Genomic DNA, 122,011 nt, shown 5'->3' with positions numbered 1-122,011 from the left:
TGGACTAGGGTTGCCACCTTTTCGTCAAGCCAACCCCGAACACATTAGCAGCGCACGCCAATATTTTTTTTTTGTAGTACATTAAATTCATTACCTCTGTACAAAGCAATGCACAGCTAATTTTTTTATGTAGTATACACTGTACATATAATTTTGTGATTAAATTAAATTTCTAATCATACGGAGTTAATCACAAGAGTCCCCCTTTAGAGGAGTCCAGAGGGTATGATAGGTGCAGTATGTACAGGAGAGGAGTGCGGAGAGTATGATGGGGGCAGTATGTACAGGAGAGGAGTGCGGAGGGTATGATGGGGGCAGTATGTACAGGAGAGGAGTGCGGAGGGTATGATGGGGGCAGTATGTACAGGAGAGGAGTGCGGAGGGTATGATGGGGCAGTATGTACAGGAGAGGAGTGCGGAGGGTATGATGGGTGCAGTATGTACAAGAGAGGACTGTGGAGGGTATGGCGGTGGCAGAATGGGGAAGGATTACCTGCAGTGTCTATGGGGTGACCAGGGAGTGATGTTGGGAATCTAAGGGAAGGAAAGTGACCATGGAATGATGACCCTCAGCTGGGGGGGGGTGTAGGAAGCAGCTTGGAGTGATGTGTGTATGAAGTGGTCTGGGGGTGATGTAAGCTAGGGGAAGTAGGGGGCTGAGAAGTAGTCAGATAGCTATGTTTTTAATTAGAAAAAAACTCTTGTGCTCATAGACAGACTGTTCAGGCTTAGAAGTTATCTGTAAAATGTGATGGGCTGCAGACTACCCCCCCACACTCACTATCTCCTCTGATTCTTCTGTCAACTTAACCCTTCACTGAATCTCCTGAAAAACACATCAACCTGAAAGTTTGCAAATTTTCACAATAGGAGACTTCTCCCAGAAAAATTCAGCTCACCTCCTCCCTTCCTCTGGCCAGCCCGACAGATCCTCAGAGAGTTCTCTATGACGATTCACATGACACCGGGGAGGGAAAATGGCTAATTGGGCCCAATTTTGACATTTTCACTTAGGGGTGTACTCACTTTTGTTGCCAGTGGTTTAGACATTAATGGCTGTGCGTTGAGTTATTTTGAGGGGACAGCAAATTTACATTGTTATACAAGCTGAACACTCACTACTTTACATTTTAGCAACGTGTCATTTCTTCAGTGTTGTCACATGAAAAGATATAATAAAAATATTTACAAAAATTTGAGGGGTGTATTCACTTTTGTGAAATACTGTATACTTGTTCGCCAGACTATGGATTCCATAGGGGGGGGGGGGGTTTAGGCATGTGATTAGAACCAGAGGCTCTAATAGGCTTCAAGAAAGGGTGGGCTCGGGGTGCAGAGCACTGTGCCCTGATCCCATCCAGTTGTGTGACAATAGCGAATGCCTATTATATTATATTCGCTATTATCACACTGATTCTCCTTCCGGCCAATCAGAAAGTGGATCGAGATTGTTTGAAAGGAGAAGCCATCCTATTGGCCCATGAGAAGGAAGACGTACGGAGTTGATGTACGGCCGAGGAGATGCATGGACAGCCTGGAACACAGAGGAGTCTGAGGGGGGAAGCCACAGCCGCCATCTCCATGGGAAGCCCAGGACACGGAGGAGTCTGAGGGGGGAAGCCGCCGCCGCCATCTCCATGAGAAGCCTGGAACACGGAGGAGTCTGAGGGGGGAAGCCGCCGCCGCCATCTCCATGAGAAGCCTGGGACACGGAGGTGTTTGAGGGGGAAGCTGTCACCGTTGTCTCCATGGGGAAGCCTGGGACACAGAGGAGTCTGAGGGGAGAAGCACCGCCGTCATCTCCATGAGAAGCCTGGCAGGCCCAGATTAAGAGCATCATGGGCCTGGTGCTAAGGATGTTGGTGGGCCTTTTTATGAAAATAAATAAAATGAAAACGCAAACAATTTTTTGTTAAATTTAAATTAGAGAGAGAGAGAGGGAGAGAGAGAGGGAGAGAGAGAGAGACGGGGAGAGGGGGAGAGAGAGAGAGAGAGAGAGAGAGTGAAAGAGAGAGAGAGGGTGGTAGGGTGTGAGTTAGAGAACAGGGTGAAAGAGAGGGGATGAGAGAGAGAGGGGGGTGGGAGTGAGGGGGTGAGTCTGTGGGGGGCACAGCATAGTACATTACAGGAGGGGGGGGTATAGCACAGTACATCACATGGTTGGCACAACACATTACATGGTGGATACATGAATACAGCACATTTAATGGCGGGCACAACACATTACGCGGTTGGCACTGCCCAATACAGCACATTACAAGGTAGGCACAGTACATTATATGGTGGGCACAGCATATGACATGGTTGGTACTGCACAACACATTGCATGGTGGGCACAGCACATGCACACAGTGGGCACAGGATCTTATATGGTGGGCACAGCACATGACATGGCAGGCACAGCTGAGCACATTACATGGTGGGCACTGGACATTACAAGTGGGCACTGCACAGAACATTATATGGTGGGCACAACACATTATATAGTTGGTACTGCACATAGCATGGTGGGCACTGCACAGCACATGACAAGGTGGGCACTGCATGACACAGCACAGCACAGCACATTACATTGTGAGCACAGCACATTAAATGGTGGACACCACACATGACATGATGAGCCCTACACACCACATTTCATTGTGGGTACTGCACGGCACATGCCATGGTGGACAATGTACAGCACATTACATGGTGAGTACAGCATATTACATGGTAGGCACTGCATGGTGCAGCACATGACATGGTGGGCACAACACAGCACATGACATGGTGGGCACTGCACAGCAATTTACATGATGGGCACTGCACATGACATGGTGGGCACTGCATGACACAGCACATTACATGGTGGGTACAGTGCATTACATGGTGGGCACTGCATGGCACAGCACATGACGTGGTGGGCACAGCACATTACATGGTGGGCACTGAATGGCACATAACATTACGTGGTGGGCACAACACATTACATGGTGGGCACTGAATGGCACATAACATTACATGGTGGGCACAACACATTACATGGTGGGCACTGCATGGCATAGCACATTTCATGGTGGGAAATGCAACTGCACATTACATGTTAGGAACTGCACGTGACATGGTGGGCACTGTTGAACAGCACAGCACATTACACAGTGGGCACAACACATGGCAGGGTGGGCACAGCATAGCACATGACATGGTGGGAAGTGCACATGACATGGTGGGCGCTGCACATTACACGGTGGGCGCTGCACATTACACGGTGGGCACTGCACATTACATGGTGGGATCACTGTATGGCACAGCACATGACATGGTGGACACTGCAAATTACATAGCGGGCATTGCAAGGCACAGCCATGACATGGTGGGCATTGCACATGACATGGTTGGCACATCACATGACATGGTGGGCACTGCACATTACATGGTGGGCAATGCAAGGCACAGCACATGACATGGTGGGCACTGCACATTACATGGTGGGCACTGCAAGGCACAGCATGACATAGTGGGCACTGCACATCACATGAAGGGCAATGCAATGCACAGCACATGACATGGTCAGCACAGCGCATTACATGGTGGGCACTGCAATGTACAGCAAATGACATACTGGACACAGCACATTACATGGGGGGCACTGCAAGGCACATGACATGACATGGTGGGCACAGCACATTACATGGGGGGCACTGCAAGGCACATGACATGACATGGTGGGCACAGCGCATTACATGGTGGGCACTGAATGGCACATAACATTACATGGTGGGCACAACACATTACATGGTGGGCACTGCATGGCATAGCACGTTTCATGGTGGGAAATACAACTGCACATTACATGTTAGGAACTGCACATGACATGGTGGGCACAGCACATTACATGGGGGGCACTGCAATGCACATGACACGGTGGGCACTGGGCACAAGAGAGCACATTACATGGGGGAAGCAGCACTCTGTCCCCTAGCACAATAATTACACAACATCCCCCTAACAAATGTACTGACCTTATCATAACAGCATGGGAAATGTCCTTCCTCCCGGGCTCCTGCTGGTTAGGACATCAGCGCCCCTCCCTCAGACATGGAGTATCTGTGTGAGTGAACAGATCCTGTGATAGGAGTCAGGCATCAGCAGAGACAGGACTTGGCTGCACTAACGCTTGTCTCCTCCATGTGTGCACAGAGGGCTCCTCTTCCTTCAGGAAGGCACACAGGAATTGACAAGCCACTTCCATGGGCCTATATTGAGGGAGGGGCCTGGAGCTGCAGCTCCACCAGCCCCTATGTTAATCCGGCCCTGATCCATGTATACACCCAGAGCCCACACAGGTGGGTACAAATATTCATTCACAGACACAGCTCCTGTGAATTAGTGTGTCGCACACAAGCCATGAGTATAAATACATGATGTCACCTGTCCTGCCCCTGTACCCTTCTCCTCCACACCAACAACCCGAGAGCGGCTCAGCGACTGACAGCGATTTCCGGGTACAGGGGCAAAGCCAATGCCTCCCGCTCACCAAATCAGCGTTCAGGCCGGGCCTCCGGTCTGAATTTGGACCAATGCGGCACTTTCTACTGCCTGGTTACCATCTCTAAGAGGTTTCTGGCGGATGGAAGCCTGTTTGAGTCCATATTAGTTTTCTTTCTGAGCTGTGACATGGTGCTAAGTCCTGTATGATAATAGGTAGCTGATATAGTCCATATCCTGTGGTACCCGGCCCTGCTCCAGGCAGAGTGGCAGTGCAGGTTCAGCCGGGAGATCGTGCCACATTCGCGGGTGTCCGTGAGCCTGCCGTCAAATGCGGGAGTATCCTGCGAATTGCATAATTGTTTTATTATTATACGTGAGAGGAGAGCAAATGGCAGAAAGTGAAGGAGTGGGGAGAGGGGATGATCGGTGTGATTGGGAAGGTGTACAGACTTACATTACATGGAGAGAGGAGGAAGTAAAGTTAGAGGACAGTGACAATAGCATAGCAGGTGCCCCTTCCTCCCCCCAGTCCTGGCCCTGCATGTACGGTACCTTCTCTGTGTGTTTCCAGGGATCCGTCTGTGTGCACTGCTGGCTGCCGAGTCTGTCACAGGGAGATGGATGGAGGACATGGACTGCTGCACGGACCTGAGCCTGCCACCGTTCTTCTTCTCCTGCCGATTCCCTCAGCACTTACTTGCTGAAGGAGGCAGGCAGTGTGTGAGCCAATTCACTCCGCCAGCAGCACAGGGACTGAGAGCCGGGACTTCAAACTTAGTATCAGCAAATGCGGCCAGTGTAAATCCGCATAGGAGCGGAAATAGAAAAAATAGTCCCTCCGGTTAGTCTCCCCGGCTCTCCCGATGACCTTTATGCCCCCCCCCCAAGTCCAGGGGTCCTCTCTTATCAGCAGCCCTGGATAGAGCACTGGATGAATGGCCAGTTGGCCACCTACCTGTATGCAGGCTGGGCAACGACTGCCCTGGGCACTCCACTGGCCAATCCTGTGTTCTATGGGCTAGATAGCAGCAGGCGGGGAGGTGTACAGGAGAGTCTGATGGCCGGCCAGCCGACTCAGAGATGCTGAATTCTTGTGTTCCACCACCATGGGACCGGGAAAAATTGACCAGCGAGACCGGAAGTGCAGCAGTTCAGCTAAAAGCACCGTCCTATGTCCTCCATGGCTCCGCCAATCACAAAGAATAATTGTATAGTGGGAGTGTTGGGGCACACGGCTCTGTGCCCTAAAGAAATGCTAAAGGAAGCCAATCAATCTTCCTAGCTGCAATCACATGATTGCAGAAACGTCATGATTCTCATAGACACCTGTGTGTACTACATCACACTGAGACCAAGCAATTTCATTGAGAAACTCTTCTCTTTAGTTCTGCCACTATTTTGGTAGTTGTATGATATTTATATTTTGATGTTTTTGGCAGCAATACATGTATTAAAACTAAAATCCAGGTATGATCTTAATTGCATATTTATATAGGTCCATCTTGGACCAATTAAAGTATGCATATTTCATACCTGACAGACTGCTGTGGAAGCTGACAATCTTTATAGTATCTTGCACGATTACAGTGATAGTCACAATCTTCCGTGTTGAGCAACTGCCTAATGCATACATTTACAGAACGTCTTGTATTTTTCTAACCAACCTTCCTTTCCACCTCCTCCAATCAGAGATCATCTTGTATTCAGTAAAAAAAAAAAAAAAAGAAAACAAGGCATTCTGTGAATGCTGCCATTAGGCTACAGCACCCATGTGAATGAGCCCCATGACCTCACTCACATACGCAGCTTTATTTAACTCAAAGCGGCTTTATCTTTCAGATTTAGCAGGGATTTTGTAAGTTATGTTGTGTTTGTGTCCACTAATAACAATTTTATTGTAATTTTTATTTCTTTTTGGAAAAGGAAATTATGACAAAATAGTCAGAATATTCACAGGAAAAAAAGCAGCTAAATGCAATATGAGTTTAAAAAAACAGCCATAAAAATGCAGGTAAACGCAAGTGCTTCCATATGAGTTTTTCTTGCATTTTGTACTCTCACAATTGTGAACAGCCGTTAGGCATGTTTTGTATTCCAATAGACTTGTAAAGGAATACACCTCAAACAAACAAAATCCCATGGACACAGGCCCTTCATCTAGTGGTCAGAATATCTTTACAGGTCATTGATGAGCCTCAATTCACACAGTTTTAGCACAAAGATAAGACTCTCTATTTGTAAACTGCCATTTTCAAATCTAAAATGCAAATAACGGTTATTTTTTTAGAAAATAATAATCCTTTTGTGTAACCCTCTTATCCCTAATTGTATTGCAACTGTAACTGTCTCCTTTTTATTTTGTAAGGCTCTGTGCAAACTGTTGCCAAAAAAAAAAAAAAACTGGTGCCATTAAAAAAAAATAGAATTTTTTTGCTATAATAATGTTAGTTGTGTGAACTGAGCCTATTCAAAATCTATATTTGAAAAATCTGTTAAACTAGAAAAAAAAATGTTAATTTTTACAGTTTCATAAAGTTGGTTGAAAAAAAAAAAAAAAAAAAAATGTCAGTTGGAAAGTCCTCTGTGATGTCATCACCTGCAGGAATAAAAAAGCCAGCCAGTGCAGTGCTCATCAGATGCCTAGTAGGAGCCACACTGAAAGCATTGCTGAGGTGTTGGTCCTGCGATTTTCAGATTGTTATTGTCTTTAGTGAAATTTTTCACATATATATATACATTAACATCAAATAGGCATCTAATAGACATCTAATATTACCAAGATGTCAAGAGAAAGCTATTCACGACGCAACAACCGCGAAAGGCCATTAGAAAGGCAGAGATACCCATTTCCATATGGTAAGTCATGTGATCCATTTTAATATTATCATTTTCACTTATCAAAATGTACTTTTAATTCATTTTCTAATAGTAGTTTTTAGATTTGATGATTCCCAAAATGAAAATAGTTATTCTCATGAAAGAGAAAGTCAGTAATGAGTTTTCAATTAGATCTAATTTATAGGAAATAGGAGTTTATATCTGTAAACCTAGTGGAAATGGATTTCTTCAGAGGCTCATTTCACTCGGCTTTAACACAAGCAGAAGGAGATCTATTTTTAGACATGTAACGGTTTTTATTTTCAAATCTCACTGGATGGCTCAGCAGAAAATAACTGCCAATCCTTGGAAAACATCCTAGTGTGTTAGCTTTGTGAATGGAGCCTATGGCTAATGGAGCCACGTATTATGGATGTAATCTTTCATATAAGATATGCAGATCCTCATTACAGAGCAATCACATAGGTAAAATAATTAATTATTTCATTTTTTTCTCAGCACCTACTGTATATCTGCTGTATGCATTTTTCACTTCCTCCTCACTGGCCATATCATTTCCTGTTTGCAATGCCTTCTGGGAAGGGGCAGCAACTTCTTCTGAAACTGCCGTTGCTATGGAAACCCGACCTGAAACCTATTACACTGCTTGTGCTGCACTGAGCATGTGGGGCAGCAACTTCCTCTGAAACTGCCGTTGCTATGGAAACCTGACCTGAAACCTATTACACTGCTTGTGCTGCACTGAGCATGTGCGAGATCTGCAAGGATGAGATCCAGGAAGAAATACAGTCTGGCTTCAGATGCCCACTCTTAAGATGGCCACGGCCTGCTATAAGTTTATAAAATAACAAACTACTGCTATAAACTAACAAAACAGACCTTAGTTTACAGACTAACTTTACTAGAATACATTAAGCTTGTGTATTATAGGGGTATTTTTATTTAAAAAGTATAATTTCGGACGGATCACCACTTTAAAATCTGCAATTCTCAACATTTTTGCCCCAGAGGAAGCCTTGAAATTACATTTAGATCTCAAGGAACCTCTGCTAAGAATACAGATAAACATATCCTCCTAACATACCTCTCATATAGATAGAGATTCATATATATACATATTACTGGTGATCGTATTTATGATGGAAATCTGGTTAGAATTATAGAAGATTGGCACATGTGTGTCCTGTATTAGGGATTCTGCAGGAGAGTCCCTACACTGGAGCTCCTCCCTTCACACTTCTATGGCAGCAGTTACAGAGGGGTGTTTATTAGGGGGGGTTATCCTCTGTTTTGGATATTAAATACATTTATTTATACATTTATTTATTTATTTATACTGTTGTATTCATTTATTGGGTGCCTGATGGGACTGTTGGTCACAATGGACTCCAGATCATTTTGATTACATACATGCTTCACCTGTTGGACACTGATTATCTATTATCACTTCATTAGACACTGTATAGGGTGTATACATTGATTTATACCATTTGTTATGGGACATTGGGGGAGACTCTGATGGCTATTTCCTCTCTCAACGTTATTGCAAGGTGTAATCACTTTATATGGTAGGGGGTATGCGTTTTTTGTAGTTTTCACTTATTTTTCTGGATTTATTTGCAAGAGGTTTTTATCAGATTTAAGTTTAAAGGCACAGCACAGTTACTATACAGGATACCCCGGCACAGGTAGCGCCACACACCCCTATCCTTCTTTTTTTCAGTATCTTATCTCACCCCCTTTGGGAGGTGCGATTCAGGGGAGGCTGCAGACCGGTCTATCTGTGAGCGCGGAAAATTTGTGTTTGCTAGTTCACTAAAAACAGACACAGAATTAAGAAGTGATCAGGGTCAGGATTACTGCAGTCACAAGTGCAGCCAAAGAAGGAGTTTAGGATTTAGGCCCCTTTCACACGAGGCGGACTCCGTTTCTACGGAGCCCGCCTCGGTCCGCCGGCTCAGCGGGAGATCTGTCCATTGATCTCCGCTGAGCCGGCGGATGACAGGTCCCTCTCTGCTCACTGAGCGTGGAGGGGCTTGTCAGGCGCCGCTGCTGCCTATGGAGGGATCGGATGAAAACGGACAGCATGTCCGTTTTCATCAGATCTCACCCGATCCGATAGCGAGGGACCTGGAAGTAGGGCCATCCGTCTGCTTTTAGCGGATCGGACCGGGTCGAATGTCAGCGGACATGTCTCCGCTGACATCCGACGCTCCATAGATTAACATGGAGCGCCCGTTCAGGTCCACCGTCAAAACTGACAGGCGGACCTGAACGGTCCGATCGTGTGAAAGGGGCCTTAGGCTCTAACCTTGTAATAAATCTCTTTCATGATTCATCTCACTGCTCCTGTTTAGCTCTGCTTTACCTTGCAACAGGATTGGAAAAAAAGAAGTTTAAAGAACATTATTTGGAATTTGTCTTTTAATTGTTATTATCTTGTTTATTGTTATTGCAGGGCAATATTCTCCAATATCTCAAAGGAGAAGATCAAGATCCCCACTGCGGGACAGAGAGACTGAAAATCGGTTTCACCGGAGATGTCACAATCGCATCATCCGAAGATACAGAACGCAGTCATCGAACATGACTGAAGATCAGCTGCGCCAGAGACATCAGGACCCCGACGTTCCAATGGAATATACGCCGCCTGAAGTCGATCGGAACCAGCCAGATCCGGGGAGCATCCAGAGCCCCCATCTTCATGATCAGCAGAGGGAGGAGCATCCTACTTGCAAAATCTGCCAACAGCAATTGGAAGAGGGAGCAGAGATCCGCAGACTATCCTGTTCCCACCAGTTTCATGCCCTTTGCATCTTCAGATGGGCACAAGAGAGGGATTCCACCTGTCCCATCTGCCAGGAAACGTTCCCTTGGTATATGACGGTAAGTGTCTTACATCTGTTTTTTTTTCTCCCACATTTTAAAGGTGATTTTTTTTTATTAGCTGGATAAAATGATATAAACATATTTAGTTGATTCAGAATTTTACTTTTGGGAAACTCTTAATAATGTAATAAATGTAATTTCTCTCTTTTCACATACAGCGTACAATTGTCATAGAGGATTATGGAACCATGAAGTTGATGATCCCTGGCTCACTCTGGGCCAGCCGGGCCTCATTTTTCATTGGATTTGACAACAGAGAGCCAACTATACAAGGACTGCCAGGTAAAATATTAATGCAATTTTTGTTGGGTTAGCGGGAAAAAAAGCCTTCTGCTGTGTGAAGGAAGCTTGGGTTGGTTACAAAATCAAGAATAGCTTTGTAATCATTCAGCAGGAACCGGCCGACATTCGGTCAGTGTGTACAGCAGTCTGTCCTACAGATCATTAGACTGGCTTTTGTCGAAGGGATATTCTGGAAAACCAGCATCCAATAGCCCTCACAGCCAATCAGCTGATCAGTGTATTCTGCCGGTGGGGGAAGTGGAGTCCCCATGTCAGAATACAATAGCACAGCGGGGGAGGTCGCCTCACCAATGTCGCTTGTGTTGGTACGGCAATCTGTCAGGTTTTTTTTTTTTTTATTCAACCTGCTGGGTTGAATGAAAAAAAAAAAATTGTAGTTCCGGGGCATAATAATCATGTCTGCTGCTTTATTCAAATTGTCTACTTAGCTGCCAGACAACATGCAGCTGTTAAAGGGCTAGTCCACACAAAATTGATATCTAAGTGAAGAGGAGTGAGTAGAATTCTCACTACTGGTTCCCCAAGAAGAAATAAAATGCCACACACATGGGGATCAATGCATCCTCTATATAGATATAAAAATGAGTATATCATCTGCTGATGAATATATTTATTATGAAAATTAGGTTAGAATTGCAGATATTTGTCCTGTGTTTGTCCTGCCCTGGAGTTCCTTGCTCTAAACATCTGTAGCAGCAGTTACAGAGGGGGGTATATTCTCCATATTGGATACAAAATATATTTAATAACATACAGAAAATAATAGAAGGACATTTTGCCTAGACATTCTCCTGCTACTGAGGACAATGTCCTAAGGTCACCGCTGTGACTTTACACAAATGAAAAAAAGGTTAAAAGTAAAGAAATAAGATTTGGAATGTGTCTTTAGCATTAGACAGGAGGGAAGCCTCTCCAATTTACTAAACATCATTGTTTTTGCAGGCCAAGATTCTCCTATACATCATATCAGAGAATCCAAAACGTTAATATGGGCCCGTTGGCCTGAAGAACAAGAGCTCCAGAGTTCCAGAAGCGTCCAGAACACTGACGGAAACAGCTCTACGGTGGACCAGAACCAGGCAGAACCGGGGAGTGCCCAGACTCCACCTCCTTGTAACCAGCACAGCGATGAGCTACCTGAATGCAGCGTCTGTTTACTGGAGATAGAAGAGGAAGACAAATCTTCTAGACTACCCTGTTCCCACCAATTCCACAATGACTATCACCAGGTGGATGGAACAGAGCAGAACATGTCCACTCTGCCGGGACGGGGTAAATCACCATATATGGGTAAGTGTCCTACATCGGTTATTCTTTTCTATCACTTATACTATTTCTGAGTACAAGTGATTGTTTTTTAATATCTGGCAAAAACATTTAGAAATGATTTTGTTCATTAAGAGCATTTTCTTTACGAAATCCTCTTGATAAATCTAACTTTTCTTCTCTCACCTACAGTCCGCGTTTGATCTTCCAAATTATGGACGGATGGCCGTTATCATCCCTGGACTATTATCATCTCTACAGCCACCAGTTAGGATGGACTTTGATCGTGAAGCACTAACTTTACGAATTCATACACCCACCAGAGATGAATAAGGGAACAATTTCAGCAGCAGTAGGTAAGCCATGCCTGATAGAAGGATAGATTTCCCCCCATTACAATAGTTTTCTTTACAACTAACAAAATGATCACTTATTGAAAAATAGGGATCCTTATCCTTGTGTGATAGCTTTGTGAATAGAGCCTAATGACACTGAATCCTGTTATAGTGAATGTAATCTATGAGGTTTGCTATAATGCAGGTCCTTGTTACAGAGCGATTAGATGGATAAAATCTATCAATAAATTGGTGAATCAGATAAATAAAGCCTTCTACTCTGTGAAGGTAGTTACAAAATGAACATTAGCTTTGTATTTGCTCAGAATCATGTCCGCCAACTGATTTGGATTGTCTGCTTAGCTGCCAAAGACTATAAAGCTCTTACAGGGCTAATTCACTAATATTTGATACCTCAATTGTTGGTAAATGGTGGAGGTACGGTGGAGGTACGAGTGAAGCTCGTTCCCCAGGAAGCAATAAAACCTAACAGAGGTTCTAAGCTTTCCCTGCTCTATGGAAAACAAAAAAAGAAAATATTTTATTGGATGATTCATTAGCTGCTGTGGCTGAATCAGGATATGAATGCAAGAGACGAGAACCTGTCCACTGTGACAGCAGAGGGTTACTTGGCTAATTCCGATTTGTGTCTTTTCTCCCAAAACTGCCTCCTTGACCACTGTTGGGTGACAGTGATTGTTTTGTTAGCTGGTATAATTATTTAGAACATTTCTTTTGCTGGTTATTTATACTTCTTTTATGAAATCCTTAATACATTTTTCTTCTCTCCCCACAGATACAACTGCTGAACTGAGGATAGATAGATAGTGTGTTTGTTGTGTTTGCGGTGTGTGTGTGTTTGCGGTGTGTGTGTGTGTGTTTGGTACGGGCAGCACAGTGGCATAGTGGTTAGCACTCATGCCTTGCAGCACTGGGTCCTTGGTTTCCTTGGATATTACCTGCATGGAGTTTGCATGTTCTCCCTGTGCCTGAGGGGGTTTTTCGCCGGGCACTCCGGTTTCCTCCTACACCCAAAGACATGTTTAAAAGGTGTGGTGAATGATTAGGGACTGGCCAGAGAGGGATTACTTTGACGCAGTTGGCCAGCTTAAACATACATTGCAATGTGTGTGAACTAAAAATCCCTGTTCTTATGCAAAGTGTATTAGAAAGGGTGTATAGCAGTGTGCAGAGTGTTCATTCAGAATTTTCAGTGTTAACATGTGGTCACACCCCTTTATCACCTGAGATATATATATATCTATATATAGGTATATATATACATAGTTGCCAACAGTCCCGAATTTCCCAGGACAATCCCGATTTTGGGACCCTAGTCCCGATCGGAGGCTGTCCCGAATCGGGATTTGCCCAGGGAAAATTGGGAATGTTTGCAATTTCCATTTTTTGGGAAGCGGGCTTCAGTAAAATGGCGGCCGGTCCCGCCGCCGCCGCTCGATAGCTCCCACTTGTGTTCAGTAGAGAGGGGAAGATCCGTGCAGCCAATGAATCGGCTTCTCCTCTCGCACGAATCGGCCCCTCCCCTCTCCACTGAACACACGATCAATGAACTGAAATCTATATGAGGCAGGTAAGTAGATAATCAGGAAGTTGGAGGCTGTAGGAGACAAAGAGGGAGCTGATCGCTGAGCTGGGAACTGTAGGAAGCAGAGAGGGAACTAGTTGTAGACTGGAAGCTATAAGAAAGGGAGCTGTAAAAGGATCATGAAACTGTAAGTTGTAGGAGACAGAGAAGCAGATGAAGCAGAGAAGGAGATAATCCTAAACCATGTAGGAGGAAAGACGAGGCAGATTGGTTGTTGGCTCTGAACCATAAAGACATGCAGGAGGCGCAGTGGACCCTGATTGCTGCCGTGAATGGACAATAGAGCAATGTGACAACATACCCTATAAAAGCTTGAGATGCAGAGAAGGCACGGTAGTAGCCAAACGGGAAGGAAAGAGAGAAGAGACAGGTCATATGCCGATTAAGTATTGGGACGGGAGAATAAGAGATGGCAGATTTGTATAAATATGGTCAGAAGAAAGAAAGTGAGTGTCAGAATGTGAACTGATCAAAGATGTGTGAGGGCACAGAGGTAATCATACACTGGCAGAAGAGAAAGAAGGCCAGAGGTCTGATCATGACCAGAGGATAGATGTGGCTGAGGCTGAGTATGATCTGATCACAGGCTATTGTTAGAGTAGTTAAAGTGGCTCTGAACATGACTGAGGGCAGAAAAGGAAGATAATCGTAATGGTAGCAAAGATAGATAGGGGACAGTGGGAACAGATGTCTGCTCTGAGGGGGTCTGCACTGATGGAGGGGGGTCTGCACTGAGGGGATCTATACTGACTCTGCTGGGGACACCTGATGCAAGGACGGACTCTGCTGGTGGCACCTGATGCAAGGATGGACTCTGCTGGTGGCAGGCGACGTGGCAGGTGACACGCACAGGGATCCCACTGATTCTGCATTATGGTGAGTTCAATGATTTATTTTTATATTACAATGTAATAATAGAAATAATGCGCTTCAATCATCCTGACACCATAACAATCATGGTGCCGGGATGATTGAAGAGCTAACACCAGGTGTTTGGAGTATCTTTATCTGCTGATTGTTAAACTTTCTAGAATACACATATTTCTATTGTTGTGTAGGATCTGGGGCTGCTGTCACTTCATTCCTCTCTCCCCCTTTTCCTCTCCATCCCTTATTAATCTCAGACTCTAACCACACCCCCTTTGAGCCACGCCCATTTAAGCCACGCCCACTATTTCACGTAAACCACGTCCATTTATCGCCGTAGCACGCTTTGCGCGCCGCAGTTTTGTTTTTTAATGCTAAGCCACGCCCACAAATGCATGCCCCCGCCCCCTAATTATTATACGGCTCCGCCTACAGCCAAAAAAGTGTCCCACATTTTTATTTTGCAATGTTGGCAACTATGTATTACAGTTTTCGGGACCCGCTGGCACGCTCCCGCGGCGCTAGGCGGGAATTTCAAAGGGACATACGGGTACACAGTTTTACCTGCCTGTACCATTCTGCAGATGTAAATCGGCGTGCGGAGGTCGGCATGTGGTTAATATGCACCTTAAAAATTCCATAAACCTCCTATCTACTACAATGATTGTCAGCTTCTCAGGTATGAGATATGCATACTTACATTGGTCCAGCCAGACAAGCGTAAATACGCAATTAAGATCATGCTGGAAGTTTAGCTTTAAAGGAAGGTTTCCCTCAGGATCTCAACAAAGTCACCCAGAAGGAGGGATCCCCTGCTCTCCTCTATGACACACTTCTACAATGGGGGATAGCACTGCCCCTCTGAAATTAGTAAACATATAGTTATATAGTTAGTTAGTAAGGTTGAATAAAGACACAAGTCCATCGAGTTCAACCTGAGCGAGTGTGGGTGCGTGTCTACAATTATCCCTATTTGTATTTAAGGTACCCATATAGCGCTGTGTCAATTTCTACACAGCGCTCCACACATATATCACACACTCACATCGGTCCCTACCCTCAAGGAGCCACAATCCAAGGTCCCTAACATTCATATACTAGGGCCAATTTTTGGACAGAAGCCAATTAACCTACCAGCATGTCTTTGGAGTGTGGGAGGAAACCGGAGTACCCGGGGGGAAACCCACGCAGGCACAGGGAGAACATGCAAACTCCAGGCAGGTAGTGTCGTGGTTGGGATTTGAGCCAGCGACCCTTCTTACTGCTAGGCGAGAGTGCTACCCACTACACCACTGTGCTGTAGTGTAGCAACTGCTAAGAACTTATTTGAACCACTTTTCACCACTTCTCTAACACTCCAGGGAAATGAAATATCCAACCAATAGAACAGAATTACTTGCTCATCTCTATTTATTAGTTTCTATTTTTGATGCAAAACTTAGTCTATTATACCTTGACACCACCAAGTAAATTGCAAGTATATTTTACATTTTAGCAAACAATTTACAATTTAATTCAGAAAGTTAACTAAACAGTAATAGAGACCACAGCTTAACCAGATATGTCATCTCACCTGGCCACCGAACACAGGTAGAGTAAGAGACGTGCCACCTCCTTCACTGAGCACCATGAAGCCTCCCAGGCTGAACTATCTGTGGTCACTTGGATTATTGCCCTGCCCATCTTGTCCCGGCTTCCTAGGATCACAATAACCAGAATTAAATATTATAACTCCACAAAAAGACATCAAAATATTCACATTATAATAACGTACAAAATACTAGACTAAAAAAAAACCAGAAACTGCCCCAGTTTTCTAAGGTTTTAGGCCTTTGTACACAGGCTTTGGGGTTTTTTTCTTGCATGTTTGTATGGACTAGTGAAGCCACTGATCAAAATTATGGGTCAATAGGAATGGTCAGGAGTGGCAGAGCCAACATCCAACGTTACCATACAGTATTGAAACTGTTTATGTAGCACAGGATTTGCATCCAGGCTGTAGAAGAATGCACCTAAATATACATGCCACCACTTGGTGTCTGCATTGTAATGTTGGAGGCTCTCAGTGTTGATACACTTCATGTTTTTAAAATGTTGAAAGGCAGCTGAGGCTGTTTTTTTTTGTTTTATTTGATCATAAATGCTGGATCAGTGATTTTTTTTTTTAAAACATCAAATTCTGTGGCTTTTTTCTATCCAAAAGTTAAGGAAATGTGGTTGATTTACTAAAACTGGAAAGTGCAAAATCTGGCGCCGCTGTGCATTTTTTTTTTTCATGACCATTGTATAACAGATGATCCATACTTCCCCATACCACCCTTACCATTAACCCATAAATGGAGACCACACCAAGTTGGAGTAAATATTGGCCGTAGAAGCCTCTTTATTAACAAAATTAACTTAAATTAACATAACCGTATAAAACATCTGTTAGACCAAAACCATCAGTCAATACTCGCATTGGTCTTTGCAGGAATCCCAAACTAAAATATGTTTTAATAATGTACTGCGGTACCTTTTATATACTAATAGGCCTCCAGCTGACATACTAGCTCAGAGCCAACCTACTGACTGCAGTGCACCCAATAACCAAATTCCAGCTAAACCACCGTTAAGAGGAATACCACCAGATGGGTCCCGAACTCTTCCTTATCTGAGATTTCTTCATTTACCCGCAAAGACCAACACCCGCCACAGCACCCAAGGGGAAAACCTTACCCTTGTGTGCCCCTCCACACCCTCAACGCTCTCTGGATTCCATCCTGCAACTCCAGGGCCCACATGTCATTCCTCACTGCATTGAAGTATACTCCATCACCCTGAAGGTATTGCCAAGTATCCACTTCCAGCTCTAAATGTCTGATAACCTGCCCCCCATACCTAACCACAAATCTGCTAACATTCCTGTTAACCTTCAGGCCTTATTGAGCAGCTATACTGATCTAGCCACTCACCAAGTCGTCCGAGCAATGATGTCGGACCACATGATAAGCATCCGGTAAACCCAACGGACACAGGCTTCCTGCTTAGGAATACCCAATTGTCTCCCATCAGGCCTAACATCTGCTCTTTTTGGCCCCCAAAACACATATGAGTGGCCCAATATCCAGACCAGGTCCTGCACGCCACCTGAAAGAGAAGAAAAAACATACCACAAATAACAACCAACAGGCACGCAGAAACATGCATACCCACCCAAAACATGCCCAATAAGCTTCCCCTCCCCTTTTAATCAGACAACAGGTAAGGACGAACATATAACTGGAACCAACGTGATTCCCACCTAATGCACTTGACCACCTCTTCATCCAACTCCCATCTAGCAGCCTCCGTAGCCACGCCGATTCGGAAAGAATACAAGGAAAATTCCTTTTCTCCTAAACCTAACACCCTTAAGCATTACAGGAAAACAGAAATGAATTGAAATCTGGACAAAGGGGATCCATTAGCATGCACCAAAAAAGACCCCCCCAATCCGGGACCCCCTCACAGCCTCCACCGGAGATAAGGGCGAACCCAGCACCAAAAATACCTTAACCTTCCTACCCCTGCCCACCTGATCCGTTTTGGACTTGCGCAAAACCAGGGATACCGTATCCTCCCCACAGGTGAACTCTGTAGCCCCCATGTACCCTCTTCGAAGGGCTAACTAGTTTGCCAATCCGAAAAGCACCAAAGAACGCCAGGGAGAAAGCCGTTTTAAACAAAGAAACTTCATAGGCCGATGAACACCAACTGGGCTAAAACCTCCAGCAGACTCTCAAACGAAACAGGTCGCCTGGAGTCCCTGCGCTTCTGAGCGCGCCGATACCCCTTCAGTGCTTGACGTACCCAAAAATCTTTAGTGAAGTCCTGGCAACCCTGCAATTTGAATAAAAATGCCAATCCAGCAAATTTTCTCTCTAACACCAACACCCTCTCCTGAAGATTACGTGAGACAAAGTACAGCACCACCAACCACACTTCCGGGCCCTCCTGCTCCACCTCGGCCTGTTGCAATAAAGACACCCATTCTTGCCATACTTTGCTATATGCAGCCCACGTTGCATCACTTACAGACTGTCTGATCCATCCAGAGATGACCCCAAGGCAATTCTCCACAGCCAGTCGGGACAAGAAACCCTGCGTTGCTCCGACGCCAACTCCTGGAACCTGTCCCACTGAACGCGAGACAAAGCGTCAGCTATGACGTTCTCAACTCCCGGGAGGTGCATAGCATAAATAAAAACATTTAACTGCAGACATTGCAACACTAAGTGTTGGAGCAGTCGAACCACAGGCAGAGACGAGGCCGAGACCTTGCTGATGACCTGTACCACCCCAACATTGTTCCCATGAAAGCGCACTTTCAGCTCCCTGAAAGACTCTCCCCACAGCTCCATGGCCAGCACCACCGGAAACAATTCCAGTAATACCAAATTAAGAAGAAAACCCATCTCTTTCCACGAATCCAGCCAAGGCACTGCACTCCAACAGCCCTGAAAGGCCCCAAATCCAGTCGAGCCGGCTGCATCCGTGTAAAGTTCCAGGTCAAAGTTGCTAACTTGCCCAGACATCTACAATGCCCGCTCATTAAAAGATTCCAAGAAAGAGTGCCACACTCGCAAATCCTCCCTGTGCTCCTTTACAAGGTGCACGAAATGAGTGGGTGATTTGACCCCCGCCGCACTTGCCGACAGCCGTCGGCAAAATACTCTCCCCATCGGTAGGATGCGACACACAAAATTCAACTTACCCAGCAATGACTGCAGTTCCCGAAGTTGAATCTGACACAATCTCAAGACTCCCTGAATCTCTTCCTTGAGTGCCGCCAGCTTGTCTTCCAGCAGGCGACACTCCATTGCGTCAGAATTCAATACAATGCCCAGGTGGTTGGCCCCTCCGTTTTTTCCAGGGCCATGGGGATGCCAAAACGAGTGTCGATGTGTTCCAACGTAGCCAGTAGTGCCGCGCAGATCTCGGAGGAGGACGGCCCACACAGTAATGGATGATGGAATTCACCCCGAGATGTCTCGAACTACCCACTCCACAAATGAACTGAACTTCTCAAATAGTGCACATGAAATAGCCCATGGGTAGGCAGCGATCCACATAGAATTCCTCCTGCCAATGACATCCAAGCAAACAAAAGCTGGATGTACGGGAAGCAATCTAAATGCAGACTCAATATAGGATTTTGCCATCATAGCCCCTTGCCCGTAATGTCGTACCCAGAAAACAGCCGTATCAAAGGAAGTGTAAGATACTGCACATACCTCCAAGTCAATCGCATCATTGACCGAACCTCCCTTCGGGAAGGAAAGGTGGTGAATTAGCCTAAATTTATTGGGCTCCTTCTTCAGCACAACCCCTAAGGACGAGATAATCAAATCCGCTAAAGGTAACGAAGGGAAAGGGCCACCCATGCGGCCTAATGCAACTTCCTTCCGCAATTCCTCAGAAACCATTTCCGAATGTTGCAAGGCCTAACGCAAGTTCCGGGTCTCCACAAACTAATGTCCTTGTGGTCCCACTGCAAGGACGGGCAGATCGCTCTCTGCTGTCGGAAATGTTCGTCGTACCTCAGCCACGCATTTCCCCCGTAGACTCTGTAAGCCTCCCCGACTGCGTCCAGATAGCAGAAGAGCGCCGAACAGTGTTCCGGGTTCTTCTCACCAATCAGACTACCCATAATGGCGAAAGCCTGTAGCCAATTAGGGAAAGTCCACGGAATAAGTCTTTACCGTCTCTTTTCCTCATTCTCCTTCTTGTTCTCCTCTGGCTTGACCCTATCCAGATTTTCGCCAATGGTAGCAGTGAGAATATCTCCACATACTCACCTTTCCAAATTTTCTTTTTTTCCCCCAGACCTCCAATTTAAGGTTGGACTCCCAGGGGCCCCTCAAAACACACATAGACTTTTTCCGAGCGGCCTCCCCCGCCGTCTCAGCCTTGTCCCCTGCCGCCGACTTACCGGCCACCGCAGCCTGTCCCATCTCTGCGGTCTCCACGACGGCGGGCGCCGCCGCCACAGTAGCAGTGGGGGGCAACCCCAGACCCGGGAGCCCCCGTCGCTGCTGCCCCCCTGCAGACGGGACCCAGGCCGCCACCAGGGTGGCTTGTCCGCTCATCCCAGGTTCAAACCTCTTGACCGGTTCCTTAAAACCCATCAGGAACCCCTGTAACCCTGTATCTGACTCTGCTGTGGCGTGACCACGGATCGAACTAGCTAGGGAAGACCCCGCGAGCAGCTCTGCCCGCGTTTCCAAAGACTCTCTAAGGGACCTAGGCCCACCCCTTGAAACCACCCCCTCTTCCCCCTCAGACTTTATAGAACAAGAATAAGCAAAATTGGACTTACCAGGCTGCCTAGGAAGAGTCCCACCAGCCAAAGGTCCATCGCTTCAGAACGTCCACAAGGCTCCTCCTCTTCTGACACGGACAGCTCGCCCTCAGATCTCTCAACCGACACCTCTTCACCTCTCAACGACAGCCCACCAGGGGATGTGTCTCTGGATGCCAAGGATCCCTGTGGCTGCAGGCCCCACCTCCTCGCACCGGATCCACCCACCGTTTTTCTTGTCGCTCTCCCATCTCTTCCCTCCTGCATCCTTCCGCGTCCTGGTCCTCGGCTGATGCTGACTAGGCTCTGGAAAGCCGCTGGCTGCTGCTGTGTGATTTCCACGTCAAGGCCCCGCCCCGCACCCGCATGGTCCTGCTCCAGCCGTGGGGCGGGTCGTGGGGAGACTCCCAGAGGCCCAGCCCACCGAGCTCCGTCTATGAGGGGGATTCCTCCCAGGACCACCTACCGCAGGCACATCGGAACGCTTTTTGGGTGGTCCTGAAGGGGCCTATATGAGACTCCCAGTGTGATGCCGAGCTCTGGGGGAGGTGTCAGGGGAGAAGCGCTCTGGAGGCCGAGACCTCTGAGCTCGTGTGGACTCCTGCCCCCCTGTACCTGATCCGGAGGCCCGATCCCCTAGCATAGTGGACAGCTGATCCGCCCGCAGCTGGGCCAACAGTCTTTCCACCTCTGATATGCGGGACACTTGCAAGCTCACTCCTCACGCTGCCACTGGATGCTGGGGAGGAGCCATCTCCTTTTTTACTGCCTGTGACCCCTCCTCCCCCAGCTCACCCAATCAGGTGATCTCTCTCATTTGCCAGTCTGTCCCCTGTTATGCCAGCCCAACGCTATTTTTTTTTTTTTCGCTTTGGGCTTCTCTTTTTGGATAGAATTGGGGAGGGTCATAACCTGTGACATTTTTTTTTTTTTTTGCCATTTGTGTCCCATTGGGGAGATTTCCCTTCACTTCCTGTCTGTAGCCAAAACAGGAAGTGAGAAGAAACCCCTGCAAATTAAGGGAATCTTTTGGGGACCACCAGGTCCCCAGAACTTGTGCCCCCATTAAAAGATTTCCCCTCTGTTACTTTTCTGGGGACAACTTTCACTTTCAATGATAATGGCAAACAGGACAAATAGAGAGGGTGAACGGCGGCACAGACAGCCATAAAAACTGACAGGTGTTCTAATCCCACTCCACTCCATCCAAAACTAAAAAAAAACTTTTGCTATTAGTTATACTTTTTAGCTTTGACAATAAAAGCTGATTTTGCACTCTCTAGTTTTAGTAAATCAACCCCAATGTGTTTTCTTTCATGTTAAACTCGGTACACACAGATCGAAAATAGTCAGGGACCAGCCAAAGTTCCCTGCTGTAAAAATAAAACAGCACAGTGGGGAGGGTTCCTGCATCCACCTTGCTTATGTGTTCCCAGATAAATCCTGACAGCATCTAAAGTAGGAGATAAGCTAGATGGAGGTTGATTTACTAAAGGCAAATAGACTGTGCACTTTGCAAGTGCAGTTGCCACAGAGTTTATTAAATGAGGTGAAGCTTCACTGCAAAGAATACCCAATCACATGCAAGAAAAATAAAAAAGCACAATTTTTATGTGCACATGAGAGGATGACAGAAGTCAGCAGAGCTTCCCCTCATTTACTAAATTCTGGAGCAACTACACTTGCAAAGTGCACAGTCTGTTTGCCTTAGTAAATCAACCACGTTGTGTGGGTCTTACACCCCGACACTTCTATTCTGATAGGGAGAAAACATACTAAATAACAGAACAAACAATGATCCCTGAGATGAATTTCTGTAATGTTATAGTGTATGGCGATTCAGATATTACAATTGTCGATTTGTAAGTGTTGCCCTTTAGGCTAGGTTCACACTGCTGCAGTGCGAATTTAGCGCAATTTTGTTCCGATTGCGTTGCGAATTTGCATTGCGATTTCTATATGTGTTCTTGCGATTCTACTACAAATTTTGCAGTCTATGGAGCTGAATTCACATCGCACACGGATCAAACTCGCACAGGACCTTTTTTTCCCGCAGGTTGTATTCGCAACGCATTGATGTGAACGGCACTAATGTTAATCTATGTAATTTAAACGACTTGCGAATTTGAGCGATCGCAACGGCTCAGATTCGCAGTAGAATTCGCAGCAGTGTGAACCTAGCCTAAAATTAGTTAAAGTGTTATATGTATAGGTAAACATCTGAAGGCAGACTTAAATACATACCTGGAGGACATGCAATTCCAGAATACAGTAATTTGGCACTAAGATCCTGACACTCGATAGGAAGATCGTTGATGATCTCCCAAGGTATGGTCCCTCTAGATGGAGAACCTACAATGGAAACCCACAGGCCAGATTTGGATGGCACTTTCTGCACCGATGATGTCACCTCGACACCTGGGGTGGCATTCACTGCTGATCCTGTCGAAGAAAGAGAAGTGTTGTTAGTAGATACCACCATGAAATTTAAAAAAAAATAGATTTTTTAAAAATAAGACTGTACTGTGGAAGCTTTCAGCAAAAAAGACAAGTAGAGGACAAAGGACTAGTCACCAGTATTGCCTAGGGTCTCCTTGTAGCTCGTCATTTTATCATTACAGACTTATGACACCTTGTACTACAACCTTAAAGAGGTGGAGATCTACCTGAACAACACAGGAGCAGTCAAAGATCACCAGGCACAGTGTCGCCTACTCACACCTGATTTAAACCTCTAATTGCCGTACTACCGTCTCGCAATCGCGTGCATTACATGGCAATCATGAGTTTAAATTAGGTGGTGAGGAGGCAACGTATTGCCACCTCACCACCTGTCAACACACACACAGATTGCTTTTCAGAGGAGCAGAAGTGCCTGCTACACTTGTGAATGAGCTCTTAGTTGCATTTGGCAGCGGCACTCTTAGGGCTCATTCACACGTAAAGTTGGAGGGTGGTAAAACAGCAGGATATAATAGACGTCTATGGTTTAGCACAAAAAACCCACAGGAAAGCTGCAGATACACTGCACTGCACCTGCAATGTGAAAAAACCACAGTGCATCAGTGTGAAAGCAGTCCTATACTATTATGCCCGGTGTATTACTTCACACTGACCTGAAGAGCTCCCCTTTCCTGCTGCTGGCACCACTCTGGAGGCCACTAGCCAGGATAAGACATGGAGTGCAGTTGGTATCGCTCCGCATGGGACAGGATCCAGCACTACACAGGAGTCATTGGCTTATGTGGCTCTTGCTCCCTACTACAGCTCAAACTTTACAAGTAATCCCTCTGCATTGCACTCTAATTGATGCTCTGGAATGGTGGGTCAGCAGACCCAGATCGCGATCTATCAATCACCAGGCCGCGATATACTAGTAGATCACGATCTACAGGTTGCTCCCCCCCGTTCTACAACATGTCTCTGTGTAGAAGCAGCCATCTTAGTGAAGCTGTGGGATTGAGTTGCTAAAGGCAAATAGACCGCACTCCGCAAGGGCATTTGCTCCAGAGCTTAGTAAATGGGGGAAGCTGACTTCCATCATCCAGTCATGTGCAAGCAAAAATGCATTTTTTTTTAATTCTTGCATGTGATTGGGTTTTCTTTGCAAAGTGAAGCTTTGTATCATTTACTAAGCTTTACTACTACAAATGCCCTTGCAGAGTGCAACTGTCTGTGCATAGTGCACAGTTTATCTGCCTTTAGTAAATCAACCCCCATGGCTTTGCTTCTCCATATCAGAGCAACTCCTCGCAGACTGGTGAGTTGATGATTGGTGTGGTAATGATCAAGAAGCAGCAAGAAAGTTGGATGAATCACAGATCCACAGAATGTTTGCTGCAGGAGCTGGGAGATCCTTCCACTGCATATCCTCAGGTACAGATTCCTTCCCGGTGGAACGCAAGCGTCACTCCGGGTTGTCGCGTAGGTCATGGTGTAGGTGAGGGCGTGACCTACACGACAACCCGGAAATTACGCTTGCGCTCCACCGTCCACTACCACCTACCAGGAAGCTAGTGTGGTGTCTGCAGAGAAACACACACCCCATCCTGGACGGCTGGATAGGGTGACAGCGCCCTTTGGGCTTTTTTATCTGCTTGTTTTACTTTGTTACAATGTACGTAATTAGGATTAAGGGGACCACTGATGTATAGGGGATTTTAACATTAATAAACAGGATTACGCTATGTGGAGTTACTCTTGTGTTTTATGGTATATATATGGAGCCCCTTTGCCAGTGGATCTTGCTGATGATGAGGACTTAGTATTGAAGTGGATGTTGAATACTTTACTCAATGCTCTTTTATTAGCGGCTTCTGGTGAGTTTGACCCCCTGGGGGAGTGTGCATCACATGGTGGAATACGTTTATTTTCTGGTGAAAGGTGCACGCTTGGACATCAGTGGTTCTACACCTGTAAAAGCTTTTGAACTGTCTTCATTATCACCTTCTACATAGAGACTTACAACTGTGTTTCTGGCCATATTCAGGGTACTACTTACTGTATGTACAGTTAACAATTTGAGCCCTTGCACACTGGGGCGGGGGGCGGCGTCGGCGGTAAAACGCCGCTATTATTAGCGGCGTTTTACCGTCGGTATGCGGCCGCTAGCGGGGCAGTTTTACCCCCCGCTAGCGGCCGAGAAAGGGTTAAATACCACCGCAAAGCGCCTCTGCAGAGGCGCATTGCCGGCGGTATAGCCGCGCCGTCCCATTGATTTCAATGGGCAGGAGCGGTAAAGGAGCGGTATACACACCGCTCCTTCACCGCTCCAAAGATGCTGCTGGCAGGACTTTTTTTACCGTCCTGCCAGCGCATCGCTCCAGTGTGCAAGCCCTCGGGGCTTGCACACTGGGATGACAGCAGCGGCACTTTCAGGGCGGTTTGCAGGCGCTATTATTAGCGCAATAGCGCCTGCAAACCGCCCCAGTGTGCAAGGGCTCTTTGTGATGTTCCGTGTAAAACGGCAAAGCTTCACTCATTGAGTTCAGGTCCACTTTAACTGTTTCATTATAGGATCTCAGCTGAAACGTTATAAAGTAAACATGATTCATTTAGCCCCTAGTGCTTGATGCTATTAAAAGCGTCTGACACAGTGGAAACCCCAATTCAGAAGAATGATCCTTCAACTTGGTGTGTCACAGAAATATGTTATGCTTTTGGGGGTCACATAGGGTCACGGGCTATTTCTATACCGTTCAAGGATCTGATTCCTGAATAAATACACATAGTTCACACTCTGCAAGTTCCCAAGAGTATGACCAATAATACATGGCACCAGCGTTTGTCTCAAATATGAAATAGACTCTAATGCCCTGTACACACGATCGGACATTGATCGGACATTCCAACAACAAAATCCATGGATTTTTTCTGACGGATGTTGGCTCAAACTTGTCTTGCATACACACGGTTGCACAAAATTGTCGGAAAATCCGATCGTTCTTAACGCGGTGACGTAAAACACGTACGTCGGGACTATAGCCAATAGCTTTCGTCTCTTAATTTATTCTGAGCATGCGTGGCACTTTGTGCGTCGGATTTGTGTACACACGATCGGAATTTTAACCGATTTGTTGTCGGAAAATTTTATATCCTGCTCTCAAACTTTGTGTGTCGGAAATTCCAATGGAAAAAGTCCGATGGAGCCCACACACGATTGGAATTTCCGACAACACAATCCGATCGCACTTCTTCCAGCAGAAAATCCGACCGTGTGTACAGGGCATAACATTTTAAGAAATTGTGCCCGACATATTCAAGCATATGCCTCTTTTGGAATTATTTTTAGATTGCATTTATATAGCATACAATGGATATTATTAAGATATATGAACAATGTGGAAAAACATTTATTATGCACATCCTTATTTTTAGGGGTAGTAAAAAAAAGGAATTTTATTTGCACATTTGGATAATTCATGTTAGCTTCATCAATCAAACTGAAAAATACATTCTTCCAATAAATCAACACCACCAAATAAAATATGTACATGTAGTTAAAATAGGTGAATTCTTTCAGTTACAGTGCAGACTGCAGGCAAGCTTACTGTAAACAATGTAATGGATGATACCTGTGTCAACAGCTATTAAAACACAGAAAGAAGAAAATGCAGCAGTAAGTTATCCTTTATAATGAACTTTTACCTTTAAATGTGTTAAACCACTAGGAAGACTCAAGTTTAGGCACCCAGAATCTTATCAAGCAACATTGTTTAGTTACAGACCCAACCCTTAAAGTAATATTAACCACTTGCTTACTGGGCACTTATACCCCCTTCCTGCCCAGGCCAATTTTTAGCTTTTAGCGTTGTCGCACTTTGAATGACAATTGTGTAGTCATGCAACACTGCACCCAAACAAAATTTTTATCATTTTTTTCACACACATAGAGCTTTCTTTTGGTGGTTTTTAATCACTACAGTTTTTTTATTTTTTGCTAGCCTCCCTGGCGGTATGATTATTTCAGATTTTTGCGTCTCAAAGCGGTACAATTATTTTGCATAGAAATTTGGCGTTTTATATTGTAGGCCTGTAATTCTTAGCAATAACACAGTTAAATCTGTCCACCAAGAGTCTAGTGGATATCCCGGGTATGATGAAGTTTGAAACACAAAATTATAAATTATAATATAATCAATAAATATAAATAATTATAAAAAATAATAATAATAAAATAAATTTCCCCACTATTCACTATCGTTCAATTCTGCGAGTGTTCTAATTTGCTATCGCTGTTTTCTAGCTGGTCTAAAACCACTTTTGATGTAAAGGGACACTTTTTGGTTGCTATGGACAATCTCCAGTTTCCAGGCAGAAAGAACAGTATATATCATATAAAACTGCATGCAGGGCATAGGACAAAGCACTGGGGACAAAAGGGATGTGAAATTATTTCATACAGTAATGTAATCTGTAATATTACAGTGTACTGTATGTATTATACTCTGAGATGGGCACTGATAGGTGGCATTATTGGACACTGATAGGCACTGGTAAGCAGCACTTATAGGCAGCACTAATAGGTGCCACTGGTTATGAGGCACTGATGGGCACTGATTGGCAGCACTGATGGGCACTGATAGGTGGCACTGGTGGGCACTGATTTGCAGCACTGGTGGGCACTGATAGGTGTCATTGATAGGTGGCACTGGTGGGCACTGATTAGCAGCACTGGTGGGCGCAGATTGAGACCGATGTCCCTGTAACAGAAGTCAGTTACCGACTTTCTTCTATTCTCCTCGCACTGATCGTGAGGAGGAAAAAAGCCGATAACTGCCTTCTGTTTACTTCCGTGATCAGCTGACAGCTGATTAGGTGTTAAAGGGCTGCTGTGATTGGCCATTTCCCCTGTGCTGTGATCACGAGTCCAAAGGACTTGACGATCACAGAGCGTGCCAGTCATGCGTAGCAAGGGGTTCGTGAGCAACATGCTCACGGGAGGACGTCTCCGGGCACTGGAAGCCCGTGCTATAGCTGTCTTTCAACTATAGCGTGGCCGGAAAGTGGTTAAAGGCAAGCTTTTTTTCTTCCTTCTTAAAAAACAAACATGTTATACTTACCTGCTCTGTGTAGTGGTTTTGTACAGAGCAGCCCTAAACCTCCTCTTCTTGGGTTCCCAGCCAGCGCTCCAGGCTCCTCCCTCCTGCAAAGCACCACTAGAGCAAACAGCTTGGTAAGTCCAATCAGACACAGAGCCGTGGTTTGGCCCCATCCCCTCTCTCTTTTCATTGGTTCACTGGCTGTGACTGCTGTCTTAGCCAATGAGGAGGGAGAGTCCCCCGAGTACAGAAGCTGTCGTGCACATCGCTGGATTGCGATGGGGCTCAGGTAAGTATTAGGGGGGGCTGGGTGGGCTGCTGCACACAGAAGGTTTTTTAGAATGGATGAAGGTAAAAAACCTTGAGCCTTTAGAACCACTTTAAGAGTCCATCACACAGGGCTTAAAAAAATGCTGATTCTAGAGGGGTTTTGCATTGTTTCTCCTGGTTGTAGAAGCAGCTTAATGTTATCCTATGTGCTAGAGCTGCACGATTAATCGTTAAGAATCATTATCGCGATTATTTTTCCCCGTTGCGATCTTGACAAAAGTGTTTCATGATTCTGTCTATTCAAAGAATTCTCTCTGCTCTTCTGAAGCCACAGCCAGAAAAAGAAAGGAAGAAAAAAAAACGGGCAGTCTGCCAAGAATCACAACATTCTTTAGCAGTGAAACTTAAAGAGGAGTTCCACCCAGGGGCTCCATTAAAAAAAAAAAAAAAAATAGAAGTCAGCAGCTGCAAATACTGCAGCTGCTGACTTTTAATTGGACACTCACCTGTCCCTGGGTCCAGCGATGCGGGGGATCGAAGCCCCGCTCATCCTCCCCCTCCGCTCATAGGCGCCGGCATTTCAACTGTGGGCGCCGGGCTGTGGCATCACAGCCTGGCACCCACTGCGCATGCGCGAGCAGCGCCATGCGCCGTGATTGACCGCTCAATCACCTGGGACCTGTAATGGGTCGCAGATGATTGACAGGAGGGAGGGAGCAGAGCCCTTCCTGTGCCTGGGGGGAAGTGATGTCACCAGCCCAGGCAAAGGAATAGGCAGACTACGAGGGACCACCTAGCAACAGGCATTTAGAGGTAAGTAAAAAAAAGAAAAATATTCAAATGTTTTTTTGTTTTTTTTTTTACAATTTTTCAGGTATTTTTGTTTTTTTGGGTGGAACCCCACTTTAAGTATAGACAATTTGTAACAATTTGTCAATGGAATAGACTTTGTGTGTAAATGAGGAAAGTTTAACCACTGAAACACTAAACCTTTTTCTGACATTTGTTGGTTTCAAGTTAAAATCTTTTTTTTTTTTTTTTTTGCTAAAAAATTACTTAGAACCCCCAAACATTATATATATTTTTTTTAGTAGTGACCTAAAGAATAAAATGGTGGTTGTTGCAATATTTTATGTCACACTGTATTTGCGCATTGTATTTTGGAAAAAATTACTTTAATGAATTAAAAAAAAAAAAAACAAAACTAACCAATAAAGTTAGCCCGATTTTTTTTGTATAATATGAAAAATTTTATGTCACGAGAATCGTGATCTTTTTATTCTAAGCAAAAAAATCTTGATTCTCATTTTGGCCAGAATCGTGCAGCTCTACTATGTGCCCATTCACATTATGACATATAGAGGCATATTTAAGAGGAGAATTTAGAGGCAAAAAAAAAAACAAAAAAAAAAAACCATCACGTGCGTTTTTGAGAAGAGTTTTAAGGCAGAATTTTTTTTTTCAAAAACGCGCATAAATGCCGCATTTAAGAGCGTTCAGTGTTTTCAAGTGTATATTGAAAAATTAGCCCAGGGGAAGGTTTTAAAAAAAAAATGCTTATAAAAGCAAATGACCGAAAACTCTCTTAAACTCTTCTAAATCCATGTGCAATACGAGCGACTATGAGCACTCTTTATGATGCTTTTTCTGGTATTTTTTTCTGCTCCTAGTGCGCGTGGCCCCCTAGCCTGCATCCTGAAGAGTAACATTTCACAAAGGTGAGTATAAAGCTGGCTGTACATTTGAGCTGTGGGTGGCCCTATTGGCACCTTCTCGCCTGACATAATTCAATCTAAAAGTAGAAGGATCCAGGTGAAAAATGTATGGCCAAACAGTGGCTGCATCCCTCCAGTTGCACTGTTCAAGAATCCTAATAGCCACCAACAAAGGGAAAATGGATAGCTGGAGTTCTACTTTAGGGCATGAATCTGTGACTGTATTGAACAATACCAGCACACTGATATTACAGGAGCTGAGAGTAATGCATTACATATCCAGGATCATCCATCTATGTCAAGCCTCTGAATAAGTCAGATGTAGCATAAAAATAAAGATCATAGATACAGCATCAGCGGTTAGTTACTTCGTTAGGTAGTGCAGTGAGAGCATCAGTGTGACTAAGGTGTTTGATGATTCAATTTTTTTTGCAGTAAAATAAATGTTTTACAGAAAAAAAAGTCCTTGTAGGCAGTGGACTGACTGCAGTATGGATGGCTGCTCAAACAAGGCAAAATTAAACTAATTCATCAGGTCTGAGAGATACAATTTTGATTACAGAAGTGGCATATCAAGCGATATCATCACACCAGATATCTCTTGCTTCATCTTATCGGAAAATACCTCAGGTGTTACTTAAGTGAACATATGGGAAATGCTAAACATTTGTGGTAGACTCTTGACAAAACATGCTTTTTGCCCCAGTGTTTATTGGATAACATGTCTTCTATGGCTGGGTATAGCTTCTGTCCTTAGGCAGTTGGACACTAGGCTAAACTGAAGGCACAGCCCCATCTAATGACCATAACTCATGCATGCACTGGATGTGCTCAGTTTGGTTGAGTGTCCTAAGGAAGTATGTTAGTAGGGAAGAGTGTCTTTCCACTTTTATTAGGTTTTATCATGTGGAAGTTACAACTTCAGTTGATGCCATTTTTGGCCCCACATACATGGACCTATAGGCAGTATCTAAGTCTTAGAAAAAAATCAGTTAAAGGTGGGGTGTTGTATATAGTAGTTCAAAGAACTCTAGAGGAGGTATCATCCCCAAAATATATATATATATATATATATATATATATATATATATATAAACATCAAAAATATCTAAGTCTCATCTTGGACACAATCCAGGGAGCGTATGTTCCTTCCCAAGGAAAATATTTGGACCCTTCCTTTACTCCAAGGTAGCTTTTGCATGAGGGTGCTAGGTTTCATGGTAGCCTTTTACAAGGCAGTCCCTTATGCTCACTTTCATTGAAGACTGCTGCAATCCTGACAGCATGGGACAAACAGTCTCTGTTCTTGGATCAACCCATGAATCTAAGCACTAAAGCGAAGTTGGCTATTGGTGGCTTTCCAGCTTGGCACTGGAGTCGGAGAAATCAGGGAAATCTTGGTGTGGAATGCCAGGCTGGGAAGGAGTCCTTGATTCTCCATCGGTTCAGGGGATGTGGTCTTCAGAGGAATTTCGGAAGCAAATCAATGTCCCCAATGATCCCCCTACTCTGCAGACTGCTGGTTTGGGTCCAATCCAACAACACCATAGCTATTGCATACATATTTCATCAAGGCATAACCAGGAGTCAAGCCACTCTCTGAGAAGTGGACCTCATTCTGACTTGGGCAGAGGTGAACATTTACTGTCTACGGGGCACATTCCAAGAGTGGAAAATTGGCAAGCAGACTTCTCAAGCCACCAACAGCTGGATTCTGGGGAATGGCCATTCCCCCTGGAGATTTTTCACTCTCTCTGTCTCCTGCGCGGAATGCCAGATGTAAACCTTCTGGCTTCCAGGTTCAACCACAAACTATATAGGTTTGTACCCAGGTCCAGGAATCCTCAGACCTTCGGAGTGGATGCCCTGGTCTCTCCGTTGATCCTTTGGAGTGGATGCCCCAGTCTCTCTGTTGATTCAGCTCAACTGGATTTATGCATCCACCCTCTTAAACTCCTACCTTATTTGCTTCGGAGGATAGAGAGGGAAGGCATACCGGTGATTCCCTTTCGACTGGATTGGACCAGGAAGGTGTGGTACTATAATCAGATCACTGGCAAACTCTGCACGGGCCCTACTTGACTTCTGGACCTTCTTTTACAAGGTTTAATCCTGCTTCACAGTCACTGGCTTTGACGGCATGGCTGTTGAAGCCCAAGCCCAAGTCCTGAGGGACAGGGTTCTTTCAGAAAGCCCTCATCTGACCTGTGTGGAACACATCGGGTAAGCAGGGGTCAAAAACAAAAAAAAAGTGGGGGGGGGGGACAGGCTGAAGGTCCACTTTAACTCTCCTGTGTCCTGTGATGCACTCCAAGAAGGGATTTTACAGGAAAGTGAAAAATCCAGTTTTTGTTTTTGGACTGTTACCACGGATAAAATATTTTCTCTGGAAGGTTACTCTTTGGACTTTTGCCATTTTGTTGGTGTTCTTGGCCTCATTCAGTACATATATGGGATATAGGCACTAGATGGGGCTGTGTCTTCTGTTTTGCATAGTGGCCATCCTCCTAGAGGCAACATCTACACCCAACGACTGTGTTCAACAGGGGTTGAACTAATGGAATAAAGGATTTTAAGGTTTGTACAAAAACAAAAATCCCCCTTTGTCTGTCTCCTCATCACAGCCCAGAGTGCTCCCAAATAAGATATTCAAGTGCTGTGAATGCCTCTTCTGTGAGTTGGTAACCAAGCCTTAAAGATAATCTGTCACTTTGTCTTGAATGGACAAACCTAAATGATAAAACAGTTTAATTACGTATTTTCTGCTGGACTGAAGGCTCAGTGGGTACGAGAACCTGATGCTTTGCTGCCCATAGTCAAAACACAGGTTAACATTAAACCAATAAATAACCATGGTTGGCTCAGAAGGGTAATCTGTTTTCTATAACCAACTGCAACATTTCCAGCACTCAGAAACTTTATTCTCTTCAAGTGAAAGGAAAATATATGCCAGCATCCTCAGCTCTAATGTTCTGAGAGATTTATTTGAATCTACTGTCAATGGGGCTCCTGTTGTCACCACCAACTGAGGTTTGATTGGCAGATTAGCAATCTAACAAGGTAGAATACCGTAGCTTGCTGTTTTTTCCTTCCTAGTGAGCTTGCTCTTGTGTATCCATAGCATTTCCTCCACTTCCCTCCATAGACATAAACACAACAGTCACATCAAATGCTGGCCTGAAGGCACTCTGATGACATCTCATTGTCCAACTGCCCACCAGTCTCTATGACCAGCTTAAAACAATGAAAATACAAAATTGTCCGGTATTGGTTTTAGATTCCTACATTGTTTTAATTTACAGGCTTAGTCTACTGCCAGCCATACACAGTTCAAATCTTCGAACAGTTAATATACAGGCTGAATGTACCAAGCTGATCGAAAAACTTGGGTAAACCAGCCTGCCGAACTCTCTTGCGATTATCGATAGTGGCTGATAAAGCCGCTAGCAATAATCACTCTCTTCTCCCAGGGGTGACGGCTTACCCCGCCTCCCCACCGGAAGAAGACAATTGCTGATTCCCCTGTCAGCACTGACAGGGGAGGTGGGGGAGACGGGGGAAAGAAATTCCATACATAGGTCGAATTCTGAAATAATTTTCTTTCAAAAATCTTAACTAAGAATTTTGGTTTGGATTTCGCATTAGTGGGCCGCAGCAACGGGCGATTTTTGTGTGGCCATCAAATTTGAGTGATCGGGCATGTTGGAAATCTTTTGCAAAACTAATGATTTTCTAATCAATGATGGGAGAATCGTGCGAGAAATATAGTGGAAAAAGTAGTGAACATGAGCGCAAGAAAAGAAAATTCCCGGAAAGAAAAGAAGATTCCCACCCACGAAAATTATTTTCTGTAGCCATATTAGGTAAATTTAAAGTCTTGGTTGATCGAATTTCGAAATCAATGGTCGCACCATCGGATTACAAAACAAACAAAATTTCTGATTTCTGATGAGGTGGCACTGATGAAGAGGCACTAATATGCAGCACTGCTAGGCGGCACTGATATGCAGCACTGATGGGCAGCACTGATATGTAGAACTGATAAGCACTGATAGGTGATACTGATGGGCACTAATTGGCAGCACTGATTGGCGGCACTGATGAGCAGGCACTGATGGACACTGAAAGGCAGCACTGACTGGCATCACTGATAGGCACTGACTGGCATCACTGCTGGGCACTGTACTGATAATCAGGGCACTGATGATCAGTGCCCTGATTGTCTGTGCAGGTCTCCCCTCTGAGAAAATGCCACTGATCGGCTCTCCTCTCCTCTCACGCTGTCAGTGTGAGGAGAGGAGAGCCGATAACCGGCATTTCCTTGTTTACATGTGATCAGCTGTGATTGGACACAGCTGATCACATGGGTAAAGAGCCTTGTCATTGGCTCTTTATTGAGATCGGGAATGCGCTGTGTCCCATGGACACAGCGTGCCGCCGATCACCGCACTTGCGTGCCCACGGTGAGAGTGGGACAACATCATATGACGTCATCCCAGAACGAGAGAGACACCCCACTGCTGTCATTTGTCTATACGGCGGGCGGGAGGTGGTTAGTTACAGTGGCGGCCCATGCATTGTGGGCACATGGGCGCCGACCCCCCATCCATGCGCCCAGCCCCTTTCAGAACGCTGGGTGCATGGACTCCTATGGCAGGGGTGGGAGGCAGGCCCAGATTAAGAGCATCATGGGCCTGGTGCTAAGGATGTTGGTGGGCCTTTTTATGAAAATAAATAAAATGAAAACGCAAACAATTTTTTGTTAAATTTAAATTAGAGAGAGAGAGAGAGAGAGAGAGAGAGAGGGAGAGAGAGAGGGAGAGAGACGGGGAGAGAGAGAGAGAGAGAGTGAAAGAGAGAGAGAGAGGGTGGTAGGGTGTGAGTTAGAGAACAGGGTGAAAGAGAGGGGATGAGAGAGAGAGGGGGGTGGGAGTGAGGGGGTGAGTCTGTGGGGGGCACAGCATAGTACATTACAGGGGGGGGTATAGCACAGTACATCACATGGTTGGCACAACACATTACATGGTGGATACATGAATACAGCACATTTAATGGCGGGCACGGCACATTACGCGGTTGGCACTGCTCAATACAGCACATTACAAGGTAGGCACAGTACATTATATGGTGGGCACAGCACATGACATGGTTGGTACTGCACAACACATTGCATGGTGGGCACAGCACATGCACACAGTGGGCACAGGACCTTATACGGTGGGCACAGCACATGACATGGCAGGCACAGCTGAGCACATTACATGGTGGGCACTGGACATTACAGGTGGGCACTGCACAGAACATTATATGGTGGGCACAACACATTATATAGTGGGTACTGCACATAGCATGGTGGGCACTGCACAGCACATGACAAGGTGGGCACTGCATGACACAGCACAGCACATTACATTGTGAGCACAGCACATTAAATGGTGGACACCACACATGACATGATGAGCCCTACACACCACATTCCATTGTGGGTACTGCACGGCACATGCCATGGTGGACAATGTACAGCACATTATATGGTGAGTACAGCATATTACATGGTAGGCACTGCATGGTGCAGCACATGACGTGGTGGGCACAGCGCATTACATGGTGGGCACTGAATGGCACATAACATTACATGGTGGGCACAACACATTACATGGTGGGCACTGCATGGCATAGCACGTTTCATGGTGGGAAATGCAACTGCACATTACATGTTAGGAACTGCACATGACATGGTGGGCACTGTTGAACAGCACAGCACATTACACAGTGGGCACAACACACTACATGCTGGGCACAACACATGGCAGGGTGGGCAGCACATGACATGGTGGGAAGTGCACATGACATGGTGGGCGCTGCACATTACACGGTGGGCACTGCACATTACATGGTGGGATCACTGTATGGCATTGCACATGACATGGTTGGCACATCACATGACATGGTGGGCACTGCACATTACATGGTGGGCAATGCAAGGTACAGCACATGACATGGTGGGCACTGCACATTACATGGTGGGCACTGCAAGGCACAGCATGACATAGTGGGCACTGCACATCACATGAAGGGCAATGCAATGCACAGCACATGACATGGTCAGCACAGCGCATTACATGGTGGGCACTGCAATGTACAGCAAATGACATACTGGACACAGCACATTACATGGGGGGCACTGCAAGGCACATGACATGACATGGTGGGCACAGCATATTACATGGGGGGCACTGCAAGGCACATGACATGGTGGGCACAGCGCATTACATGGTGGGCACTGAATGGCACATAACATTACATGGTGGGCACAACACATTACATGGTGGGCACTGCATGGCATAGCACGTTTCATGGTGGGAAATACAACTGCACATTACATGTTAGGAACTGCACATGACATGGTGGGCACTGCAAGGCACAGCATGACATAGTGGGCACTGCACATCACATGAAGGGCAATGCAATGCACAGCACATGACATGGTCAGCACAGCGCATTACATGGTGGGCACTGCAATGTACAGCAAATGACATACTGGACACAGCACATTACATGGGGGGCACTGCAAGGCACATGACATGACATGACATGGTGGGCACAGCACATTACATGGGGGGCACTGCAAGGCACATGACATGACATGGTGGGCACAGCACATTACATGAGGGCACTGCAAGGCACATGACATGACATGGTGGGCACAGCACATTACATGAGGGGCACTGCAAGGCACATGACATGGTGGGCACAGCACATTACATGGGGGGCACTGCAATGCACATGACATGGTGGGCACAGCACTTTACATAGTGGGCACTGCAATGCACATGACATGGTGGGCACAGAACTTTACATAGTGGGCACTGCAATGCACATGACATGGTGGGCACAGAACTTTACATAGTGGGCACTGCAATGCACATGACATGGTGGGCACAGAACTTTACATAGTGGGCACTGCAATGCACATGACATGGTGGGCACAGCACTTTACATAATGGGCACTGCAATGCACATGACATGGTGGGCACAGCACTTTACATAGTGGGCACTGCAATGCACATGACAGGACATGGTGGGCACAGCACATTACATGGGGGGCACTGCAATGCACATGACACGGTGGGCACTGGGCACAAGAGAGCACATTACATGGGGGAAGCAGCACTCTGTCCCCTAGCACAATAATTACACAACATCCCCCTAACAAATGTACTGACCTTATCATAACAGCATGGGAGATGTCCTTCCTCCCGGGCTCCTGCTGGTTAGGACATCAGCGCCCCTCCCCCAGACATGGAGTATCTGTGTGAGTGAACAGATCCTGTGATAGGAGTCAGGCATCAGCAGAGACAGGACTTGGCTGCACTAACGCTTGTCTCCTCCATGTGTGCACAGAGGGCTCCTCTTCCTTCAGGAAGGCACACAGGAATTGACAAGCCACTTCCATGGGCCTATATTGAGGGAGGGGCCTGGAGCTGCAGCTCCACCAGCCCCTATGTTAATCCGGCCCTGAAGCCCGAGACACGGAGGAGTCTGAGGGGGGAAGCTACCGCCGCCATCTCCATAGGAAGCCCGGGACACAGAGGAGTGTGAGGGGAGAAGCCGTACAAAACAGATTACAGCGCACACATTCAAGAATGACATTTCCTGCAAGGCTAGTTAAAAACACCTGAACATATTCAAAAAAATACGGGGGTTTGGTCACACTATATGGTCATATAGTGCTAAACCCACTTACTGCGACAAAGTAACCCGAATTACTGGGTCCTACCCTAGTAATAGAATGCAAGATCCTGCATCTCAACCATGGGAGCTAAACTCCTCTATGTGGGAGAACTGAAGGGGATTCCTCCTATGCACTGGTGGTCACTAAGTAAGAAGTAATGAAGAGGGCAAGGGGTGCTCCAGTCCAAAAAAAACAGTTTTTTTGTATTTTGAGGGGAGAAGCCATCACCCTCTCCATGGAAAACCCATCACACTGAGGAGTCTACTGTATATGTAATGAGCCTGTAAACAGCTCCAAGGCTACAAACAAACTTGGAGCTCCTCGAATCCTTTCTGGTGTGTAACAGTTTGGCCTTGGATATTTATTGCTTTAAAGCGGTATTAAACCACTGCAGAAAAGAAAGAAAACCTTTACCCTGTAACACAAATGCATAATGTGCTAGTATGTATCGCATGCTAGCACATTATGCAAGACTTACCTTAAAATAAAGCCCATCCAGCCACGTGCTGTCACCGCTGAGAGGGCTTCCATCTTCCCCCAGTCTTCCTTCCGGGTTCGTAGCCTCCAGCAACATGAGTGGCCCGGGGCCACAATGATGCCACTCCCGCACATGCCCTCGGCTATGGCGTGGCCTCTGAAGGTCCGACACGGTATGCCGGACCTTCAGACGTCACTGGCTGCATGCAGTGTGAATATCTTCTAAACCGTGCAAGTTTAGGAGATAATCACTGTGCCTACGGGTAAGCCTTAATATAGGCTTACCTGTAGGTACAAGTTGAAAAAGTGGGTTTACTACCACTTTAAAAGATGAGAGGAGATATCAGCTGTGTCCACAGCCTTGTCCTTCCACCCATGAGTATGCAGAATATTATCATTGAAATACTTTAAGAACAGGCACAAAACAGGCTAACAAATTTTGGATATTGTCCACAGGGGACTGTAGACACAGACAGGGACATCCCACTGTTGAAATATCCAAGACATGTAGGCAAGCAGAGGCTAACCCAGTAGTCCACCAGTAGCAAAAAATATCCCTTTGGGTTGGACTGGTCGTTTACCTGTGCGTGACAATATAATTTGCACTTTAGAAAGCAAATAGACAATCTAGATAAGATATGTGATCTGTCCCTTGTATGTACAGTCCTGTATGTCAATAAGCAGAAATATAGTTCTTTGGTAGACTTATGGAAGTACCGAAAATGCTGCTGGATGAATATTTTTTTTTTTTTTTTTTTTTTAGATAACGTCATCTAGCTCACAAAGCCTTAGAGGAAGACTCATTGGGCTGGCCAGTCTTCAGTCATCACCTGCAAATTCCTGACTATGAGAGTTTTCTTCTTGATTTATAATAGGATGAAGCTTATACATGATTTATAATGGGTATTTTACTGTATATTTGTTTCTAATGTATTTATGATACTTATAGTAAAACTGAATGTGTGAAAAATGCTATTTTTGCATATGCCTTTAAATGCACTGTTAAGAGTTTTCTTGTATTGGACATACTGTAAAAAAAAAAAAAAAAAAATTTCCACAGAAGGATTGTAACACTGTGATTTGTTCTCTTTTTGAACTACGTATCCACATCGTAAATTTGTTTTACTATGCTGGAAAATTAAATAACTTTATTCTTTAATTAAAACAAATCTGTCAGTAACATTGCAACAGTTTTTTTTTTTAAAGAAAAAGTCAAATACAGAAATCCTTTTATGTTTTTTATGCTGCCTGTGGGAAGATTTAGCCTCTCTGATCGTCTTGGTGCTCATTACCACCAAGGAGTAATTTTGATGAGAGATTGCCGTTTCCATTTAACCTCTTCTTAAGGTGAGGGGATGGGTTGACTTGGGTACAGTCAGCCTGCCCATAGATGGATCGAATCTCAGTCAGTCTCTGAACAGGTTGAGCTTTGATCCATCTCCAGCAGGTTTTACAAATTCCTTAGCAAGTGAGAAAATAGTAGTACTAAATTATTTTTAATTAGGAAGAGCACAAATTAAGACCTCAGAGTTCACGCATCTCTTCCTCACAATAGACTTGTTACAAAAGAGGTCTAGAACTAGAATTATTGCTCTTGCTTTAATGTTTCTGGCAATGCCTCACATGTGTGGTGAGAACACCATTTACATAAGCATGCGCGACCTACGTATGCATTTCCTCCTCAAACTAACTGGTGGAAAGTTCTAAACTAAGTTTAGAAAGTATTATTTTAATAAAAAGGTAGTTGATGCTTGAACAAAAACTTCTAGCAGAGGTAGTGAGGCATTTAACAGTAAATGGCTTCATGCTTAGGACAAACAGATCTATACTCACAAAAAAGTTAACAAAAAAAAAACGGGCAGACTCGATGGACTACTCAGACTTTATTTGAGCTGTCACTTTTCTAAGTTTCCATGTTTGCCTCTGTGTGAAAGCATATGGGAATAGGGCTCTTTAAAAAATGTATTATTATTATTATTTATTTTATTAAATTTTTTAAAATTATTTTTACACTGTCCCTTTATTTTTTTTTTCTGTTTAACCACTTCAGTCCTGCAAGGTTTTCCCCCTTAATGACCAGGCCATTTTTTGCGATACCGCACTGCGTCGATTTAACTGACAATTGCACGGTCATGCAAAGCTGTACCCAAACAAAATTTACGTCCTTTTTTTCCCACAAATAGAGCTTTCTTTTGGTGGTATTTGATCACCTCTGCGGTTTTTATACTTGGCGTTGTAAACAAAAAAAAGACTGACAATTTTGGAAAAAAAAAAACAATATTTTTTTACTTTTTGCTAAATAAATATCCCAAAAAAGTTATAGCGTCTACAAAATAGGGGATATATTTATGGCATTTTTGATATTATTTTTTACTAGTAATGGTGGTGATCAGCGGATTTTAGTGGGACAACGACATTGCAGCAGACAGATCAGACACTTTGACACTTTTTTTGGGCCCAGTGACATTTATACAACGATCAGTGCTATAAAAATGCACTGATTACTGTGTACATTACACTGGCAGGGAAGGGGTTAACACTAGGGCGGCGATCAAGGGGTTAAATGTTCCCTAGTGAGGTGTTTCTAACTGTGGGGGGAGTGGACTGACTGGGAGTAGAGAGAGATCGCTGTTCCTGATCACTAGAAACAGCAGATGTCTATCTACTCCCATGTCAGAACTGGGATTTGTTTGTTTACAAACCCCCCGTTCTAGCTCTCTGTGGAGGGATCGTTGCCGCTGGCCACGCTCATCAGCTCCCCTGCCATGCAGCGCGCCTGCTCGCTTTAGCTGTTAAAGGGACCGACGTACAGCTGCGGCGATTTGCGGGAACGAGCCGACCTGCCGAAGTATAATGACGGCAGCAGGTCGGCAAGCGGTTAATCACTTTTTCTTTTCTTGCTATCACAAGTATTGTAAACATCCCTTCTGATAGCAATAAAGCAGGACAGGTTCTCATCTACCCTTGAAAGCATGAGATAAAAATGTTAAACAAACCCTGTTGTTATGCTTTGTAAAAAAAAAAAAATAACTAATTTTCCCTAACCAGAAGTGACTAAATGCTCACCGCTTCCAGTCTCCTAGACCAGGGGTCTCCAAACTGCGGCCCAAAGGCCAGATGTGGCCCTTTGCTAGCATTTATCTGGCCCTTGGGGCACTATTCCTCCTAGTGATATAAGACACTATTCCTCCCACTGACACCAACAAGGAGGCACTATTTCTTCTACTGATACCAATGATGGGATACTATTCCTCCTACTGACCACCAACCCTGAGGCCATATTTATTCTCACTGGTGATGGGTCTGGGAAGTTTTCTGCCCCCCGCTGGCCACAATTCGGCCCTCCTAAAGTCTGAAGGACAATAAACCGGCCCTTTGTTTGAAAAGTTTGGAGACCCCTGTTCTAGAGCATGAAGATGATGGGGGACATAGGCAATAGATAGGATCCCAGACTATCTGTTGGGATGGAAGAACAGTTGAAGAGGGTGGGGAAAGGCCCCTCCTGTTGTTTGTCCTGCTGTAGTTAGCCGCTAGGATCACTTTTACTGTGTAGGGCATCGCGGGCTGAAAAAAATTATACTGGGGTTATGGCTGACAGCTGCAGCCATGGCCCTAATATAACTGCTTGAACCCAGTGACGTGCATGTAGGTGACTGTGCATCATGTGGTTAAGTTAAATTAGATGATTTTACCCATTCAGCCATCTAGAGCAGGGGTCCCCAGCCTTTCTAAACAAAAGGTAAGTTTACTGTCCTTCAGACTTTAGGGAGACTGGACTTTAACCACTGACCTGTGGGGGTAAACAATGCCCCATCATTGGTATTAGTGGAATGAAGAGTGACCCATCATTGGTGACGGTGTGAGGAATAGTTACTTGTATCAGTGGGAGAAATAATGCCGCTGGATAAAGGCAAGCAAATTGCAGCAGTTTGGAGACCACTGCTCTAAGTATTTGGTCTCCAAACTGGCACTTTGCACGCCATTATCTGACCCTTGGAGCACTTTTCTTCCCACTGATAAAAGACACTATTTCTTCCACAAAAAACAAAAATGGGGCATAAATCTTCATACTGATATCAACAACGGGGCACAAGTTCTCCCATTGACACCAACGATGGGGCACTATTCCACGCAGTGATACCTAAGGTATGGAGCACTATTGATCTTTTATTAAAAAGAATCAAGCAACCAATTTTATACAAAAGTAAAAAACAAAACCATAGTACAAAACTTCAACAGAAATCCAAGGAATACACATCCATGTTCAGAATATATACAATATATACATAATCCACTACCAAAATTATTTACATAAAGCAGCAGAGAGGGCCTAAGAGGCACAACCCATCACCTATGTACGCAGCCATTTATCAAAAATTAATCCCAAAAAAAATAATAATCTAGGGTGATAAGAGACAGACAGCCACACCCGGGAAAGAGACTCCTGGCAGTCAGGGAGGCTTGAAACCCCTCCACGCCTTCAACCAAGCCCCCTGACTCCGCTTGTCTCTCTCAAGTACCCGAATCTTCTCCACCTCATGCAGAATGTCATACACCACCACCTGAACAGGAAGGATTTTATGCCGAATGCTGACCTGACACCGTGCGTTCCAAGTGAAATAACGGACTACTAGGCTAACTAGAAAAAGTTTATCTAAACAAAAACCACCACCAGTATTGAATGCTCCGTACACCCACTCAGCATAACCCAGCCTGGAGAGGAAAGGGACACCGAGGGCCCGCCCCACCTGTTTGTACACCTCTATGTTAAAGGGGCAATGAAGCAGAAAATGGTCCATAGTCTCCTCCTCACCTGCACACTCCTCCCGAGGACAGCTACGATCCACCCCACTGCGGAATTTCAAATTGCCCCTAACATAGAGCCTCCCATGGAAGCACAACCAGGCCAGATCCCTGAATTTAGGGGGTACTCTGTCCAAATTAATAAGTCTTAACCCTGCCCTCAAAACTGGGCCTGGGCAATCCCTTAAGGCCAATGGGTCATGAAAGACTTCGCTCAAGACTCGGCTCATAAGGACTTTCCTCGGAACCGATCTGAGATCTTCAGCCGACAATCGCCACTGCCGTAGTAACTTCAGGCACGGAGCGACATAGGCTGGTAGCTGACCACGATGACCCCTGAGATTCTTCACTTGGCCACCTTCTTCCCAAAGTCGTAGAAAAGGCCTAAACCAAGATCTAAATATGCCTGCCCATCCAGGAGGTTCCACTGCAAGCATATTACCAATATTAAACTTGAGAAAAAGCAGTGAAAAAAAAAGAACTGGGTTGACCATACCTAAGCCACCCTCCCTCCTGGATAGATAGGTGACATTCCTCTTGATGGGGTTCAGTCTGTTCCCCCACAACATCTGGAAGAACACACTACTGACCCTAGCATAGAGAGACACTGGCAAGATGCAGACAAAGCTGACATACAAGAAGATCGGAATCAGGTAAGTCTTAATCAGATCAACCCTTTCCCTCATAGATAACTTCCATCTCTTCCAGCTGACCACCTTAGTATTGGCAATTTCCAGTCTGCCTTCCCAGTTTTTGAGGCCATAATCGCCAGGTCCAAATTCAATGCCTAGAATCTTAATTCTTTCCTGGGGCACTGGAAAGGTGTCCGGGAGATCAAAACCCTCACCTTCCTTTCCCATCCAGAAAACTTCAGTCTTTTCCTGATTGATCTTGGAGCCTGATGCTTCAGAATACCGTGATGTCAGAGAGACCACCTCCTCTGCTTCATCCGCCCCAGTGACAATCACGGACACATCGTCCGCATAGGCAACAACCCTCAAAGGCGGCTCACCTGGGAGCCCCACTGGCACCCCACACAACATGCCGCTCTCTAGCCTCCTGATGAAGGGGTCGATTGCAAACACATAGAGCAGGGGACTCAGGGGACAACCCTGGCGCACCCCGGAGCCAACCTCAAAGGACTGCCCAACCCAACCATTAACAAGAGGAAAGCTTTCTGCCCCCTTATACAAGACTTTTAACCAATTGACAAAACCACCCGGCAGACCGTACTTACTAAGAAGCAACCACAGGTACTCATGGTTAACACGATCAAAAGCTTTTGCCTGATCCAATGTCAGCAAATACTTTCCCCAGCCTGCAGCCCTGCATCGCTCCAAGGCCTCCCGGACAGCTAAAACTGCTGTGAAGGTGCACCTACCCTGGACCGAACAGTGCTGATGGCGAGAAAGCAAAGACTCTGCTACTGACGATAGGCGCCAGAAAATGATCTTTGCCAGTATCTTTCTATCGACATTAAGAAGGCTGATGGGGCGCCAATTCTCAATCATCGAAGGATCTTTACCCTTTGAAAGAAGAATCACAGCCACATCACAGTGCCTCATGGAAGGGGGAAGTACCCCCTCTGCAAGGCAACTGTTAAAAACCTCTACCAAATGTGGGGCCAGAATAGGCTTAAAAGCTTTGTAAAACTCAGCCGTCAAGCCATCCGGTCCAGGTGACTTTTTGATGGCAAGCTGTTCAATTGCCCTCATCACCTCTTCAACTGTGATCTCCTCTGTCAAATTCATCAATGGGACATCTTCATCATTTAGACCTGGAGTAGAGTCCAAAAAGCTTTCCATCTTGTCACAGTCAAGCTCTTTCCTCCCAAGAAGGTCAGTATAAAAGGACCTCACGACCTCCAGAATCCCTGACCTGGACTTTTTCAAGGAACCTGTACTGTCCTTAAGGCCAACGACCGTTTTAACAGCTACACCTTGTTTGCAGTTCTGGTAAGGGTCAGGCGAGTGGTACTTCCCATAGTCCCTCTCCAGAACCAAAGAGGCATGCCGGTCATATTGACACTTCCTGAGAAGGAGTTTCACTTCAGAGATTGCCCCAGGATCTCCTCCTCTCGAGACAAGAATATCCAGCTTCCTCCGTAAACGTTGGTAGGTCATGTATTTATTAAACTGCTTTCTATTGGCTAGGCCCCTGAAGAATCCAGCAATCCTCTTTTTGGTCAGCTCCCACCACTCAGCCTTGCTGCTACAAAAGTCCAGGATGGTCACCTGTGCCTGAAAGAATTCCTCAAAGGATTGTCTAACATGTTCTTCCTTGAGTAGAGTCGAATTCAATCTCCAGATGCCCTTACCCCTCTGAGGGGCGTCTGAAGCATTCAGGACCACAGATAGTAAACAGTGATCAGAGAACGCTACTGCCTGCACCACTGGGGGTGAGAAAGCAGAGGTCTCCTTCAAAAAAAACCTATCTATTCTACTCTGACTATTACCTCGATGAAAGGTGAACCCAGTGTCATCCGGGAGGTGCTTAATGTGCACATCCACAAGACCAGCATCCCTAACCATACTATTTAAAAAAACGCTATCATATCCCAGCCTGTCCTTGAAGTCCTTCCTGTCCTTGGGTCTAGTTACTGTATTAAAGTCACCTCCAAAGACCACTTGCCGGGATGTAAAAAGAAATGGCTTGATCCTTGTAAAAAGGCATTTCCTGTCCCACTTTGTGTGCGGCCCATAAACATTAATTAAGCGCAGGTCCTGCCCTCCCACAAGGACGTCTAAGACCATACATCTCCCAATCTCCACCTCAATAACCCACCGGACAGTTACCATGCCGGTTTTAAACAACACCGCCACACCGCCGTAAGGCTCGGCCGCAAGAGACCAGTAAGATGGACCATACCTCCACTCTCTCTTGGCCATATGAATATCTGCCAAGGAGGTGAGCCTAGTCTCTTGCAAAAATAAAATTTCAGCATCTAATTGGCTGAACAAAAAGAAGGCCATAGAACGAGCTCTTACTGACTTAATGCTGGCGACATTTATTGTCACCACTTTTAACGGAGGGGGAACCGCCATTTGGGTTATTGGGTGGATTGCTTCTTAGCTCCCCTCTGCTGCTCATCACCAGATGCCTCTCTCTTTCTTGAGGCCGCCTCAAACTCCATTTCGGAATCAGAACTTCGCTCCGAAGAAGCTCCAGATGAAGAGATATCCCAATTAGAGGACCTATAACGGTTGGAGACAGGCACTGGAGCCTGTTCCGCCCTCACCACCTGCTTCTTCCGCTTCCCAACCTTCCTTCTCTCCTCCAGGTACTGCAGGTCAGCTTCAGAGATGCCCTCATCTGTTACTTTTTTCTGTGAAGTCTTTCCACAAGACTTCTTTACAGAGGAAGAAGCAACCTTTTTAGTACATGTTACCACTCCTGGTGGGAGGGGTGCTCCCTTTGAGTCAGACTTAGGAGGGGTAGACTCCTGGGGGGGAACTGACTCGGGGGGCACAGACTTAGAAGGTTCTGACACATGAGGAGAGGGTACAGTAGGCTGGGGGGGAGACAGATACAGATACAGAAGGAATACTTACAGACACAGGAGGAGTGGCCACAGGAACTGGGGAGGGATCCTGAGCAAGACCAGGGGAGTCGGTCACCGCAGAGGAGGATGGTACACCAGGGGCCTCACCCTCCATCCTGTCCAGCCTTGACATGTCATCAATTACCTCCTTCTCCATATTGTGCCAGGCTTCAGGACATCTGCTGTAGGGGTGGCCAAGGCGCAGGCACAAGTTGCACCTGATCATCTCGGTGCAGTCCTTGGCCATATGACCCTGACCCCGACACACTGAACATATCAAGGCTGAACAGGAGGAACTCAAATGCCCCTTTTCTCCACAGCGGTGACACAGCTTCGGCTGACCAGGGTAGAAAATAGTCATCCTATCCCTCCCTATAAAAGCTGAGGAGAGCAGGTGACGGACAACATTCCCATCCCTGGCCAACCTGACTGTAACCGACCAACCCCCAGTCCAGATGTTACGCTCATCAAGGATTTTATCGGGCTTAGTCAATACCTCACCATAATTCTTTAACCAGACCTCTAAATCTCGAGCAGGAACACTCTCATTAGTGAGAATAATTGTGATTTTTTTCACCGTAGACCTTTGTGAAACTGCAACTGGGGTCAGACCTTCCCATTCGGGTCTTGACCTGCACCGAGCCTCATATCTCTCCCAGAACAGGTCAAGACCCTCTGGCCTGGTGAAACTAATGGTATAATCCCGTGTCCCAGCAACATGTATTAGGGCATACAGATCGTTTGCCCCAAAACCCATCTCCAAAATCATGTCCACCACCACACGTCGTGCTGGAGGGATTGCACCACCTTCCCATTTAAGAATCACTACATTTCGTCTCGGACCCCCAGCAGAAGCCAGAGACCCAAGACCAGATCCTGGGGTGCTCAAGGTGGTAGGTCGCAGGGGGAAAACCCTCTTGGGGGCGGAGCTACCAGGAGCAGAGCGTACCACCTGAGCAAATGTAGGCTTATCAGGGCCAAGGCCCCACACTGATGTAACATTAGTCTGTACATTACAATTATTATTATTATTATCTACTGGAATGGAGTTGGTAGGACTGTCCATCACACTGGTACTGGGATGATTTTTATCAGTCACACAAACATTCACATTCCCATCAGGAATAGTCACAGTTTCTGATGTAATACCAGCTGTCTCCTGAAGCTGTGCTGTAGAGTCCTCAGCAGCTGTGGGGCAAACAACTTTAGACTCAGCTAAAGGGGGGTTAATTGGTTCTGTTGAATCTTGTAGTTCCTCTGCAGGAATGTCATTTTTTAAATGCATTTTTTGCTGCACTGCAGCATCAGCAGGCACAGCATTGCTACACATAGGATTAGCAGCCTGATTGTCACTGGGCACATTGTCAGTATCAGTCACAGTGTTCACAAAAACAGTTTTATGTACCACATGAGGCTTGACAGGCTTTACCTTGTCAGGCACATTATCTGTAATGTCCTCCTCATGAAATACCAACTGATCACCCCGCATAGAAGACTCCATTGCTTGGATTACCCTGAGCATGCCTCCTGAGTCCTGGGAAGGCATGGGGCTGCTTACCTCTCCCTGAGGGGGCAGGGGGTCTGAACTGGGGGTCTCCTCCTCCACCTCCATCTTTGTCATCCTGGCAAACCTTCGGTCATTGCAAAATTTTTCTTTGAAGGGCCCATCTCTGCCTTCCATCATGGCCACAATGGTCTCCTGGTGTTCAACCCGGACCTTGGCCAGTTGGATCTCCGGATCCATGGACCCACGTCTCTGGCTATGTAAGCCCTCACGCTGCCTTCTCAAGCGCTTCACCTCCGCTCTGAGCTTGTACAGCTTGTCTCTTTCTCTATTCAGGACCTTAATCCCGGCCACCACTCGCTCCCGGATGGCCTCCTCACCAGGGGCAGAGAGATCACCAGCCATGGCTTGTGCAGGAGCAGGCATGTTACCTGATGGCCCAGGAGATGGCTGGGAGCTTCCAGCAGGAGAGGCCCTGCTGGCCTCCATGGCTTCCCCAGAAAGGAGCCAGGAGAGCTGGGAGAGATTTACTCACCACTCCCCTCTCACACGGATCACCTGGAGGAGCTCCAGACAGCTTCCTCCTGACACACCTGTGCTCCAATGATGGGTGGGGCACTATTCCTCCCACTGACACCAGTGATAGGACACTATTTCTCCGACTGATACCAATGATGGGCACTATTCCTTCTCCTGACACCAATGATGGGGCACGATTCCTTCCACTGATACCAGTGATGGACAGTATTCTTCCCACTGACACAAAGATGTATTGCTTATTCCCACTTTAGAGTGGCTTGGAGACCCCTGATGTATAGCACAAAAATACTAGGTCAAGAGGAGCAAATGGGAAGAGTCCTCTGGTCTTTGTAAACGCTGATGCCGTGTACACACAAGCGGACTTCTCGTCGGACTGAACTCTGAAGGACTTTTCAACGGAGTTCCGACGGAGTTCCAACGAAATGGACTTGCCTACACACGATCACACCAAAGTCTGATTGTTTCGAACGTGATGACATACGACCGGACTAGAAAAGGAAGTTCAATAGCCAGTAGCCAATAGCTGCCCTTGCGTTGTTTTTGGTCTGTTGGACTAGCATACAGACGAACGATTTGTTTGACAGGAATTGAGTCTGTCGGAAAGATTTCAAATTGTCCCACTGATTCGTTCCGTCGGACCTTTGATGCCGAAAAGTCCAGTCCTGTGTACGCGGCATGACAGGAGAATCTTGGGGCTTACACCTATGTGTGTGGTGAAGATGGTATCTCACTAATGGATAATGGTCTGCTTAAGTCTCTCTTCACTCTAAAATCATAACTAGAAGCAGAACAGCACAGTTATTATTGGGAATTTTATATTATTCTCTGTTAGTCTGCTGCAAATCACGGCAATTTGTATGAAGGGTTAATGTCAATTCAACTACCAGAATTGGGTATTCGGAAGGGTAACTCTTGTAGTAGGGTTTTTGTCTAAGCAGGTTTTCTCTTTAATATATCTTTGTTGTCACAACTGTGCCCCTTGGCTAACTAAGATTGCATAAAAAAATGCTAACAGAGTGTACATGCCAATTTAAAATGGTTAAAAAAAAATGGCACAATTTTAGTTAAACATTTTGGGCAAATTGAGAGGGTGAAGATCTGCACCAAAAGTGAAGGGAAATTAAAAAATACAGAGATGTTATCAGAAGAGGAAGTGAGGTGAAACTTTCTATTGGGGACATTTGTTTTGTAACAGCCGTCAGAAGTGGGATTTCCCTTATTTTATGGAGAGTTCTGATGAATTCCTGCTACAGCTTTGAAATAGAAAGTAAAAGAAAATCACCCAGACTATATTTTCTTCATGGTCTATGACAGAACAGAGGTGCACAAACTTTTGAAAAGCGTGGGCCACTGTGGCATCACGCAGACAGTTTTGCACGCAATGGAGCTGTGGATTGTATACCACATATCTTCCTTTCTGTTATGTAAAATTGGGGTTTTATTATAAAATTAAAATTAAATTGGGGTTTTATTATACTGCACCATGAAGCTTCTCCTTTGTTTTGTTTCGAATGGCAATTACTAAATGCAGCTCAGGGTGACATTTAAACATTGTCTGTTTGGGATTTCCTCTTGATAACATATCTTTGGAGCCAGCCAAGGTAACCAACTGGGTTACAGCGAAGTGCAATTAGATCTCCTTGTGTTGAGAGATCTTGCTGTCTGGTAAGAATCTCTGCATGTATGAACATCACTTGTGCACTGAAGCACTTTTTTGCACAAATTGATCGGCACTGAAAGCACTTTACATCACAAGGTGGAAAATCATGGAAGAAGATGGGAATTTTAGGAAATAAGGTCATATCAATTTTGGGCTGTTTACTAGTCCAGTCACTTCCACTGGGCATATGTAAGGTGGAGATCTTCAACCTAAAACCAAGTGTATCAAATGTGGACAATATAATATAACCAATTACCGCTGGCTAGGGATTTTATTGAGAAAGAGCATGCGATCCTAAAGTTAAAATTAATGGTTATAGATGGGGCTAATCGCAATAGGAGAGGTGGTAATTGTGACTTACCTTTAAGAAAGAAAGACGATACTTTTTTTTGGATGCACTGCACCCTAAAGGATTGAATTCCGAGATAGATTTATATCTCTGTGTGAATTGGTCTCTTTTTAGATATTTGATGATGAATTATTTCCCTGTAATTTGTCAATGAGGGTTTTATGAACAAATTCTGACATCTATATTGATTTATGGGTGGAAATTGTTGATATCATTGTTTTTTTTTATTAGGTTGTCACTAGGATGTGTAGAAAGTGAAGCCGGGGATTGTATCCGGTTTTCAGTCATTTCCTTGCTTTTGATTGATTAAAGAAATTCTTTGCAGATGTAATTCTGGATGCTTATCTAATGAACTTAAATTGATTTAAAGTGTTTTTCAAATGTTGATGTGTTCCTGTCTGAGGAAACAAAAAAAGAGCGACAATTTTGAAAAAAACACAATATTTTATACTTTTTGCTATAATAAATAATAATTTTTTTTTTTAAAAAAAGCTAATTTTTTCTCAGTTTAGGCCGATATGTATTCTTCTACATATTTTTGGTAAAAAAAAAATCGCAATAAGCCTATATTGGTTGGTTTGTGCAAAATTTATAGGGTCTACGAAATAGGGGATAGATTTATAGCATTTTTATTATTTTTTTTTTTTTTACTAGTAATTTGCCAGCACACCACGGAACGACATCAATAGCGTCCAAATGGGTAATTTATTGCATGATCACAACACAAGGAGAGTGCAACGTTTTGGAGTCATGCAGGACCCCTTCGTCAGGAATGTCACATGCCTGACGAAGGGGTCCTGCGTGACTCCGAAACGTTGCATTCTCCTTGCACTCTCCAGTATGTACAGGAGAGGAGTGCGGAGGGTATGATGGGGGCAGTATGTTATTTTCTTTGAACTCTGTTTCGTTTAAATAAAAGTGGGCTGCCAAGCCTTTAAAATACAGTCTGGACTAGGGTTGCCACCTTTTCGTCAAGCCAAACCCGAACACATTAGCAGCGCACGCCAATATTTTTTTTTTTGTAGTACATTAAATTCATTACCTCTGTACAAAGCAATGCACAGCTAATTTTTTATGTAGTATACACTGTACATATAATTTTGTGATTAAATTAAATTTCTAATCATACGGAGTTAATCACAAGAGTCCCCCTTTAGAGGAGTGTGGAGGGTATGATAGGTGCAGTGTGTACAGGAGAGGAGTGCGGAGAGTATGATGGGGGCAGTATGTGCAGGAGAGGAGTGTGGAGGGTATGATGGGGGCAGTATGTACAGGAGAGGAGTGCGGAGGGTATGATGGGGGCAGTATGTACAGGAGAGGAGTGCGGAGGGTATAATGGGGACAGTATGTACAGGAGAGGAGTGCGGAGGGTATGATGGGGGCAGTATGTACAGGAGAGGAGTGCAGAGGGTATGATGGGGGCAGTATGTACAGGAGAGGAGTGCGGAAGGTATGATGGGGGCAGTATGTACAGGAGAGGAGTGCGGAGGGTATGATGGGTGCAGTATGTACAGGAGAGTGTGGAGGGTATCATGGGTGCAGTATGTACAGGAGAGGAGTGCGGAGGGTATGATGGGTGCATTATGTACAAGAGAGGAGTGTGGAGGGTATGGCGGTGGCAGAATGGGGAAGGATTTCTTGCAGTGTCTATGGGGTGACCAGGGAGTGATGTTGGGAATCTAAGGGAAGGAAAGTGACCATGGAATGATGACCCTCAGCTGGGGGGGGGGGAGGGGGAAGCAGCTTGGAGTGATGTGTGTATGAAGTGGTCTGGGGGTGATGTAAGCTAGGGGAAGTTGGGGGCTGAGAAGTAGCCAGATGTTTTTAATTTAAAAAAACTCTTGTGCTCATAGACAGACTGTTCAGGCTTAGAAGTTATCTGTCAAATGTGATGGGCTGCAGACTACCCCCCCACACACACACACACACACACACACACACACACACACACACACACACACTCACTATCTCCTCTGATTCTTCTGTCAACTTAACCCTTCACTGCATCTCCTGAAAAACACATCAACCTGAAAGTTTGCAAATTTCCACAATAGGAGACTTCTCCCAGAAAAATTCAGCTCACCTCCTCCCTTCCTCTGGCCAGCCCGACAGGAGCTACACCTCCCAGTTCTCTCAACACACCGCACTGGTGATTGGGGGCGGGGGGGGGGGGTTGAGTCAGAGGTAACAGGGACCCTGCATGAGACTGGAGGGGGGGGAATGGGGAGACAGAAAGTAGCTTTGAATGCCGAACACACACCACAGGCACAGTGTATTTCTTACAATGCCGCTGCTGCTGTCTCACAGTGACAGGTGTGCTGATGGACCCCCCTGCCTGAATAATCTGTCCCTGTTCTGGGCTGAATCATGTGCCCGGGTTACAGACAGTACAAAACCCAGGTACATGATTCAAGACCCGTACTGTTCGGGTGAATCCCAGACAGGTGGCAACCCTAGTCTGGCCTGACACTTGTTCCCGAAATCGCATGCACCACTAGAGCCTAATCACCCCGGAATTTTAGGTATTCTCTCCCACATGACATGTATAAAATGCGTGTACGTTACTCACAAATGTTTGTGCAAGCAAGAAAGAAGATCAATGATCAATGATTTTTAATTAAGAAAGGCACAAGCCACGTCCTCTGAGTTTAATCCTCCTACTCTTTCTTCTCCTCCTTACAAATGCATTGAATCACATTCTGCAAAACAAAACACACAAAATGTTTAGGTCACGCAGTTTGTAAATGTGACAATACCGTAAGGCCTCATTCACACAATTTAGGGCAAACAGTTGTGTCCATGCAGTGACTGCATCCCCATATACTTACATTGGCTGCCTGCATGCAGCACCTGGTGGCTCAAGCCACTTAAGCACATGGCTCATTCACAGTCCATGGGCCTCAGCGCCCATAAGAAATAGGCCTAAAAGAGGCATTTTCATAGCACATCCTTGTTATTAATACCAACACCAACTGATCCTTACTTTAAACTTTTAAAAGTAAATGTCTCACCTTGTAGCAGACACAGAAGATGTTGCAATTATCTTTAAGGGCTCATTTACACAGGCCCACAACCCCATACAGCATGTGTTTATGTGACAGATGTTACATGCAGCAGCCTGGTAATAATCAATGATCGGCTGACAGTCAGCCAGATCTTCCAGCACATCTGAGAGTTTACATATGTAAAGGGATAGATGACCAGCCCTGGCTGCTGTCTCTCTGTGTCCATGGTTGGGAATCTCTTCCTGTACGGATGTAAACACTCGGGTGTGCGGGAAGATCCATACAGCCACTCCTGAAGTACAACTGTCTATTGCCTCTGTACCCAGAAAAGAATGTAACATGAAGCTTGGACTGGGGATGGATTAAAAGCCCTGTCAGAATGTAATTGTTGATGTGGGTTTTGTAGTGCTAGATTCCGAATGCTTGCATGTTCTCTATAAGGCTGATAGAATAAAGCCCCAAAATGGAACCAATGTCTGGATAGCAGAGGTGCCCATTTAATAAAAAGGTGCTTCCAAGTGGATTCTTCAGGATTGGTATTTATTGATCATGAAAACAGGTTAAAACACCATCAATTTCTTTTGTGGCTCTTTAGTTGCCACTTCATCAGGAAAAGGTGTACAGTACTAATGTGTTTGGAGTGTTCAAGTCTGTGCGGATTCCTTCAGCCCAGAGTATGCTGTTTTGGGTTTCCAATCTACCCCCCCCCCCCCCCCCCAAATGAACAGCACACCAAACTCCCTATGGTTCCCTTTTCTAGGTGGTGCCAGACAGTCTCTCCAATGAAGACCCTCAATCTGACAATCCTCATCTTACCACCTCATATGGCACCCTACTTCATCACTCCACCACAAGGAGGGGCAACCTTGAAAGGGGAAACTTCTACTTGCCTACATGTTTGCCAGGTGTTCAGCTCTAAAAGTACACAAATTCTTCCATACCATTGCTGATATACCCAAACCTGTCTTGATATCATCCCCCTGAAATATTTTGCACTGTAAAGGGGAGGGGCAACACTCTGAGCCAATAAAGTAATATCACTTTACATAATGTGGTCAGTGCCCATTTCTAAACTTGCTGAGAAGAAGAGAGAGCAGAGTGATGACTTTACCAGTGAACTGCTGCTCCTGTCCAATCACAGTGGTTCCTGGATTAAGCTGACTAGCAGTGCATTCTGTAAGGAGGTTTAGTACTCATTTATTATGTCTTGCATGGGAGTCTGGATTAGAAGAGTGGCAGAACAGAATGACTTTGGCAGGTAAATGGTGAAGGTTTAGCTTGAACACTGTTAAATTTAAAAAGCAAAAATAAAAAAAGTAATTCTTCTAAAGGTGAACATTTTGAATCAGGCGGCAAATATGGGATTATTGCTCGAATGAATGGAATTTCCGGTCCTAATGCAGCTGCAGAGAAACACAATGTATAAACCATTAGGATTAAAAAAGCCAAAAAATATTGCATATAGCCAAAAGATATATACACAGTATCTCACAAAAGTGAGTACACCCCTCACATTTTTGTAAATATTTTATTCTATCTTTTCATGTGACAACACTGAAGAAATGACACTTTGCTACAATGTAAAGTAGTGAGTGTACAGCTTGTATAACAGTGTAAATTTGCTGTCCCCTCAAAATAACTCAACACATAGCCATTAATGTCTAAACGGCTGGCAACAAAAGTGAGTCCAAATTGGGTCCAAAGTGTCAGTATTTTGTGTGGCCACCATTATTTTCTAGCACTGCCTTAACCCTCTTGGGCATGGAGTTCACCAGAGCTTCACAGGTTGCCACTGGAGTCCTCTTCCACTCCTCCATGACGACATCACGGAGCTGGTGGATGTTAGAAACCTTGCGCTCCTCCACCTTCCCGATGCTCAATAGGGTTTAGGTCTGGAGACATGCTTGGCCAGTCCATCACCTTTACATTCAGCTTTTTTTTAGCAAGGCAGTTGTCATCTTGGAGGTGTGTTTGGGGTCGTTATCATGTTGGAATATTGCCCTGTGACCCAGTTTCCAAAGGGAGGGGATCATGCTCTTTTTCAATATGTCACAATACAATCATGTTGGCATTCATGGTTTCCTCAATAAACTGTAGCTCCCCAGTGTCGGCAGCACTCATGCAGCCCCAGACTATGACACTCCCACTAGACATGTGCACACTGAAATATTTTGTTTCGGGAATTTCGTTTTTGTCCAAAAAATAAATGTATTTAGTTACTCCCGAAATTCGTTTTTATCTATTTCGTTTTTCGTTAAAAATTGCATTAGTCCGAAAATCCAAATTAATTAAGGTCGAATCTGTCATTGAAGATTTGACGGAGCAGCGAAACTGTACGTGTACATTTCCAGTCAAATTTTCCACCTACAAGCTAGCTGTAGTAGAATTCTAATGTTGTATGACTAGTAATAATTACATTTATTAATTATTTTACTAGTCAACCATTATTAGAATTTTTCTATAGCCTATGGGTGGATGCATTTGACCAGAAATGTACGATTGCAGCGTCGTACAGTTTAGCTGCTCCGTCGAATCTTCTTAGAACTTTCGACAGACACCATAAGCCAAAGATTCAACGTTTGTATGTTTTTCGTTGCTTTGTCAAATCTTCGTCGTTCATGTTGAATGGTCTACTCTACCCCAACAGTCAGCCAACTTTCACATTCGTTTCTCAATCTCCAAGTGAGGCTATCACAACACTAGCAACACTAGTATCACTATCAAGTGCACAACACTAACACAATAGCAGCAGATTATTATGAAAAAGTTAAGTTGAACTGTAGCTTGCTTCACTATTGTTCTGCTGCTGTGCTTATGCTTAATTTCTATCTGTCCTGTTAAACCGCTGTATGGTCTTGGCCACCGTGCTGCTCCGTTTCAGGGTCTTGACAATCTTCTTATAGCCTAGGCCATCTTTATGTAGATCAATAATTCTTTTTTTCAGATCCTCAGAGAGTTCTTTGCCATGAGGTGCCATGTTGAACTACCCATGACCAATATGAGAGAGTGAGAGCGATAACACCAAATTTAAACACACCTGCTCCCCATTCACACCTGAGATCTTGTAACACTAACGAGTCACATGACACCGGGGAGGGAAAATGGCTAATTGGGCCCAATTTTGACATTTTCACTTAGGGGTGTACTCACTTTTGTTGCCAGTGGTTTAGACAATAATGGCTGTGCGTTGAGTTATTTTGAGGGGACAACAAATTTACACTGTTATACAAGCTGAACACTCTCTATTTTACATTTTAGCAATGTGTCATTTCTGTCACATGAAAAGATATAATAAAATATTTACAAAAATTTGAGAGGTGTATTCACTTTTGTGAAATACTGTATACTTGTTTATTGATTTATTTATCTAAAAGATATATTGGGCAGCAGTGGCAGCCCATTCATTAGAGGCGCACGGGTGCCTCCCCCCCATTTATGCGTCCAGCCCCCTGATCTACATATAGTTCGCCAGACTATGGATTCCAATGGGGGGGGGATTTAGGCATGTGATTAGAACCAGAGGCTCTAATAGGCTTCAAGAAAGGGTGGGCTCGGGGTGCAGAGCACTGTGCCCTGATCCCATCCAGTTGTGTGACAATAGCGAATGCCTATTATATTATATTCGCTATTATCACACTGATTCTCCTTCCGGCCAATCAGGAAGTGGATCGTGATTGTCCGAAAGGAGAAGGCATCCTATTGGCCCATGAGGAGGAAGACGTACGGAGTTGATGTACGGCTGAGGAGATGCATGGACAGCCTGGAACACAGAGGAGTCTGAGGGGGGAAGCCACCGCCGCCATCTCCATGGGAAGCCCAGGACACGGAGGAGTCTGAGGGGGGAAGCCGCCAGCCGCAATCTCCATAGGAAGCCTGGAACACGGAGGAGTCTGAGGGGGGAAGCCACCACCGCCATCTCCATGAGAAGCCTGGGACACGGAGGAGTTTGAGGGGGAAGCTGTCGCCGTTGTCTCCATGGGAAGCCCGAGACACAGAGGAGTCTGAGGGGGGAAGCTACCGCCGCCATCTCCATGGGAAGCCCGGGACACAGAGGAGTGTGAGGGGAGAAGCCGTACAAAACAGATTACAGCGCACACATTCAAGAATGACATTTCCTGCAAGGCTAGTTAAAAACACCTGAACATATTCAAAAAAATACGGGGGTTTGGTCACACTATATGGTCATATAGTGCTAAACCCACTTACTGCGACAAAGTAACCCGAATTACTGGGTCCTACCCTAGTAATAGAATTGAAGATCCTGCATCTCAACCATGGCAGCTAAACTCCTCCATGTGGGAGAACTGAAGGGGATTCCTCCTATGCACTGGTGGCCACTAAATAAGAGGTAATGAAGAGGGCAAGGGGTGCTCCAGCCCAAAAAAAACTGTTTTTTGTATTTTGAGGGAAGAAGCCATCACCCTCTCCATGGGAAACCCATCACACTGAGGAGTCTGAGGGGGAAGCCACCACCATCTCCACCTGTCAGCACAGGGTGAGTGAGCTGGCGACGGGGGGGGTATAGTGGGGGAGAGGTGGTCAGGTCCATCTGGAGCACCAGTCACCACTTCTGGACAGATAAAAATGATTAAATCCCAAATGACCTTTCAGTTTAACCACTTGCCGACAAGCCACCGCAATTATACTGCCGAAAGCTGGCTCGGCTGTACGACTCGCCTTAGCTGTACGTCGGGCATGTTCACGACCCTGTGTGGGCATGCGCGTGCACCGATTGGCCAGTGGGGGAGCCAGCCAGCGGGTCCGGCGGACTTGGTGTCCGCCGGCCGCCTGCGATCGTTCCCTGCAGAGACAAAACAAGGATCTGCCGAAGTAAACAAGGGAGATCTCTGTTCTGACAGGGGATGACACAGAGATCCTGTCTTTCTGCTATGCAGGAAGAGGAATCTGTGTGTTATCCCAGGCAGCCCATCCCCCATACAGTTAGTAAACACACCCAGGGTCTCTGCTGCCAGAAAAAATAAGGGAAGAAGAGCAGCAATTTCAGTGCTGCTGCTGTTGTTAGGCCTCGGTCATTTGAGCAGTAGAGGAGAGGTAAAAAACGGAGGTGGTGCTTCATCTCCAACAAATTAAAGATTATATTCAAGTGTTACTAAACCCACAACAGTAAAATTAGTCTGTATATGCAGTAAAGCATGCTGGTTATACTCACTGTGGAACCTAAGGGGTTAATCCTCTGCATTGTGTAAAAAGGCTGTTTGATCCTATTTTCTCTGTTCCTCCCCTTTTTTACTGTCCTCAAAACATGTCCGGATATGACAGACATTTTGGAGTCACTCTGCACATGCTCAGTTTGGTGTGTATTGCTAGAGAGTTTTTTTTTTTCTTGGTTGAGTCCATGTGATCAGCACAAGGCCAATCAGCACTGTCAGGGGTCCTTGATCCTGATAGGACAGCTCAGTGTAGTATGAAAACTCCTCCTACAAACTTTAACCAGGCACTGATAGACGTCACAAGACTGCAATATACTGCTAATGAAAAAAGTATTTAGCCATTTATATTTACTAAAATAATTGCATTTCCATGTTCTTTGTACTATGGGAGACCAGATATAGTGAATGCAGGGTCCTGGGTTTAGCAATAATTTAAATATAACATATAAAGTTAAATATACATATAACGTTTTTACTGATTGGCTTGTACACTTTTATAAAACCACTTTAATAAAATGTCACATTGAATCCAAGTGGGAAATAATAATATACTTCTAGAAATGCAACTTAGAAGACAGTGAAGTTGATAAAATAAACATTTATTTCACGAGACTGAAGGTAGTGTAATATAAACAAAAAAAAACATGCTTATGTAATACCACAATGCTATATAAAAGCACATGGCAAAAATAATATGTTAGGAAACTGAATGTTACAGTACTTATACAAGTGTTCTACAATGGAGACTGGAGTAGGATTTCTAATAAAATATAACCAACAGAATGTCTGACAGTTTTGGAGAGCGTGAAGATGGATTAGAACTGTTATAATCCTCCCTTACTCTATCGAAAATGGAAAAAAAGAGTTTTGCCTTTAGCTCTACTTTAACTTACTGAGAGGCATTTCAACTGTTTACTTGCTCTGATAATGTAAAACACCAACAAAGCACCTGTTAGCCAGCCAGAGGCCAGGAGACCTAAGCAGCTTAGGCGTTCATAAACACGAGGGAGCTCAGAAGCCATCTGTTTTCATTTATACACAAGAAAAAGAAGTCGTTTGTTACCCCCCAAAAAATTGTGATAATGTTGAAGAAAGACTGTTATGCCGCGTAAACACGAGCGGAATGTCAGACAGAAAAAGTCAGACGCTTTTCATCGTCAATTCCGATCATGTGTGTGCCTCATCTGACTTTTTTTTTCGAAAATTCTGACAGACCTAGAACATGTTCTAAATATTTCCAACGAAACCAATTCCTATCGGGAAAACCGCTCGTCTGTATGCTGTTCCGATCGACCAAAAACGACGCATGCTCTGAAGCAAGTACGAGACGGAAGCTATTGGCTACTGGCTATTGCACTTCCTTTTTCTAGTCCCGTCATACGTGTTGTACGTCACCGCGTTCTAGACAGTCGGACTTTGGTGTGACCGTGTGTAGGCAAGACCGCTTGAGCGGAATTCCGTCGAAGTTCCGTCGGAGAAACCTTCTGAGTTTATTCCTTCGGCAAAACCAGTCGTGTGTACAGGGCATTAGCTGCATTCCACTTAGCTCCTCTTGCAGTATTTTTCAATAATCAATGGATTCCCCTATCCTTGTGAGCAAACCAGAAGTGGTGAAACGCGTCAAGTAGGTTGGTTTTTGGGTGGAGACATTACTACATGCAGTCAATTCATCAATCATTAAAAAATAAATACTGCAAGAGGAGCTAAGTGGAGTGCGACTGACATGCTTTCATATTTTTAATGGAGAGTGATTACAGATTACAATGGCCAGCACCCAGGATGTCTACGTCTAAGCGCAAGTCTTAAGCGGAGCTATGGATCTGTGTGTGTTTCTGTTTTATAATGTTGATAATATTGATACATGATATATTAATTAAGTGTGCACTATGATTATAAATCCAATTTAAATGTTTGTACTACAGGGGTCTTGAATAATATGAAGAGCACCTGTTATACGTTATAACCTTATAAGTTATCACAAGGGGACCTTTTCATCCCTTTGTAATAACAATAAAGTTACATGAAAAAAAGAAAATGTAAAAAAAAGTGAAATAAAAGTGAAAAAAAAAGTAAAATTAAAGCGGTAGTAAAGCCCGCTTTGTTATTTTTGACTACAGGTAAGTCTACAATTCATTTTACCGACAGGTAAACCTTACATCTAAACGTGCACCGATTATGAGATATTCACCCTGCACGTTAGTCAGTGACATCACTGGTGCATGTGCTCTGAAGGTTCGGCATACCTTGCTGGAACTTCAGAGCTTCGTGCCGGAACTGAGGGCTCCCCCGCGCATGCACAGGAGTGATGTCATTGCGGCTCTGGCCAATCACACAGCTGAAGCACGCAAACCCAGAAGAAAGGATGGGGGGAAGATGTCAGCCCTCTCAGCGGTGACGGGGCGCCGTGGGAGGGCTTCGCAAGGTAAAATTGCCTTATGCCGCGTACACACGATCGGAAATGCCGCCAGCAAAACTCCGATGAGAGCTTTTGGTGGGAAAATGCGACCGTGTGTATGCTCCACTGGACTTTTGCTGGCGGAATTCCAACCAGCAAAACACTGAGAGCATGTTCTTTATTTTTCGGTCGGGAAAAGTTCCTATCCGAAAATGCGATCGTCTGTATGCAATTTGGATGCGCAAAAAATCACGCATGCTTGGAAACAATTTGGCGCATGCTCGGAAGCATTGAACTTCATTTTCTCGGCTCGTCGTAGTGTTGTACGTCCCCGCGTTCTTGACGGTCGAAAGTTCAGAGAACTTTTGTGTGACCGTGTGTATGCAAAGCAAGCTTGAGCGGAATTCAGTCAGAAAAACCATCTAAGATTTTTCCAACGGAAATTCCGCTCGTGTGTACGCGGCATTACAGGTGTTTTTTAATTTTTTTCACCAGTCACGGTTTACAACCACGTTAAATACAATTAATAAAAATAATTTAAATGAAATGTAAAGGCATCCCCATCCTCCCACACAAATGCAAATGTGCATGTAGGTCCGGCACGCATATGTAAACAGTGATTGCACCATAAACAAGGTATTGCCATGCACTTAGGAGTGAGAGCAATAACTCTAGGGCCCTACTTCATGATTAACTGTACACTGATAACCTGTAAAGGCTTTTAAAGTATAAATTGTCTGATGTTTGGTATCTCAAATACACAAAAAACAGCACTAAAAACAAATAACAAATAAATCAGTGGTAACGTTATCCACTCTTCAAATTAATATGCATATCAATATGACAAAACAATTCACTGTGAAAAAATCAAAAATTTCAACAAATGTCTAAAGCAATACAAAGTCCAATGGAGTGGTTTCTTTTCAATGTTTGGTATGTATTTACTAAACGCAGCATCATCTTTTATAGTCAACTAAAAAAATGGGTATTATATTATATTATGTTTGTGTGTACTAAAATTTATGTGTTTTTTTTTCTGAAAATCTGCATTTGATAAACGGCTACGCAAATGTCATGCAACATAAAAAATTGCAACAGCCACCTTTTTATTCTCCACGGCCTCTGCTATCAGAAAATATATAATCTTTTGGGGCTTTCTAATGCCGTGTACACACGGGCGGACTTTTCGACCGGACTGGTCCGACGGAACGAATCCGGCGGACAATCCGACCATGTGTGGGCTCCATCTGACCTACAGCCGACATTTTCGGTCAAAAATCTGACGGACTTTAGATTTGGAACATGTTTCAAATTTGTCCGACGGACTCGAGCCCGGTCGAAAAATCCACTCGTCTGTATGCTAGTCCGACAGACGAAAACCCACGCTAGGGCAGCTATTGGCTACCGGCTGTCAACTTCCCTATTTTAGTCCGGTCGTACGTCATCACGTACGAATCCGTCGGACTTTGGTGTGATCGTGTGTAGGCAAGTCCGTTGGAAGTCTGTCAAAAGTCCGTCGAAAATCCGTCGGAAAGTCCGTTGGACCAGTTCGGTCAAAAAGTCCCCCCCGTGTGTACGTGGCATTAGTGATTTTCTAGCAAAAAAAAAAAATTCTGCTTTTAACATGTGTGTGAAAAAAGTCAAAATTACTCCAGACAGCAAGCAGTTAAAAGCTCAACTCCAGGCAACTAAAAAATGACCCCTTGCAGTGGAGCTGCACTCCCAGCTTCTTCTCCCCCCACTCTCCCGCAATCCTAGGGTCCTGATGTCATCAAGACCAAAGCTGCATTAGACGTGATGACGTCAAGGGACAGTCCACCGCCGGATTGTGAAGGAGCGCCACCTGCCTGGGGAGGGGAGGATCCGGTCATTTAAGTGCTTCAATCTCCCTTAGACAAAACAAGCTATTAACCCCGCTGCAGGTGATAACTTTTTAGCTGCCCAGTGTTGAGCACTAATTTTTAATATTTAAAGGTTTGTTCTTCTTTTAAACACTTTATAGATTATTATTTGCCTACAGATTTCGTTGATCTTTTGAGACTTGTTGAAGGTGTCCACTTGAATACAGATTTCATTATTAGACCTCTGGCTTTACTACCCACTAGCACAAACAATACTGGATTCAAACAGCTGTTTAAATTCGCTATCACAAACAGAATAATCCGTATACCACGCATGTATTTCATAAATGATATATCCATATCGAAAATGGCTTTCAAGTAAATCATTTTAGCTACAGCAAATGGTGTTTTAGTTAGCACAAAAGCCCCGATGAGTATAGCAATACATTTATATAGTTTTCTGGCATTTATACAATGGGATTGTCTTACTTGTAGGACAATAATGAAGTTGGAGAAGATCATGACAAAAAGGGGTATGATATATCCAATGACTATAATTGGAATAAAAGACACATTACTAAAATCCTGTCCTGTTTTATACAATGCTACTGAAACGTCATCAGCACAGCACATGCTGCCTTTACATTCGTTCCGGTGTTGCGGAAATCTCACAAAGTCAGCCGGCTCCCGAGTGTCATTAATCTGGCTTGTTATTTTTATGGCCTCTAAAGCAAAACTTATATACAGTATTTTTTCGGGAGTGCTATCATTCTTAGAAGTATCATAGAGAAAAGGGGTGAACGCACATTTTGTCGTGTTTTCAACTATGTCCACGTCATTATAGTATATGGCTGGTGTTCCCAGAGGCAATACCACCACCCAGATCGCCGTGCAGATACAGAAACAAATGCGCTGGGAAAAGATCTTATGGTGCCACAAGGTTTTGGCCACTGACAAGACACGATCAATAGATAAAGCTGTTATAAGGAAAGCGCTGCAGTATATATTACACACATAGGCGAAATGGCTCAGCTTACAAATATATGATCCAAAGGTCCAGTTCTTTGACAGTAAAATCATCAGTCTCATAGGAGTGGTCATCAGAAATAAGATGTCTACCACTGCCAAGTTCAGGAACCAGAGTCTTGACTTTTGCTTCTTCATCTTAAAGCCGGTGATGTAGATGACAATGGAGTTGGTGAATAATCCAATCACGCAGGTAATACCCGCGAGCACCATGACCACATGGCTGATTTCTGTTGATAAGTACTTGAACTTGCTTGTGGCAGTTTGATTTCTTGAATCCCAAAAGTAGTAACATAAATTTTCAGAAAGAATCTCCTTCTCCTTCCTTGAGACCTGTAAGGGGATATATAGTATTCTTAAATATAGTATTAGCTATACTTGTAAAATAGAACAGAATGATATGCAGCATACATGTTGTCAATATACTGTAACATAATGGGATCTTTTTATAAAACATAAGTTGGATGAATGTCACACTTTCGTACATGCTGTATTAATTCTGGCCACAATTTCTCTAATAGGTGTAGCTGGTTGTGCAGTCAGTTGGAGAAGTTGGCTGTGTGCTCCTGTGTCCACTCTCCTTTGCCCCCTGCCACTGTGCCGCTGGAGCTGTGGAATGTGTTTGTCTCTATGTGTACATTCTGAATTCATTCTGCCCATAATTTCTCTAGGTGTAGCCAGGTGTTCAGCCAAGTGGTGATGTGGGCTGTGATCCTATGCCCATTCCCTTTGGCCCCCCCACCCTGTGCCACTGGAGCTGCGGCATGTATTCCTCTGTCTATAATAAATGAAAAATGTTAGGGTAGCACATGTACGGTATATGGAAATGTGTTGGGTGCCAGCAGCTCTCAACAGTTTATTTTGGATATATAGTTGCTCGCAAGGCTTTGTACATATATGTATTAATCTGTCTGCTCTCTCTCCCCTCCCACCAGATGGAATATCTGCTGTGGTGGAGAGGTCTGTGAGGGCAATGGGGACTTGCCAATGGAGCCGCTCATCTTCCCTTCCCACCTAGATGATGCAAGTGCCCTGGACTCTGAGAGATGAAGTCCCGTGGAGGCACAGAGCTGTGGAGATGGATAGGCTGCAGACTACAACACACAGGGTCATGTTGATATAACAAGAGGGAAGCGAACAGAGAGGAAAATTGAGTGGTCTGGGCTTTTGCAGTGAGGGGAATCGGAGAGTGCAAACCTGTTGTGTTTTGTGTGTGTGTGTGTACTTACACAAGAAAAAGAGTCACTGAGGACCTGTATGAGGACCGGATTCCTGAGGACAGAGCCAGAGGGACTGCTAAACACACAATCGTCCAGAGAAGACCCGCCATGCTGCCAGGACTGTGGTTTACGGAGTTGTGGCAGAGAATAGAGGACCCATTATACCAAGCAAGTCCTTGGGGGCTGAGCGCTACATAGGGTAATCCAGAACAAAGGATGGCAGCCCTACCATACATGATGCAATAACAATTTATTTCCAAAATGTAAAATCAACAGCGTACAATGGCGTACAGCAGGGGAAAGCAGGTGACGCATTTCGCACGACCAGCGTGCTTTGTCAGAAACTTGCACAAGACAAACACCATACACGTATATATACAGTATATCAAAACTTCACATGTAGTCAATTATTCAATTAGGTGATTGAGCTTTTGCTGTTTCCATTTGGATTCCTTTTCTTGATGTCACTTTGTTTAGTGAGAAAGACCATATTAGCTCTAAGCTTTATAGGAAGCTAATATCAGGGAACACTCTTCTTCGTGCAGACTCTGGGCACCCTGGCCATATGACTCGTGGGATACCAGTTGGCCAATTTTTGAGGTGGCGCAGAGTCTGCAGTGAGAAGAGTGATTTCCAGAGAGAAAAAGGGGAAATGTGCAATAGGTTTTGTGATCGAGGTTATAGTTTGTCTATGTTAAATAGAGCTCAAAACATTGCAGAGGCTATGCCTAGAAAAAAAATTTAATATCACAAAAACATAAATATAAATTTAATTTAACTGACACTCTTATTTTCTCCATTCCATTTAGCATGGAGCTTGCTAAAATTAGAAAGATTATGGAACGTCATATACCTATTTTATTTCAAGATGAATGCTATGAGAAAAGTCTATCTAATGGTTTTAAGATGGTATCCTGACGAGCCCCTTCTTTGGCAAACTCCTTGTCTCCCAGTGATTTAATTTCCAGTACTAGTAGGACATAGTTAGATTTCACTGAGACATTCAAATGTGGAAGTACCGGTTGTCCATGGTGTCCTCGTTCGATACAAAGTGACCATTTTTTTCTACTGCAAATCATAGATCTTTTAAGGATAAATCATTTATAAATTGCAACACCAGAAACGTTCTCTATCTGATAACGTGTAGAATTTGTGCAATTCAATATGTAGGACGCACGAGGGTTTGGGACAGATAACATGATTATGTCTATGACATAGAGAAAGAACATAACAATAATGTGGCTAGACACTTTAATGGAGCCCATGGAGGGGATACCTCACTGCTGCAAATTCAGGGTGTTGAGAAGGTCTTCAACCCCAGGAGGGGCGGTGACAGTTTCAGGACCCTATACAAACGTGAGGTATTTTGGATCTTTTAACTACAGACTAGAATTCCTATAGCCCTTAATTTTAAATGGCAATCAACACATTTTTATGATTAATTACAATATATATTTTTATGATTTTTTCATATTTATGGAACATGATTGATCACTCCACAATATATTGTTTTTTGTTCTTGCTTATTTGTGTGTTTAGTTGTTCCACCATAAATTTTTTTGGACAGGACACATGCTCACATTTTAGCACATAACAGTTGGTGTGTATGCTTTGGTTTTCATTTTCTATTTTCTTTTATATATTTTTTGTTTTGCTTAGTTTTGTTTTCTGCTGTATCTATTTTTGTTTCTCCAATTTTTTGTTCTCATTTTTTTGTTTTCATTTGCTTCCTTTTGGATACTCACATGTATATTTATATTTATGTATCTTTTTTCTTGCTTTCTATTTTTTATTCCTGTTTTGAGAAGTTCATGTTCCTGTGTTCCTCTGGTCCACTTTGAACCATGTGTAATCATTTGTATGTGAGAACAAAAAGTTGGAAAGAGCAAACGTTCAATCACCTAATTGAATAATTGACTACATATGAAGTTTGTCTTATGCAAGGTTCTGACAAAGCACGCTAGTCGTGGCAAATGCGTCACCTGCTTTCCCCAGCTGTACACTTTTGTATGCTGTTGATTTTATTTTGGAAATAAATCGTTATTGCATCATGTATGGGAGTGCTGCCATCCCTTGTTCTTTTCTACATGCATCTGTTGCAGTTATGGGGCGTGCACCCCTACCTACAAGCTTGTTTATTTCAACTTGGTTTGCCTAAACACACCTGGAGCAGCTGAACTTCTCTGGTTTACATAGGGTCTGCTGTACAATTTTAGGAGACTGTAGGTGAACTGGAATCTCTGCTGTTCACTTCATTTGCAGTTGCATCCGAAGTGCACAGCAGAGATGCCGATAAATTCATATACAAAGAACAGACTTCTGGAAGTACAATCATACTACTCTTCTGGGACTCATTAATGACTGGAATGGTACCACTGGATTGGCACAGGGCCAATGTGGTGCCCATATTTAAAAAGAATCGAAGTCTTTACCAAGTAACTATAGACCTGTTAGTTTAACTTCTTTAGTCGGGAATATACTGGAGAGTTTAATAAAAAGGCCACATAGACGAGTTCTTGCTGGAAAAAAACGGAAAATTGTATACTCACCTTTCCGTAATTTTCCTTTCCTGTCGTATCTTCATGGCAGCATACACTTTGGGTTGTGACTCCGCCCCCACAACCTGATAGGACTACATAGCTATAAATTGTAGAGGTGGCCCCTGCCCAGTATTCTCCGTATATATATCACCTTAGACGGGTGGGAGATTGTATGCTGCCATGAAGATACGACAGGAAAGGAAAATTACAGAAAGGTGAGTATACAATTTTCCGTTTTCCTGTCGCATCATGGCAGCATACACTTTGGGGAGTAACTCGCAAAGACTGGGTGGGAATTCAAACTAAGTTTATTTAACAAAGAATAGAGGAATTGGCCTGGATAACGGATCTTCCGAAATCCACCGTGGATAAGCAGGCGGAATCCACCTTGTAATGAGACATAAAGGTGTTCCTGGAGGACCAGGTAGCCGCTCTGCAAATCGTCTCCGCCGAGACTCTACAATATGCCGCCCAGGAGGTTGCCACTGCCCTGGTGGAATGTGCCCTTAAGCCCTCAGGTACTTGATGGTTACTCAGTGAGTAAGATCTCTTGATGGTCTTTACTAGCCATGAAGCAATGGTGCGTGAGGATGCCGCTTGACCTCTCCTGAAACCATGTGGGATAATTAGGAGGCTCTCCGACTTTCTGATAGATTTCGTTGCCGAGAGATACTCCATGACGGTACCTTTAACATCTAATGGATGGGGATCTCCCTGATCCGTGCTGAGTGCTGGAAGATTAATCTCCTGGTTAAAATGGAAAGATGAGGATACCTTGGGGATGAATCGATCCGAAGGTCTTAGGACTAGCCTGTCTGGAAGAACAACCAAATATGGTTCGCTAACCATTAGAGCTTGCATCTCTGACACTCGCTTCGCCGATGTTATGGCTATTAAAAATGAAACTTTCAGCGTTAGATCCCAGAGGGATATGCTCTGTGTTGGAAAAAAGGGTTCCTTGGATAATGCCTCCAGAACGATTGAGAGATCCCCGACCGGGAATGACAGTTTCCTAGGGGGCCGCAGCTTTAGACAGGCCCTCTGAAACTGAATCACCAGAGGCTCTTGCGCCCATCTAACTCCTGTCAAGGTGGACAGGGCCGATACCTGGACCTTCAGGGTGCTTGACCTAAGGCCTTTTTCTAGGCCTAGCTGAAGGAATTCCAAGATCTGAAACACCGACGGGGAGGACGAGTCCCAACCTTGCTGCTGAGAGAAGGAGACAAATTTTTCCCAAACTCTTCTGTACGTGATGTTGGTAGTAGACCTTCTGGCCTTGAGTAAGGTATCCACCACCTTCTGGGAACAGCCCTGCTCTAAGTACCTAGCCCTTTCAGCCTCCAGGCCATCAAGTGTAGCTTCCCCGGGTTCGGGTGAAGAAGATGTCCCTGGGAGAGTAGGTCTGTCGTCAATGGGAGAGGCAGAGGCTCTGCCGTGTTCAGCTGCATGAGGGTAGTAAACCATGGCCTCCTCGGCCAGAAAGGGATCACTGCTACCACCAATGCTGTTGACTTCTTGAGCCTCAGGAGGAATCTCGCTATGAGAGGCGTCGGGGAAAAAATGTACCCCAGGTCAAAGTTCCAGGGGTGTTGGAGGCAGTCCGTCCCCTCTGCCGAAGGAAACGGTACCCTTGATAGGAATCTCTGGCATTTTGTGTTCTCCGGAGTTGCTGCTAGGTCTATCTCTGGAGAGCCCCAGGTCCGGGATATGAGAGCATAGGCTTGTGGACTCAGAGACCATTCGTTGTTGGAGGAGAAATTCCTGCTCAGCGAGTCGGCTAAGGTGTTCTGGACTCCTGGAACATAAACCGCCCTCAGGTCCAGTAGATTCAGCTGCGCCCATTCCAGAACAGGACGGACCTCCTGCAACATGGACCTGCTTCTGGTGCCCCCCTGCCTGTTGACGTAGGCAACAGCCACCTTGTTGTCCATCCTCAGGAGGACGTGTTTCCCCCTCAAGTGAAAACTGAAGGCCAGGAGAGCCTGGAATGCTGCTCTCATCTCCAGAACATTCGACACTGTATCCTGTGCCCTGAAAGGCCAACGACCCTGAGCCGCAAGGTCCTGATAGTAAGCTCCCCATCCCTGTAGACTGGCATCTGACGTCACGATTTCTTGATAGGGAGTGATTATATGCCTGCATCTTCCCAAGTTGTGAGGTCGTACCCACCACTTCAATGATCGCTTTACCTCCTGAGAGATGAAGATTGCTTGGGACATTGATGTGCCCTTCCACTGACGCAGGAAGGAGATCTGGAGAGGTCTCGAATTCCATTGTGCCCATTGGACCATTGGAATGGTGGAAGCTAGGGAGCCCAGGATACTGAGACATGTCCTGGCCGGGAGCATTGTAGCAGAGATTGCCCTTTTCACCTTTTGAATTAGAGGAGGGATTTTTTCCCCCGGAAGTTCCACTGTGTTCTCCCTCGTGTCCAGTTCGGCTCCCAGAAAGACCATTCTCTGTGTGGGATGGATGTTGCTCTTCTTCCAATTTATCAGCCACCCTAGGGACTGTAACGTGGAGACGAGGATTTCCCTGTGAAGGACGAGAGAATCCTGGCTGTCTGAGAGAAGTAGGATGTCGTCCAGATAATGATGGACCCTCAGCCCCCTTTCTCTCAGGTGGGCTATTACAGGTAATAGGACCTTTGTAAACGTCCTGGGTGCGGTAGAGATCCCGAACGGGAGGCTTCGGAATTGGAAGTGCCGATGGTTTAGGGTAAACCGGAGAAACTTTTGGAACTCGGAATGGATAGGAATATGCAAATATGCGTCCTGGAGGTCGATTGACAGCATCCAATCTCCCAAGTTTATTGCTTGGAGGATTGATTGAAGGCTTTCCATCTTGAATGTTTCTATCTGTATCGACCGGTTGAGGTTTTTTAGATCCAAGACTGGACGAAGGTCCCCTGATTTCTTTTTCACTAAGAAGAGTGGGGAATAGAAACCCTTGCCTCTTTGAGATAGCGGTACCTCCACTATTGCTTGTTTTTGGAGCAACTCCTGAATATACTGGACTAAGGATAGTCTTTTCTGTTGAGAAGGAGGAAGTCTGGTTGAGCAAAATTGGTCTCTTGGAGGACGACCTCTGAATGCCCACCTGTGTCCGAAATGAATGGTGGACACCGTCCATGGGTCCTTTATCATTCCCGCCCAGACCAACTTGAACTTTGTGAGTCTGGCACCCACTACCGCTGGTTGGGTGGGCGAACCTTCAAAAGGACTTCTGGTCATTGGAGGCAGGGGTCTTGGGTTTCTGGAATTTGAGGAAGGACGTCTGGGGGTTCTTCCAGCTCCTTCTGTATTCCTTCCCGGGTCTATAGGATTTTGCATCCCTGTATCTCTCTGGAAGATTACGTTTAAAGGGAGGTGGCCTTTGTTGTTTCGGCCTTCTGTCCGATGGTATGAGACCCGACTTCCCGTCTGTCACTTTAGAGATTGCGGTATCCAGCTTCGTCCCAAAGAGGTTCACCCCGTCATACGGAATCCTGCACCAGTTAGATTTTGAGGCGGGGTCAGCCGACCAAGGTTTGAGCCATAGTGCCCTTCTGGCCATTACAGAAGCTAACATGGACCTTGATGTGGATCTGATAGTATCTACGTAAGCTTCCGCCACGAATTCTCCCGCAAGGCTCAGTTCTTGTAAGGCCTTAGTGATCTGCTCTTGATCTGCGCCCTCAGTGACGAGTCTCGCTGTAGCTGAGGACCAGCTGGAGATAGCTTTCCCAACCGCCGCTAATGCCACCGCTGGCCTGCAGGCACCTCCTGCAAACAGGTAAGCTCTCTTAAGGTCTGTATCCACCTTCCTGTCAAGCACGTCCCTGAACGTTACTGCATCTTCAATGGGGAGCGTCACATGCCTGGCTAGACGCATCAAAGATGCATCCACTACTGGAGGAGAAAGTAAAGGGGATACTTTGGGTTCCTTGAGTGGGTACAGTTTGGTAAGCCTGTTGGACAGACTAAAGTTCTTTTCGGGATTCTGCCACTCCTCCTTAATCAGTTCATCTAATTCGTCGATGAATGGGAAGGCCTCCGGGACCTTCTTGAGGTTTGGGAAATACTTTCTCTGTTTTGGCTGTGTCTCCTCAAGCTCCTCCCAGTTAATCGCTTCCTTAACCGATCTGATGAACGGTTCTATGAGCGCAAAATCAAAGCCAGCTGAAGCTTCCAGCTCCTCACCATCCGACGGGAGTTCTTGATCCCTTGATGCACTGGGAATGGTGGGTGAGGTGCTATAGGCCGTAAACTCTACATCAGGAGTTGAGACCTGGGGAGTAGAGACTCCAGTGGATTCTATGGAATCCGGCTCTTTCTCCCTGGTGGCTTCATCCATGCACTTGCGGCAGGCTAGTTTGTCTGGGAGGGCCGTGGCCCCGCATACCCAGCAAGCGTTCCCGGCTGGGCGGGAAGGGTGCGCAGAGGATTGGTGTGCTCGTGCAGGGGATCTTCTGTGGTAAGAACGGCTATGTCTTGAATGGGATCGACTCCGTCTACGACTCCCCTTGTGGCCTGAGCGACTTATTCCGCGTGAGCGGCTGCGTCTATGGCCGGAGCGGCTTCTCCTGTGCGAAGACTCTCTTCGTCCTGACTTGGATGATCTTGCGGACCTGACAGGGCTGACCAATTAGGTAGCGTTAATACGGTCCTGCTCTCTTTTTCAATCTTCTCTACTTACCACTGGAATCCCCCCCCCTTACCTATTAGGCTGGTGATGATCTGCTGGGGCAGCGGCCTCCATAGGAGAGGAAGGTGAGTACCTGAGAAGGGTATAGGAAGGTCAGAGCATGCAAACAGGCCCCAAAAGACAGTGCATAAGTATTAGACACTTACCCAGAGAGGGGATTCTTTAGGGATGCAGCAAGTCAAAAAACAGCAGTCAGAAGTCTTCCAGGAAGCAAGGAGAGCTCAGAAAAGACAAACAGGGCTTTTAAAATTGCCGCCATGGCCGCCGAGGTCACGACCCGCTCACGCATGCGCAGTAGCGGCGCGAGGCGCCCGGCGCCATCTTGGAAACTGGCAAAATCGAAAGGACGCCCTGAGGGTGCGCACTGCGCATGCGCAGAAGCGCCGAGACGCCCGGGAAGCCTGAAGGGAGGCACAGAGGGACCACAGAGCCCAGCAAAGGAGGAGAAACAAACGAAAGTGAAACAAAGTGTTATGGAGACCGCTGCACAACAACTAAGCCTGTTTAAGGCTTATACTGGAGCCGCAACATACCCCCGAGATTACCAGAGCGGGGTTCCTTCCATCTAGCTCGTTTAGAGGCTGTACAGGTAAGGACTTCCACCCAGGAGAGGCTAGAACCTGGCTGGGGCGAATTCGGTAAGGGGGTGCTTCTGATATGTTCAGTCCTTCAGGTGAGGAAAAATAAGAGAATACTGGGCAGGGGCCACCTCTACAATTTATAGCTATGTAGTCCTATCAGGTTGTGGGGGCGGAGTCACAACCCAAAGTGTATGCTGCCATGATGCGACAGGAAAAATATTTTAAGCAACAGACAGCATGGATTCATGAAAGACAGACGTTGTTAAAACAAACCTGATTTCTTTTTATGAGGAGGTAAGTAAAACCTTGGACAGAGGAGTGGCTGTGCACGTGGTATACCTGGATTTTGCAAAAGTGTGTTCCCCACACACGGCTCATGTGTAAGGTAAAGTCTACAGGCTTGGAAAGATCAATTTGTAAATGGATAGAAAACTGGCTAAAAGACAGAATTCAGAGAGTAGTGATTAATGACTCTTATGCTGCGTACACACGATCGGGCATTCCGACCACGAAATCCTGGGATTTATTTCCGACGAATGTTGGCCCAAGCTTGTCTTGCATACACACAGTCACACAAATGTCGGAAATTCCGATCATCAAGAACGCGCTGACGTACAACACGTACGACGGCACTATAAAGAGGTAGTTCAATAGCCAGTGTGCCACCCTTTGGGCTCCTTCTGCTAATCTTGTGTTTATCTCGTGTTGGTAGAAGTTTGGTGAGAGAAGATTCCCGATTTTCAGCCTCATGCTTTTCAGTTCATTACTGCTCTTCAGTTTGTGCTTGAGGGTTCGTATCTGGTTTTCAGTGCGTGTAGTCAGTTCGCATCTGGTTTTCAGTGCGTATTTTTATATTACGTATGCGATTTTCAGTGCGTTCTCGTCCTCTTGTTTCTGATTTTTAGCTCGCTCTTCTCAGGCCTTTCTGATATTCAGTGCATTCTGTTAGTTCGTTGTGACCAGCTGACTGTTTTTAAGCCATTTTGCAGGTACGTACTCATCGTAGAGTTTGTGCTGTGCAGGGGCTTGGTGTTGGGGTTCTTACTTTGACCCAAGTCCAGTCCATGAAAACAGGGCGAGGAGGAGTTCATGGACGAAGAATTGTTTGCTGCCGCATGACCAATTCTCTCATATGCCTTTGTTGCGGGAGATACGTGAAAATAATCCTGATGATTTCAGGAATTATCTCCGGATGACGGACCTCGTTTTTCACCATCAAGCCATCACTCCCGAGCAGAGGCTAGTCGCCACCTTGCGGTACTTGGCGATGGCGAGAAGTCTGCAGGACATCAAGTTCTCGACAGGCATCTCCCCCCAGGCTCTGGGGATCATTATTCCAGAGACCTGTTCTGCCATCATTCAGGTCCTGCAGAAGGACTATATTAGGGTAAGTTTTACCCTTTAACATCACATTATATGTATTTAAATAAATTTATTTTTAAAATAAATGTGTATTATAAACTCAAAAATATTTCCTTTGATTTACTGCTTGTGTTTCTTTTAGCTCTCTCCTAGGTTCTCCTTGTGTTTTGTTTTTTTTTGGCCATTTTCTTCAATAGTTCCAACGTAATTTCTTGGATACATGAGGTGACAATCTCTTCTTCAGCTAACTATTATGTTGTGGGTCTGCTACACACACACACACCTTCTTTTTGTTGTTAATGTATGTAATGCATTAATGATAATAATTTTCATCATTTTCAGCAACCTGAATTAATTTTTTGAGTGACGATAATGGCCTGATTGATGCAAATTATAAAGCACTGTGGATGTTATTTACTAAAGGAAAATCCACTTGAAAGTGCACTGAAAGTGCACTTGTAGTGCAAAGTGGATTTGCCTTTAGGAAATAACCCCCATTGTCAGTGTAACACCAACTTAAGCAAAAAACTGCTAATGAGCATTGAAAGAAGAAGCCACACATTGTTGAGTAGAAACATTTTTACTCTGTGCACATTCACATGTGCGTTTAGAAAAGGGTTTTTGAACAAACCAACATATTTTTTGGAATATATATATATTTTTTTTTTTTCGGACATTAGAAATATCCTTTTTTGTGGTAAACAGGCGTGTTTTTCAAAACATAAAACGATACACAACTCAGGAACTTACAAAGTTCAAGTTTGATAAATTGAAGGCAATATCAGACATTAGTATGTCCAAACTGTGTTGATATTGCCTTCATCAGATGGGGTGATGTCACCCCTGTGAAAGCCAAATTTCGAAGATGCACACAAATTGGGAGTCAAAATGGGGATTTCACTCCTGATCCCATGCCTAAGGTCAACATGTGCTAGCTCCCATCATGGGGGATCAATGGACGTGTTTCGGGGGTACAACCCCTTCCTCTCAGCTACTTGAGTTGCGAGGAAGGGGTTGCACCCACACAATGCGTACCTTGATATCCCGTGGTGGCAGATAGCACATGTTGGCACACTGTGTGCATCTTCAAAATTTGGCTTTCAACATTTTTTAGAAAAGTTCAAATAAAAAAAAAAAAATTAATTCATTTTGGTGTGTTTTATAGTCTGCCTAAAACATCATGATGTTTTTGAGTCTTTTTTCAACATCATTGATGTCTTCCTTGATCTTCTGTAAATCCCGATTGCACACCATGATCTTCCCAATGAGGATGTGTGCACTTGCATTTGTGAAATGAGATTCTTCTTCCACAACATCCACATCACCTAAAATTAAAAAACACACCATGTATTATAAATATGCAGGTACACATCTATTACCTGAAGCTGTGGTCTCAGACACTCACCTGTTGTGGTCACTATTTCACCCACTTCATAAACCTCTCCTCCCTCTACATCCTTAGGTTGTGGTGTGGTGACTTCCCCTTCTTTAGGAGGTTGGGGGTCCCTGGTGTTCTCTGACGTTCCGATTCTTTTCTCCCCATGTGAATAAAAAATAGGTATAGATATTTGAGGCAAGAAAAAGGAATGTGAAACATTGCTTGGAAGTGTTGTACAATTGTCTGTTTTGGCAGAGTTCCAAGCTGAAGACATGATTTTTTTCCCTTTCTTCAAGCTGGAATACTTACCTTTTTGGGTAAAATTTCACACACGGAGACACCCCTAGTATCCACTGGAGCACCTGTGTGGGACATCCTAAAAAGTTTGTTCTGGTATCCCACACTAGTGCTCCTGCATCCAGATGTGTACACAGCTGCTGAGTGTCCTCTCCTTACACTGAATCAAGTTGCATTTCATTCTAGTTACAAACCCATCTAGACAACAATGTCATGAACTTCTACGAACGTAATAAGAAGAATAGGAACACATGACAAAATACTTACTTTTTTGCAGCACTCTCTTGATTCTTCTGTACTGATCCTGCTCCCTCAATTTGAGGTCTGACCAGTGTTTCCTCAGTTGATCCTTGGATCACCGTACCGCAAAATTCTTCTGCAGACTTTTCACAACTTTAGTAATGATCTTGGCCTTTCTGACATTTGGTTTTGGGTACGGTCCATGCTTCCCATCATAGTCGGCCCTCTTCAAGGTTTCCACCATCTCCACCATCTCTACAAAGGACATATTAGAGGCCTTAAATCTTCTCCGGGATCGTGACGTTCGTGGCTCCGGGCTTTCGTCGTTGCTGCTGTCTTCATGCACTTGTTTTTTCTCTGCCATTTGCTCTCCCACTGCGCAGAAAGAGAAGGGGCGGGGAATAAACTAGATCAGGGCTCAAAATTTAAAGTCCTGAGCTACTAGCCAGGCCTTAATGGTTACTCGCCACCAGTTGCCCCACCCAACCCCTACCATGCCCCGCCCCTAATCTCACCCCTAAACACGATGATAAATGATCTCATGAAATGACACTTACGTGTTTTATGCAGAATTAAGTTACAAAAATAAATATTAACAACAACTTTATCAGTGCAGCCTCACCTGTACCCAATACAGCGTGAACTGTGCCCAATGCAGCATGACCTGCTTGTGCCCAATGCAGCATGACCTGCCTGTGCCCAATGCAGCGTGACCTGCCTGTGCCCAATGCAGCGTGTCCAGTGCCCAATACAGCCTCACCTGTGCCCAATGCAGCGTGACCTGCCTGTGCCCAATGCAGTATGTCCAGTGCCCAATGCAGCCTCACCTGTGCCCAATGCAGTGTGACCTGTGCCCAATGCAGCGTGGCCTGCCCGTGTCCAATACAGCCTCACCTGTGACCAATACTGCCTCACCTGTGCCCACCTGTGCCCAATGCAGCGTGGCCTGTGCCCAATGCAGCGTAACCTGTGCCCAATGCAGCATGTTCAGTGCCCAATACAGCCTCACCTGAACACTGTGGGGAGGTGGGGGGGAACAGGGGGAAACTGTGGGGGGGGGTAGAGGGCACAGGGGGACAGTGTGGGGGGGGGGTGGAGGGCACAGGGGGACATTGTGGGGAGGTGGAGGGCACAGGGGGACACTGTGGGGAGGTGGGGGCACAGGGGAACACTGTGGGGAGGTAGGGGGCACAGGGGGACACTGTGGGGAGGTGGGGGCACAGGGGGACACTGTGGGGGGGTGGAGGGCACAGGGGGACATTGTGGGGAGGTGGGGAGCACAGGGGGACACTGTGGGGGGGGGTGGAGGGCACAGGGGGACACTGTGGGGGGGTGGAGGGCACAGAGGGACACTGTGGGGAGGTGGCACAGGGGGACGCTGTGGGGAGGTGGAGGGCACAGGGGGACACTGTGGGAAGGTGGGGGGCACAGGGGGACACTGTGGGGAGGTGGGGGGACACAGGGGGACACTGTGGGGCGGGGGAGGGCACAGAGGGACACTGTGGGGGGGGGGAAGGGCACAGGGGGACATTGTGGGGAGGTGGGGGACACTGTGGGGGGGTGGAGGGCATAGGGGACACTGTGAGGAGGTGGCACAGGGGGACACTGTGGGTGGGTGTTACAGGGGTCACTGTGGGGAGGTGGAGGGCACAGGGGGACACTGTGGGGGGGGGTGGAGGGCACAGGGGGACACTGTGGGGAGGTGGGGGGCACAGGGGGACACTGTGGGGGGGTGGAGGGCACAGGGGGACACTGTGGGGAGGTGGCACAGGGAGACACTGTGGGTGGGTGTTACAGGGGTCACTGTGGGGAGGTGTTACAGAGGTCACTGTGGGGAGGTGGAGGGCACAGGGGGACACTGTGGGGGGGTGGAGGGCACAGGGGGACACTGTGGGGAGGTGGGGGGGCACAGGGGGACACTGTGGGGAGGTGGCACAGGGGGACACTGTGGGTGGGTGTTACAGAGGGTCACTGTGGGGAGGTGGAGGGCACTGGGGGACACTGTGGGGAGGTGGAGAGCACAGGGGGACACTGTGGGGGGTGGAGGGCACAGGGGGACACTGTGGGGGGGGTGGAGGGCACAGGGGGACACTGTGGGGAGGTGGCACAGGGGGACGCTGTGGGGAGGTGGAGGGCACAGGGGGACACTGTGGGAAGGTGGGGGGCACAGGGGGACACTGTGGGGAGGTGGGGGGACACAGGGGGACACTGTGGGGCGGGGGAGGGCACGGGGGACACTGTGGGGGGGGGGGAAGGGCACAGGGGGACATTGTGGGGAGGTGGGGGACACTGGGGGGGGGTGGAGGGCATAGGGGACACTGTGAGGAGGTGGCACAGGGGGACACTGTGGGGAGGTGGGGGGCACAGGGGGACACTGTGGGGAGGTGGGGGGCACAGGGGGACACTGTGGGGGGGTGGAGGGCACAGGGGGACACTGTGGGGAGGTGGCACAGGGGGACACTGTGGGTGGGTGTTACAGGGGTCACTGTGGGGAGGTGTTACAGAGGTCACTGTGGGGAGGTGGAGGGCACAGGGGGACACTGTGGGGGGGGGTGGAGGGCACAGGGGGACACTGTGGGGAGGTGGGAGGCACAGGGGGACACTGTGGGGGGGGATGGAGGGCACAGGGGGACACTGTGGGGAGGTGGGGGGGCACAAGGGGACACTGTGGGGGGGTGAAGGGCACAGGTGGACACTGTGGGGAGGTGGCACAGGGGGACACTGTGGGTGGGTGTTACAGAGGGTCACTGTGGGGAGGTGGAGGGCACAGGGGGACACTGTGGAGAGGTGGAGAGCACAGGGGGACACTGTGGGGAGGTGGGGGCACAGGGGGACACTGTGGGGAGGTGGGGGGGCACAAGGGGACACTGTGGGGGGGTGAAGGGCACAGGTGGACACTGTGGGGAGGTGGCACAGGGGGACACTGTGGGTGGGTGTTACAGAGGGTCACTGTGGGGAGGTGGAGGGCACAGGGGGACACTGTGGAGAGGTGGAGAGCACAGGGGGACACTGTGGGGAGGTGGGGGCACAGGGGGACACTGTGGGGAGCTGGGGGGCACAGGGGGACACTGTGAGGAGGTTGGGGACACAGGGGGACACTGTGGGGCGGTGGAGGACACAGGGGGACACTGTGGGGAGGTGGGGGGCACAGGGGGGACATTGTGGGTGGGTCTTACAGGGGGTCACTGTGGGGAGGTGGAGGGCACAGGGGGACACTGTGGGGAGGTGGGGCACAGGGGGACACTGTGGGGAGGTGGGGGCACAGGGGTACACTGTGGGGAGGTGGGGGGCACAGGGGGACACTGTGGGGAGGTGGGGGCACAGGGGGACACTGTGGGGAGGTGGGGGGCACAGGGGGACACTGTGGGAGGTGGGGGGCACAGGGGGACACTGTGGGGAGGTGGGGGGTACATGGGGACACTGTGGGGAGGTGGGGGGCACAGGAGGACACTGTGGGGGGGGGGTGGAGGGCACAGGGGGACACTGTGGGGAGGTGGGGGGGCACAGGGGGACACTGTGGGGGGGTGGAGGGCACAGAGGGACACTGTGGGGAGGTGGCACAGGGGGACACTGTGGGTGGGTGTTAGAGAGGGTCACTGTGGGGAGGTGGAGGGCACAGGGGGACACTGTGGGGAGGTGGAGGGCCCAGGGGGACACTGTGGGGAGGTGGAGGGCACAGGGGGACACTGTGGGGAGGTGGAGGACACAGGGGGACACTGTGGGGAGGTGGGGGCACAGGGGGACACTGTGGGGAGGTGGGGGGTACAGGGGGACACTGTGGGGAGGTGGGGGGCACAGGGGAACACTGTGGGGAGGTGGGGGGCACAGGGGAACACTGTGGGGAGGTGGGGGCACAGAGGGACACTGTGGGGAGGTGGGGGGTACAGGGGGACACTGTGGGGAGGTGGGGGGCACAGGGGAACACTGTGGGGAGGTGGGGGCACAGGGGGACACTGTGGGGAGGTGGGGACACAGGGGGACACTGTGGGGAGGTGGGGGGCACAGGGGGACACTGTGGGGAGGTGGGGGCACAGGGGGACACTGTGGGGAGGTGGAGGGCACAGGGGGACACTGTGGGGAGGTTGGGGACACAGGGGGACACTGTGGGGTGGTGGAGGGCACAGGGGGACACTGTGGGGAGGTGGGGGGCACAGGGGGACACTGTGGGGAGGTGGGGGCACAGGGGGACACTGTGGGTGGGAAGCTGTGCAGCAACTTTCTAATAGCAGCACGTAGTACACGCTTAAGTACAGGACAGCATGCAAGCTGCTGCATTTTCCTTCCTAGATGCAGAGTAGCACGGGAAGCGGCTGTATACAGACCTCTCGTGATGCTCCGCTCCTCGCCGGCCCCTCCTCTCTTATGTCCGTCAGAGGTGATGACAAATACAAGCACCTGGGGTGGACGGGAGGGAAGGAGGAGCCAGCGGGGAGGAGCGCATCACGAGAGGTCTGTTTACACTGCAGTCTCTTAGCAGTGAGCAGGGACCCGATCTGCCCGTCAATCACAGCTAGCTGACAGGTAGATCGGGTCCCGAAGTGGAAGCTGTCATGGGGCCCCTTACTGGCCACGGGTCCTTGGTCAGTGTCCGAACTGCCCGATGGTCAGTCCACCCCTGATTTTGCCCCTGTACAAATCATTAGTAAGACCTCATCCGGAATATGCAGTTCAGTTTTGGGCACCAGTTTTCAAAAAGGATATCGGGAAACTGGAGAAAGTGTAGAAAAGGGCAACCAAACTTATAAGATGCATGGAGGAGCTCAGCTTAGATTAAAGGAACTGAATCTATTCTGACTCCTTTTTTTTACCAAAAATAGAGCTTTCTTTTGGTGGTATTTTATCATCTCTACAGTTTTTATTTTTTGCGCTATAAACAAAAAAAGAGTGACGATTTAAAAAAAAAAACTTTTTATTATAATAAATATCCAATTTTTTTTTACAGAAAAGCTAATTTTTTCCTCAGTTTAGGCCGATATGTATATTTCTACATATTTTTGGTAATAAAAATCGCAATAAACATATATTGGTAACGTCGTTTCGCCCAGCCGTGCCATTCTGCCACAGTAAAACTGCGGCGGCTGGTCGGCAAGCAGTTAAAAAAGGCCTGGTTTCTTTACTAAATGTACATAATATAACTGGGTTTTAACATTTATAGGTCAATTTGAGCCAGGGAATATCCGATTGCCTCTCGGGGGATCAGGAAGGAATTCACCCCCCCCCCCACTGTAGCAAATTGGATCATGCTTTGCTGGGGTTTTTCGCCTTCCTCTGGATCAACTGTGGGTGAAGGAGTGTTTTTTTTCAACCTGACTAACTATGTAACTATGTCTTCTACTGGCCTTGTAAGGCTGTAGTGACCACATATTTTCCCTAATGCCCTGTACACATGAGCGAAATTCCGTCGGGAAAACCATCCAAGATTTTTCCGACGGAATTTCGCTCAAGCTTGCCTTGCATACACACGGTCACACAAAAGTTCTCTGAACTTTCGACCGTCAAGAACGCGGTGACGTACAACACTACGACGAGCCGAGAAAATGAAGTTTAATGCTTCCGAGCATGCGTCGAATTGTTTCCGAGCATGCGTGTTTTTTTTACGCGTCGGAATTGCATACAGACAAACGGAATTTCCGTCAAGAACTTTTTCCGTCGGAAAAATAGAGAACCAGCTCTCAATCTTTTTCTGGCAGAAATTCAGACAGAAAAAGTTGGATGGAGCATACACATGGTCGGAATATCCAACCAAAAGCTCCCATCACACTTTTTTTTAAGGAAATTCCGCTCGTGTGTACGGGGCATTAGGCTTTCTGTGACCTTTTAGTCTGAATTACAGTGCCTTGAAAAAGTATTCATACCCCTTGTCAATTTCCACATTTTGTCATGTTACAGCCAAAAAAGTAAATGTATAGCAATTTTCAAGTCTTTGCATAGTTTCATAATTGGATTTAGGTCTGGATTGGATTTTGACTGGCCCATTCTAATGCCGCATACACACAATCCGAATTTCCGACAACAAATGTTCGATGGGAGCTTGTTGTTGGAAATTCCGACCGTGTGTAATCTCCATCGGACATATTTTGTCGGAATTTCTGACAACAAAAATTTGAGAGCTGGATCTCAAATTTTCCGACAACAAAATCCATTGTCGGAAATTCTGATCGCGTGTACACAATTCCGACGCACAAAATTCCATGCATGCTCGGAATCAAGCAGAAGAGCCGCACTGGCTATTGAACTTCATTATTCTCGGCTCGTCGTACGTGTTGTACGTCACCGCGTTCTTGACGTTCAGAATTTGTGTGACCGTGTGTATACAAGACAAGTTTTAGCCAACATCCGTCGGAAATAAATCCAGGATTTTGTTGTTGGAAAGTCCGATCGTGTGTACGGGTCATAACATGCACATGCATATGTTTTGAGCTAAACCATTCCGTTGTAGCTGCGGCTGTATTTTCACTAAGGTTCTCTAACAAACCTCTGAGGGCTTCACAGAACAGCTGTATTTATATTGAGATTAAATTACACACAGGTGCACTCTATTTACTAATTAGGTGACTTCTGAAGACTATTGGTTCCACTAGATTTTAGATTTTAGCTAGGCCCCTTTCACACTTGTGTGACCTGAAAGTTGCGTGTTTATTTTGCCGCGATTTTGACGTAACTTTGACGCAACTTGAAGCAATGCCTGTGTAATGTTGAGGTCTAAGGACCTCAAGTCACATCAAAGTCGGACCAAAGTAGTGCAGGGACTACTCTGAAGTCGCACAGATATGAATGGTACAAGTTGCACAGGTGTGAAAGGGGCCTTAGGGGCTATCACAGTAAAGAAGACTGAATACAAATGCACGCCACACTTTTCACACATTTATTTGTAAAACAAAACCATTTATCATTTTCCTTCCACTTCACAATTATGTGCCACTTTGTGTTTGGTCTATCACATAAAGTCCCAATAAAATACATTTACTTTTTGGTTGTAACATGATAAAATGTGGAAAATTTCAAGGGGTATGAATACCTTTTCAAAGCACTGTATGCCGCCCTCGAGCCAAGTAACTAGTACAGGGAACATGAATTTGTAAAGGAGCTGTAATGACAATGATCTCTAGCAGACCATGTCACCAATCTCTGACTGTTGGTTAAAACATGTCCATTTATGTATTTATTTATTTCAGGTACTTATATAGCGCTGTCAATTTACGCAGCGCTTTACATATACATTGTACATTCACATCGGTCCCTACCCTCAAGGGGCTTACAATCTAAGGTCCCTAACTCCCATTCATACATACTAGGGACAATTTAGACAGGATCTAATTAACCTACCAGCATGTCTTTGTAGTGTGGGAGGAAACCGGAGTACCCGGAGGAAACCCACGCAGGCACAGGGAGAACATGCAAACTCCAGGCAGGTAGTGTCGTGGTTGGGATTCGAACCAGCGACCCTTCTTACTGCCAGGAGAAAGTGCTATCCACTACACCACTGTGCCGCCCACGTGGTCTCCAGTCATCCTGGTAGCATGGCCACAATCTCTGGCTGCCCTCTGTAGTATTTCATGGTAAATATTAAAGAGGTGTTAAACCCAAAACCAAAAAATCTAATATATTGCACCTTACCAATCATTTGCTGTAGTGGCTGCATTCGTTTTCTTTGCTTAGTTTTTTTTTCCATCTGTTTTCACTTGGTGATCTGGCCAGTAACACTCCTCCTGTATTTGATTACCTCCACTCTGGATGAATAAGCATAGGGGGCACATTTGGACAACAACAATGTCAGCCTGGAAAGGGAGGAGTGGGGGGAGGGAATTTTATATACACTAGCATATTTGAATACACTAACAAATTGAAGCCAAACTCCAGCTAATACTTTTATAAGCATCCTTTTGGGATAAAGGTTTTCCATAAATAAAAGCTGATCCTTGTAAGCACCCCATGCCAGCGTTAAATGGTTTGTCTCATTTCTGCAATCTGCGAGAGAGCTTGCGCTTTTGAAAAACAGCAGACTTGTTGGCTGGATCACCAGATGAAAACAGAAAGAAAGTCTAAAAAAGAAAGTAAATTCAGAAATCACATCTAAAAATTGGTAAGCTGCAATATTATACGTTTGCTTTTGGGTTTAATATAGCTTTAAGGTCTGCGATCTATTCTGTGCTAGTCACCACTGATCTGTGGAATAATGTGTAATGTCTGGAATTGGTTACGGAACTCAGATTAAGCTAATTTGAGTGAACTTTCTGATTGCTACATTTACAGGATAGCATTATTAGCCCACAGAATGCTTTCACTTATTGCCTGGAATTGGTCTTTAAAAGATACTCCAATCAGATGCCGATGAGGACACAAGCTCCCTGGGGTGTTGTACTCATCCTGGAATTATGCAGTACAAGTCATATGTTAACTGGTAGCAATTAATTTGTGATTCTGCGGGTCATTCTCATCTTCACCCATTAAAGACCCTGGAATCCAATAATGTACACTGATGACACACTCTAATTTTGTATGAAGATTCTCCTCACCACTTCTGTCTCCTGCAAGGAAGAAGGCTGCATCACATAGAATGAACAAAATGGATTTCCTCTAAACACAGTCTGAACCCTCTAATCAATGTGGCCATAGGGATATTATACAGTATAAAACTCACAGTACTCTGAGTAGAGCTGGGCGATTTTCTCAAAAAAAAAAAAAACTTGATTCACAATTCGAAACAAGGTTTCTTTTTTTTTTTTTTTTTTATGGACATTGCGCCGGTCATGAGGAGCTGTGGGCAGAAGTTTTTAGGCTTCGGCCTAGTCCGCGGCGTCCGGCCTCGCGGACTAGGCCGAAGCCGCGGCCTCGCCTAAAAACTCCTGCCCGCAGCTCCTCAGGACCGGCGCGGTGTCAGCAGGCATGTGTTGAAGGCATGTGGCCTGATATGGTTCAGGAGGGGGGTGCGCTCACTCGTCCCCCCCCCCATTCTGACCTGCCAGGCTGCATGCTCGGATAATGGTCTGGTATGGATATTGGGGGGGCCCCAAGCAAATTTTTTAAAAAATTTTGGTGTGGAGTTCCCAATAAAATTTATATAGGACCCAAAAGGGGGGACCCTAGGCCCTTTTTTTTTTCATCTATATTGTGGGAGTCGGCAATATATTACAGCCGTAAGCAAGTTTAAATTACATTTTTTCTTTAGAAATGTCATTATTGCTGCAGCATGTTCTACACATCGCACAGATGCGCCACTTTACAGGCAGACTAAGGGGACCCCCCAGGCATGATGTTTAAAGGAATATTTCATTTTTATTGTTTCACTTTAAGCATCATTAAAATCACTGCTCCTTTAAAAACGATTGTTTGAAAAAGTTTTTTTGCATTGATCCATGTCCCCTAGGGCAGTACCCGGGTCCCCATACACTTTTTATGGCAATAACTTGCATGTAAGCCTTTAAAATGAGGACTTTGGATTTTTCATGTTCCTGTCCCATAGACATTAACCACTTGCCGACCGCTGCACGCCGATATATGTCGGCATAATGGCAGCAGTGGGCAAATAGGCGTACCTGTATGTTCCCTTTAATTGGCGGGGCTAGCGGCCATGCGCGTGCACCACGTACAGTGTGACCGTGCCTGCAGGACTCGGCGATCGTGTCACGGAGCCACAGAACGGGAAGATGCCTAGGTAAACAAGGCATTTCCCCGTTCTGCCTAGTGACTTGACAGAGATCTGCTGCTCCCTGTCTACTGCTCCCTATCCTTGGGAGCAGTGATCACTGTCATGTCAGTGGTAGCCCATCCCCCCCACAGTTGGAATCACTCCCTAGGACACACTTAACCTCCTGATCGCCCCCTAGTGTTTAACCCTTTCCCTGCCATTGTCATTTACACAGTAATCAGTGCATTTTATAGCTTTATTTTATAACTTTTGCGCAAACCAATCAATATACGCTTATTGCAATTTTTTTTACCAAAAATATGTAGAAGAATACGTATCGGCCTAAAATGTGGAAAAAAATTAGTTTTTTTTATATATTCTTGGGGGATATTTATTGTAGCAAAACGTAAAAAATATTGAATTTTTTTCAAAATTGTCGCTTTTTTTTGTATAGCGCAAAAAATAAAAAACGCAGAGGTATTCAAATACAACCAAAAGAAAGCTCTATTTGTGGGTAAAAAAGGACATCAATTTTGTTTGGGTGTAATGTCGCACGGCCACGCAATTGTCAGTTAAAGAGACGCAGTGCCGAATTGCAAAAAGTGCTCTGGTCAGAAAGGGGGTAAAATTTTGCGGGGCTGAAGCGGTTAATAGTGTTTGTATCTTCGCTAAAAAAAAAAGTTGGATGCTTAGCCAATGCCACATCAGCATGGGCATGGTTGTTTCCATGATATTAATGCATCAAATGCAAACTATAGAATATAGTATAGAATTTAAAAAAAATCAAACACTAGTAAATGTATTTTCTGTGCATGACTGTGCTCAGCCCAGTAGCCTAGTGTTCTGTACCTCTAACTTGAAAGACTCAGGCCCTGAGCATCATGGGTTCAAATCCCATTGAGGGTAGTACTTACTGAAAGGCTTGCATTGTACTCAGCAGTGAAGGTGAATGCCAATTAGCCAATGCACATTAGTTTGGTTGATTCCATAATATTAACTCTTCAAATGCGTGCAATGGTATGTAAGTATTTAATAATAATAATATGGTGTGGAGTTCCAAAAAGTACACACTAGTTAACGCGCAGCTTACATTTTTTTCTTTTAATTTGCTTGTTCACTGGAAAATGCAACTCAGGTGCCTTAGGTGGGTGGTAGACTGGCTGAGTTTTGAACTCATAACCTGAGTGCTTTATAAACATCAGTGACAACCACTAAGCCATTGCACACAGAGACTTGCATAAAAGTGTAGTATGATTAAAGAATGAACATAAATAATTACTGCTTTATAGTCACATAAAAAATGAGATTAACATGAAAAAAAAAAACATATATGTAACTATAAATGTTCAATACATGTAACTTTACAGAATAGCAGACATTACTCTGTAGTACTCATTCATAACTGCATTCATTAGCAAAAGAAGAAAACAAACTAGGAATACTAATTGGAATATACATAAATAGATGCAGCACATCTCACATAAAAATGTTTTATTCACAATTATGTGATCATGGCTGCTGTGCAGTTCCATATAATAAGCTCGGGAACACTTGGCACTTGCAAATCTGCAGGAAACGCAGATTTGCGCCGATTCGGCATTCACAGACGCACGTTCACCGCTAATAGCGCTCTTTTTCATTCGCATGTTCGCCTAGTTGAAGTCTTAAATGGCTTGATTGGGCACTATTAAATGTAGAGCGACCAGTATTTCCCCATTTTCTTAGTAAATCAACCTCATTGTGTTAAATTCCTTTGAATGGGCTAGCAATGCATCAAAATGTACCAGAAAAAAAATTGCAGCATATTATATGCGTGGTGGTGTGATGCAATGCATCTGTCAATTAAGGTGTAGTAGCTTAGTGTATTGGGGTGCCATTGAAAATCAAGTGTATGCTGTATTGCTGTGCCTAGTGGTAACAAAGATATTACTGCAGCTACCAAATCTGAGTGGACCTTTTGTAGCAAAAGATTAAAAAAAAGGGTTGAGTAGGTTAAACCTTGATGTTCACTGCAACAATGTCCAAGTTGTTTTTACCGACAGCATGTTTTACCCTGCACTAAAAAAAAATTGAACACCAGGACCATCGCCGGGTAAAAGTCCTTTTGTTTAAGGCAGGGGTCTCCAAACTTTCTAAACAAAGGGGCAGTTTATTGTCTTTCAGAATTTAGGGGGGCCAGATGGTGGCCAGCGGGAGTTGAAGTATTCCTAAATATTCCTAAACACCCCCACATTTTGTATTAGGGTAGGAATAGTGCTTCATCGTTTGCATCATAGGGAGGAATAGTTCCCCCGTTATTAAAGTCAGTGGGAGAAATGGTGCCCCACTGTTGGCAGAATTGTGTTTGGTAACAGTGGAAGGAATAGTGCCCCAAGGGCCGGATAGAGCCAAGCAAAGGGCCACATCCGGCCCCCCCCCAGCCGCAGTTTGGAGACCACTGCTATAAGGCATTAGGTGCCCTTTGCATGTAATATTCTTTCTAGAACAGGGGATTAATGTAGTTTTAATTCTAATTTTTGTTAAAGGGCATTTATCATCTGTATAAGGTGGTAGCCCCACGCTACGACATGGCTTTCAGCTTGGTTTCCACTTACTTGGCAATTAACAAAACAAGGTGCATTGGTGTTGTTATATAAAACATGTTTTCTTTGTTTACAGCCTAAAAGAACATTTCGACAGAAAAAAAAAAAAGTGTTCTCTTTCAATAATTCAAAACAAATGTTTTGTCTGATATTCCTACAGACAAGCATCTCTGCAATTTCCACTTTCCACTACACATGTACAAAGAGTTCTGATAAAACCCATGTACAAAGACTTGAATCCAAGACTAACAAGGTATTTTAGGCCCACAGCCATGGGAGCTTGGCAGAAAAATACCCACTCACTCCATGACAATAAAAGTCTGTTCATCAGTCACAATGGATCGAATTATTAAAAGTTGTCTGAGACAAAAGCTGTCTTGACTGGAGTACAGCCAACAACTTTTACAATATTTTTTTTTCTAAGCCGCATGGAATAAATGAAAGATATAAGCTGATTATTATTGGAAACAGCTCCAGTTGAGATAGAACAACACTTTTTATCTTTTTATTAATTCCCCCCCCAACTGTGTTCATCTATGTCTGTCTATCAATGCCCGTCCATCCATCCATCCATCCACACTACTTCTTTAGGCCAATGAGAGCCAATCCTATCTATGTATCAAAACAGAGATCCACCATATATATAATGGCCATGTGCCATGTTGGAATCTTGAAACTTCGATATTTAATATCCTTAAAAACCTCCACAATGATGCATTATCCTCTATATATTTCACGTTGTAGGATGTATTACCCCTCCCCCCCTTGAAAATTGTTATTTAAACTAGTAGTAATAGCTGGTTAATAGCACTGATCTTGTCAAACATGCAGACGCGTGCCTCTAATTGCCATCTTTCGCAAATGCAAAAATAAATAATAGATTTACCTGTATGTCTTCCTCCCTATGTGTTCTAGTAGAAAGTCTTACCTGCTCATAAATAGTAGTTTCCATTCCTGTTGCTGGTCAGTTGTAAGTAGCCACTTCTCAAGGCATTCTCATATTTATATGTAGACAAGAAAATCTTTTTTTTTCCCACACTCCATTTATATACACTGGAAAATAGAAAAATGGAATCACACTTCACTGACGCATATGTGACTGTAAATGAATCTTAATGGACTGTTAAGATTGTGGTTATTTAATAGGTCATTTATAATTCATACTATGCTGATCTAATAGAGTACCCCAAGAACTATAAATGTTTCTGAAGGTAATGAAAATGGGAATGTGGTAAAATAAGAAATTTAACTTGCTTTTACAGACATTCTTTTTCTTAATTTTTCTATTTCAGCTAATGATGTCTTTAGCAAGTCTGGTTCTATTCTGTCCTAGTGCTGATATTTGTTCTCCTTTTAAAAAGACACCATCATTTTATCTATTCGGGGGAAAGTGAGTGTGCCCCCTGATAGACTTTTCCTCCTTAGCAAGGTATAGTTACTACTCTGTACTCCCTCGCTCTCACACTCCATTGGAGTTCTAGAGTCCTCACTCCATTGGGGTTCTGGAGTCCTCACTCCATTGTTCTAACACAGTGATCTCCAAACTGTGGTATGCAAGCTGGAAGTGGCCCATTGATTGCCCTTGTCAGGCCCTTGGGACACTATTACCCTCACTGACACCAACAATGAGGCATCATTCCTCCCACTGACACCAACAGTGTGGCATAATTCCTTCCAGTGACACCAACAAGGGGACACTATTCCTTCCACTGACACCAACCATGAGGCATCATTCCTCCCAACAACAATTGGGCACTCTTCCTTCCACTAACACCAATGTGACATACAGTAATTCCTCCCACAGATATAAACAATGGAACACTATTCCACCCACTGACACAAAAATGGGACACTATTCCTTCCACTGACACCAATGATGGGGCACTATTTCTTCCACTGGCATCAATTATATATTGGCCATTTATAAACAAAATGATTGCAGATTACTTTAACTGCACTGTAAGGGAATGAACTTTAAAGTGACTCTGTCCAAAGCCTCAAGTACAAGATTTTTTTGGAAAAAGGAAAGCGAATACTCTTGCTGTTCTTGATGCTGAATTGCCACTCCTTTAATAGAAATTAGTGGCTAAAGTCTCTCTCTTGGTAGCACCTCCAGCAACATACTGCACAGATCTGTGGATCATGGTTCTTTGTCGCAGCTTTGGCATTGGAGCCCAAATGGTTTTCGTTTTGACCACTTGTTTCCTTTTCTCTGGGGATCGTTGTGTGCGTCCGGCTCTCCGCCCCTTCCTCAGTGCCCGGGATGAACATTTCAAGCAGCCACCAGTTTTCATGTTGACATGATCTAGACTTAATTGACATACATTGGTGCACTCGCCCCTGATGATGTGGTAGATAACCACGAAACATGCGTGGGGCCAATTTTGGTGAACCATTTTCTTTTTAGATGGTTTTATTTCATCCACTCCCAAGCTACCCCACCGTGCTGCTTTTCAAGCCATTTTTTACTATGGACAATTGTCTGATACCTCAATATGTCATCTCCAAGTTGCTATGATTGTTTTTATGAATATCTGGTCAATAATATGTGATTGTTATGCTTATTTACTATGCAGGTACTCATATTGCCATGTCATGTTTTTTTAATGAATAAAACATGTCTTGTTACATTGACTCATCTTTTAGCCATGGTAGATCTACCTCATTTAAAGTCCCAATCCCTCTTTTTCTTGCATATAGATAGGGATGGAGCTGTGTGATCCCACACACCTCATTTAAAGTACCAAATCCCCCTCTCTTTGTTTTATAAGTCTTCCCCAGAAAACAAAAATTCCAGAAGTGTTGATATTCTGGGTATGATTTACAAGTGATTGTAAGACTCGGTTCACACAAGGGTAATCCGACTTACAGCGCGACTTTGCAAGGCAATTTGGAGGCGACTTCAGCGTGACTTTAAGTAACGTACAACGCAACTTAAAGTTGCCTCCAGGACAGGTGACTTTGGCTGTGGCCAATCACAGAATAATAAGCTCTCTGGGAGGGAGGGGTTTGCCTGGGTAAGCTAATTTCTTTTCCTGGAAAGTTGCTCCAATATAGATGGAGATCTGAATTGGAGGCGACTTCCATTGAAATCGATGGGTACAAGCTGCCTAGGAGTCGCCTTGAAGTAGTACAGGAACCTTTTCTGAAGTCGGAGCAACTTCAGTAGTGTACATTAAGACGGCTCTCATTCACTTCAATGGAATTTCTTATGTCCTGCGACTTGGGGCAACTTGAGGTCTGCCAAGTTGGATCCCAAGTTGCTGTAGTGTGAACCAGCACTAAAGGTTCGATTAAAAAAAAAACAAAAACAAACATGTTATACTTACCACCTCTGTGCAAGGGTTTTGCACAGAGAGGCCCAGGTCCTCCTCTTCTGGGGTCTCCTGGTGGCGCTCCTGGCTCCTCCTCTTCGTCGAGTGCCCCCACAGAGAGTCGCATTCTATGGGGGCACTCGTACGGGTGCGCTACCGAGTCCTGCTGCTGCATCTATTGACACAGACAGCAGGACTCGGCCCTGCCCCCCGGTTCACTTGTCACTGGATTTGATTGACAACAGCAGGAGCCAATGGCTCCTGCTGCTATCAGTCTATCCAATGAGGACCCGAGACAGTGGCTGTAGCTGCTGTGCTCGTTCTCGTAACTGGAAAGATCGGGTTCAGGTAGGTAAAAGGGGGGCTCTGGGGGGCAGCTGCAGCACAGAAGGTTTTTCACCTTAATGCATAGAATGCATTAGGGTGAAAAACGTTGAGACTTTACATATTTACATAGTTGGTGAGGTTGAAAAAAGACACCAAAGTCCATCAAGTCCAACCTGTGTGTGTGCTTTTATGTCAGTATTACAGTACATTGTATATCCCTGTATGTTATGGTTGTTCAGGTGCCTATCTAATAGTTTTTTTAAATTATCGATGTTCCCCGCTAAAATCACTGCCTGTGGAAGAGAATTCCACATTCTTACTGCTCTTACAGTAAAGAACCCTCTACGTAGTTTAAGGTTATATGACTTCTCATCTAATTTTAGTGAATAGCTGTGTGTCTTTTTAAATTCCCTTTTTTATCCCTAGTGTAGGGTCACCAGTACGGTATTTGTACATTGAAATCATATCCCCTCTCACTCTTTCCTCATAACTAAGGTCCTCCAGTCCCTTTATTAGCTTTGTTGCCCTTCTCTGGACTCCCTCCATTTCCAGTACATCCTTCCTGAGGACTGGTGCCCAGAACTGGACAGCATACTCCAGGTGCGGCCGGACCAGAGTCTTGTAGAGCTGGAGAATGATAGTTTTATCTCTAGAGTTAATCCCTTTTTTAATGCATGCCAATATTCTGTTGGCTTTGCTTGCAGCAGCTTGGCATTGCATGCCATTGCTGAGCCTGTCATCTACTAGGACCCCCAGGTCCTTTACCATCCGAGATTCCCCCACAGGTTCTCCCCTTAGTGAGTAGATTACATTAATATTTGTGCCATCCAAATGCATTTTTTTACATTTTTCTACATTAAACCTCATTTGCCATGTAGTTGCCCACCCCATTAATTTGTTCAGATCTTCTTGCAAGGTTTCCACATCCTGCAGAGAAATTATTGCTCTGCTTAGCTTAGTATCGTCTGCAAATACTGAGATTGAGCTGTTTATCCCATTCTCCAGGCCTTGTATGAATAAATTAAATAGGATTGGTCCCAGGGCAGAACCCTGGGGGGAGGGGGGGGGGGGCGGGGGCAGTTTCCACGCCAGACCATTTCGAGCACTCCCTATTTATCACTACCCTCTGAATTCCCGTTTTCAATCCATGTACTCATCTTTTGGTCCATGCCGACGAACCTTAGTTTGTACAGTAAACATTTATGGGGAACTGTGTCAAATGCCTTTGCAAAATCCAGATACACCACGTCTACAGGCCTTCCTTTATCTAAATGGCAGCTCACCTCCTCATAGAAGGTTAATAGATTGGTTTAGCAAGAACGATTCTTCATGAATCCATGCTAATTACTGATAATGATACAATTGTCATTACTAAAATCTTGTATATAGTCCCTTATCATCCCCTCCAAGAAATTGCATACTATTGATGTTAGGCTAACTGATCTGAAATTCCCAGGGGTGTATCTTGGCACTTTTTTTAAATATTGGTGCTACATTGGCTTTTCTCCAATCTGCTGGTATCATTCCAGTCAGTAGACTGTTCGTAAAAATTAAAAACAATGGTCTGGCAATTACTTGACTGAGTTCCTTAAGTAACCTCGGGTGCAAGCCATCTGGCCCCGGCGACTTATTAATGTTAAGTTTTTCAAGTCTATTTCTAATTCTATCCTCTGTCAGCCATGAGGGTGCTTCCTGTGACGTGTCATGAGGATAAACATTGCAGTTTTGGTTACTGAAGCCCCCGTTTCCCTTGTGAAGACTGAGGAGAAGAAAAATGCAATACCTTTGCCTTCTCTCCATCCTTAGTAACCTGATTCCCTTCATCATTCTTTATGGGACCAATATGATTCTACCTCCCTTTCTTACTATTTATATACTTAAAGGATTTCTTGGGATTTTTTTTTACTCTCCTCCGCTATGTGCCTTTCGTGTTTTATCTTAGCCGCCCTGATTGCACCCTTACATTTCTTGTTGCATTGTTTGTAAAGTTGGAATGCTGATGATGATCCCTCAGCCTTGTATTTTTTTAAAGGCCTTCTCCTTTGCTTTAATATGCATTTTTACGTTGGAGTTAAGCCACCCAGGACTTTTAAAGCTCTATCAACTCCTTAAAAAAAACCTGAACCTATGTTGCTATGGGACAATAGTTCGGAAAGCATACAGTTCATAGGTCAGGGGTAAGTAACACACAGAGCTCAGGGCTCAAGATTAAGTCATGCACAGTGTTTGGGGGTCAGAAGTAAGTAGCACAGAGAATTCAGGTGTCAGGATTAAGTAAAACAGAGAGTTCAGAGTTCAATAATAAGTAAGGCAGGGAGTTCAAGGGTCAGGAGTAAAAACGCACAGAGTTCAGGGGTCTGGAGTAAGTAACACAAATAATTCAGGGGTTAGGATTAAGTAATACAAAGAGTTCAGAGGTCATGATTAAGTAAGGCAGGGAATTCAGGGGTCTGGAGTAAAACATGCACAGAGTTCAGGGGTCAGGATTAAGTAACACACAGAATTCAGGGGTCAGGAGTAATGCCATGTTCACACGGGCGGACTTTTCGACCAGACTGGTCCAACGGGACAAATCCGTCGGACAATCCGACCGTGTGTGGGCTCCATCGGACCTGCAGCGGACTTTTTCAGTTGAAAATCAGACTGACTTTAGATTTGGAACATGTTTCAAATCTTTCCGACGGACTCGAGTCCAGTCGAAAAATCCGCTCGTCTGTATGCTAGTCCGATGGACCAAAACCGACGCTAGGGCAGCTATTGGCTACTGGCTATGAACTTCCTTATTTTAACAACAAAACCTGGGGAATGCACAGGAAAAAACTCCAAGCCTACTTACCACCAGCTCGCAACCAATTAACCTGTCTAACAGTATGCGTTAAAAACAGGGGTTCAGTCCGCACGCATTTGCAAACGCATGCGTAAGCCACGTCACGGCACCCTGTAATCTGTAGTCCTAACACTAAAAATTTGGGGGTCCCCACAGTGGAGGCACATGCATTCTGATGGATAAGTGAGGGCAGGTGGACTGAAGGGAGCCCACCCCTTCTTAAAGGTACAGGAGCACACCAAACACCCAGCAAATAGCACAATGTCTGCAAAGGTGCTGGTGCGTTGCTGGACCAATACGCACCCCAACGTGATTACAAAAACTTGCCACCACCCTCACTTATAGCTGGCTATCGCAGTAAGAGGCACTGGAAGGCCACAAACAGATAACAACAAAACCTGGGGAATGCCCAGGAAAAAACTCCAAGCCTCCCTTCAGTCCACCTGCCCTCACTTGTCCATCAGAATGCATGTGCCTCCACTGTGGGGACACCCAAATTTTTAGTATTAGGACCACAGATTACAGGATGCCGTGACGTGGCTCTGTGGCTTACGCATGCGTTTGCAAATGCGTGCGGACTGAACCCCTGTTTTTAACGCATACTGTTAGACAGGTTAATTGGTTGTCTGCGAGCTGGTGGTAAGTAGGCTTGGAGTTTTTTCCTGGGCATTCCCCAGGTTTTGTTGTTATCTGTTTGTGGCCTTCCAATGCCTCTTACTGCAATAGCCAGCTATAAGTGAGGGTGGTGGCAAGTTTTTTGTAACTTCCTTATTTTAGTCCATTCGTACGTCATTAGAAAAGAATCCGTTGGATTTTGGTGTGATCGTGTGTAGGCAAGTCCGTTCGTTAGAGAGTCTGTCGAAAGTCCATCGTAATTTCGTCGGACCTTTGATGCCAAAAAGTCCTCCCGTGTGTACATAAGTAATACAAAGAGTTCAGGGATCTGGAATAAGTAAGGCAGAGAGTTCAGGGTCAATATTAACCACTTCAGCCCCGGAAGGTTTTACCCACTTCCTGACCAGGCCATTTTTTCCGATACGGCACTGTGTCGCTTTAACTGACAATTGCGTGGTCGTGCAACCTGTACCCAAATAAAGTTAACGCCCTGTTTTTCTCACAAAAAGAGCTTTCTTTTAGTGGTATTTGATCACCTCTGCGGTTTTTATTTTTTTGCTATAAACAAAAAAAGAACGACAGTTTTGAATAAAAACAACATTTTTTACTTTTTGCTATAATAAATATCCCCCCAAAAAAATCTTCATCAGTTTAGGCCAATATGTATTCTGCTATAATTTTTTATTTTTTTACTAGTAATGGCGGTAATAAGCGATTTTTAGCGGGACTGCGACATTGCGGCAGACAGATCAAACACTTTTTACACTTTTTTGGGACCAAAAACATTTATACAGTGATCAGAGTTAAAAATAGCCACTTATTACTGTATAAATGACACTGGCAGGGAAGGGGTTAACACTAGGGGGCGATCAAGGGGTTAAGTGTTCCCTGGGGAGGTGTTTCTAACTGTGGGGGGAGTGGTCTGACTGGGAGTAGAGAGAGATCGCTGTTCCTGATCACTAGGAACAGCAGATCTCTCTCTACTTCCCTGACAGAACGTGGATCTGTCTGTTTACATTGACAGATCCCCGTTCTGGCTCTCTGAGGAGCAATCGTGGGTGACCGGCGGACAATGTTGCCGACGGCCATGAGCATTGGCTCTGGCGTCGCGCCTCCGGTGTCGTGTGTGCCCGCTACAGCTCTTAAAGCCACCGCCGCACAGCTACGGAAATTCATGCAGCAGTGCCAACCTGCCGCCATATAATGACGGCAGCTGGTCGGCAAGCAGTTAAGGAACGTGCAGAGTTCAAGGATCAGGAGTAAGTAATGCAAAGAGTTTAGGGGTCAGGATTAGGTAATGCAAAATGTTCAGTGATCAGGATTAAAGCGGTTGTATACCCGCTGTCTTTTTTTTTTTTTTTTCTACACCTGCAAGGGAAAAGGCATAATGAGCTAGTATGCACCGCATACTAGCTCATTATGAGATACTTACCTTAGAACGAGGCGCCGGCATCTCACCCTGTCTACGCCGAGGGAGCTGACATCTCCCCTCGGCGTGTCTCCCGGGTATCGCGGCTCCGGCGCTGTGAGTGGCCGGAGCCGCGATGTCGTCACTCCCGCGCATGCGCGCGGGAGACTTCTGCCCGGCAAGCTCCGGAGTTTGCCGGGCTGTCAGCCGAGAATCCCCTGTGCGCATGCGCCGCTGCAGTCAGCGGCTCATTGCGAGGGGAATATCTCCTAAACCTTACAGGTTTAGGAGATATTTTTTTTACCTACAGGTAAGCCTTATTATAGGCTTACCTGTAGGTAAAAGTTAACAATAAAGGTATACAACCACTTTAAGTAACACTCAGAGTTCACAGCTCAGGAATAGTTAATGCAGAGAGAGCAGGGGTCAGGATTCATTAATACACAGAGTACAGGAGACAGGATTAAGTCATTCAAAGGGTCTAGGGGTCAGGAGTAAATAACACACAGAGTTCAGAGGCTAGAATTAAGCAATGCAGAGAGTTTAGAGGTCAGGATTAAGAGTTCAGGGTTCAGGTCAGAAGCAAGTTACTCACAGATTGCAGCTTGTGTCTGTCATTCCCAGGGCCCAGCATTGTCCCAGGGAGTTGGGTAGTATATTGTAAACCTTGCATTGAGCAGGCTCCAACTCATCACACTATGCCGTAAATCCAAAATGACATAGAGCAGACTACGCATGCGTGGCAGCATGAATCACCGTACATATGCTCCAGCAGTGCCACTTTTAAATTGCTGCTTGTGCAATTTAACTAAGGAGAAAGCACAAGCGCCAATCTAAGTGTAGTAAGTAGGATGATTTAATGCAAATGTGGATACAGGTACTCACAAGGGTAAAATATCAGAAGGCGTTGAGCACAAAGTGCAAGAGCGTCTATGAAGCTGGTACATCCGGATGGCTTCTGAGGTGGGCACTCGAACAGACCGTGCCAGTGCTTGCCGACACTTCCTGGAGTCCTGGAACGCACAGGGAGCCGAAAATGACGTAATTCCGGGACACGATGAGGGAAAAGGCAACACGTTTGCGGAGCATTTGCTCCTTCTTCAGGCCTCTCTCATGTAATTTAACACGTTGGAGCCTGCTCTGCTGGCTCCTGGGGACAAATCAGGGGACTCCTGGTCACCAAGAGCAGACCTCTCACAACAGGGACTGTCTCTGGGAAACAGGGACGAATGGTAACCTTATGTAGCCCCACACCCATGAGGGCCATTGGAAGATGACAGTCCCCAAAGTTTCCCCTGACCTTGCAAGTCACCCGACACCTTTGACACCCTGGGTTTGGACATGTCTCAAAGTGATAAAGCAAGTACACAGACACCTGATAGTAGCAAAGTCACTTCATATAGTACTCATACCTAAGCATTGTACTGTATCACACAATATTTACATCTGCACATTGTACTGTATCACACAATATTTACATCTGCACACTGTACTGTATCACACAATATTTATATCTGCACACTGTCAGTGGCGTATCTAGGCTATGGCAGCCATGGCAAATGCCATGGGCGCCATGGGGAGTGAGGGCGACAAAAAAGTCGCCCCCCGCACAAAAAAAACCCCACCCGGCCTCCTGCGGACACCTCTCGGCTCTCTTGGCCGCCCCCCGCACTAACATAGCCCCCAACGCCGCGGTTGGCCGGCTGGAGCGCGGCGCCGGCACGGCACGGCACTTGCTACTTTGCATGCGGAGGGGAGCGTCAGGCCTGCAATGACTTCACCTGGTGCAGGGAAAATAGCAGGGTAACTGGGGGAGGCGGAGCCTAATGCTCCGCCTACCCTCCTCTGCACGTCTGGCATCATCTTCCCTAGGAGTGGGGTCTGTGACGTGAGGAGGATAAGAGACGAGTCACGAGAAAAAGAAGGGGAACCCCCAGGCAGCAGCAGGGATTAGCACTGCAGCCTAGCAGGTACTCTGGAAGATGATGATGATCATATGCATGTGTACCAGGCAAGCAGCCAGTCAAATATAGTGCTAAGTATGGGTTATAAAAAATATGCATAGCAGCCATAGATATCATAAATAAAGTGTAATAAAGTGATCTGTGCAACAGCAGGTACTACTTAAAAGTAGTACCTGCTGTGCCTGTTGCACAAATCACTTTATTACACTTTATTTATGATATCTATGGCTGCTATGCATATTTTTTATAACCCATATTTAGCACTATATTTGACTGGCTGCTTGCTTCTGCTTGGGCCTGGCACACATGCACAATCGCACATGATGATGACGACTTAAAGTCATCATCATGTGCAATTGTGCGTGTGTGCCAAGCAGAAGCAGCCAATCAAATATAGTGCTAAATATAGGTTTATATGCATAGCAGCCATAGATATCATAAATAAAGTGTAATAAAGTGATTTGTGCAAACAAGCTCATTAAACAGTCCACATTCAGTGAAAGCTCATGTACTGCAAACTTTGCAGTGCATGAACTTTCACTGAATGTGGACTGTTTAATGAGCAGGGGCGGACTGACCCATCGGGCACTGCCCAAGGGCCTGAAGCTCTGCAAGACTGCAATGCATACATTCTAGCACTAGCAGCGGCTGTAATAGGACCTCTCATAGCGCACTGCTCCCCGCCGCCCCCTCCTTCCCTCCCATCCACCCCAGGTGCTTGTACTGTACATTAAATTACCTGGGATGGACGAGAAGAGAGGAGGGGCCAGCGGGGAGCAGCGCGCTGTGAGAGGTCTTATTACAGGCATCAGATAAGGCTGTGTACATTTTATTTTTTACAGGAGTCTAGAGACACCAGGGCCGCCACCATCGGGGGAGGGGCAGCCAGTACAGATGTAGGGGGCCTGGGCCCCAACAGGACCACAGGAGGCCCCATGATACTCTCCTGGTCCCCCCCCCACAGTGTCCCCCTGTGTCCCCACCCCCACACAGTGTCCTCTTCTCCCCCCCTCGGCATCCCCCTGTTTACCCTGTCCGCACTGCATCCCTCTCTGTCCTCGTCACACTGTGTCCCTCTGTCTGTCCCCAGCGTCCCTCTCTGTCCTCGTCACACTGTGTCCCTCTGTCTGTCCCCAGTGTCCCTCTCTGTCCTCGTCACACTGTGTCCCTCTGTCTGTCCCCAGCGTCACTCTCTGTCCTCGTCACACTGTGTCCCTCTGTCTGTCCCCAGCGTCCCTCTCTGTCCTCGTCACACTGTGTCCCTCTGTCTGTCCCCAGCGTCCCTCTCTGTCCTCGTCACACTGTGTCCCTCTGTCTGTCCCCAGCGTCCCTCTCTGTCCTCGTCACACTGTGTCCCTCTGTCTGTCCCCAGCGTCCCTCTCTGTCCTCGTCACACTGTGTCCCTCTGTCTGTCCCCAGCGTCCCTCTCTGTCCTCGTCACACTGTGTCCCTCTGTCTGTCCCCAGCGTACCTCTCTGTCCTTGTCACACTGCGTCCCTCTCTGTCCTCATCACACTGTGTCCCTCTGTCTGTCCCCAGCGTCCCTCTCTGTCCTCGTCACACTGTGTCCCTCTGTCTGTCCCCAGCGTCACTCTCTGTCCTCGTCACACTGTGTCCCTCTGTCTGTCCCCAGCGTCACTCTCTGTCCTCGTCACACTGTGTCCCTCTGTCTGTCCCCAGCGTCACTCTCTGTCCTCGTCACACTGTGTCCCTCTGTCTGTCCCCAGCGTCCCTCTCTGTCCTCGTCACACTGTGTCCCTCTGTCTGTCCCCAGCGTCCCTCTCTGTCCTCGTCACACTGTGTCCCTCTGTCTGTCCCCAGCGTCCCTCTCTGTCCTCGTCACACTGTGTCCCTCTGTCTGTCCCCAGCGTCCCTCTCTGTCCTCGTCACACTGTGTCCCTCTGTCTGTCCCCAGCGTCCCTCTCTGTCCTCGTCACACTGTGTCCCTCTGTCTGTCCCCAGCGTACCTCTCTGTCCTTGTCACACTGCGTCCCTCTCTGTCCTCATCACACTGTGTCCCTCTGTCTGTCCCCAGCGTCCCTCTCTGTCCCCGGCGTCCCTCCCTGTCCTCATCACACTGTGTCCCTCTGTCTGTCCCCAGCAGCCCTCTCTGTCCTTGTCACACTGGGTCCCTCTCTGTCTGTCCCCAGTGTCCCTCCCTGTCCCTGACATCCCTCCCTGTACATGTCGCACTGCATCCCTCCCTGTCCCTTGATTGTGTGTTAGTGTGTCATTGATTTTGTATGAGTTACTGTGTGCACCAATGTGTTTTGATGAGTGTGAGTGTGCCAGTGTGTTGGCATCATCAGTGATTTTTGTATCAGTGTGTGCCCGTGGGCCATTGTTAGCTATTTTTTTTGTTAAGGTTATCTGAAAGATGGGTTTCAAATGTTTTGACAGGGGCGCAGTTTCAGTGCTTGCCATAGGCGCCATTTTGACTAGATACGCCTCTGCACACTGTGCAGAGTCATACTGTATTTACACCCGCACATTGTGCTGCGTCGTACAGTATTATAATCCTTACTTATGTTTTCTTTAAAAATGCCCCATTCCATTGTTAACACATTTTGGCCTCACCCACTCTTCGCTGCGGCGTGCTGTGCACGACACATTACCACTCGCCTTGGGGCACCCAAACGTGTCCCAGATCCTTTACAATCCTATAGTGTATACTACAGGGAAAAAATCCTGTGCGCCTCTAAAGTGTTCGGGTTTGACTTGGAGAAAAGGTGGCAACCTTGGTCCTGAACTTATGACCCCCTACTCTTCTGTCTGCCTATCAAGTGTCACTGTGTTCCAGTTCCTGGTTCCTGCATGGCGATCTACAGTCATCTGCTTCCTACAAACATCAGCTGGCACTGCCTGTTACACCTGCCCACGTGCCACTCTGTGTCCTCACACATTCTGTCATCGTTACCTTGGGTGTTGGGCAAGAGGCAAAAGAGAAGCCCCCTCTCCAGCTCGATCTCCACCAGGTACGTGACAGTACAGTTCTTGTTCAATCTACAAAACTGACTCTTATGCCACGTACACACGACCGGTTTTGCCGTCGGAATAAACTCTGAAGGTTTTTCCGACGGAAATCTGACGGAATTCCATTCAAGAGGTCTTGCCTACACATGGTCAAACCAAAGTCCGACCGTCCAGAACGCGGTGATGTACAGCACGTATGATGGGACTAGAAAAAGGAAGTTCAATAGCCAGTAGCCAATAGCTTCCGTCTCGTACTTGCTTCAGAGCATGCATCGTTTTTGGTCCATCGGAACAGCATACAGACAATCGGTTTTCCCGATAGGAATTGGTTTCGTCGGAAATATTTAGAACATGTTCTATTTCTAGGTCCGTCACAATTTTCGAAAAAAAAAAGTCAGATGAGGCACACACACGACCAGAATATACGGTAAAAAGCTTCCGTCTGACTTTTTCTGTCGGACATTCCCCTCCTGTGTACGCGGCTTTAGGGATATTTTTCTTCCACTGTGGGTAGTGACAACTTTGGTAGTGGAGATACGAGTTCCCTGCAGTTGATTTAAAATGGTTCTATAAATTACACTATGGAGTTGAGACACTATAAAGATTATGGTGTCTCAACTCCAGCCCAATGCTAAATCTAAAAAGACCAGTGGCGGCCGTTCATGCAAAGTGCATGGGCGCTGCCCCCCTTATCCATGTGTCTGGACCCCTAATCTACATGCAGGGCTCCAAACACATAGATTTCAATGTTTGTTTTTTTTTAAGCACATGATTAGAGCCTGAGGCTCTAATTGGCTTCAGAAAGGGGTGGGCTCAGGGCGCAGTGCTCTGTGCCCTGAGCCCACCCACTTGTGTGACAATAGCAAAATTATTTTCGCTATTGTCTTCCTGATTCTCCTCCCGGCCAATCAGATAGCAGTTCCTGTGACCCGATTGGCCAGGGAGTCTTAGGAGTCAACGGCCCAGGTCTTCATTCCCTCTGACTCCAAAGGTAATGCCTTGATCGCCGCCGTCCCGTCAGTCTCCCACACGGGGGGGGGGGGGTGTTGATCGCCCTATTCCCGCCTGTCTCCCATGGGTGGCAGGGCGGTTTTGATCACCGCATTGACGTCCGTCTCCGGGTTGGTTTGGTGTAAGTTTGCACCCAGCCGCCACTGAAAAAGACGACTCATGACTCAGGATCTACTATATGAATATAGGAAAGCCCTAAATTGTTGTCATTACAATACATGACATATGGTATAACCAAGGAAGGTGGGCCATCCCAAATGATCACTATGTAATCTATATAATGGCTAAAATAAACAATATGGACTAAAAAGGAGTTGTTGCACCAAAAGTCTTGAGACACCCAATACCCCATTGGGTCATCTAAAAGAAAATAGTTGTGGTGTAAACATAATTTAGTACAACCCAATATAAAATTGGGTTGTCTGTGGTATACATTTGAATTGCTAATCAAGAAGTAGTTTAGTACTCTCAGCTCTATTTTATGGGAGATAAAAGTGTTTAATGAGCACACGTCTAATGATAGCCATGTATAAGATGACTCCCACTTGTATAAGATATTCTTAAGATATTCTAAAGATGAGTGGAATCGCAAACATAAGATAGCAAAGCTTTCACAATTTGTTGTAAAAAGTGATCTATATGTAACAAGAGTCCACTAGTTATATTGCCCATGGCTGCAATAACTGGTCTCCTGTGGATTATGAATGTCCTTATGGATCTTTGGTATATGATAAAAGTACAGACCTTGAAACTTCTGATCTTAGTGAGAGATGGTAGTGATAAATGGGGAGTACTCGGAATGGTCCGGTGTGGAAAGCTGGGTCCCCCAGGGTTCTGTCCTGGGACCAATCCAATTTAATTTATTCATAAACAACCTGGAGGATGGGATGAACAGTTCAATCTCTGTATTTGTGGACAATACTAAGTTAAGTAGGGCAATAACTTCTCTGCAGGATGTGGAAACCTTACAAGAAGATCTGAACAAATTAATGTGGTGGGCAACTACATGGCAAATGAGGTTCAATGTAGAAAAATGTAAATTATGCATTTGGGTGGCTAAAATATGAATGCAATCTACTCACTAGGGGGAGAACCTCTGGGGGGAATCTAGGATGGAGAAAGACCTGGGAGTCCTAGTAGATGATAGGCTCAACGGTGGCATGCAATGCCAAGCTGCTGCAAGCAAAGCAAACAGAATACTGGCATGCATTAAAAAGGAGATTAACTGCAGAGATAAAACTATTTCTCACACTCTACAAGACTCTGGTCCAGCCACACCTGGAATAATAAGCCATCCAGTTCTGGGCACCAGTCCTCAGGAAGGATGTGCTGGAACTGGAGAGAGTCCAGAGAAGGGCAACAAAGCTAATAAAGGAACTGGAGGACCTTAGTTATGAGGAAAGGTTACGAGCACTAAACTTGTTCATTCTGGAGAAGAGATTATTTCACCCCCCCCCCCTTCCTCTTTAACATTTGGCACTTTTTGGGAGGTACCAGGTACGCGGTCCCACTTCAAATTGCCACAACCCACACCTCCCTCACAGTGTTCTGGGACACATCGCCTCAACCCCCCCTTCCTTCACAGCCAAAGAAGACCATGGGACTATTCACAAAGTGCAGTGTGGCTCGCGCATGTGCAGTGTTAAACAGTGGGAGTTCATTGCTGGTTTCCCTTAGTTAAGATGTCGGAAACTGGACCTGAAGCCGATTGAAGATGCAGCTCAGGTGAAGACAGCGCTGGATTCCTGGACAGGTAAGTGTCCTTATATTAATAGTAAGTAGCTACAATATTGGGAGACTGGAGAACCTCTTTTTTGTTCAGCTTTGTACTCCAGCAATGGGTCTCTAGTCAATTTAACATAAGTTGATCTACCAGAAAGTATAGGGCTCTTTCATATAATCCGTCCTGTACCACCAAACTACCTCCCTTATCAGCATGTCTGATAATCAAATCACGGATGCCATACAAGTTCAATTTACTTGTACAATTTTCCTTTAGATTTCCTGAAAACCATATAATATGAGGTCAAAACTAAACTACTTTCAAATGTATCCAATTAGGCAGGCCCTTGCACTGCATAGTTTAAGGTAACTCTAAAGGAAAATTGTACAAGAAAATTGTATATGGCCAGGTTTGAAGTGCCTTTAATTCATATTTGCAGAGATTATTATCTTTAATCTGATTGGAACTGTTTGGAGTGCACATTTCTAATAAATCTGCATATGTGACATGGTAAAAAGTGTTCACAAATAACCCTTTCATGTGTATGGGATGGAATTTCTATTTTGGCATGAACGTAGTATGTTGAATATTGGAGGTGTTCCCTAATAAAGACTCTAATGGCCCAACCTCTCCTTCTATTAATAATTCTTCCAAAGTGTCTAGAGCCAATAGATCATTATTTTCCCACAGAAATGAATAATCCACATCGCCCTCAGTGGTATTAGTATAATGAGTGCTAAGTAAAGGGTTAAAAGCATAAAACCTCTTGACACCGTATGAACCGATGAAGGTCTGTAAAAACGATGAAGGGTTTACAGGAAGGAGAAAAGATAAAACTTTTATTTAACAGAGATATGCCAGACTGGGTCAATTCATATGATGAAGGATTAAACATTTTTATAGTCTCTAATAGGCATTGATTCTTTCTTTTTTGTGAAGTCTAATATTTTCCTCCTCTTTCTAAGCTTAGCTTGTGTTTTACAATTTTGAGGCAGGAGAGGAAGACCTCTAAAAAAATCTCACCTTCTTCTAAGCATACACTGGCATTTAATGAGGGCATAATGGTACCAGGGGGGATTATTACTATTTTCTTGGCTCAAACCTATTTGAAACTAGGAGAGTATTGGATAAGGTTGGCTCCACACATTGTCCTGGGCATCTAGACAAGAAGTAGAAGCGGATAATGAGTTGGAAAATACTATATTCTTGAGGGACTTGTTATCAACAGCTGGATTGCTTGGGGTATTAGAATCCATAGAAACAATAGTAGATGCTTTTTTAAGGTAGTATTACAATCTGACAAAGCATGGTGTTTTTTGGATAGTCCTCTCTTGATTTAGTATAATATTGGAATCACCAACAGTTGTCCTAGGAGGGCCTTTATGATTGTGTTTGCCCCTATGCCTGGGTCCTTTTTGATCCATAGATCTATATTTATACTTCCTTATGTGTACAATTTCAAAATTGAGAACTGGTTTTATACTCATTAGTGGGACAATATTAAGTGCAGATAAACTAGGGCACGTGTTAGAATTAAACTTGGACCGTTTCCATAAGAAGACGCTCACTTTTGGTAATCATCCAGATCTCTCCTTAGTTTGCCCACTTTCCTTTCAATAATGGAATTCTCAAACCTTTTTATTTTTTCCATTAAAATAGGAAGCCACATGTAAAAACAATTAAAATGTTACAAAACTCTCTAAGAGAAAAGTTTTATGTGGTAGAATTGTAGTTTTTTTCCCCTAAAGCTGGACTATAAATCTAACCCATTTTTAGATACAGAACTCAGAGTTGCTCACATTCTTTGTTAAGACTAGAATCTAAAAAAAATCACAGTGTTTAGTGATTATTGGGGTGCAATATTAAGTTGTAAATATTGTTTTAGGAAAAAAAAACACTGGCACCATTAGTATAATCTTCTATATTGAGAAACAATTTACGTATATGTGTTGCACAGTAGTATTATTTTGTGGGGATATTCTATACCCAAGACCGACTAACTATGGTCAGCATTGGGATTGTGATGTAATATTGGAAATGTAGAAAAAAAATCTGCAGATCTGGTAAGACAGCTATTATCAATATTTTAAAACAAATCCATATAGAATATTGCATAATAAAATATACAATTGTATTCTTGGTATAAAATATCAACAACTGATGAATAAATACAAATGCCAGCTAAACAAATGACATTCAGTGCAGCAACACATAAGCTGAAATCAAAGGCAACATAGTAAAGCAAAAGAACAAGGTGACAATTTTGCCTTATTTCCTCCATGGATACTGATCCATAGTGTGAAAACTCTATTTTTTATACCTTGTGTGACTGTTATGTCTGGTGTTTTCAGTGTCACACAAAGGCTGGCACGTTGGCTGATGTAGGAGAGGAATAGGGCCACACAAAACAGTTTCCCTGGGACAGAGGGACATATACCGTATATCCACATTTAGCTATTCTTCCAAAGGGCACTTGGTAAAGGTGACAGCATACTATAACACAAAGGCAAAAATTGTGGTGCTCTTAATATACAATATGTATAATTCTTCCAAAGTGTCTAGAGCCAATAGATCATTATTTTCCCACAGAAATGAATAATCCACATCACCCTCAGTGGTATCAGTATAATGAGTGCTAGGTAAAGGGTTAAAAGCATAAAACCTCTTGACAGTTACATTTCGTATGAACCGGTGAAGGTCTTTAAAAATGTTGAGGTGTTTACAGGAAGGAGAAAAGATAAAACCTTTTTCCTGGACCTCCCCATGTCAGCCTACTACGGGTCAGCTCTGCCCCCTCTGACCCCTCCAGGACCACCTATTTTCTATCCACACCAGTGTTCTTTTTTTGTCCTCGCATTTTAAGGTTTATTTTTATTATTTTTTTCTTTCTTTCTTTCTTTATTTTCTCCATCCATCCATCCATCCTGTCGGGTTCAGCCTCTCGCAGTTCAGAAGACCCCCCATATAGGCTGTAAATCTCCTGAGGAGGTGGGTTCCCGTGGTGCTGGCATTGTATGGTACAGTATAAATGACTGTGTATTTCGGCAAAGGTCACTGGTAGTATAAATGACTGTTTATACCATCAATAGGCAGGTGCTGGCACTCTCTCCTTCCATGTTTTTGTTTGTTCAGGCAGTGGTTTGGCTCGCTGGGACTTGTAGTTCACCGCCTCCACATGTACTCCTTTCAGGAAGTTCAGAGTTGAGCAGGTGAGGTCAGAGGTAGCTTCCTCTTTGGGTTGCCTAGAAAACATCAGAATGCTCACTGCTGATTTGCAGCAGGCTCTGTCCTAGGCTAATCTCAGTCTCCAGCTGGTCAATCTGCTACTCTGCTCTGCACTGGTAAGCCTCCTTCCAGGTCTCTCATTACTTTCTGCTGTATTACTTGTCTTTTAGGCTCCTTTCACACTGAGGCGATTTGCAGGCGCTAAAGTGCTAAAAATAGCGCCTGCAAAGCGCCCCGAAAGAGCTGCTCAATGCACTCCAGTGTGAAAGCCCCTAGGGCTTTCACACTGGAGCGGTGCGCTTGCAGGGCGGTCATAAAAGTCCTGCAAGCCGCATCTTTGGAGTGCATTAGGAGTGGTGTAATTACCGCTCCTAAAGCGCCCCTTCCCATTGAAAACAATGGGGCAGCGCTGCAAACCCGCCCGCAAAGCGTTGCTGCAGCGGCGCTTTGCGGCGCTTTGCGGGCGGTTTTAACCCTTTTTCGGCCCCTAGCGGGGGGTTAAAACCGCCCCGCTAGCGCCGCTAAAACGAAGGTACAGCGGCGCTATATTTAGCGCCGCTGTACCGCCGGCGCCGGCACGCCTCAGTGTGAAAGTAGCCTTAGAGTATTTTTATTATCCTGTGCCTTCTAGGACTGGGGGATTTTGCCTGCCTGCCTAGCTGCCTTAGCACTGAAGATTTGGATGGAGAAGTTTATTTTAATTGTATTTATTTATTTTATTTATTTTTATTTAAAAAAAAAAAATTTTGTTTATTTATTTTTTAAAAGAGAGCACATCCTCTGTGTTTTACAGAGAGAAGGGCCCAGTGTGGGATAAACTCCCACAAAGAGGTTCTAAATCAGCATTCCAGCCTCAAAAGAGTAAAGAAGGGACTAGACATGGCAAATCGCAGAGTCGCATGCAGCTGGATAGACGCCTGTTGTCACAGCATTCCAGATCTCCCTCACTCTTACCTCACTTTAGTTGCTCGGACCCAAGCCAAGAGAGGTCAAGACATCAGACGCCTCAGGACAATGTTGCAAAAGCACGCCAGGTTAAATCCTACATTAAGCACGCAGTCAAGGAAGGGTTAAAGAGTGTTTCAAGGAATCCTGCTCATCCTGCTGTATCTTCACCATCTGCAGATTCAGATCATGTGTTTTCAGTGCGTTTTAACTCTGAAGTCAATAGCGATTCGGATCCATCTGAGGCTGAGATGGTCTCGGCATCGCATACGTTTGATTATTGCACTGGTTCCCCCCTTGGTGGAGGCTGTTCAGGATGCAATGAAGTGGCAGGAAGAATCGTCACCTCCAAAGAAACAGCAAAGATACTACCCGTATTTAAAGAAATCATTACCTTCCTTCCCATTTCATGTCTGAAATTAAAGAAGTAATTGACGATGAGTGGGTGGGGCCTGAGAAGAAGCTCAATGTGCATAATAAAGTATTGAAGCTGTACCCCTTGGGACACTACGCCTAAGGTGGATGCTTCATTACGTAGATTTGCCCACCACATTACGCTTCCGCTGGAGGATTCGGTCTCTTTTAGGGATCCGATGAATTGCAAAATAAACGCAGACCTAAAAAGGTTGTATAGTTTGGCCGCAGCAGCCTGCAGACCGGCGGTAGCACTCACTTCTGTGGCAGCAGCACTTGGGCTGGGTTCGCACCTGTGTGTTTTTTGGTGCTTTTTGCGTTTTAGGGATTTGCACTACCGTCCATTTATCATGGTCAACTATGGAACACGTTCTGTGGTGCGGATCTGCGGAATGCGGGGAGCGCTGGGAGTGCAATCCAGCCTTAGAGTGTGGGTAGCGGAGCTGGTGGATGGATGTTTGGATGAAAGTCTGGGAAGTGACAGTTCTTCTCCTTTTGCAGTTTTTAAGACTGCTGTAGAGTTGTGGCTGAAGTGGCTGTCGACCAGGTCAAGATGACAGCAAAGATAATGGCTCTTTCCGTCACAGCCCGCAGAGCCTTATGGTTGAAGCATTGGTCGGCCGATAAGGCTTCTCAGCACAGTCTGTGTTCGGTTCCATTTGACGGGAAGCTACTCTTCGGGAAGACTAAGGCCTCATGCACACGAGATGCCGGTGCAAACTCTGTTGAACACATGTTTTTAAAATCTGAAACCGACGTTTAGAAATGCCCGTTTTGCCGCATTTGCATGCCTCGTTTAGACGCGTTTTACCACGTTTGCATCTAGAAGCGTCTGCAGAGCAGAGAATGACATTTTGCAACCCAACTTTGGGGCCCTGTATCCCGGAGCCACTTGGTGCTAGGAACCCCAAATTTGGTGTGCTAACACAGTGGAACTAGCCCCAAAGTCGGGTCACAAAATGTCAAGCACTTCTACAGAGCAGAGAATGACATTTTGCGACCCAACTTTGGGGCACCATATCTCGAGTCCACTTGGTGCTAGGAACCCCAAATTTGGATATGTTATAGGGTTAGTCCAACTGTGTTAGCATGCCTAATTTGGGGTTCCTAGCACCAAGTGGCCCCAAGATGTGGCCCCCAAATCGGGTCGTAAAATGTTCCTTTAAAAACACTTATAAACGCAAATGCGGCTATACGCGGCACCGGCGTTTAGCCGCGTTTGGCGCCTGAAACGTGGAAAACATTTGCGTCTGAACTCATTTTTTTGCTTCTGGAAAAACGAGGTTAAACGCAACTGCCTAAAAACGCCAAAAAACGAGACTGTGTACATGGACACATAGGATAACATTGAATGGGTTCAGGGACAGTTGAAAAAAGTGTCCAACTGCCTCTGAACGCACGTTTAACAGTGTCTCGTGTGCATGAGGCCTTAGAATCATTAATTCAGCGGGTTTCCAGCGGCAGATCTGGCCTAATCCCGCAGAAGAGAAAAAGACAACAGCAGCCCTTTCAAGTTAACAAGAGATCCAAAGAAGACATCAGAGAGGCCAGGGCTTACAGACAGTTTTTCAGACAGTGGAGGGGAGCCGGTTCAACCTTCCAGAAACCTTCCAAGCCCAGGGCCAACAAAGCTCCTAAGGTTTCAAATAAGTCCTTCTGAAGCTGTCTCCACTTAAGCCTCTCAAGTAGGAGCAAGACTAGCCCAATTCAGGGGGGTTTGGGCGGACAAATTACATGATGCCTGGATTGTAGCCGTCATTCGATCACGTTATTGTCTCGAGTTCAGAACAAGGCTCCCTCAGACCTTGTTCATAGAAACTGGACTTCCTATGGATCTGGAAAGGAGACAATGTTTGCAAGGATATATAGGGGAGCTGTTGGCAGCAAGGGCCATCCTTCCGGCTCCAAGGCACGAATTGGGTCAAAGAGTATGTTCCCCTCTGTGTCTGGTCCCAGAGGCTTCAGGGGGTTTCGGACCAGTTTTTGACCTCAAAGTCCTGAATTCTTACATGAAGGTTCCACCATTCAAAATGGAGTCAATTGTTTTGGTTGTGGAGTCAGGAGACTGGAAGGTTTCCATCGATCTGGCGGATGCGCATCCTCATGTCTCCATAGACGCATCTCACCATCGCTTTCTCAGGCCTTCCGTGGAAGGCTCTCATTTTCATTTTTAATCTCTCCCATTCGGTCTCTGCACGGCTCCGAGAATGTTTTTAAAGCTACTATCTGCTGTCGTCGCGACTCTCAGGGTCAAGGGAGTGCAAATATTCCATTTTCTAGACGACATGCTACTTCTGGGTCCGTCAAATGAGCTCCTTCTAGTTCATGTGAATTTCACCTGCAAAACACTAGCTCGTTTCGGTTGGTTGATCAACTTTCGGAAGAGCCAGATGCATCTGACCCAAATGTTGGAGTATTTAGGAGTACAATTCAACACGGATCGGGGTCATGTTTCTCTTCCTCAGAGGAAGGTCCAGGAGATCCAGTCTCAGACAAAGCAGTGATGGCCAGGCCTTCTATGATGCTGAGGGAATGCATGTAGTATCTGGGGGTTTTATCAGCCACAGTTTCAGTAGTCCCGTGGGTCAGGTGGCGCAGAAGGAGGTTTCAATGCTACTTACTTCTTCAATGGGATCGTCTGCCAATTCCGATAATCTGGTCCCTGGTTTGGTGGTCAGTAGCTCGCAATCTTTCCTGCAGAGTTCTGTTTAAGGCCTCAGGACCAATAGTGGTGACGACCAATGCCAGTCTGGCAGGCTGCGGGGCACATTGCCTGGGACAGCAGGTTCAACCTTTGTGGGGCGAAGAGTTCAAATTTCCTGGGATTGGATGCTGTCAGACGTGCTCTCTTAGCGTTCCAACCTATGTTGCGAGGTCGAGCTGTCAAGATCCTTTGGACAGCAAAACTACGGTGGCTTATGTGTCTCATCAAGGAAGCACAAGAAGTCGCTCTCTCCTTTAGGTGTCATATCAATCTTCCTATGGGAAGAGAAGAATCTCGGCTCTCTTACATGATCTTATCCCCCAGGGCCTGGGAATGTTTTAGCAGATCGCTTGAGTCGAGGCTTTGAGGATCACAACAAATGGGGCCTCAACCCCAAGTACCCACGCAAGATCCTCAGGGTCTAAGGGATGCCTTCGATAGATCTTATGGCATTGGAGGAGAATTGTCAACTGCCTTGCTTCTTCTCCCGGACCTGGCATCCACAGGCGTTGGGTCAGGGTGCTCTGTCCAGGTCTTGGAACTTCCCCTTGGTGTATGTGTTCCCGCCACTTCCATTTGGCTCTCAAAATCCGAAGATTCAGTGAGAAAGGGTCACAGCAATAGTAGTCCTACCTTACTGGCTCAGGGAGCCGTGGTTCCCTCTGGCTTGGAGGATAAAGTTGGGCTCATCAATCCTACTGCCTCCTTGTCAAAATCTCCTTCTGAGCGGGGCCTGACACCCAGATCGCAGGAGGATGAAGTTAATGACTTGAAAGTGAGAGGGGGGGCTTTAACTGGCTGGGGTCTCTCGGGCGGTATAATGGAGACATTATTACAGGCTCGTAAGAGGTCCACGAATGTGACCTATCACCGGATCTGGAATACTACACAAAGGGGTTGGGACCTTGGATCTCCTTCAGTATCTAACATTTTGGAGTTTCTACAGAGTGGTCTCTAAGGGTTAGCTTATATTCCCTGAAGGGTCAAATCCCTGCCTTGTTGGCTATGTCATGTACAAAATATGCTCTACATCCGTTGGTGATCTGATTTTTAGGGGCAGCCATGGAAATCACCCCTCCGTTGAAATCGTTTTCCAAAAGAGGACTTAACACTAGTCTTGGGAACATTGCTGGTTCCTCCGTTTGATCAAGCTTTCTCTTGTTCATTATTTCTTTTAACAGTTTTTTGTTTTTTACTAGTCGTTGCCTCGGCCAGAAGAGTCTCCAAGTTGTGCGCCTTCTCATCTAAAGAACCATATTGTTTGGTGCTCCCAGACAGCATAGTCCTTAGGCCGATACCGAGCTTTCAACCTAAGGTGGCCACATAATTTCGTATGAACTGGGAAGTCATTCTCCCAGCCTTTCTTGTGGATACGGCTGATGATGAGTGGAGTAGGTTAGACCTGGTCTCTGCAGTTTCAACCTACCTAAAATGGACTAAAAGCCTTTGAAAACAAGATCAGCTGTAGGTGTTCCCAATGGGGCCTAAAAAGGGTATGCCAGCAACATCCAGAGTTGTGTCTTCCTGCTTTGTCAAGACCATACATATTGCATACAAAACGCTGTGCCTTCCTCCTCCTTCAGGGATCAAAGCACATTCGACGAGGGGTATGGCAGCATCCTGGGCAGCATATGCGAAGGTCGCCCCTGAGGTAGTTTGCAGAGCAGCAAGCTGGACTGACACCTTTTTTATTAGGCATTACAGGCTTAATATGGTTTGTCCGCCTGAGGAAACATTTGGCTCTACGGTTATTATGGCGGCTGTTGCCCATTAAAAATTTGAGTAGCACTGCATTGAGGGTTTGGCTTATTTTTTGTCTTCCCTCCCTTCTTAATATTGCTTGGTACATCCCATAGTAGGCTGACATGGGGAGGTCCAGGAATAAGGAAAATTGTTGTACATACTTACCGTAATTTTCCTTTCCTGGATCCTCCCCATGTCAGCCGGAGGATTCCCAGTTTATCCGTTGCGAGGTGGGTATTTTTTGAACACTGGTGTGGGCAGACAGCCGCCCTTTATGGGCTAGAAAAGAGGTGGTCCTGGAGGGGTCAGAGGGGCGGAGCTGACCCGTAGTAGGCTGACATGGGGAGGATCCAGGAAAGGAAAATTACAGTAAGTATGGACAACAATTTTCCTTAATTTAACAGAGATATGCCAGATACTGGGTCAATTCATATGATGACAGATGAAACATTTTAATAGTCTCCAATGGGCATTGATTCTTTCTTTTTTGTGAAGTCTAATATTTTCCTCCTCTTTCTAAGCTTAGCTTATGTTTTACAATTTTGAGGCAGGAGAGGAAGACCTCTAAAAAATCTCACCTTCCTCTAAGCATACATTGGTATTTAATGAGGGCATAATGGTACCAGGGGGATTATTACTAGTTTCTTGGCTCAAACCTATTTGAAACTAGGAGAGTATTGGATAAGTTTGGCTCTACATTGTCCTGGGCATCTAGACAAGAAGTAGAAGGGGATAATGAGTTGGACAATACTATATTATTTGGGGACTTGTTATCAACAGCTGGATTGCTTGGGGTATTAGAATCCATAAAAAAAATAGTATATGCTTTTTTAAGGTAGTATTGCAATCTGACAAAGCATGGTGTTTTGGGATAGTCCTCTCTTGATTTAGTATAATATTGGAATCACCAACAGTTGTCCTAGGAGGGCCTTTATAATTGTGCTTGCCCCTATGCCTGGGGCCTTTTTGATCCATAGATCTATATTTATACTTCCTTATATGTACAGTTTCAAAATTGAGAACTGGTTTTATACTCATTAGCAGGACAATATTAAGTGCAGATAAACTAGGGCACGTGTTAGAATTAAACTTGGATCGTTTCCATATAAGAAGACGCTCACTTTTTGATAATCATCCAGATCTCTCCTTATTTTACTTTCCTTTTAATAATGGAATTCTCAAACCTTTTTATTTTTTCCATTAAAATAGGAAGCCACATGTAAAAACAATTGAAATGTTACAAAACTCTCTAAGAGAAAAGTTTTATGTGGTAGAATTGTAGTTATTTTTTTTTTTCCCTAAAGCTGGACTATAAATCTAACCTATTTTTAGATACAGAACTCAGAGAGTTGCTCACATTCTTTGTTAAAACTAGAATCTAAAAAAAATCAGTGTTTAGTGATTATCGGGGTGTAATATTAAGTTCTAAATATTGTTTTAGGAAAAAAAAAACACTGAGTACTGGCACAATTAGTATCATCTTCTATATGGAGAAACAATTTGCGTATGTGTTGCACAGTAGTATTTTTGTGTGGGGATATTCTGTACCCAAGACCGACTAACTATGGTCAGCATTGGGATTGTGATGTAATATTGGAAATGTAGAAAAAAAATCTGCAGATCTGGTAAGACAGCTATTATCAATATTTTGAAACAAATCCATATAGAAAATTGCATAAAAAAATATACAATTGTATTCTTGGTATAAAATATCAACAACTGATCAATAAATACAAATGTCAGCTAAACAAATGACATTCGGTGCAGCAACACATAAGTTCAAATCATAGGCAACATATTAAAGCAAAAGAACAAGGTGACAATTCGTCTTACTTTCAAAACTCCATGGATACTGATCCATAGTGTGCAAACTCTCTTTTTTATGCCTTGTGTGACTGTTATGTCTGGTGTTTTCAGTATCACACAAAGGCTGGCACGTTGACTGATGCAGGAGAGGAATAGGGCGACACAAAACAGTTTGCCTGGGACAGAGGGACATATACCGTATATCCACATTTAGCTATTCTTCCAAAGGGCACTTGGTAAATGTGACAGCATACTATAACCCAAAGGCAAAAATTGTGGTGCTTTTAATATACAATATGTAGCTGATCAATAGAGCATAATGGGACTATTGAAGAAAGGGAAGTCATACAGTCTGTACGAAAAAATATGGATAAGCCCAAAAGTAATATTCAGTGTTAAAAAAGTCCAAGAACATATAGAGCTAGATGAGTTTTAAATAAGGATGCTGCTGGTATCTTGAACTTAAGGGGTTAAATGCATCCCACTGCTCCTAGTAAGTGATCAGGGAAGATCCCATAAGCATAGGCAATATGTAGATAGAAGAACGGGGTGAAGAGATGCATCAGTAAAAAGGAACTTTAAAAGAGAAATAAAAAAAAAAGCCACTTACATGTGTAAACAGATGGCGTGGCATGTAGCTGTTTTTAACAAAGTACATTCCACAGATCAAGTGAAACAGCAAGCCGCCTGTGCAGTCCAAGCACAGTGTTGAGACTGAGCTGAATCAATTAAGATACGCACATCTGTTAGTGGATGAGCAGGAGGGGCGGCAGACAACATTTTTGGGCACACAGCCACTTTCTCAAGTCTAAAGGGAGCTCTATACACTAAACTATATTGTTAGGTGCCTGACTGGTAGAAGAAGACCTCTCGTACAACTCTGGTTCACGAGCCACTGGAGTGGGGACAGTGGTCTCGTGAGCACAGCGGGCTAGGAGTGCCCTGGGAAGTTGTAGCAGCTGGTGCTGTGGCAGGATGGAGATCCTCCAGGGATGGCTGGAACTGCGGAGACAGCTGAGACAGTAGCAGGTCAGCGACCCGAAGAGCTGGTGGATGCAGGAGCAGCGACAACTGGAGCTGGATAAGACAAGCCAGAAGATACAGCACACATACACAGAGCAAGGCAGCAGAGAGGTCAGACAAGCCGGGTCAAATGGGCAATCAGGCAGGCAGATGAAGCAGGCTTTAGCAGGATCAGATAACAGGCAGAGATTGGCAACGGGTATCAAGCAGAAGTCCATAAACAGAGTCAGGCAAGCCAGGATCGGAGAGAGCAGGGAGGTCAAACAGGAGCCGGGTCAGTAGATAGGATCAGCAAGCAGGATTCAGGATACTAGGGCACAGAGCTGCAGACGAAACAGCGCTGCACAAGTGCAGCTGCAATTCTTTTAAAAGCCCCTTGGCGCCAAACGGCGCTAGCGCGAACGCGTGTGCGCCCGCTGTACGCGTACACGCACCCACCATACGCGCTGACGTACACAAAGAAACAGGCTCTGGTGTTCAAACCGGCCTGTTAGGTACCTGGTAGTAGAGCCTGACTTGTAGGAGAAGACCTCTCATACAACGCTGGTTCAGGAGCCACTGGAGTGGGGACAGTGGTCTCGTGAGCACAGTGGGGTAGGAGTGCCTGGTGAGGTAGAAGTCTCTGGTGCTGGAGCAGAGTAGGGATCCCTCCAAGGATGGCTGGACTGCAGGTAAGGTGGTCAGCGGAGAGTAGCAGGCTGCAGCACTGGAGATGCAGATACAGAGATCACTGGAGCTGGAGCTGAAGGTGCAGCAGCACACAAAGTAAACGGCAGGCACAAACAGGGTCAGACAGTCCAGGTCGGCAGGCGAACAAGGCAGGTGATAACGGCAGGCAAAGGCAGAGTCGGTAGGCAGGCAGAGGTCGGCAACGGTATTGGCAGAGACAGCAGCAGGGTCAGGCAAGCCAGGTTGGATTGGAGAGAAAGGGATGGTCAGACAAGCCAGGTCAGTATGGTAGACAGATCAATCAGGTGCAGGGTAACAAGTTCACAGAAGCTGAAGATGAAACAGCAGCGCGCCAAGGCAGCAGGAGGACTTTTATGCGTTCATCGGCGCCAAACAACGTTAACGCGCACCTGCCGCGCGCATGCGTGCCGCCCATGCGCACACACCCGTCGCGCACCCGCGCGTGCCCAAGGGACGCGCTGACGCACAGCAAAAGCTGGAGATTGCTGCATAGTCTGAACAGGGGCGCGCCGGCGCATGCGCGCATACAAATGTCCCGGTCTGGTGCTGACAGATCCCTGACATTGCCCCCCCCAAAGGGCAGCCTCCGGATGCCCAAACACCTCTTTTTCTCAGGATGGGCCGAGAAATAAGCGCAAACCAATCGTCTGGCGTGAACGTTGCTGTCTGGTTCCCATGAATTACTCTCTGGGCCGTAACCTTTCCACTTAATCAGAAACTGATTTTGTCCTTGTCTTCTTCTGCAGTCAAGAATAGCCTCAACCTCAAATTCCTCACTTCCATCTACTAAGATAGGTTCAGGAGGTCTGGTTCCTCTATCAGGGAAAGGGTCAGGTATGGCAGGTTTTAGCAGTGACACATGGAATACCGGGTGAATCCTGTGAGAATCAGGCAGAGTTAGTTCATATGATACTTCGTTAATTTTCCTCTTAACCAGGAAGGGTCCCATAAACCTAGGTGCCAGCTTTTTAGAAGGACATGCTAATTTGATATTACTGGTGGAAAGCCATACCTGATCACCAAGCTGCAAATTCAGTTCCCCTCTTCTCCTTCGATCGAAGGCTCTCTTGCTGTCTGCCTTGGGCACCGCCTCCTGCAACATCCGATTGTTGTGGCTGAGGAAGTCCGCTGTATTCTGCACTGCCGGAACTGAAGATTCTGGAAGAATGTCAGGTAGAAAGGTTAAATGAAAGCCGTAATTGGTGAAAAAAGGGGATTGTCCGGTGGCTGAATAGTTGGAATTATTGTATGTGAATTCTGCTAAGGGCTGCAGGGACACCCAATCATCCTGTGTGAAGGATGTAAAGCATCTGATGTATTGTTCAAGGGTCTGATTGGTCCTCTCTGTCTGTCCATTGGTTTGGTTGAAATCATTTTCCAGGGTCTATCAGGTACAGGCAGAGGTTTTAACAGTCCCCAAGCTCGATTTCTAGACGTCTTGTTCTGGATACAGATAGGGCAGGAGCTGACGTATTTTTCACAAAAGTCTTTCAGGTTGGGCCACCAGAATGTGCGTTGCACAAGTTCCAGGGTCTTGCGGACCCCAAAATGACCTGCCAGTGGATGATCATGAAGTAAGGTCAAAACTTTAACTCGAACATCCTCAGGAACGAAAATTTGTCTCCCCTTCCAAAACAAACCATCTCTGATCGTCAGAGTAATCCCTGGAAGTTTTGATGAATCAGAGGATGCTTCCTTAATCTGGGAGAGAAGATCTGTCTGCAGGAGTAGGAAGTTGTTTGCGGGCAAGATGGTATCAGGAATGGATAAGTCCTTCGGGTTGTCGTGCATACGTGATAATGCATCCGGTTTAATATTCTTTGACCCTGGCCGGTAAGTTATGTGAAAGCAAAAACGTGAACAGGGCCCAGCGGGCTTGCCGAGGCTTCAGTCGTTTAGCAGATCTTAAATACTCCAAGTTTTTGTGGTCAGTGTATATTAATACTGGATGCATAGCGCCCTCAAACAGGTACCTCCATTCCTCCAGAGCAGCCTTGATAGCGAGTAGCTCCCTGTCACCAACATCATAGTTCTTTTCTGCGGAAGAAAGTTTGCGGGAAAAGAACCCCACAGGATGCATTAGATCTTTACTGCCTTGACGTTGTGAGAGTATTGCTCCCACAGCTATCTCAGAAGCGTCAACTTCCAAAATGAACGGTAACAATGGTTCAGGATGGCTGAGGATCGGAGCAGAGGTAAACAGTCTCTTGAGATTTTTTGAAAGCATCTTGGGCTGACTGATTCCAGAAGAAATGGGCATTCTGCTTAGTCAATTGCGTGATGGGTGTAATTATGGCCGAGAAAAGTTCACAAAGCTGATAAACCGCTGAATACCCTTTTTGTCTAGGGGTACCGGCCAGTCAAGAACAGCGGATACTTTCTGGGGATCCATTTTGATGCCAGTTGGAGAGATTATTAACCCCAGGAATTGGATGCTTTGTTGCTCGAACTCCCATTTCTCTGCCTTTGCATATAGTCTGTGCAAGCAAAGACGACCCAAGACCCTGCAGACATGTTCTCGATGCTGATCAAGAGATCCAGAGAAAATTAGGATATCGTCCAGGTATGCAATCACAAACACATCTAAAAAGTCTCTGAATACATTGTTAATGAGATGTTGGAAGGTCGCAGGAGCGTTGCAGAGTCCGAAAGGCATGACCAGGTATTCATAATGTCCGAATCGGGTCCGAAAAGCTGTCTTCCATTCGTGCCCGGCCCGAATGCGGATCAGGTTGTAAGCCCCTCTTAAGTCAAGTTTAGTGAAAATGACAGCAGATCTTAACTTTTGGAATAGTTCAGGTATCAAAGGTAAGGGATACCGATTCTTCACCGTAATTTTTTTCAGTTCAAGATAATCTATACACGGGCGTAGAGTCTTGTCTTTTTTGGCGACAAAAAATATTCCGGCACCTGCTGGGGAGGTGGAGGGGCGATGAACCCCTTGGCCAAGTTTTCATCAACATGTGTCTTCAGTGCCTCTTGCTCTTTCTCCGATAAGGGGAAGATATGCCCAAATGGAATTTCGGACCCAGGAAGCAATTCAATCAGGCAGTCATAGGGACGATGAGGCGGAAGGGAGTCTGCCCCCTTCTTGCTGAAAACATCAATGAACTTGTGGTATTGTTTGGGTATGGACTGGAGTCATTTCTGATCGGTGTCAAGACATAGCAGAGTAGCTGAGGAGTTGGGATTTTCCACCAAACAGTGTTCTTGGCAGTGGGATGACAAAAACTTTACCTCTCCAGAGACCCAGTTGATGTGCGGGTTGTGGGCTTGGAGCCAGGGAATGCCCAAGATAATTGGAAACAGTGGGGAGGTGATGGCATCAAGGGTCAGCAGCTCTTTATGCTGGGAGGAAATAGTAGCAGGCAAAGGAAGAGTCACTTGAGTTACTTGTCCGGACCTAATGTGGGAGCCATCGGCCAGGAAAACAGAGAGTCCATGAGTCCTAGTCCGTAAAGGAATATCATACTGGCTGGCAAATGTTGAATCGATAAAACAGCTGCATGCTCCGGAGTCAATGATAGCGTTGACTGGAATTATCTTTTCCCGGAGCTGTAATGAGAGAGGAATGGCAAGGTGGGTAGAGTTGGCAGACAAAGCAGAGAGACTGGTAGACACAGAAGATGAGCACTTACTTATCTTGACTGGACAGTTATGGACATAGTGTCCTGTTCCACCACAATAGAGGCACAGGTTCAGTTGATGACGACGTGCCCGTTCTTCAGGAGATAAGGCAGGACGCATCAGTCCTAGCTGCATGGGTTCGGAAGTGTCAGGCATTGAGTTTACTGCATTCACACTGGGTGGAGGTAGGTAGCGAGCTGCAGGAACCGGAGCCCTTGCAGTCATCCATGCCGGGCTGGTTTGCTGAGCGGAACGTTCAGCTCGATGTTCACGGAGGTGACGGTTGATCTGGATTGCCAAGGAGATTAAGGCCTCGAGAGAATCTGGTATGCCAACTCGAGCAAGTTAATCTTTCAGCCCTTCAGACAGGCCCATGCGGAACTGGTGATGTAGGGCCGCATCGTTCCACTGAGTGTCTGCGCTCCAGCATCTAAAGTCAGTGACATAGTCCTCAGCCGGTCTGCGGCCTTGCTGGAGCATGAACAGGGCTGACTCGGCTGTGGCAGTCCGCTGAGGTCCTCATAGAGCTGAGCCATGGCTTCAAAGAAGGATGGTAAAGATTGGGTTAGGACCAAGTCCCCTTCAAGTAATCGGTGGGCCCAAGTCTGGGGTTCTCCTTGTAATAGAGAAATCACAAACCCCACTTTGGTAACTTCAAGAGAGAAGGTTCGGGGTTGCAAGACAAA

The 122,011-nt window shown here is 45.6% G+C and overlaps 1 protein-coding gene across 2 annotated transcripts; it reads right to left on the bottom strand.

Moving 5' to 3' along the window:
- Positions 1 to 59,793: 59,793 nt before the first annotated feature.
- LOC141113449 (chemerin-like receptor 1) lies at positions 59,794 to 116,740 on the bottom strand. 2 transcript variants are annotated; one of them, XM_073606546.1, is made up of 4 exons: positions 116,596 to 116,740; positions 108,229 to 108,390; positions 89,915 to 90,039; positions 59,794 to 64,805 (listed from the first exon to the last, which is right to left on the bottom strand). In XM_073606546.1, exons 3-4 carry the CDS (start codon positions 89,936 to 89,938, stop codon positions 63,612 to 63,614), a joined length of 1,218 nt encoding a protein of 405 aa, XP_073462647.1. In that variant the 5' UTR covers positions 89,939 to 90,039; positions 108,229 to 108,390; positions 116,596 to 116,740; the 3' UTR covers positions 59,794 to 63,611. The 2 variants fall into 2 exon arrangements, with proteins under 2 accessions (XP_073462647.1, XP_073462646.1); XM_073606545.1 differs by lacking the exon at positions 108,229 to 108,390.
- Between the last annotated feature and the right edge of the window lie 5,271 nt (positions 116,741 to 122,011).

The sequence above is a fragment of the Aquarana catesbeiana genome, linkage group LG12 (genome assembly GCF_042186555.1).
Source record: "Aquarana catesbeiana isolate 2022-GZ linkage group LG12, ASM4218655v1, whole genome shotgun sequence".
NCBI lineage: Eukaryota > Metazoa > Chordata > Amphibia > Anura > Ranidae > Aquarana > Aquarana catesbeiana.
The sequence above is the reverse complement of the archived record's forward strand: the minus strand, read 5'-3'. Positions and strand labels throughout refer to the sequence as shown.

What these genes read in the sequence shown, in the direction of transcription:
- LOC141113449 (XM_073606546.1), bottom strand. Translation starts at nt 89,938, where the DNA reads ATGGAAACTACTATTTATGAGCAG. An exon ending in AAACTACTATTTATGAGCAG is followed by an intron (nt 64,806 to 89,914) that starts GTAAGACTTTCT and finishes ATCCCCTTACAG; the next exon opens with GTCTCAAGGAAGGAGAAGGA.